Source organism: Microcebus murinus, chromosome 24 (assembly GCF_040939455.1).
Source record: "Microcebus murinus isolate Inina chromosome 24, M.murinus_Inina_mat1.0, whole genome shotgun sequence".
Taxonomy (NCBI): domain Eukaryota; kingdom Metazoa; phylum Chordata; class Mammalia; order Primates; family Cheirogaleidae; genus Microcebus; species Microcebus murinus.
This window is the reverse complement of record NC_134127.1, coordinates 12,519,663-12,663,841: the sequence shown is the minus strand read 5'-3', so window position 1 is coordinate 12,663,841 and position 144,179 is coordinate 12,519,663. Positions and strand designations below refer to the sequence as shown.

The 144,179-nt window shown below is 38.7% G+C and overlaps 1 protein-coding gene across 3 annotated transcripts; it reads left to right on the top strand.

Annotated features, from left to right (window-relative positions):
• Positions 1-70,521: 70,521 nt before the first annotated feature.
• LONRF1 (LON peptidase N-terminal domain and ring finger 1) lies at positions 70,522-122,671 on the top strand. Of its 3 annotated transcripts, XR_001147663.3 has the most exons (14): positions 70,522-71,339; positions 82,212-82,330; positions 84,114-84,236; positions 86,619-86,768; positions 88,379-88,619; positions 88,714-88,810; positions 90,359-90,473; positions 93,664-93,785; positions 96,599-96,757; positions 96,872-97,034; positions 100,057-100,209; positions 102,641-102,897; positions 104,036-104,079; positions 116,807-122,671. XR_001147663.3 is itself a non-coding variant. In XM_012739796.3 (12 exons), the coding sequence occupies exons 1-12, from the start codon at positions 70,631-70,633 to the stop codon at positions 102,797-102,799; spliced, it is 2,310 nt and encodes a 769-aa protein (XP_012595250.1). In that variant the 5' UTR covers positions 70,522-70,630; the 3' UTR covers positions 102,800-104,016. The 3 variants fall into 3 exon arrangements, 2 of the variants coding, with proteins under 2 accessions (XP_012595250.1, XP_075853431.1); XM_012739796.3 differs by lacking the exons at positions 104,036-104,079; positions 116,807-122,671 and having other exon boundaries at positions 102,641-104,016; XM_075997316.1 differs by lacking the exons at positions 86,619-86,768; positions 104,036-104,079; positions 116,807-122,671 and having other exon boundaries at positions 102,641-104,016.
• The last annotated feature ends 21,508 nt before the right edge of the window (positions 122,672-144,179 follow it).

Below are 144,179 nucleotides of genomic sequence, written 5' to 3'. Positions count from 1 at the left end.
ATTCCAGCTCTGGGTCAAAGAACTGTATTCTAATGCCAGCTACTCAGGAGGCTGAGGTGAGAGGATCCTTGAGCCCAGGAGCTTGAGACCAGCCCAGGCAGCATAGGAAGCCCTGCTGCTAAAATAAATAAATAAATAAATAAATAAATAAATAAATAAATAAATAAATAAATAAATAAATAAAAATGTTTAAAAAACTTTTTTAAAGAACTATCTTCTCACTGTGCACAGATTGAAAAAAAGAACTGGTTGTATGGAGGCCATTTAGCCACACCCACAGAAATAAATCCTGTGGGCCTCACATTTGCAGGACACCCTAGAGCACAGGTGATAGGATGGCTGTCTGAAGCCACTTGTAGAATGATGTCCTTTTGCTCATGAACTTCCTTGGATAAGCTGCAAGCCAGAACCCTGTTGGAATAAGGTTTTCACTTTGGTCCCAGCAAAAAATTAAAAATCCCAAGCACAGTCTGCATTTTAAAGAATGACAAGCAATTTAATCTAAAATCATCTCCTCTTTAAAGAGGGAAACAGCCCTTTAAAGATATAGTGAGGAGAAGGGGCTGAGAGCTGGAGAATGTCCAAAGGTTGAATTATCCAGGTTATCCTTGTTTATCAACAAAATGCATAAATGAAGAGTTAGTGCCACGTATCAGGACAGCCCAGTCAAAAACCATTTTAAGAGTTTGCTGGATACAAGATTAGAGACTAGGAGCTTTGACGCATATGCAGAAGAACTAGCTGTGGCCCCTAAGCTCACAGTTTACCCTGTATTAGAGAGAATAATACCCTGTATTATCTTTATATGAAGATAAAATACCAGCATGCACTAGAGAGAACCAGAAATTCATTTCAACACTTCAAGAGATTATCATAGAACAGCTACATACACGATCCACTTCTGAGTAAATGGCAATGACAATAGCTGGTTAGTGACCTAGTTATTCATACCATGTTTGAATGTTTCCTTTGTCCTAAGCATCATATCAAGTGCTTTTCAAATGTAACTCAGATGCTTCTAAGTCCTTCAGCTTTCTGTGGGTCTGTTTCCTTTAATGTTGAGATAAAATACCATGGGCGTCCATTCCTCATAATGCACAAAGGTTAACATATCACAATATTTTGGTTATGTTCAGAGTATGTGCGTATGAGAGGGTAGAGATGGGTAAGCAGTGTTACATTCTCCCATCTCCTTTCACACCTTAAAACAATTAATGTTCCTAATTCATCTGGTTGGTAAGTGACAAAGCTGGAATCTAGACCTATATCTACTGCCTCTAAAGCCTTATCCACTTGAGCACCCTATTTATACATCTCTGGTACAGAAAGCAAGAGCCACAGGCATTCAAGGAAAGTAAGACACTGGCAGAAGAAAGAAGAGAAAATTAAACATGGCATCAAGCTTTCTTATCTGGGCAACAAACATGATTCATTCATTCATCCAACTAATAGTTATTGATTTGTCAGGCACTGTCTATGTCAGATGTACCCAGTGCTGGGAACAGCAATAGGAATAAGAAAGTCAGGGATGAAAAGTTGAGATGTCTACAATCCGACATGAAGAGGTTGCAGTGAGGAGACACTTTCCAGTGTGATGTCCAACAGGCAACAGGAAATACCAAACTCATTTGCCTAAAAGATAGAGGCCCTTATAGAACACCAGGTGGCAGCACACTCAGCAATTAAAGTGAAGCAGGCCCAGCCCATATCCAGTGTCTTGCATTTTGCATCTGAAACAGATTAAAACAAAATATCATTTTCTTAGGCAATTACTTTAAAAAATTCGGAAGTAATGTTAACTTTATAAATGCTTAAGCACAAACTCCACCCACATACACACTTTTTGTGTTTGTTTTAGTAGAATAACATATATATTGATATTGCTTAGCTGTTACAAAATATAATTCATCAAAAATATTGCAGAAATATGCATATGATTAGGGAAACAGGCTTCCAGCTGGACACACATTCCTAATATTATTAAATTGTACATTACGATGTTTATACTTTATAAGCTAACAGTTACCCATATTGGCAGGAAAGAAAATAATGTATCTGTGAGAACCTTGAAGTTATATTACTTCTACATGAGGCAAATGTTTTGTTACATAATTAGCACTGTTATATTCCTATGTCTTTCATGTAGGTATCTCTCTTTCTATATTTAGCATAATCCTTCTACTCAGGGTTTCTATACCATCTCACCCCACCTTTCCTGACACTAAGTGCACTTAATAACTGCTTGCTTTCAGGTTGTTTCATCTTTCTCTTACAATTTGTTCTCTACCTTTTTACTTCATGTACTCACAAGCCTCATTATAATACCATGTGCTCTATTATTAGGGAAGGAACCTGCATGAGAGCTCAACATTGAACCAACACAATGAAAGAAGACCCAGGTAGAACAGACACACCACCCCCAATTCCTTCAAGCTAAGAGTTTTGTAGATGCTTTAGAAAGATGTAACTGGTAATGAATGTCAGATCCACACTGGGTATATGATAGTTTGTAAATCTATACTTTGTATCTTGCTGTGTAGAGTTATTCTTAATTGTTTAGTCAATGGGAAATAGTTAATTCCAAACTATGAATTAGCTCTTTCAACTAGTCTATTAGCTATTTTTATATAAATTAGTTCTTTCAACTAGTCTATTAGCTATCTTTATATAATTCTAAATTATTGAAATTCTTCAGGTATTGATTTATAGGGCACCCAGCACAGTAAATAAAACAAACAAACAAAAAAGCAGCCTATGTTATGAACAATCCATTTATCAAAACAAGTGTCTATTTCTGGGATTTGGTTCAACTCAAGAAAGCAGAAAAAGAAGAGATATCTATAACACATGGGAAAACTGGCACAAAACTGGGGAAGGAGTAAACATCATACCCACGTGGAGGAACATTTTAAAAAACAACTGTCACTATCATGAAAGACAAAGAAATCTGAGGAACTGTTCCAGATTAAAGAGACATGACAACTAAATGTGATGTATGATCTTGGATTGGATCCTGAAATGGGAAAATAATTGCTATAAAGAAAATTAGTGTGGTAATTGCCAAAATTTGAATATGCAGTGTATATTAGATAAAATATTATAGCAATACTATAATATTTCGTACTATAGTACGATGATCAGGTTTAGGATATGTATTCTAGTATGGCTATATTAATGTATTATATATATAATAATGTATTATAGCATGTAATAAATGTATTATAGTATGGCTAATGTATTATAGTATGGCTATAATACATTTCCTAAACTTGATCATCGTACTATGGTTATATGGAAGAATATCCTTACTCTTAGGAGACAGAGGTAGAAGTATTTATTTATTTATTTTTATTATTGGTAGAAGTATTTAAAGGGAAAGGGGCATGATGTCTGCAACTTATCAAATACTTTAGAATAAAAATATATAGATAGGGAGAGAGGTGAAAAATCAAATATCATAAAATGTTAACAAACATTAAATCTAGGTGAAGTTTAAAGGTGCATAGAAGTTTTTTGGACTATTCTTAAGACTTTTCCATATATTTATAATATATTACTTTAAATTTAAAAGTAATAATGATCATAATAGTAATAATAATCCAGAGACACTTGGCCTAGAGCTTTACACTAGCTACATTTTTCTGCTTCAAACTAGACTAGTGTGATTGAACACCCTTGTCTAATCATTTATGATAGCCACAGAAATAAGTATGCCTGTGTCTGTGTGTAAAGTTTACATGAAACATCTTTTGTTTTCTTACATATTTATTTATTTATTTATTTATTTATTTTATTTTTTTTTTGAGACAGAGTCTTGCTTTCTTGCCTAGGCTAGAGTGAGTGCCGTGGCGTCAGCCTAGCTCACAGCAACCTCAATCTCCTGGGCTCAAGCAATCCTACTGCCTCAGCCTCCCGTGTTGCTGGGACTACAGGCACGAGCCACCATGCCCGGCTAATTTCATATATATATATTAGTTGGCCAATTAATTTCTTTCTATTTTTATAGTAGAGACGGGGTCTCGCTCAGGCTAGTTTTGAACTCCTGACCTTGAGCAATCCGCCCGCCTCGGCCTCCCAGAGTGCTAGGATTACAAGCGTGAGCCACCGCGCCCGGCCCATATTTATTTTTTATATAGTATGTTTTACTTAACAATTTCTTTCATAGAAAAATTATTAGTACAGTACAAAGACTTTTTTCTGAATCATGGAGAATAAATTACCACCCTCATGCCTTATAACTGCACAATACTTTAGTGTGCATTTCCTTCAAACAAGGACATTGTCCTATGTAACCACAATAAAACCAAAAATGAGAAAACATCTATACATAATTGCCATCTAATCTTCAGACCCTGTCTAATTGTCTCAGTAACACCCTTTATTGTAAATGGATCTGCTTTAGAACCACAGTTGGATTTAATTGCAGGTCCCTTCATTCTACTTCTAGAACTGTCCCTCTGACTTTCTTAACTTTTATAACCTTGGTCCATTTGAAGACAATAAGAAGCTTATATTGTAGAATGCCCTGGTTTAGGATTGCCTTTTGTTTCCCCATGATTACATTTAGGTTACGTGTCTTTGGCAGGAACGTTGCAGATGTTAAGCTGTGGTCTTGTTACACACTATCGGTGGTGCACCGTTTTAATTTGCCCTATTACTGGTGATGTTCACTTTGCTCACTTGACTAAGTCTGGTGTCTGCCAGACTTCTTCGATATGAAGTTCTCTTTTTCTCTTTGCAATTAATAAGTATTTTGTGCAGAGGTACTTTGAGAATAAAAAACCCATTCTTCATCCAACTTATAATTTATTCATATCAGTATAGATTTATAGTTTTCTATTTTGTTCAATGGGTTATAATTCACTAATATTATTATTTATTTTGAAATGCAAATTGTCCTAGATTTGGCCAGTTGGAGCCCCTTCAAGCTGGTCCTGTGTCCTTTTGACAGGTCCCCATAATTCTCTGAGCACTTTCTTAGTTTCTGACATGCTAAAAGATGTTTCTGTCTCACCTTATACTTTCCCTGCCCCAGCCATGGAATCAGCCGGTTTTATGAATACAAGGAACCTGGTTCCTTTTTGTGGAAAATGGTATTGAAACAACTAGATCTGGGTGCAGGTGTCTTGCTCACTGTTACTGGGATATCCTTTCATCCACACCCTGTCAATGGACAGAGCCAGGAATACATGTGTATCTATGTATATTTCTTTACCTACCTCTACATATATCAGAAAAACCATATGTTTACACTTATACTACCAATTCCAATCCAATACCCCAGGGTTTATTTAGTTTTTTCCCCTTCTCTGACAGTGGGAAATCTGTCTCCCATTATGCTTAATCTATTTAATTGTCTGATTAATTTCCCAATATGTAAACAATCTTTGATTGCTGCCACCACCCACTCCCCTCTAAGTATGCACTTGCTCTTCATCACACTTGGGACCCCACATTCCAAGGTCTGGCCACCACTTCCGCCTCTCTCCATGGATGACCCCACATGCCCTTAGGGGCTCTGAGGACTCCCCAGGCCACCAACCTCCTGCACGGATACCTTCCTCACCCAGCCTGGGCTCAAAAACCCTCCCCAGGCCACCCCTCTCTGAGGATGTCCTTCCCACCAGCCTCAGGGTCTCACAACCCAGTTGGGACATATCCTTAAATGAATGCTCTCTTCACCCTGCTCAAGGGTGGGAGCTCATTCTTCTTTTAGCAGACTTGTTCATTTGTTGCCATTCTTTATACAATCAAATGAAAATAATAGGGAAAATAAAATTTACATGGAGGACATTCTGTAACTGAAAACATGTCAAGGTATGTGTAAGCTTAAACACAGCAGGCTTTAATTACTAAGTTGTCAACATATTATATAAACTCATTCTGTGAACACCCATCCTATGCCATTTGTCAAAGTCGTGGAGACTTGGTAGACAGCATGGGATTCAGAAGCCAAAATAACAGAACCTGCTCTTCCTGTCTTCCCAAGATTGGGGAAGGATGTATGAGCTTCCCAGATGATATCAAGAATTCAGAGAATGTGCCTCAGAGCCTTCTTCATTTTAACGAAGTCATCTGCTGATTCTGTTTTTATTATTAAACAAGCAATCAGATGTACCGGATCTTCTCTTCACACTGAATGGCAATTTCCTGAGCAGCCTCTCAGCCCAGTATTTACTTGAAAGATTCAGAGTACCCTGGCACGGGGATGATGGGAGCAGCCTTTTTCTCTGTTCTCTGACCTTCGAGGATCTGTAGGCAATTTAAATGGTGTGGATGATGCTACTGACGTCCTTTCTGGCCTCCACTCTTGGTTCTTGATCTCCCTAAACTTCTAGCTTTTCACCAGAGGCAGCATTGTATGCAGGAAAGGAGGTAGGTTTTGGAGCCAGTCAGATATAGTTTGAAATCTGTTTAAGCAAAGCTTAGTTTTCTCACCTATAGACTAGCATCAAAAGTTATACTTATTTTGCTCAATTCCTATGAGGGTTTGGGAGAGCATAATTCCAATGGGGTAAATAATTTGACAATTATGTATGCCCTTTTTTTTGTTTTTTAACTTCTGACTTCCCAAATCCATGGTTTTGACGCTAATACACTCCAGGCACCCATCTGCCTGGGGGCAGGTGATTAAGATTTCTATAAAAGGGACACAAAACAAAATTAACAACAACAACAACAATGACAAAAATGACAGCTAATATTCAGTTTCTATCATTTAAACTCTGATTTAGTTTAAATGAAACAAAACATTTAGAACTTTAAAAAACATTAGAAGTGTACTTTAAATGGAGCAAAACAAAAGCGTTTTTAGGCAAGGATTTTGCCCTCAAAAGAGTATTAGCTAAATTCATTTATCTTTTTCTTTAGAATGGTGAGTTTACACTATAGGGTTTTATGTAAGGGATCAACAGAGCAGAAAGAGGAGGGAAGAAACCTGCCCTTTTTCCAGTCCTGAGACAATAATGCAAAAAAAGGGGGAATGAGAGAGAGAGAATGAGATAACCAGATGGATACACCTGGATGTTTCCCTATACATGCATTTTATAAGTTGAGTTCATGGATTCTTGTCTTATTTGTTTAGGTCCCAGGGAGGAGGATACCTCGTAAACAGCCACATACCAAACGGCAAACAGTCCATCATGGTCAGGCAGAGAAATGTCTTGAAGTTTAGCTTCATTTCCATGACATAAGGACAGTGGGTCAAGGGCCAGTGGGGTCACCAAAGGGCTGCTAGGATAAGGCCAAGTGACCCACAGCGGAGGCTAAGGGTGCACTATCTGGCCAGGTGACTGTGTAGAAGGTAAGACCAATTCAGGAGTCGCCAGGTGGTGAGAGTTGACTGGCGATGCCCAGAAACATTGCCCAGAAAATGATCCCTGAGTTCATTAGCCCCAAACGGTAGGTTTGGAAGCAGTTGATCAAGTGGCCAGCAGATGTTGCTAGATCACACTCCCAATCCAACACAAGACCAGAGTAGCCCCACCCTCCCCCTCACACCCAAGAGGTTGTATGGCCACCCCTTACCACCTTCTATACTAACTATACTCTCTCAGGGAGAAGGCAGGGAGACAGGGAGATCTGAGAGACAGAACATTTTTTAATCTAAAAGGTATTGTTATATTTGTTTTTTTTAGCTTGGAATAAATTTAAACCACATTAGAGATTTAATTGTTTTGTTTTCTTCCCCACAGAGTGGAAGACAGAGAAGGTCTACAGAAGATCTTAAAGTCTGTGAAGACTAAAGGCACTGTAATGCACACCTTGTTTGTTCACATGACACTTTTAGACCCAACTTAATCCCACTGACTTCCACCAAAATAAGCAGCCAAGAAACTGAAAACAGGACCCAAAAGCAGCCAAGTCATGTTCCAAGAGTGGTTATTAACATCCCATCTGTCCCTGACTCCCTTTGCCAAGAGTGAGTGTGCCACTCATGGCCAAAGATGGGAGACGAGGAGAAACCCAGTGGGTTCCATTTCCTTCTTTGTTGATCATACCCAATAAATAAGCCTCTCTTCCATTTTTTAAGGACATGACGTTAAAAGTATAAAGTTTCATGAAAATGAGAGAAAGAATTCAGGAAGTTTTGCATATGCTAATTTAAGAAGAATTTCTGCAACTCTGGCCTTGATGGGACTACAGTATCAGCCATTTCACTTCCATGTGTCCCAGGAGATAACAATAGGAACAAGTCTATATACCATGTCTGAGTAGAGATTCTTTTTAAAAATAGTCCTGTGCCCAAGTGAATTTTTAAGACATGGATTAAAGGAGGAAAATAAAACACAAGGCAAAACAGGAGAGGAAAGTGTACCACCTGGAACTGTGTCATAAAATATCAATGATTCAGCTGGCGTAGCTACCCTGCCAACAACGATGCCTTTAAAAATGCTTGGAATGTAATTTGTGTTTAATTTTAAATACAACTGATTAGAAGTGTATGTATATTTTATTTACCAACAAGGCCAAATTGCTCACTAGTGTGAGCTGTGTTTCTGCCCAAGCTGTGCAGGTGCCAAAATCTATATTAAAAAAGGTCCGTAATTCAGAAGGGAACATGGGAATTTTCCATTTGACAGCTCTCATCTTGGTTAATTAGATGGCATTAAGAAGAAAAAGGTTGGCTATGTTATCTAGAAGAAAGTATTATTAGAGATGGCATTATATCCTAAAAACATTTAATACCCTGTGTTCTGGTCTCTAACATGCCATCTGGAGCAGTTACTTGGGGAAAATTATAGCAAATTGATAGAAATATACAAAATTGCCTCACTTAATTCCTTAATGAATATAAAAGTTCTCTTGATGAAAAATAGCATTTCAAGTGTCATTTGTGAATCATGATTTGAGGACAACAATTATAGATGATAGTCACAAGATGTTTCTTTCATTAGAATCACTATCACATCTGTACTATTAGAAGTCAAGTAACTTCTCAAAGACCCATTTTTTTTTCTTTTTCTTTTTTGTAAAACAGGGATAACAACTTTTAAATAAAAAACAGCTAAAAAAGTCTTTGGAGAGGAAGAATTAAAAACTTACACACCTATTAGAATGATCAAAATCCAGAACACTGACAACATCAAATGCTGATGAGGATGTGGAGCAACAGGAACTCTCATTTAGTGTGGTGGGTACAGACACTTTGGAAGACAGTTTGACAGTTTCTTACAAAACTAAACATACTCTTATCATATGATCCAGCAATCAGGCTCTTTGATATTTACCCTAAAGGGTTGGAAACTTGTGTCCACACAAATCCTACACACAAAGAGCAGCTTTATTCATAATTGCCAAAATGTGGAAGCAATCTAGATGTCCTTCAGTGGGTGAATGGATAAATAATCGTGGTACATCTAGACAATGCAATACAATTCAGTGCTAAAAAGAAATGAGTTATCAAGCCATGGAAAGTGATGGAGGAAACCTAAATGAATACTGCTAAGTGAAAGCAGCTAGCCTGAAAAGGCTATATACTATGATTCCAACTATATGAGATTCTGGAAAAGGCAAAATAATTGAGATAGCAAAATCATCAACGGTTGCCAGGGATTAGGGGAGAGTAAAGAAAGTGACTAGGCTGAGCACATTGTTAAAGCAGTAAAACTATTATGTATGATACTATAATAGTGGAAACATGTCAAAATCCATAGACTGTACACCACCAAGAGGGAACCATACTGTCAACTATGGACTTTGGATGATAATGTTTTGTCAATGTAGGTTCATCAGTTGTAACAACTGTACCACTCTGCTGGTGAATGTTGAGGTTATACATGTGTTGGGGCTGGGAGTCTATAGGAAATCTCTGTACGTTTCTGTCCATTTTGCTGTGAACCTAAAATTTCTCCAAAAAGTTAAGTCTTTTTAAAAAACTAGCTACCAACTCTCAAGTCTCATTCATTTTTTTTTTCTTTATTTTCTGGCTTAAACTAGGAAGGTGTGTTCTGATTAGTCATCCATTTTGTTCTAAAGTCCCAGATGAAGAAAAACTTTTATTATAATAACCTTGTTTCAAAAAGCTTCTCATGCTTTCTATCAATTAGATTAGGACAAAAAGAAAGACTGAAATGCTTAAGACATGGTTCTCAAAAATAAACAATGGTGAACATACCTGCTATTTACTCATCCCACAAAGATCATTTCAGCTCTGACTGGGCCATTTGGGAAGTCAACACCAATAGAATCATTTTGGACCAAGAATTTACCAAGCAATATGGTAACTTTATAATTGAAAATTATCCATTTTTCATTCAGAAATATCTTTATTTTATTTTTTTAATAAATGAGGCAGGATGGAGGTCAGGAGATAGAAATCTCTTGTGGCATGATTCATTTCTAGTTTTGCTAACAGAATTTCTTGCCATTTTCTGTTTGAGAAAAAGCATTTCACCATGCTGAAGCATAGAATATGCTTAGAAAACATTAATAATTCTAGCTTCAGGTTCATAATTTGAATGCATAGAGTTTTTCTGTCTTATCTAGTTATGTTTTGAACTTCAGTTCTCCTATGAGTAAACAAATAGGGTTTGGAATGTTCAGTTAATAAGAAAATGATAATAATGTAGGACCAAAACATCTTTTGAAGTTAATGATCATGGGATAGCAAATAGAAAAAAATCTAGATCAAAAACACAAGATGTAAAGATAAGTATAAATCCAATATATTTTGGCACAACTAAATTCTATGTTAAAAAGAAGAGTATCTGTGATTTACGTGGAAAATAAGTGATGCATGTTCTGTCCAAAACAAAACTTTTTGAAGGAAATGTATTTCATCTAAAAGGTTTTAAAAATGTGACTGAAGTTGTTATCTGGACCTATAATAAATGGCCATGAGAGGACTCTGTGTACTCTGTTGTTTGGGTCATATTTTGGGTCATATATCATTCTATCTTAAAGGGGAAAAAAAACATAGCTTTTTGATCCCTAGAATGGTGGTAATTAAGCAGCTTGAAGCTGGATCCCATAGTGTCTGTGACCTAGACCCTGGTGTCTGTCCTGAAACACATGCTGGGTTCCTTCATATCAGTCACATACAGGGTCCCCCAGTCCTCCCTAATACCACCTCTGGGCAACTCAATCACTGACCTCTGTGTGGCAAATGTTATTCCAAAGCCAAAAGCACTTCATAGTTACAGAGGATCCTTTTTAGGGCATGGGATACCATTTAGTGCAAAATGTACTTTGATGTCTTCAAAGATTAAATGCTCTTTTATTGCTGTCTGATTTCAAAGTCCAAAACCATTCAAGAGTTTCCATGATCCAGTCTTAACATTCCTTTTCAGCTTGTCTATAACAGCTCCATCTCACATTATACCACACTTTTGCACAGCTAGAATACTAGCTGTTTTTTGTTTGTTTTCTTGTTTGTTTACTTAATATCCCTACATATTTTTTGTTTCATTTGCAAAAATATCCTCTTCCTCCAGTTCTAACTTTTTATATCTCATTCACCCTTCCTCCCAACTGAATTTAAAGAACATTTATTTTGTGAAACCTTCCCTGAACCTCCATCAATCCTTGGTTAGACATAATCTCTACTTTACTTTTCTATTCTGATAGCATTTAGCTAGTATGTCTCCTATAGAAGGACTATCTGATTCTATTAATAGTTCATATTTGTTATTTGTCTGTAACTCTATTTCCTCTAATAACAGTGATAACAATAACATCTACCATTGTTTTGAGAACTCACTGGGAGGCAGGCACTAGCTAGATGGTGCTTTATTCCTCACAATAGTTCTATCAAGCAAGTAATATGACCCTTATTTTTACAAGTGCACAAACAGAGGCTTAGAGAGCTTAGTAGTCCACAGTCACACAGCCAGCATGTGCTAGGACTCAATAAGACCTCAGTCCAACTCCAGAGCATATTGTCTTAGCCACTGTCCAATTATTAAATCCTAAAGTACTTGAAAATGAAGATGGAGGAAACTCACATTTACCAAACACCTAAACTGCACCTGGCACTGGAGCAGGAACTTTCATGCGTATTATCTCATTTATCTGTGAGTTAGGCGGTATAATCCACAAGTCAGTAAGAAAATTAATAACTAACCTGTAGGAAAGTAGGCAAAAGAGAGGAACAGGAAATTCAGCAAAAAAGGGACCAAAATGACCTAAATATATGAAATGATGCTCAGCCTTACTAGAATTAAGGGGAGTACAAACTTAAACAATGAGATAACCATTTCATACCCATCAAATTGAGTAATACCAATTTGAGTAATACCAAATTAATACCATACCCATAAAATTAGAGTAATGGGAAATTTCATATACTAGATGTGGGAATAAAAATTTGTACAGCTATTTTGGAGAGAAATTGTATAATGCCTATGTGACCAAGCAATGTCACTTCTAAGTATATAAAAGAGACTGTCCCCAAGATGAGTACAAGTGCCTTCACGCCAGTATAGTTTAGAGAATGGGTAAGTTGTGGTATTGTAATTTAATGGAATATTTTACTGAGCTAAAAGAATAATCTGAGTGTATCAAGAATAGATAAATCTTGATAACATAATGTGAGGACACAGCTAGAATGTGCCATCTGGAAAGTGGGCCATCTCCAGAAACCTAATCCGCTGATGCCTTGATCTTGGACTTCCCAGCCTCTAGAACTATGAGAAATAAATTTCTGCTATTTTTTTAAAATCAGGCTGCAAAAGTGTGCTATTTATGTAAATTTTAAAATACACAAAAATATCAAATATTGTTTATGGCTAATATATATTAAAACTTATGTAGAATATATGTAGTAATAGTATAAAAACATGTTAGCCGTGAAATTGCTAGGTGACATTGGCATTTTAAAATTTCTCTGTGACCAATTTCATTCCTACTTTTAGTATATGAAACTTTTTATTACTCCAATGTTTGGGATTATCAGGCATTTTAACATTGGTCAATGTGATGGGTGTGAAATGGGATCTCATTGTTTTAATTGTATTTTATTTTATTTTATTTTGGTAAGGCTAAGCATTATCTCATATTGACCTCTGGTTAATACAGAGGGATGAGATTACAGTTTATATTAGTTTTCCATCTCTGAATAACAAATTACTACATACTTAATAAATCATAACAACACCCATTTATTATTTGCCAGTTTCTATATGTGGGCATCTGGACATGGAAATCTGGGCATGGCTTAGATGGGTTCTCTGATCCAGGATCTGTCAAGCTGAAATCAAACTGTCGACCAGACTCTGTTCTCTTTTGAAGGCTTGACCAGGGAAGAATCTGCTTCTAAACTCCCTCATGTTGTTGGCAGAATTCATTTCCCTCCAGCCATAGAACTCATGGCAGCTTGCTTTTTCAAAACCAGCAATAAAGAAAGAGATTCTCTGTAGTGGTAAGTCTCTGATCTTCTCTTTTAAAAGCCTCCCTGGTAAGATGAGGCCCAACCAGGATAACCCCCCATATGGCAAACTTAAACTCCAATTGTTAAAGACTTTAATGACATCTAAAAAAATCTCTTAACCTTTCCCATATAATATATCCTAGTCAAAGGAGTGACAGCTCATCCTCTTTGCCGCAGTCTATTGATTAGAAGCAAGTCACAGGGTAATGTGACTAAAGGGGAGAGGACTACATAAAGGTGTGGGTAGTTGGGTGTAGCCCTAGGGCATGTCCACAACAAGGCTACAGCCTTGACTGTGTCTAAAATATTTTTTCTGTCCAAAAAAAAAAAAAAAAACCCAGAATCCAAATTTTTACATTTGTTCAATTTTGATGCTACATAAACAGATATTTCTTACATTATTTCTGGATTTTATAATTGAAATAATTCAAAATCTCATCAATTTTTTTTAAAAAAAATTAATAAGCAGGCTGACCAACCAAGGACAGTTTAAGCTTAAGAGATTAATAGACACAGAAGAGGAGGAGAAAGCAGGACGGTGGCAGTCTAGAAGACAACATCACTTTGTCTGCATACTTTGTCTGATTCTAAGAGCCCCACAGAAGCATCCTGGTTATTTTTTGGCCTATTCTAAAAACCAGTGGACCCATGGATACCAGGTCTGCCCTTCATGCTCTATTAACAAAATGCATCTGTGCTGTTTTCATTTGCTGAAACACGAGATGAGCTCCCCTGGCTCCTGACTGTTGATATTAATAACTGGACAGCCTTGGCTTATTCCCATAGTTGCCATCTAAGAGCCACTGAAATCCAAGAAAACTAGTGCTCGGAATCATTAAACACATTTTTGGTCCACATTCCTTCAAAAAATTTACCCTACCTCCAGTAACTTCTTGACTAGGTGACAGAAATTGATGGTATCTGGCAAACATCTAGTCAAACATAGCTGAAGTCTATGGCCCACATGCTGAAAATGCACTTCCTTTCCTAGGAGTTTAGCAAAGCATAACAAGTTTTAACAAGATCCGAACAGACTGGAGGTTTGAATTATATAAACATATTTTGATGCCAAGTGAAAACATTGCAGAGTGGTTAAAGTAACTCAAAGAGGAGAGGGTTTGAGTATATGTTCAGCAGGAAAGGAGAAACCAGTCCCTTTCCAAAAGGATAGGGGATGGTGACATATTGATAACTGATTTAACATTTTTAAACTCTCTCTTCCATGACCCTCTTCTTATTTGAGATTGATTTGCCATTTTATTTGCACTTAATTTAAATTTTGATTTGTTTATTTTATGTCTTTCAGTAAAATGCAATAAAAGCAAACAGAAAAATTGGAACGCCCTTCTGTAAAGTACTTATGTCAGCCTTCTCCCAGCCTATCCCTGTGAAGATTCAGGGGATCAAAGTACTCCATGTCTGGCCATGAATGGGGCCCAATGAAAATCACACTGCAGGCCTCTCTACTGATTTCTGTGTGATATAGACTTAATTTGAACAAGGACTGTCTTGATTATAAAAAGAAGTTACAACAGAGTACCCTGATGGCAGGGAAAAGACTATACAAAGGAAGTTTCAGTCTGCTCTGCTCAAGGTTAGTGCCAATTAAAAGGTTTGTACATTGATTCTATATCTATGAACCTCAGTGGTTTGCCCCATATGACAGAGATACTTTCTTTTCTCATGTTCCCAACTTTGCTGAATTATTACCCTAATACCACTGCATAAGTTATCTATTACTCTGTAACAAATTACCTTAAAACTTAGCAGTATAAAACCACAGATGTTTCTTACTCCACATAGTTTCAGGAATTCGGGAGCAGTTTAGCCGGGCTCTGGCTCAAAGTCTCTCAGGAGGCTGTTCAGGCTGCATCTCATCTGAAGGCTTGACTTGGGGGCTACAGGATCTGCCTTGAAGATGGCGCACTCATGTGGCTGCTGGAAGGAAGCATTAGTTCCTTGCTGATAGTCGGCAGAAGGCCTCAGTTCCCTGCTACATGAAGCACTATTTAGATTGGTTAAAATTTTTTTTTTAATTCCCATAATACAACCAGGTATCTACTGGCTGTTTGAGTGTCTTCATGACATGGTAGCTGGCTTCCCACAAAAAGAGGCGTCTGAGGGAAAAAGCAAAGCAGAACCACAATGTCTTTTATAACTGAGCCTCAGAAGTGCCATAGCATCACTCCTCAGGATTCTACTGGTCACACAGACCAATCCTAATATCATCTGGAAGGGGATTACACAGAGTGTGACAAACATGAGGCTGAAATCTTTGGAAGCCACCTTGGAGACAGGCTACCACCACTACCCCAAATAATGACTATTCATACTTGTTTCAATATTTCTCTCTCCCTGTTTCCCTGTTTCAAGTGACCTCTTTTCCCTAGTACATTAGTTTTTTATTTTCCTTTGCAATAAAAAAAATCTGAAAATGTATAAATATTAGTGTTGGACTTTCTGTGTTGCTTCTCCAGAAGTATGTTCACTTTGAAAGAGAGATTTCTTTTGGGGGGTGATAGAAATATTCTAGAATTAGACAGTGATGATGGTTACATAACATTGTGAATATACTAAAACCATTGAACTGTGCACTTTGAAATACTTAAAATAGGTGAATTTTGTCTCAATAAAAAAAAACGATTTATAAAAGAGCATGAATAGTATTGTTATCTAGTTTGCTGGTCTTAAAAGATTCATGGTTGCTTTTAGCTCTTTATAATCTATTTGTTCTCTCAGCTCAAAACTGTGAGTATGATTAATCCAGACACTATGAAATCCTGGGAAAATTGATTTATGGAGATAAAACTCATGATAGGCTGGGGTCTGCTAGAAGTTGGAGTAACTGCTGGGGCAGTGTGACCACATGGTTTTCAGAGCCCTATTGGCGTACACTATTGTAATTTGACTCACATGATCCTTCCATCAGAGACATAATGGTAGCATATTTTATTCTGGCCTAGCAAATGGTGACAAGTGTTATCAATAGATTTGTGTATTGTTTGAGCAGTTCCCCCAAGATCACCTTTGTCGGGACATGTTTTGCATGATTTGTGATTTCACTTGGAAATTACTTTGCATTATGTTGCATTGTGTTGTCAGTTATCTGGAGAGCTTCCAATTTTTTTTTTCTTGTATTTAATAGCATTTGTGGCTATGAGACTCGAGTCTGCCAAAGCTCCTTGAACAGTTTTATTGTTGCCATGCAAGCACCATCCTTATCAGTAATCAGGAAAACAAAGTGAACATCAATGAGCACTAATTGTCTACTGTGTGCCAGGGATCATGTCACTGCATCATTAAATTCGAAGCAACCATCTTGAATTTTTAGTCTTGCCATTCGGCCTCGGATTGGTTACATGACTTTCCCAGAGTTCATACAACCAGTTAAAAATGTATCACCAAAAACAAGGTGCTCAAACACAAGGAATATATCCACTTGGAAGTAATGCAACGTATCATAATCAAATTGCATTGAAATTAATGAAATTGAATTCATCTGACTAGATACGTACAAAGATTTTGTGTCAGCTGGAACTCTCCAAGAAGCCATTGTAGGATAAGCTGACATGACAAAATTACTTAGAGGAAGAGAGAAATAAATGGTTAAAAATGCCCTAAACCACATTTTCAAATAATTTAGCCTAGTAAGAGAAGCTCTGAGAAACAGTGACTATGCTAGTTTGGAATACAGCTAACAGGAAAACATTAATTATAGGGAATCACCTTACAGGAAGACAGAAACTTCATAGTAAATAGTTGTTTGAAAAAGATTTTGCCTAAAATTTAATCTTGAAAAACAACCAGAGGATAGTAAATAAAAGCTTATTTTACTTTCTATTTAATAAAATTTGGGTTTTCATTGCATCTATGGGTTAATTATTTGAAATGAACAAATGATAAACGAAATCTTTATTAGACTTGTTTGGCACATTGTTTTTCTAACAAAAATGTCGGAGGGCCTGATTATTTATGTGATTCATTTGTGCAGTGTGATTGTAAAGACGATTATGTGCTTAAAAATTTTAGGATTTCACCAGTTTTTTGTGGACCATTCTTAATCCTCTGGTGCTGAAATCACATCATACCATCACTGGCTTTCTCAGTTATGAATTTATCTTACTCTGGCAGGTCCTCGTTATCAGTGCATTTGTGAATGAGTTGAGTAGTCTCCCAAGATCTCTTTTTATCAAGGCAACTTTTGCACAATTGGTGATTTCACTTTGCAATAGATTTCCATTATGATACATTGGGTTGACAGTTATTTATGACATCAGAAAAGGGAATTAGAGACAATTAACCTGAGTGGACAGACAGTTCATTTGTGAGCACTTTTGCTCAGTTGACTTTTGCTTCTCTATACAGCCTTGTAACTCAAATAATAAACACTCTGCCATCAAGGCCATCCTCTTGATAAAAACTGGCGTGGCTTCTTGGCTTCTCATATCACCAGGGGCCTTGACTATGGAATTCACCTCTATTTTAGGGAACTAGTCCTCATATCTTCCCAGTTGCTGTGATCTCTGTGGGGAGGTGGCCTTGTGTCCAAGGTCATGACAATCAGATTTTTCCCTGAAAGATTTCTTTTAGAAAAGAGCATGAAAGAGGGTCCTTTTCCTTTCTGAGTTATTGAGCAATAAAGAAGTGAGCCTGGGCCGGGCACGGTGGCTCACGCCTGTAATCCTAGCACTTTGGGAGGCTGAGGTGGGTGGGCGGATTGCTCAAGGTCAGGAGTTCAAAACCAGCCTGAGCAAAAGTGAGTCCCCATTTCTACTATAAATAGAAAGAAATTAATTGGCCAACTAATATATAGAGAAAAAATTAGCCAGGCATGGTGGCGCATGCCTGTAGTCCCAGCTACTTGGGAGGCTGAGGCAGGAGGATCACTTGAGCCCAGGAGATTGAGGTTGCTGTGAGCTAGGCTGACGCCATGGCACTCACTGTAGCCTGGGCAACAAAGCGAGACTCTGTCTCAAAAAAAGAAAAGAAAAGAAAGAAAAGAATAAAAAAGAAGTGAGCCTGGGTGCTGTCCCCACTGTGTCTGCTGCAGCTTGGGGAAAGCAGAGGAGAAGTGGAAGAGAAACAAACCAAAACACAGATAGAAGCAAAGGCAGCAAGTGGAGAGAAAACTGGATGACATTTGAGTTCTCTGTCCTAATCATGCCTGAGGGCATCTTTACCCCACCCAGGAAGTTTGCCTTCTTCACCCTAGCCCCACCCCAAACTAGTGTGAGTGGAATTTTATGTCCCTTGTAATCCAAAATTAATTATGGGTCAAAGTGTTAAGGTCCATTGGTGGCACTGCAGTTGCCACAATAAGCAACAGAATAGGTGAGACTACCAACTTCACTGTAGTATGTACCTAGTGTAGTCTAGTACCACCAATCACAGTATCACTAAAATAAAAATAGCCACCAGAAGTGGTAGAGTGAGAAGAGGACTTGCCCGGGAGTTGGGAATTTAGGTTTCTAGACTTCATTAACTCTTCTACTACTAACTCACCTATGCCCTTAAGCGGGTCACTTTATCCCTTTAGGGTTCACTTTCTGCATATGTAAAATTAAGCCAATATTCTCATCTTGTCTCATCAATGACCTATGTACCTAAAAATGTCATAATTACCGTTCCAGTAGGTGTCACAAAGACCCCACGCTGAGTCAATCATCCAAACTGATTGGAACTGCAGATATTATCTATTTCAACCACCTCACTGTACTGCTCAGGCCATCACAGATATTAAAACAACCCTTCCCATTTGCCAAATTTTCCTGTACCTGCTCCTTATCACTCTATGATTTGGAAAAAGAAGATGGTGAGGAAAGATACACAGTAAATGGGGATGGGGAAGTATGCTACTTTCAGGCAGGTCCTGAACACCTCTTCTTTGCCTTTTTCCCCTTTCTTCTTTTCCTCTCTCTTACCAAGTACAATGGTATGAATGTGTCCCCCAAAAGTCATGTGTTAGAAATTTAATCCCCAATGCAATAGTGCTGGGAGGTGGGGCCTTTAGGGAGGTACTTAGGTCATAAGGGCTCCACCTTCATGAATAGGTCAATGCCATTATAAAAGTGCTTGAGGGATGGAGTTTGGTCCCTTTTTGCACTTGTGTCCCTTTTTCCATGGGAGGACATAGTGCTCCTCCCCTCCAGAGGATGCAGCATCAAGGTGCCATCTTGGGAGGAGAGATCAGACCCTCGTCAGACAAAGAACCCACCACTTCCTTGACCTTGGACTTCACAGCTTCTAGAACTGAGAGAAAATAAATCTCTTTTCTTTATAAATTACCCAGTCTCTGGTATTTGTCTATAGCAGACTAAGACACCAAGTCCTGAGAAGAGTTGCAAGTATGAGATCAAAGTTTGACCTCACTTACACGTGTTGCTCAAAAGTGCAGGTTCAGCACATCCAATCTGCTCAGTTCTCTTGAGGCCTGGTTAGTACAATATTTCCAGTTTCTTGGAGGCCTCAAGATGCCTCTTGCAGGCTCTATTTTTCAGGTTTCCTGTGGTGCTGGTTAAAATAAGGGAAACATTGGCTCTCAAGATTGGAAGGATCTATTATGGGATAGAGAAAAATACTTTTGTTATTTCTGCTCTGCATTCATATCTTTCATTGGTTGAAATCATAAAATATCTTAGACAGAAGCATAAATTAAGCAGTAATAATGAAACTTTCATCAATCATTGAATGTTCATGCCTTGGAAAGAGTCAGGGAAATGTTTTCTTTGGTAACTTAGACTCTGGCTAAGGATGGTATTAAAAATATTTAATAACCAGCCAAGTAATATAAATTAATATATGCATTAATATATACATTTAAAATTCTAATAACTTATTTCTTTATAGTCTCTACAAAAACTTAAAAATTTCATAAACCTACTTCCCAAGTGATTCAGTGGTGGTATAAACTCATTAAATCCATTCTAATAATTTCCAAACTGTTGATTTTTTAAAAAATTGTTTATATGATCTTTTGTTTGATATGGCGGTCATGAGCCCTGTCTGAGCTCTTATTTAACATAGATTCCCCTGACATCAAACCTTCTTTACAACGTTTTTGTTAAGCTGAAAGACAAGGTGATCTGTGATCCTGAGACATGCCTGAGGGTAACTGTCTCTCATCTCAGCTCTGACAGCTCCCCACTGCTTTCTGGGCTTCACTCCTTTCTCACCAGTTCCTGACTCAAACCCCTCATCATCTGGAGAGGACTGCCTGGGGCTGGTTGCCCACCAGGAGTCTGTCCTGAGTGATGTGAGCCCCAGGGTGAGAGAAAGAGAGAAGTGAAGACATGAGAGCAGTTTCTCAGATCTGTCTTGTCACAGAGATGAGATAGAGATCTTTTACACGGGTGGGGGATAAAGTAGGGAGAAGTCTGTGTTGCTTTTAGTATCAGATAACACTTTGAGCAACCAGACTTCTGAGCATCAGCTCGTCACTACTTCTTCAGGGGAATTCATTCCTTCTACAAACAAACTCATATATTCTCCTTGTGACCCTGGAATTATTCCTCTTGCTTGACAAAGAAGTAAGGTATCTGCAGTTAATAACTGCTATGAGAACAAGGGGTGCTGGGCAGGCAGCAAGCAATTAACATGAGTAAATGACCAAGGGCCGAGTCCAATTTTACAGCCATTAAAAATGCCAGGACACTAAAATTTCAAAGAATCCAGCTACAAAGATGAACATCTGAAAGCAGATGGGGATGCTGGAGACTTAGGGGAGATAAAACTGGGGTAAAAGATGTCAACTGAAGAATGATGAGGTTCATAAATTTGGAAAGAAGAGCTTTATTTCTCACCATGGGTTGCAGTTTGCATGGTGGCCATTCTTACAGGCTGGAAAGCATAGCCTCAGGCCAGAAACCAGAAGCAGGTACTTCAAGGGAGGGAACAGGAATAGCAATGTATGCTCAGCAGAGTGGCCAAATATACATATTTAACAAGCTATAGGGAGAATCATGGATATTTATGAAATATTTATGAAAGGAGATACATGTGCATGCACAATTGAGCCTCATACTACTTCAAGAGATTCATGTACAGAAAAGAGTGGTGTTAGCATGATCTGAGGGTGGAATTTTGGGCCCTCTGTTGTCAAAAAGTGAAGCAGAATACATGAAAACCCTCACTATGCATTCTCTGTAAATTGGCCAGAACTATTCCATAGTCAACAGCCTCTTATTAGGAAGGAATGTTAGGTGTAGTTCTGAAATGGCCAAAAGGGAGGAGCAGCATTAGAAGGTTAATTGAAATCAGTGGTGGAGCAAGTCTTTTCTAAAGGATAGTAACACTTAGGCAAGAAATCCTATTGGTGGTTAGTGAGGAAGGGGATATAACGAGGTGTGTCTGACCTCCCATCCACTCATGGCCAGGATTTCAGTTTTAAGGTTTCTCTGGGTATCCTTTGTTCAGTTGGTTGGAGGACTTAAGATTTTATTTTTATTCATCAAAGACAAGCCTAATTTACCACACACTGTCCAAATACTTCCCAATAACCATTGTATGTATATATAAGAAAGAGACAAAGGGTTAGAGAAATGCTGGATTGTACCTGGTGTTTTGTTCACACAAGGCTATAATCCAACATCTGTTCAGGATGCTGGATTATAAGAAGCTATATCTGGACCTGATAAGACTTAATATCCACAGACACTAGAATTAAAGCTAGACATATTAACTGAAAGAGACATTGAGTTGTTTTCCTTTGAGAAAGCAATCATTGTAATTCACATAGGCATGATTAAAGGAATTACAATGTAATTGCTACAGATACAATACACTTTGCATTTAATTTGCATTGTTAATATTTTCTCTCTGATTTCTTAAGTCTCAATAATCAACAAAACAATAAACCGTGATCTGTTTAGTGATTGCTAATTCTCATGGTGTAAATAATACCACCACAACAATGTCATGCTATCAACATGATGTTCTTGAATGCATAGTTGAGAAAAGATGCATAATGGCACACCATTATATAATATTTCTACCATACAAGTATAATAAATACAAATAACTTCAAGAACACAGATGATGTAAAATGAGTAAAATAATTAGGAAATAGTGAGCTTTGAGTATTTATTACTATTATTTAAAACTCATTTATTTTATTGTGTTTCTATAACTTAATTTTTAATAATGGATATATTTAACAACTGGGTTGCAAAAACAGTGGGCAATCATGAGCCAGCACAAGGCTACTTGAATATACCATTGTTTATGACCCAGAAATTACACTTTTAGATATATACCCACAGAAATATGTACATGTGCTCTCAAAAGACATGCACAACAATTTTTATTATAGCATTTTTCCATTATAGTCAAACATTAGAAACAATCTAAAGCCCCATCAGTGGTAGAATGGAAAAATAAATTGTTGCATTTTTCATAGCACAGAGTATGAGTCAGCAATAAAAGCGAACAAATTACTGCTTCAGCAGACTCAACAAACAGAATATTGAGCCAGGTACAAAAGAGAATGTACTGTCCCACTCCATTTATGTAAGCTTGAAAAAGAGGCAAAATCAATCTATGGTGATAAAATCAGAATACCAGTTAGTTATCCTAGTTAGTGACTGGGAGTTGCCGTACAGAAGGTTCTGAGGTGCTGGCAAAATCCTATTTCTTATTCTAGCTGTGGTTCCATGAGTGCGTTACTGCATAAAGTTTTGTCAAGCTGTACCCTTAATGTTGGTGTGTATGTTATACTTCATAAGAAAGTTTACATTTTAAAAAAAATCACATGGAGTTATTTTTCTGGCATCACGTCCCCCAAAAGAGAATGTGATATCCCCTCCTTTAAAGGAAATGAGCTGATTTTAAGAAACTTGTTGGGAAAAGTGAAGATGAGTGGCTGATTATTTTAGAATCTTTGAATGAAAGGGAAAACATATCCTGACCCTTACATGGGAACATCTTTTCCCAGAGGGTGAAAAATGCTTCCTTATAATGACTTATTCTACACTAAGACAAAATATATGACAAGAAAGATCGTAGTAAAGTTTAGGGAAGGTGATAGAAACCACCAAAGAAGGGTCAGGGGACATCTATTGATGAGCCAGGGATGTCAGAAAGCATAGGAGAACTATATAGGATTATCCCATCACAAACGAGGGCAGCCTGCTTCAACAAATGCTCTAAAACATGATCATCTCCTTACGTAGTATATTCTGATTTCAGGTTTGAGATCTTTCAGGATGGTGATTCTGACCTCCCAGGCTTTGTCTTATTTTAATGTACTGTATCACAAAAGCATTCTGCCCTGTCTGAGGTTTTTCTTGAACATGTAAAATTATTCCCCAGTGCTTTGGCTTTGTTTACTTACCATGCTGAGAACAAAGTCACACTCCCCAGTCATTAAAATGATACAGGACATTCTGAAATGTTAAAGAAATCAGTCAGCCAACTATATTTTAAACAGTGGAATATTGTACAGGAAATTCTAGAAGGTCATAGTTAAAAGACATTTAAGCCAAGTAATGGGTTGAAGTAGAAATAGAACAAAGTATTTGGAAGACTGCCTTGTTTTTCCATTGTTCATTAAAAGGGACATGTGATCAGTATTCACTCTTCACTCCATCATTTTCTCAACATTTTAACTATCAAGAATCCCTTTTGAAGATCTCAATCTCTCTTTATCCCCATGCTTTATAATATCTATATATCAAAAATTGTACATTATAAATAACTCATTTTTATTTATTAGAAAAGATAGATGATTGCCAAAAAGAATATCAACCAAGCATGAGATAATATGTATTATCAAACTAATATCATAAATTCTATCCAAAGGAAAAGGATGAACATTTCAGTTACTCTGCACTAAAAAAAAAACTAAATGAAAAAAATATGATTTGGGGAACTTCTGAAAGCAAAGTTGCAAATTCTGATTGCTACCATCAGATCTGGACCAAGACACTAGTTTGTGAATCATAGCTCTACTTTTTCCTTATTATCTACTATTTTCCTATTTCTTTACTAACTACTATTTGAAATTAACAGTAGTAGTTTATATACAATTGAGGATGAGTAATTTTGGATACACTAATTAATATGTAGTCTTGAAAAAGTCTTCGGCTAGCATTTTTCAGTCTTCTACCTTAAGATGAAACTCAGAGAATTATAATTAAAGCAATATGGACTTTTCCCCATTACTCAATGCTTCATATTCAATTTGTGAATTAGCTGCAGAGACAAGGATTCTCTTCATCATCTGACATCACTTAGTAGAGAATGCAAGGGCAGCAATACAAGCAATATTTTGTCCTTGTCTAGGAGAGAGATGAATGGGGTAGAGGTCGAAATGATTGTCTAAAGTAAGGTATGAGATGATGTGCCAAATTTCAATTACCCACATTAGCCATGTTTCTCTTTGAAGACAATAACAACACTTGTATCATCATTGAAAGCTTGCAAAGCACTTTTCTATGTCTTTGTCACAACCCTTAGGGGGAACTCAAGGAGTGCATTGTTATCCTCATTTATGTTCATGGGCATATAGCCTAGGGATCTGCCAAGTACCCACTCAGGCCTTCTTTTTTTTTTTTTTTTTTTTTTGAGACAGAGTCTCACTTTGTTGCCCAGGCTAGAGTGAGTGCCGTGGCGTCAGCCTAGCTCACAGCAACCTCAAACTCCTGGGCTCGAGCGATCCTTCTGTCCCAGCCTCCCGAGTAGCTGGGACTACAGGCATGCGCCACCATGCCCGGCTAATTTTTTTTATATATATATCAGTTGGCCAATTAGTTTCTTTCTATTTATAGTAGAGACGGGGTCTCGCTCTTGCTCAGGCTGGTTTTGAAGTCCTGACCTTGAGCAATCCACCCGCCTCGGCCTCCCAGAGAGCTAGGATTACAGGCGTGAGCCACCGCGCCCGGCCTGCTCAGGCCTTCTGACGCCTAAGTCCACCATGACATCAAGCTGCCCCACAGATAATGAAGGATTTTTTGATGTTGCTATGGATTAAATTGTGCCCCCTCCAAAAAATATGTTGACGTCCTAACCCCAGTGGGAAAAGGAAAACACTACATGAGGATAGAGGCAGAGACTGGAGTAACACAGCCAAGGAATGCCAAGAATCCATGTCCACCACCGGAAGATAGGAAAAGGAAAGGAAGGATTCTACACAGAATTTCAGTGGCAGCATGGCCCGATGACACCTTGACGCTGAACTTCTAGCTCCCAGCACTGTGAAAGAATAAATAATTTTTGTTTTAAGCCACTTGGTTTGTGGTGCTTTATTACAGAAGCCCTAGAAGATGAATACAGTGTAAATACTTAAATTTCAGTGGAAGACAAGAAGCATGGAGTCAATGATTTCCCTGTAATGAAAATCTGGCTCACATAAATGTGCCTGGACATCTCCACAAGTACTGACATAAGCATAGAAAAGGGTCCCTTAGGCAGAACCACATCTCCACTGTGTTTATAGTTTTCCGCAGCCCACCATCAAATAACCCCTCATGGGACATAAAACCACAGTGTGACTCCAACTCCTTTGAAGTCACACCCTTTCCTCCACAGGTGATCTAACATTTTGTGCATAATACTCCTAGCTTTTGTTGGAGACGTGAGAGATGGGCCACTGTCAACCCATATATGAGAATATTAATGAAATTAATGCATATTGAGCAACAAACTCTAGAAAGGGAACAATTTGAAAAAATAACATCAGGAAAAAAAAATTACCTTCTTACATTAATGCAACAAAAATAAAACACATAGTTTCCCCTAAGAGATGATCTACAAATATTTTCTGCTGAGACCAGGAGAGTGCTTCCAAATTGTGCTTCACGGAAAACTAACCTGTGAACTACTCCTTGAAAAGGAGGTTTGGTGATCTAGTAAGTTTAGGAAACACAGCATTCTCTTTGGCTGGGATATCCACATTCCCATATTGCCTACTCTGAGAAATATTGTAGTTAAAACCATAAACAAAGATGTATTAGCTAATATTTTAGTTCCCCAAGTTACTCCTTTTTCTTAAAGAATCATTAACCCCTTTGTACTTTGAAAAACAACGGGTAATACTATTCCTAAATCTCATCAAGTACCGTAAAGTTTACCTCATGTAAAAGCAACTATGAAGTATTTACTGTGCCATGTGTAAAGTTGGCTGACACAAAAGTGTTAGGCTGAACCCAGAGGCTAAGGGTGGGAGGTTCCATGGGAACTTTCCCTTTAAACTGGCCCCGCCCCTTCTGAGGGCCCGCCCAAACTCCACCCCTTTGAGAGCCCGCCCAAACCCAACTATAAAAGCCCCAGACTCCCGCCATTTGGGCGGCCCGCGGGGTTAGCTGTCTATGAGGAGAGGTTAAAATAAACTTTCTTTCCCCTCATCTCGACCTACTGCATTCCTCCCTCCGCATTTCTAACAAAAAGTTGCAGCTCGTTGCAAGAGGCACCCATGAAAAGCCTCACTAGGGATGAGGTGTGAAGCTCATGCAATCTGGAAAGCTCTTTAAGGAAAAGAATACGAGACGACCATACGAACACAATATGAAAGTTTCTCCCCGGGCCTTGGAATGACCCCCCCGGCTGGTAAGGGTTTCTGAAGCTTATGCTTCATTAGCTTTGTGGAAAATCCACCTTTGCTGAAAATACGATTGGCCGCATGAAATGAAATAGAAACTCAAATTAATTCAGTGGTGTAAACAAGATACAAAATGCATTTCTCTCACACACAAGAGTCCAGAGACAGGCGCTCCAGAGCCGGTATTGTGACTGCGTTGCGCGAGGTTCTTCCTGTCCTGTCTCTGTCATCCCTAGGATTTGGCCTTTGACGGCGAGGCCCTGGTCTGGGCGAGGGGCTGGAGGAAGGGCCGGAAGAATGGGCGCGTGCCCGACACCCAGGGCAAAGCGCGCGGGAACTTCTTGTATCCCATTGGCCAGGCTTCAGTCACGTGGCCTTCAGCACCCGGGAACTTGAGAAAGGTTCCAGTTCCGGGGCCTCAGCTGAGTGTCAAGGGTTTTCTGATTGTAGAAAACAGGAGAATCAGTATTCGGGCTAGCATTTTCTCCGATCTCTCTCGCTCTCTCCCCCCTCTCCCCTCTCCAACTTTTAAATGTATGAATTCAGAGCTTTATTATCCAGAATTAATATCTTGTGCTCAGAGACATTGATTTCCCTAAAACCATCAGAATAGGCGTGCACTGTATGTGTGTTTGGAAAATGAAAGGCTTTTTAGAAGAAAGTAAAGGGGTTCCCACATTCTTTGTAAGCAAACAATACTTTTCATTTCTTTGCGAGGCCCCAAAAGACATGACTGAGCTTGAGCGGAGGGCGAGGCCAAGTGAGATGAGAGCAGCAGGGAGGGCGGGCAGTTGCCATCTGCGGGCTCTTCTCATCCACCCTTTGGAATCCAGGCGCAACTTGGGGGCTGCGGGGGGAGGAGGACTGACCCCACTTGCCTTAAAGCACCTTAAGGATTTCACTCACCTTATCCCCCACCCCCTTGTGGGGGAAGCAGGAATGTAAACACTTCTTTGGAGAAAGGTTTTAAAAAGAAAATCTGTACTTCTATTGTTTGGAAGAGAGAAATGGAGTCTGGTGTGAGAAATGTGAGTGAATCGATTTTTGACTATCTGAGCCATATATTCCTACTAACAGCCTGAGCTTTCTGCTCAAGAGCCTGTCAACACATCAATGAGCAGTGGAAGATTCCCGGGAACCATCTTTGGGCATTTGGAGACTCATGGAAGGCCGACTGTGTGTCGGTTCAGCCTGTTGGGTTCGGAGTTGGCTCTTTAAGAAGTACAATCCTGGAACAAAGGGGCCCGGCTTGTCTCCTCCATGTTCTGAAAGAATCTTTGCTTTTGAAGGCGCTGCAGAATTAATATGACACAAATTTGTTATACTCACAGGGATTTTTTTAAAGCTTATTTTTAAAAATTGTGTTTTAAGAGACATGCTTGAAACAAATACACTCTTACAAAAGAATGTATACATGCCTCCACGGGGGTGTTCATATGCCATTCCTAACCCTCATGGGGCATAAAACCTGCCCTGGTGAAGCAGAAGGGCACCAAATACGGCCTCTAAAGAAAAATTATTACCCTCAATTATGAATGATATTTTACCAAAATCTTATTAGTTTGTTGAGTCTATTAAGCTATTTTGATAAGTGTTCTACAGTAGAAAAAAAAACAGATTAAATCCAAAGAAAATAATTCTCAACCAGGTGGAGAACAAATTTTGGCAAGGTCTGAACTTTGAATAAAAGCTAAGTAAAAGTTAGGATAAATGATTTATAGGTTATCATACTTTATTAAAGTGGAGCGCTTTTTAAAAAACATGCTTGATATATACAAAAATATAAAGTTAGGTTATCTGATATTTTGAATAAATTAATACATGTAATGATCTACAATACAGATTAATTTGTATGGTGCCCTTTTTAAGGTAAGTAGCAATTAATGATTTAGTATAATATGAACTAACATAGAGAGTCAAGTCTATTTTGGCACATTTAAGTCTATTCCATTGATCACATGTATGTTGTACATCAGATCCCACAGAGCCTCGTTTCCTCTGCAAAATCTAGATCATATAGAATCCTAAATTCACTTTCCAATTTTTTATCTATGCTTCCCTATCTGGAAACCTTCAGTTCCCTCTTCCCACTTGCTATCTCCGTCCATGAGGGAAGCTAACACTTTGATCCTTCCACCCACCCCTGGTTCTCCACTAACTCCTCTCCAAAGTAGAACAAGTGGTTTCCTGGTTACAGAGGACATGAGAGTGTCATTGGGCTGTGTTTTTACCTGTGGTGGGAATTCGTGTGTGGTTTTGGACAAGCCTACCTGAGTTGCTCTGCTGTTTCCTCTATCAGAGTGGAAGCTTCTGTGCCTCTGGGTGAGCACCTTGGGGGGACCTACTGACTTCTTGTAAGATCTTCTTATATCCTTTTTGATGTGTTTTGGAGAATAAGTGGATTCCCTGAATTTTAGAGTCAGGGACAGGGACTCAGGCTTCCTTACTTAAACCTTATTCCCCAAATTTGCCTTGCTAGAGAGATTTGCATTGCAATTATTGAGTCCTTGCCCAGCTCTTAATAAAGTGGCATCCTGTTTTCCCATTGGCAAGTGTTCTTTGTGTGTATAGATTTTTTGGTTAGAAACTTGTAGGCAAAGGAAGAGGGGAAAGGAAAGAAAAAGGAGAGGGGAGAAACAGGAGGAGGGAAGAGCTAGAAGGGAAAGGGAGAGAGGGCAGTGCAGGATGCCCCATTCCCTGGTGCAGGAAAGGCAGATGTCTGGGTGGTTGATGTCTGTGGGTGTCAGAGGGGAACACTGGAAAACTTCCTGGCTTCATATCTTTTTAATTCCATCTCCAAAAGTAGAAAAAAAAATCCAAAATTCAATTTAAATTCTACAGACAATTCTCAGGCACTTACTACATGCAAGAAACTGTTCTAGACATTGGGAACACATGGGGCATGGAAAAGAAAGGGATCAAATAGGTTCCCTGTGTTTAGTTCCCAAGGAACTAAAGTACAAGATAGTTTGTCATTGAAGTTTAGTAGGAGAATTCACTTCTTCCAATTTACTGCAAACTCTCCAAATATCAAATGACAAATTGACTCATGAGAGCTCTCAGAAGTGAGAACTGGGTGTCTTCCAGGGGGTTATATAAGACAATAGCATTTATAAAAATGAGCCGCTTGTAGTTTTTCTTGATTCTGGAAGCTTCAATTACCCTTCTCACCTCTGATAACTTTTTAAAAAAATCATTCAGAGATGTCACCCAACAAATGTCTATTTAAGCAAAGGCAGGTCACTTGTAAAGCCAATGACCCAACAGAACTGCTTTTTTAAAATCTGTTTTCTGTTATCTATAATAACAGAAAGCAAATGTTCAAAATAATTAGAAACAAAGGAACAACTAAGAAAAGAGATTTCCAGAAGTGAATGCTTCTTGAATTAGTTCTAAGAAAACAACAATTTCAATTGTTAGATTTATTTCTATCCAAAAACATAATCCTTTAAACAGCATGGCTCTCATAAAGCTTTTGCAAGGTTCATTCTCACTATTTAATTGCATTTTTGCCTCCTTCTGGGCATATTATACTACTATATGGAATATAAACTTCATTCTTTATAACAGAAAATATCTATAAACTTGATAGGCATATCTTTAATAAGTTTTGCTGGTTTTAATGTTTTTCTTATGATAATTATGAGATTGATTTGCTGTTTCCCAAGTAACTCTAGTGACTCTAGCCCAATTTATATAATAGTTTCAAGAAGAAACTAATACCTGAGAGTTACAACAGGACAGCCACAAGAGGAATCACACATACACAAGACTATGGGAAATAAAGGTGGGGAAGGCAAAAGCAGATTTCACTGCTGAGTTTTAGACAGTGGGCTCTGAGATACACCCCCATCCACCTGTTTCTTCTCCATCCTTGACTCCTCCCAGAAGCCAAAGCTTCTAGCAAATAATGAAAACAAGCTAAACACTTAGTTCAACTACCATGACTTTTATACATGGGATAGGGAAACACAGTAAATACATATAGAAAGGGACTAAATGGATTCCAATGGAAGAACATTGAGTCAATTTGAGTTTTGCAAAGCATCCCTTTACTGGGTTATGTTGCAGAGATAATCAGTGACATTTTACCATGTGATCAAGGAGGAGTGTAGCCTTTTGTACTCACAATCCTCCTTTCCCATCGGAGGAGCAAATACAGAGGAAATCTTCTGCAATTTTCCTTTGGTGCAAATTGATGGCATCTAAGACATTTGGTTCTTACAGGGGAGAAAGAGGACAGTAAAATGGAAAAGAGGCTCATCTTCCACTTTCATCAGAGAACACCCGTGGTTCAGAGAATGTGTCTCCACTTACCAGGGTGAAAAATCACTGATAAGCTCTGATTACGCTTTTAGGTAGAGAAAAGGTGGAGAGAATTAGGTCACTATGCATGCTGCCTTCCAAGTTCCCACTGCCCAAATGCATATCTATCCAGGGGTATGGGCCCTGGCATTCTAACCTTTCTCAGCTGGCCCTAGGGAGATATTGTTAGTGTTAATTCCTACAGGGCCACTCTTTTTTCTCAACAATATTAGACATCAAGTAGACTTGCCATTTTTAAAAACTGCCCTGGGCCTTCTCTTGGTCCAAGTCCTTACCCACACCAGCAGACACCTCCTTGTTCATGATTCCTGAAGCACAGCTCACTTTCTCAGCCATGAGTCAGTTTTGCGTTGAGCTCACTCTTGTTGTAGACTCAGGCCCACAACTGGCTTCCTTTACTCTCTAGTTCTTCAGTGGCCAGGCTTCTATACTGCCCTCCCAGAGACTTTATTTCTTGTCTTGCACTGCAGTTTCCCTCACATCTGGGTTGACTTCATTTTCTCCTTCCTTGCAGTAACCTACCATCCTGCCCATGCCAAATGCCCACCCATTTGGGCTTTTTATGAATATCTGACCCATGTTCTTTTACTTTTAGTTTGCCAGACACCATGTTCTTTTACTTTGTGTTTCACCTGGTTTTCTCTTGAGGACTAACTGTTAGTTTTTAAGAGCTCACTTTAGCTCATATCTCTAGGTACCAGTTGTTCCTAAAACAGCTGGCTCTTGGCCTTATTTGCTTGTTCTGAAACCTGGCCTCCTGTTGACACTGTGTGTCTAATTGGGTATTTAGTCTTTTCTTTTTCTCCTCTGGCTCATTTCACAGCCTTCTAAACTCTGATTCGAGAAGGCTAAATCCAACAACCGAAAAGAACACTTAAAATTGATTAATTGAGGTTTTCTTTACAATTATGTGGTCAATTGTATTATGCTGTTCTGCTTTCTCTCAAATTAATATTGTTCTTCATGAATTTATTCAAACATATAAGCATGTGTTTATGTTTGATTTGTGTAAGTCTTGCATTTTCAAGCAGTTAGTATTTTTTGTGTAATGACATAGGTAGATCAAACTTGAGACCTTACTTGAACTAATAAATTAGTAGCTTACAACTGAGCTCTATGTAGAATCCTGATTCTTTAATTTGCTAATGGTTTATCATAAGAACATAGGATTTGAACTCATGACTGCTAGGGTCAATCCATCTCAATTTTCAGCTACAAATATTTACCTCAAATAACATGCAGTAAGAACACGCAATTGTTCTTCCTAACAAGCTTTAAAAATAACTGTGTCTCAGTATGCTAGTAGCAATTTATGACCCTCTTAGTTATAAATTTGTCCATACTTTTTACAATTCCATTTGTGTTTCTTAAGAGAACTACTTCTGCTCTAGACAATAGTCACTCTCTTTGGCTGTAACAAACACAGAGAGAGAACTAGGTACACAGAATGATGAAGTGACAGAAAATTTTATTTCTTATGCTAATAAAATGTAATAAAGGTATGATTTAATCTAGAAAAGCAGACACAGATAAAAATTTTAAGTATTCTTATATGCTTGGTAGCTTTAGTGTGATGTGGTAGAAAGAATATAGACTTCAAACTCAGATTTAGGTTTAAATTCAAGCTCCATCCTTTACTATCTTCCTGACTTTATTGAATCTCAGCTTCATCTGTTAAAAAATATTAATATATATATTGAAGACCTATTGTTAGAATAAAAAGTGAGAATAAAAGAACTCAATACTTAGTAGGTATTCAATATATGGAAGTTATTAATAAAAGTAATATAATTTTGATATCTTGTTTGGAAATGTTCTTTCAATTAAAAAAAATGAAGAAGAAGGGAACTAAAGAAATTAGAGTATTGCTTGGTCTTGGCAAAATATAGGCAGAACTCAGAAAGAGCATGGTCCACACCTGCCCTGTCTGATACAGTAGCCACTAGCCACATGTGGCTATTAATATTTAAATTTTTTAATTAAAAATTCAGTTCCTCACTTGCACTAGCGACAGTTTAAATGCTCAATAGCTACGTTTGGCTAGTGGCTACCATATTGGATAGAGTGGATAGAAAACATTTCCAACAGTGTAGAAACTTCTGTGGGCAATGCTGCTCTAGACCTTGAGATTCTTTGTAGGTTTTACTGCTGCTATAAAGCAACTATCTAGGGCCAGGCAGCCCTTCCCAGTGCTGGGAACTAGACAATGCCTATGCCTATGCCTGGTTCCCTTTCTCTACCAGGTCAATTGGCCTCTGGGCCCCTGCTCCTTTACCCAATTTTACAAAGTACCAAGGCACATTTTCCATTTTTGGGCAATCTACTAGAAGTTTGTCTTGTTTCAAGGTACCTGTTCACTAAGCCCAGCTCAGATTTTGCCCTTTGGGAGCATAGTATAAAACCCTTTAGAGAAATAAGTGACCTTTCAAATTCAAAGTAATGATTGAAATGCCTCTCCCTAGAATTTTAGGAGGGAAATTTGGGGTACAGAATTATTATCGTCTGAATGTTTGTGTGCTTCCAAAATTCATATGTTGAAACCTAACCCCCAAGGTGATAGTATTAAGAGGTGGAGCCTTTGGGGGGTGATTAGGTCATGAGGGCTCTGCCCTTATGAATGGTATTGGTGCCTTTATTACAGAAGCCCACCTCTACTGCCATGTGAGGACACATAGAAGGCACCATCCATGAAGAATAGACTCTTATCTGCTGGCACCTTAATCTTGGACTTCCCAGCCTCCAGAACTGTGAGCAATAAATTTTTGTTGCTTATAACTACTCTATGGTATTTTGTTATATCAGCCTGAATGAACTATGACAGGGATGTGCCTCATATTTGGGTGGCCATCTAGTTCCCTTAAGTCCATGGCTAGTTCTATTCTAGCTGCACTAATGGGCTAGATTAAAAACTGAACTATTTCTTAGAGGGATCATATTTTTGGAGAAAAATATGACAGTTTAAGTAGTACATTGTTTTCAAAGTTCTTATATATTTATTCAGCATATATTGTGTATTACATAATCCTGGTGTGGCCCATTTAATAGTACTAAATGAATGAACAATAAAACCTTGAGGGTCTGCTGCCTGGTACAGCATTTGATGATGTTTGGATGGAAGTGTCACGGTGTTAATTGACTTAGAGCGGTAGAGGTGTCATACCTACTTAGATCCAATCAGGAAATTACTCTTCCTGACTGAAATTGCTAAGTTTTAAATGCTTCTATTGCCACAGTAGGGCAGAGTCCAAAAGTTGGGGTCAGAGAGAGAAATGCAAGGTCACATAATACTGAGCAGAGACATTCCCACTGTGTGGCAGGCATTTCACAGAGATGCTTTGAGGAATTAACCCCTATAAATATAGATGGAGAAGACTATATCTAAAACTAGCACTTTGAACATGTATAACACAAGAGACTGTTTTCTGCATTTAATACCTGTGAGTGACAACCTCGATATAAAATAGCCTGAGACTAGAATCACACAGAAGATATGTAAAAAGATCAACAGAACCTGGAGGCTTGTTATGAAAATTGTGACAAGACTAGAACAGAAATGACTCTACTTGTCACATTAAAGGAAGGAAGTTAGCAAGTCAACACTTTCTGGAAAGGAAAAATTATAAATTGGTATCAGAATTCTCACTATATATGAAAGATTGCTCAATTCAATTATTAACTGAATTTTATAATTAAATTCATACAGTTCATGATCTATGGTGTGAATTCATCTTTTTCAATTAGTTCTTTGTTTTTTTTTAATCCTAGCTAAAATTAATCTTCTATTCATAGATAGATGAATAAATGAATAGACCTATTCACCAATTCTATTCATAGATAGATTATTTGAATTGGTGGGACTCAATTGGTACTTGCATTTGAGATTGTGTGCCCTAAATGGCAATTTGAGTACAAGGGCATTGCACCAAACATACCTGAACAGGGCGTGTTCCTGTTTCACCAGGTAATAGAATGCATCGGGTGTTGGAAGGAATACAGAGATGTGACACAATACCTCCAGAAGTTAGCAGCCTAGAGAAGAGTACTTACATAGAAAGACTCACCCACAAATAAAGCATTCCAGTTTTCTATAAAATAGGCAGCCACTACTCTAAAGCAAATCCGTTTTGTGGAAAGCTAGTGTGTCAAGTTGCTAATTCACAAAAAGCCATTACGGCAAAAATCAATTAACTGTGATTCACTGTTGCATTACTGAGGGTTTTTTATTTTTTCATTTTAGTTTCTCCTCTGCATCACAGAGTCATCTCACCATGAATTCCTAAGCCTAGCTCAGTTGAATGTGAATCTCAAGTGTGTTTCGAATTTCAGATTCCAGAATAGCTCTCTAATGTGCAATGGGAAGGGATGACTTTACTTCATTGCAACATACTCCTTTCTCTAATTTTGAGGATTTATGTCCTATCCCAGTTTTTTTTTCTTTTTCTTTCCTTTTTAAAAAATTTGTATAGATTTATGGGGCATAAGTGCAATTTTGTTACATGCATAGATTTTGTAGTGATCAAGTCAGGACTTTTATGTTATCTGTCACACGAATAATGTACGTTTTACCCATTAAGCAATTATTCATTATACAACCCCCCCCTTCTGCATCTCTGTTGTCTATCGTTCCACTCTACGCCCATGTGGACACATTAATTAGCTCCCACTTATGAGTGAGAATGTGCAATATTTGTCTTTCTATGTCTAATTTGTTTCACTAAAGATAATGACCTTCACTTACATCCATGTTGGGGCAAAAATCATGATTTCATTCTTGTTTTATAGATGAATAGTATTTCATTGTATATATGTACCACATTTTCTTTATTCAGTCATCCCTTGATGGACACTTAAATTGATTCCATTACTTTGCTATTGTGAATAGTGCCATGGTAAACATACAAGTGCAGGTATCTTTTCGATATATTGATTTCTTTTCCTTTGAGTAGATACCCAGTAGTATGCTTACTGGATTGAATGGTAGTTCTATCTTTTTTTTAAAATTTATTTATTTTTTATGTTAGCATATTATGGGGGTACAAGTGTTAAGGTTACATATATTGCCCATGTCCCTCCTCCCCCCTGAAGTAAGAGCTTCAAGCATGTCCATCCCCCAAACGTTGCTCATCTTACTCGTTTGGTTGTATATACCCATCCCCTCCTCCACCCTCCCACCCTCCCGACACCTGATAAATGTTACTCCTATATGTCCACTTAGGTGTTGATCTGTTAATACCAATTTTCTGGTGAGTACATGTGGTGCTTGTTTTCCATTTATGGAAATAAACTTTCCTCTCAGGACTGCTTTAGCTGTGTCCCACATGTTTTGGTAACTTGTGTCATCTTCGTCATTTAGTTCAAAGAATCTTTTGATTTCCATCTTTATTTCCTCATTTATGAAGTGATCATTCAGCAGAAGGTTGTTTAGTTTCCATGACTTTGTGTAGAAATGAGAACTCCTGTTAGGATTGATTTCTACATTTATTCCATTGTAGTCTGAAAAGATACATTGTATAATTTCCATTTTTTAAAATTGTTTGAGATGTACTTTGTGTCCTAGGATATGGTCAATCTTAGAGAATGACCCATGAGCTGATGAGAAGAACGTATATTCAGTGGTTTTGGGGTAGAATGTCCTGTAAATGTCAGTCAGGTCCATTTGTTCTAGAGTTCTGTTTAAGTCCATTATTTCTTTGTTGATTTTCTGTTTGGAGAATCTGTCCTGTGCTGTCAGTGGGGTGTTAAAGTCTCCGACTATTATGGTGTTGTTGTTTATCCATTTGTTTAGATCCAGTAGAGTTTGTTTGATGAATCTGGGTGCACCTAGGTTGGGTGCATATATATTTAGAATTGTTATGTCTTCTTGTTGAACTGTACCCTTCACCATTATATAGTGACCTTCTTTGTCTTTTATTACTTTTGTTGATTTAAAAACTAAATTATCTGTAATCAGTACTGTCATGCCAACTTTCTTTTGGCTTCCATTTGCTTGAAATGTCATTCTCTACCCCTTTACCTTTAGTCTGTATGCGTCCTTGAAGGTTAGATGTGTTTCCTGAAGGCAGCAGATACTTGGCTTGTTTTTTATCCATTTGGCCAGCCTATGTCTCTTGAGGGGGTGTTCAAGCCATTCACATTTATTGAGATAACTGATAGGTGGGGCAGATTTCTGTCATTATGTTGGGTTGATCTTTGTTGCTTTGTTTTCTCTCTTGATCCATTGTGGTATCTGGGCTTTGATCTTTAGCTTTGAGTAAATTTACATTTGTGAGTGTTTATTGTGCTGATCCATGGGTAACACTGTTTTGAGTACTTTTTGAAGGGCTGGTCTTGTCTTGGTGAATTCCCTCAGTCTTTACTTATCTGAGAATGTCTTGATTTCTCCTTCATATACAAAACTTAGTTTTTCAAGGAATAAGATTCTAGGCTGGGCATTGTTCTGTTTCAGAAGAGTGAGGTTGGGGCCCCGTTCTTTCCTTGCTTGTAAAATCTCAGTAGAGAAGTCTGGTGTTATTCGGATTGGCTTTCCTTTGTATGTTACTTGCTTCTTTAGTCTTATAGCTCTTAGAAGGGCCTTTTTAGTTGATATTTTGGTCAGTCTGATGACTGCATGTCGGGACGTCTTCCTGTTTGCATTGAATCTCCCAAGGGTCCTCTGAGTTTCTTGAACTTGTATATCGAGATTTTTAGCAAGGCCTGGGAAATTTTCCTCTATTATATCTTAAAATAGCTTGTCCAACCCTTGAGTGTTTTCTTCTTCCCCTTCTGGTAACCCTATGACCCTCACACTAGGTTTCTTCACATAATCCCACATCTCTTGTAGGCTTTGCTTTTTTCTCTTGTTTCTCTGCTCTATCTCTGTGACTGCTTTATTTAATTGGAAGGTGTTATCTTCAATCTCTGAGATTCTTTCTTCTGTTTGATCTACCCTGTTCTTGAGGCTTTCCACTGTGTTTTGTAGTTCCCCGAATTGATTCTTCATTTCCAGGAGTTTGGTTAAACTTTTCTTCATTGTATCGATATCTTTAGTGAATTTTTGTTCTAGGTCCTGGAGTCTTTTTGTGTTTTCTTTGTGTTGGTTATCCAGTTGTTCCTGCAGATTGTTCAATTTTATTATGATCCACATTCAAAATTCCTCTTCTGTCATTTTGGTTGCCTGATTTTGGTTGGTGTCCATTTCTAAGGGGCTGGTGCTCCTCTTTGGGGGTGTGGTTTCCATTTGGTTCTTCATATTTCCAGAGTTCCTTCACTGCTTTATTCCCATCTCAATCAGTTGTTGCTTCTTTCCTTTAGGTTTTTGTTTGGGTATTGACATGCCTTGTTTAGTCTCTGAGCCAGTAGGTGGTGTTTGTGGGTGAGATTCGACCACACCTTGTATGATGAGTCAGTAGGTGCTGTGAAAAGGGTGTGCAGAATGTCCTCCCTGTCAGTAGGTGGCGCTTGCTTGGAGGAACAGGCTACGCTGTTGTTTTTGTGTCCTGTGACCAGCTCTTGTTCCTCTAGAGAGGCACTCTAGTGCCTCAGGGGGTTGATGGGGCCTGGGACTTCCAGGTGTGTCCTTTTCTCCCCCTCAGTGAGGGCTGGTCTAGGAGTGAGTCTGGGCGGAGCTGGGTTGGTTAAGCCTGCCCTCAGGCACCACCAATGCCGTTAGGAAAAGCTGCTAGGGAGGGGCTGGAATGGCCCCGCTCAGTCAGAAAGTCTGCCCTTACCGCTGGCCTCCAGGCTGCTCCGAGGTCTCTACTTCCAGTTCTCCTCTGTGGTAGTTCTATCTTTAGTTCTTTGAGAACTCTCCATTTGCTTCAAAGTAAAACACCAAAAGGTCTGGTGTAAGACGTTTGTTCCTCAGTATTCTTTTGGTCAATTAGTTAGCTGATCATTCAGTAAATTGGCTTTTGGCAAATGGGTCATCCAGTGAAATGCTCATCAGTTAAATGGTCATTTAGGGAATTGAACAGAGTCAACTTCAGTTCTTTCTTACCTTGCAGGTGCTTGGGAGCCACTACCAAGAATAATTAAGCAGTCCGTGACTTGCTCATGCCAGTACATTGATTTTCCCATACTGTTTAAATTAGCGTTTCCTAATTTTCAGTCTCCTACCAACTTTATAATTTTTATGATAGCCTCATAGTACCTATAATTTATTTAATATTTTTATTAATCTGGCTCACTTTTAAATTTAAATTTTATTTATTTGTTTATTTACTTTAGAAATAGAGTCTCACTCTGTTATCCAGACTGAATGTGGCATAATCATAGCTCACTGTAACCTCAAACTCCTGGGCTCAAGCAATTCTTCTGTCTTAGCCTCCCACAAAGCTAGGACTGCAGGTGTTACACCAACACCACCAAGTAATTTTTTCATTTTTTGTAGATACCGGGTCTTGCTCTGTTGCCCAGCTTGGTCTTGAACTCCTGGACTCAAGTGATCCTCCTACGTTGGCATCCCAGAATTCAGGGATACAGGCATGAGCCACCATGCCTGGCCAATTCGCTATTTTAAAGGAAACCTTCATAGTGGTGTACTGAAAAGTAGCAGAATATGCCACTCTAAAATATCTCACACTGGCATAAGGATTACATTGAGCTGATAGCACTTATAAAAATATCAGGTGTAAGAAGGGCTCTCTGACCTCCCCTTTTTCCCCCAAATTAGGAAATAAAACCCTGATATGGAAGATGTCCTCCCTTTATGGAAAAGAAAGTAATGTTTTTATCACTAGAAATGGAGAATCAAAATTGAGACCAATCTGTACAAATAAACCTTATGAGATGAATCCTTATCTTCCTAGTTACTTTTTCACCAAAACTACCCTAGCCAAAGTCCCCTCGAACTTGCCACATTTTCATAATTTATTTCTCTTTGTCCAATTAAGTATATAAGTGTTCAATTCCAACTTCTTTGGATCTTCATTTACTTATGAGGGCTCCTGTGTCATGTAAAACTTATAGTAAGTAAGTTTGTATGCTTTTCTCCTGTTAATCTGTCTTAGGTCAATTTAATTCTCAAACCCAGCCAAAAACCCTGAGGGGGAGAGATACAATTTTGCCTCTTCTATAGTACTGAGCAAAAATATCTGTGGATTCACAAGTTTGACATGCAAGTTACATACAGATATATTTTTAAGTGCACATGAAAAAAATACTTAACTATTTGGATTAGAGAAAGTTCATCTCTGAACTACTTAAATTCATCTTACATGTGAATACACACTGGGAAAACAGATGTAATAAAGAAATAAAGAACATGATCACATAACACCCTGCCTCCAAGCAATGTTCCACTGGACTAGTAGTTCTCAACCACAGCTGCACTCTGGCTCTACCCCAGGCCAAACAAATAAGTATCTCTGGGGAAGCAGGACCCAGGCACGATATTTTATGAAAGCTTCCAGTTGATTCTAATTGTACTTGGAGTTGAGAAACACTGTGCTAAACCATACCATATTAGTGAGCTCCATAGAGGAAGCAGAGACCAAGAGAGGCTTGTTTAATGCTCTGCCTCTTGCCTCTAGAGTAATAGCTGCTCTGAGTCAGTGTTAAGCTCATTAACTCTAAGAGGAATGGCAAGAAGGAGCTAGTACCTCCAACTGGAGAGCAAAATGATCACTTATAATTCTGCATTAATAGGGGATAAACCACTAAGACAAAGACTAAGGGCTATCCTAGAAGACTGTGCTCTGAATGAAGGGGTTAGAAGTTTCCTTGAATTGTATCTTTTGATTTTTTTTTTATGTTCTCTCCATTCTATTCTTTACTCTTGTGGTCCAAACAGGATCTCTGAGACCTAATCTATCTCTGTTTCTGATTTTTCTCTTCGTTCTTAAGCATACTTACTTAACTTTTAGTTGCCTCACTTTCCTCATTAAAAATAAGAAAAAACAAACTTCTGAGCCAGTTAATAGGGGTATTAGCCTTCTACACTATAGTTATGCCCTACAAAAATCCTGATGAATAATAATAGCTTGTTTTTTAAATGTATCCAGTGAATATATATGTTTCTAGGAAAGATTTTAAAAGTACCATTAATTATACTAAACCTTTCTCTCCCTTTCTCCTTCCCACTCAGAGTAAGCATACTTGAACAAACACAATGTGAGCTTTCACTGTGTTGGCAAGGATGTTTATAAACATAAATGTGTGTGTGTGTGTATCTGTGTGTGTGTGTGTTTACCCAAGTAATTTAAAAATAACCTAAGTGAACTAAGTAAGCATATATCATGCTTAGCAGGAGTATTAGGAAGCAAAAGCCCTTAAATATCTGAATTAGCTCTGGCACTAGATCAGGAAAGAACTAGCTCATGTCTCTTGCATAAGACTTATGTAAGAGATTAGATGAACTATTCCAGTTATCTATAGCATTGGGGAAAAGCAAAGTATGCTACATTGTTATTACTTGCTTGGTTCTCTCCATTTCAGCAGCTTCTTTGCTTAGAAAAGTAACTCATCTCTGATTCTGCAAAACAAAAGGAAACAAAAAAATACCTTAACGTTTCCTAGTCTTTGCCACACAAAAATATGCAGAAGTAAACCAAAAGAATAAAGCTACGGTATAGGCAATGAGCAATTTAGAAATTGGGTTGATATTTAAATTTGTTCATATGTGGACAATAGCAGGAGTCATAGTTTTTTGATAAAACTTGAAATTCAAAGGCCACATTCCACACACAGATATTTCAGATTTTCCCACATTTTATAAAATATCTCCTTATCATTATATTCTGAAAAGGATTTTAATCAAATCTGATTTCCATACATATATTGACCAAAATAGATATGAAGATTGTATATGACTCAGATAGCCTTGGCTATACTATAAGCTTCTGCTTGGTTTTCATTTAAAACATATATATTTTTATTCTTCGTGGGGCTCTATGGTTGCAGTCCCAACTCCTGGGCTGCAGACTGGTACTGGTCAGTGTTCTGTTAGGAACCGGGCTGCACAGCAGGAGGTGAGTGGCAGGCAAATGAGGGAAACTTCATCTATATTTACAGCCGCTCAGGGGTCCCACTGATTCTGCATTATGGTGAGTTGTATAATTATTTCATTATATATTACAATGTAATAATAATAGAAATAAAGTACACAATAAATGTAATGCACTTGAATCAGCCCAAAACCATCTCCCTTCCTTCCCCCCAACACTGTACCATGGAAAAATTGTCTTCCATGAAACCAGTCCCTGGGGTGCAAAAGGTTGGGGACTGTTGCTATATGGTATAGAGAAAAGCACTTGAAATTTAAGAGCATGCAGCTTAGGTACAAATACTAGTATCATCACTTTTTGCTGTAGGACCCAAGAAAATCACTAAATTAACTCTGAGCTTAATTTCTCTATTATAAAATGGCTCTGTTATGACACTTTAGATTTAAATAATCAGCTTGTGTTGAGTGCTTACTATGTACTGGGCACATTCGCAGCACTTTATCTAGAAAAAAAAAATTCATTTAATCCTTACATGAACCCCATGCAGCAGGTATTATTATTACCCTTCCTTTCTGGATGCAGAAACTCAGGACCAAGTCACGTGGTTTATAAATTGGATAACAGGATTTGAACTGAGGTTGCAGGTTATGTAACTCTACAACCTGCAAGTGAATGTGATAACAATATACAGCACTTAGCAAACCAGGGAGCCTATATGAAGTTATGCTGAATTGTCATTGTGTCTACCTCTCCTCTTTGCTTGCAAACAGGAAATTTTGCAATATATGTTCCATGAATCTCTAGAGGCCATACTGTTCTATGTTGTAGCCACAGATGCCATTTACCCCTTGCTCTGAGCTGTATTTGCAAACAATTCCTGCAGAGTCCGGGCATTGAGAGTTACTATGGGCCTCACACTGTCCCTGGGCTGGACCTCAGTTAGAAGGCTGATGGTGCTAAGGAGTGAGTCATCCATGCATTGTATTTTGAAAAGCTTGAGGTAGAAAGAATTAAAAGCAGATGTAGTGATCTATTAAAAGCTGGAAACAAGCCTGAAATGTCTGTATAGAGAAAACTCATGCTGAACAGTAGTTATTGGGGAAAAGAAAATCTGCAAAAGTATTTGACTTATGTGAATTAAGCTGTTAAGTCATGGTTGTTTTAAGATGACGCTTGGTGAGAGTCATATAACTTCTTTAGAAACATTTTATAATGAGATAGATTATGCATGTAAAGTGCTAACCATAATACCATGCAGAGAGCAAATGTCAAGTAATTTATAATTGTTTTATAATTACATTTATTTTATGGTATATAAACTTCTGAGAGAATCTATTGTTGGAATGAGACATGTGCCTTTCCCCAGGTATTTCAGATTAGAGGGAGGTTTAAGGTAAACTGCACTGATGTCAGTGTGTCACTCAAAATCAAAAACAAAAAGCTGCCCAGAAAGCACCTGAAATGAAAGTGAGGGTTACTAAGGCAGCTGGCTCAGCCTCATGCTAGTCCCTGCAACTCACTCTGCCAGTGAGAGCCATGATTTGAGGGCTCCCATTGTTTCATGAATCAACTACTTTGGTAGAACTGACTCTGTTGGTCCTTATAATTAGTTATCAAGGCTATGCACCTCCAATATAGAAATTTGCCTAAGTATAATGAACCATGTACAATTAAAAACATTATTACCAAAGCTAGAATAGCTCTGTTTTGCAGACTTTTGCAAACTCTGCTATTTTGAAGACTAGCAGAATATACCCTACTATGTCCCATTGAGAATCAGTTCTGCTACCTTTAGTTTCTTTAAAACTGAATGCCTCAAAAGTAATATATAATCATGGATTCACTGCTCAGTTCAGTCTGGAAGTCTGGGTATAAGAAGTATTTTTCCATTTATTTTAGTATTAATTCTCTTTAAAAATGTCCAAACACAACCATTGATAATGATTAACCCCTCATAATTGGCCAGGGTAACTAAGAATTTTATCTCACGGTCTATAACAACACAATTTTAACAAGAGCATCATCCTTTACTTACAAATAAACCTGTCCGTGTGCCACTAAAATGGGAATATTACTTATATATAAAATTTTATACAGGAATTCCTATATTCAGGAAGTCTCATCATTAAATTTTATGAAAAGTTTTAAAGAATTAAATATCTCATGTGTAAACCATACTGAAAAAAATTACAAAGTTATAACTTCATATTTTAGATTATTAAGTTGTATACATCTTGCTGATCGTGATGGCTTTATTCTATCATCAAGTATTATTCCAAGGTGCAATAGGTCCTCAGGGTGAGGTTCCTTGTTAATGAAATTGAGTTTAAATCTATATTTCAAAAGTCCTGATACTCTTTTATTTTCAGCATTCTTCTCAGAGTTTTTCAGAGCTTGAGATCATTTATCAGATCAACCACATTATGTAGTCAATGAAGATCTCCAGAGAATAGAAATGTCAATTTTGTCTTTATCTTCTTGTTTTCTTGTGCTTGTGCTATTTTATCTTCAAAAAGGTGTGGGTTTTTTTTCTGGGATGAAGAGATAGTGTTTGTTTTTGCAGAAGTCTATTTATGCCACTTTTCTGATTTGTTAAGGTTTGTTTGAATCAGGACCAGGTAGTTTAATTCACAAACCAATTTAACTGGGCCATACAAAATTATATCCACACACACTGGAAACCCAAAAAGGCATGTGTCAGCATGTGTGTGGTAGAACCTCCATCTTCCCTCAGGTTCTTCTTTGTGTGCAGTAGGGCACAAGAAACAGCTGACATGTAGCCCGAGGGACAGTGTGATGGTTAATATTTTATGTGTCAACTTGATTGGGTTAAGGAATAACCACATAGCTGGTAAAACATTTCTGGTGTGTCCAAGAAAGTGTTTCTGGAGGAAATTAGCATGAGTCAGTAGGCTGAGTAAAGAAAATCCACTCTCACCAATGTGGGTGGGCATCTTCCAATCCATTGAGGCCCTGAATAGAACAAAAAGGAAGAGGAAGGGTGAATTCTCTCTCCTCTTGACCTGGAAAATCATCTTCTCCTGCCCTTGGATATCATATCTCCTAGTTCTCAGGCCTTTGGATTCCAGAACTTATACCCCCCACTCCACGTTTCAGGCCTTTACACTCAGACTGGTAGTCACACCATCCCTTTGTTCCCTTTGTTCTTAAGCCTTCAGATTCAGATTGAATTATAGCATGGGCATTTATCTTGCAGAAAGCAAATTGTGGAACTTCTCAGCCTCCATAATTTCATGAACCAATTCCCATAATAAATCTCCTCCTATATATCTCTATATATCCCATTGAGTTATGTTTCTCTGGAGAACCCTGACTGATACAGATGACAGCAGTGTCCACCTGTATATTAACTATTTTTGTATTAATAAAACTTACTTCCCATCTTTTTTTAGATGAAAAATAAATATAAATTGAAGGTCTCTAGTGAGTCTTGTCATGCACAGCCAGAGGAATGTGTAGCACTTTGAACACAACTACCTTAAGGCATGATTTAAAAGTTGGAGAATGCTGAAACTAAAGCTCCTCCAAACCCATTATTTTAAGGATTGTTGTATGTAAAGCAAAGGCCCTTGAAAGTTTTTCACAGAATTTATTCTGCCTCCTCAACAAATTCTCCCTGGAAGTTACAATTTGATGCAATATTGTTTTCAGCTATTGTTCTCCTCCTACACCATTGGGTAGTTTTTCTGCACAAGATTACACAACTGGCTTATTCCACATGAGAATCTGTGGCAGGCCCATGATGGTTCAACTGATTCTAGCATACAATAGCAATGCATTTTAGTTTAACACCATCGCTGAAGTAGACCTCCGGGCCCCAGGAAGATTAGGATGTGTAGCCACAAAGCTGGTGCAGTCCTAGGTCAGATCTCGTTTTATATACAGAGACCAATGAACTCATATCATATTTACAAACGATGTGATTAAGGTAGATATGATTAAGATACTTTTAAATATATTTTGCAATAAGAATAGAAACATTAAAAATCACTGTCATGTTTTTGTAAAAAATAACTTTAAGATCTTTTTATTGTATGGCTTTAGGAACAGTGGATATTTTCTTTGAAGATGAGGTATGAGAGGGTTTGGGAGTTGAGGGCAGCACTAAAGTTACGCTAGAAATGATGAGCCTTTTCTTGGGACACTTACCACAGTGGATATAGCTCATAGCTAAAGAAAATATCAGAATGACTATCCATGAAATCAAGACACAGTCTAATGTCAGCTGTTTCCTCAGACTTTTCTTGAGACAGCTGTGTGTTAGAGGCTGATGGAAGTTCCGTGGGAACTTTGCGTCTAAGACCCCCCTCCGGCCCCTCCCCCTTTGAGGGCCTGTGCAAAGCCGACTGTAAAAGCCCTAGCCGCCGTTTTGGATTCAGCCCGTCTGTCCACAGACGTTAAAATAAACCTGTTAACTTTCATCTCAGCCTCATTCGTGCATTCCTTCCTTGGTGTTTCTAACAGTATGTACTAATAAAGAATAAGGAGGAATTTGGTTATCCCTTAATACTACAGTGCCCAACCACCGGGTACCTGTCCACCTCAACCTGTTAGGGACCTGCTGCAGAGCTCTGCCCCGCCCCCTGCCATCGTCTGTGGAAAAATTGTCCTCTGTGAAACTTAGGAAGGGGGTACAGGGCTCACAGCAGGAGGCTCTGCCTCTTGTCTGAGCGGCAGACAAGCAGGAGAAGCTTCATCTGTATTTACAGCCGCTCCCCATGCTCACCTGTAGGTGGAAAAATTGTCTTCCATGAAACTGGTCCCTGGTGCCAAGAGGGTTGGGGACTGCTGCTTTAATATGTGAATGATGACAACTCTAAGACCTTATGTTGTAAATGTAGCTGGATGTTTAATTTTTGACTTCAGAGTGTCAATCAGCCGGGTTCTCTACTTTGTGCCAAGTAGAGCCCAGTGCCAGGGGAATTTGAGGGTGGAACCTCCCATGCCACTTTCTTTTATTTCATGAACTCTTCTGAATACATACAGAGCAAACCTTTGTTACATTCAGCAGCCAGCAGAAAATCTCCTTTAGTATGTATATTTTGTGGTTGAGGCGTATAGCAAAATAACAAATATGCCAAGGTCTTTTAATAATTGAAGGGGTTGATTACCTCCTGGTTAGGCTTGAGTTTCTATTCTCCAGTCAAACATGGACTGGCATTGGTATTCACAAAGCTTTTGTATTTTTGTATGCTTTCAAACATACCAAGAATTTGAAGGAATAATGCAGAGAATACACCCATGTTATAGCTTCATTGTCATTAACATTTTACCATCTTTGTGTTATCTTTCTATGTATTTACACACACACATTTTTTTCAGCATGCACTGATGATTCTTGCATAATTGTTTATTTCATTGATCATTGTTAAATGGTGATTTACTTTTTATTCTATCACTTCTTCGACATGTATTAGCTGTCATTATTCTGAAAGGAAAAGCTTTCTTTCACTGAACAAGTGGTGATGACTATAATTCGTCTCAAAAAGATGGGGCAAGTGCTTAATTTTTTTATCTAAAAAATTCGGAGTAAGATGTTGGCATAATAGTAGCTTCTGGTGGTGGTAAGTGCTTTTTCTTTCTTTCTCTCTTTTTAAAGTATCATGTGGACTCCTAGATTCTTATTTGTTCATTGGGTTATAATCAATTGCAGTCTTTTTTTTTTTTTTTTTTGAAGTTCAAATAGTTCCAAATTTGGTCAGTTGGGGGCCCTTCAAACTGTGTCCTTTTAAAACTTATTCTTTTATTTTGAAAAAATTTCACATTTACAGAAATGTTGCAAAAATAATACAAAATTTCCTCATTTCCTCACCCAGTCATTAACATTTTACAACATTTGATTTGTCATTCTCTCTTTCTTTCTTTGCTGGGGCCATTTGAGTAAATTGTAGTCATGATGCCCCTTTAACCCAAAACACTTCAGCATTTCCTGAAAACAAGCCACTCTCTTATATAATCATAAGACAGTCACCAAATCTGGAATTCAACAATGATATAATACTATTATCACCCCCAGTGATTCATTTGCTTCCTCACTCAGAAAGAAATGTAGTGCCCACATCTTGCTGGAAAAAAAGGCAGCTTAGGATGTTACAATACGCAGGCAATATGTTTCCTATAAAGTGTTAGCAAGTCTAGCAACTTTCTCTAGCACTTAGACATTATTTCCCTGACTATCCTTGGATTAAGATCTTGCTTAGGAAGATAATTGAGAGAAATTAGCCATAAATCCAGTTTATTATTTTTGTTTGGCTTCGGCAAAATGCATTCTTTTTCCATATGAGGAAACAGTTACAGAGATTTACTTAAGAGCAAGATTTAAAAAGACGACCCCTACACATATACAGAGGCTTGCTGATTTGCAAACTGCTTTTACTGTATTTGATGATCTTTAGAGCTGCAAACTTAATTAGAACTTACATTTATGTTTTCAGGTATCGTAAATGGGCTTCAGGTCTTGGTCTGTATATAACATAGCTTACTTGCAAGACACTGGAAGTTGGGTCTTGGAAATCTTCATAAAAGTCTTTAGCTCTCTGAGGTCTGCAAAAATCCGAATGTTGGGGCTTGCTTTCCCACCCTTGACCTTCACTGCAGTTTTATTATTTTGTTTTCTACCTCCCACATGCTGTTTTATAAAAGGTTTTTTAATTTAGTTTTTAAAACAGTAGTTTTTAAAGAGAAGACCCAATCTGAACTATGAGGTAGTTTAATTACTTATTAACATATTGTTTGAAATTCTTAAATTATAACTGATACATATTGTTACACTATATGTGAAATATGATGGTGATTGCTTCCAAATTAAAATGCTTCATTTATAAAATAGTTATATACCATAGATTCAGGGCTGTTCCACTTAAAACCCTTCACATGATTTATATAGTTGGTGTAGAATAAACACTCTCATAATACTTAAGAATTAGGGATTTGTTGTTTTTGTGACCAAAATATGTTTTGCCTTTGTTAGGTAGTGAGAGATTTGGGGTTTTTTAGGGACAAAATTGGGTGTTATAGTGGTTTATCTGCCCAAAATGGGCTTTTAGAAAAGCTTGTGGGAGATCCACATGCATAATAAGACTCAGGTCATACAACTGCCAACTGTCCAATGAAAGTGGTTCCATAGTGACGTCTGAGCCATGAGGGAGATCTCAATCCGGGCACTATAAAACAAGATGCAGACCATAACCAGGCCCTTTCTTTTGCTCTCCCTTTGCTATGACAGTGGGTCCAGTCATCTGTGGCATATGCATTGTGCTCTGTAAACCTCTATCTTGCTCTTGCTCTATAATCCCATCTTTCTCTCCTCAATAAACCAGATTTTCCTACTTGCCTTACTTTGGTACATCTGGCCATTCTTCTGCCATGAGTGCACCAAGAACCAACATTCCAGACTACAATCTGACACCTTCTGATTTTAATTGTCCAAAAGGAATATATCAGAATCTTAGACTATTCTGTCTTCCATTGTACCTTTCTTTTCTTCATGTCCTTACCCAAAGATCATAAACATAATGACATCCACCTCAAATCTTGGCATGCATGAGGCATCTGCCTTGCTGGCTTCATTTCACAAGCCTCTCTCTTCAGCAGTATGTATCCAAGTAAGTTCACCCTTCCATGAAAAATTAGGTCCCTAAACCCCCAGTCACCTACACTCTCATTGAGGATGGGAGAGACCCAGCTCTCTTGGGATGGCTTGCAGGCTTCACTGCTTTTAATGTGAGCTTGCAGTTAGCCTTCTCTTTCTGTTCCATAGGTTGTTAAACATTTCATGGCCTTTTCCCAGTCTCAGGCCCACCAGCTAATTTGTCTCTCATTGGAGGTGTAAGTAAGATAAGCCAAATTATTTTCCCTTTATAAATAATTCAAAATATATTTGAATACACACAAAGACATAGCAAACAATACCTTTAATATAGAGTACAAATATTTCTTCAATATATGTTTGCATACGTATCAGTAATATAGTTTATTTGCCCTCCAGGAATGAGGAAACCAGTTTAAATCTCTATTTAACCTGAATTTTTTTTTCTCTGTAAACCCTAGTCCTTGTAAGAGATATAAGCCCATTAATATTAACATTCTATATAAACCCTAACCAATTATCTCAAGTCATTGCTAAAGTTAAATGACAGGTCACATCTCATGAAATGTATTTGTTTTGAGAGTAGACTCTTGGATCACATGTTGTTTATAAACCTTCTTAGACCACAGAAGAGGGTGATATATAAGCAACATGACCCATGTAACCACAGAAAAGAATCGGTCTTTTCCTCTCTGCCCAAATATGCCCCAGTCATGCTGCCTTGCACGTAGCCTAGTTTGCACTTTTCCACTTCCTGGACAAACCAATGATTATTTTTACTTATTTATGACATCCTATCTCCAAAAGAATTTTAGGCAGCTTGCAAAATTGATTAATAGCCATTGGAAAAACATAGTCATGGGCCAAAGTTGGGTTTTATCGGGAAGACAGTTTCACCACACTAAGCATAACAGTTGATTAATGCCAGGAGTGAGCTAAAAATTGCATGGGAGAGTCATTAATACTCATTATGTACTTTTTGAGCTCTGCAAATACAAATGCACATTCAAAGCTACATAACATAACAGGTTACATCAACCTAGACCATTTACAATTATGAAAATGTTGACAGTTTCAAAAATAAAGGACATCTGTGTAACAAAATATACAAAGCTTGTCTTTGAATAAGTGCTACTCCTTGCCCAAATAGAAATTCAGTCCAGCTACAAACAAAATTTTCCTATGAAGGAAAATATGAGATTTGCTGATTTTCTTTTTCTGCCAGCTTAAAGAATGACCATGCCGGGAAGAATTTTTTTTGACCATGTATATAAACAACCCAAGATCTCCTCCCCCCACCCCAATAAGACCTAGAACTTTGGGATATGTATTTCCCAACTAGGAATCTTTTATTACGGGGACCTTGAGCTGTTTTGAATTTTTCAAATGAGCATATTTTAAAATATATCTAAAATTTGAACATACTAGTCTAGTCCCCCTCATTTCTTACTTGGACTACTGCCGTAGCCTTCCAATTGTTCTCCTTTCTTCTATGCTTACAGCATTACTACTATTTTGAGACTAGAATAAACACCAGACTTCATTGTGCCCTAGAGCACAATAACTCCTGCATCTCCAAATCCCTAGAGCCCAGCCATATAGATATCCCCTCATATCCACCTGGAGGACTGCAGCATCATGACTCTAGCTGGACCCAGCAGTGTGTTCACATGGCCAGCACTGAAGCCCATGCAGCACCCTACACCCTAGGTAACAGGCAGGCCTACACATTAAGGAGGCTGCCTCCATGACATAGGGCACTGAAGTTTGCACTCCCCAGAGGCTGAGAACAAACTGTGAGGGGCCACCATCACCAACAGCAACATCATTCCCTCCAAGCAGGGCTGCCACAAACCCAAGCATGCTTCCCGGGAACCCAAAAGCTGACCCACCACTGGTGCCTACTTGTGATATCAGAGAACACCAAGGACCAGTCTTCCCAGGGCCCACTGTTGCACAGTCAGTGCCCTTGTGCACCATCCAGGGGCTTGGGACTGGCCCATCCAGCACCCCAGTCCCCAAGAAAGCCTCATCACAACCTCCACAAACAACTATAATCTAAGTTACTAAGGAACTTGCAGAAAGCCAAAGAAATCATACAGAGACTGCACTGTGACAGCGACCAGAACAAAACTGAAAGTATACTCCCCAATTGACAATATAGATACATCTGCAGGAGAAAGTCTTTCCCTATGAAAGCTACTCCACAAAATTGGAAGAAGTGACTATTATACCAGATAAACAGATATCAACATATGTACAGAAAAAAACATGAAAAAGCAAGGAACATGACACTTCCAAAGGAATACAAATAACTTTCCAGTGAGGGCCCCAGGGAAAGAGAAACTTATAAAATGTCTGAGAAGGAACTTAAAATATTATTAATGTAAATTGATATTCATTATTTAATATATTAATCATATTAATAATAAAAATATTGGTGATAATTTAAATATTATTAATACTATTAGTGACTAAAAGATCATTATCTTAAGGAAACTCAGTGGGATATAAGAGAATAAAGATAACACAAAAAATCAGGAAAATAATTTATGATCTAAATGAAAAATTCAACAAAGAGATAGATACCATAAAAAAGAACCTAACAGAAATTCTGGAGCTGAGAAATTCAATGAATAAAATAAAAAATACAATTGAGAGCTCCAAGAATAGAATAGATCAAGCAGAAGAAAAAATTTCTGAACCTGAAGACAGGTCTGAGGTAGACTAAAAATGAATAAAGAAAGCCCATGTGACATATGGAACACCATCAAGAGAAAAAATATTCAAATTATGGGGGTTCCAGAAGACGAAGAGATAAAAAACCTATTGAATGAAACAATATCAGAAAACTTTTCAAGTTTTGGAAGAGTTACAGATATCCAGATTCAGGAGGTTCAAAGATTCCCAAATAGATTCAACTAAAAAACGTCATTTCCAAGTCACGTTATAGTCAAACTGTCAAAAGTCAAAGACAAAGAAAATTCCAAAATAACAAAAGTATCATCACATATAATGAATCCCCATCAGACTAACTTCAGAGTTCTCAGCAGAAACTTTACAAGCTGGAGAGAATGGAATGATATATTCAAAGGACTGAAAGAAGATAACAGCTAGTTAAGAATACTATATTCACAAAACTATCTTTCAGACATGAAGGAAAAATAGTCTTGCTCAGACAAGCAAAAACTGAGGGAATTTATCACCAGTAGACTAGCCCTACAAGAATGCTTAAGGGAATCCTAAATCCAGATGCTAAAGGTTATCTACCAACATGAAAACACACAAAGTATAAAACTCACTGGTAGAACAAGGCACATAAATAAGAAAGAGATCTCAAATTTCAGAGGCAGGTGAATCTTGCCCATTTTTCCTTCTTTTGTAGATAGCTTTTCTTTTGAGCCTGGATAGGATCTAACTTTTTTATCCTTATAATTCAAAATGTGTGCCAGAATGTATCTCTTTGTATTTCTTTTTGCTTGATTTTTGCGTGGAATCAAATGACTCAATCTCCATATATAGATATTTGATCAGTATTTTTCTAGCCTTTTTTCCAGAACCTGTGCGATGCTCTCAGTTTTCTGTTCATAGCAGTCTTCCTTTCTTTCATCCTTTCACATCTATACACTTTATTTGCATTTTGTAAGACTCGTTTGTTTCCATTTCCCTAATCAATTTCTTCCACTCCAATTGCACACTGCACACCTCCAATAGTCATTACAATTATCCTGTTGCATTTTATTGTCTTTTTGATCCTTTCCTGTGTCATTAATAACCCTCTCCTTTTTTTCTCTATTACACTGTTCTTTCCTCTTGGACTATTCATTCCTTATACTTACAACTTTTATTTCCTGGAAGCTTTGTTTTCTTACATTCTTTTGAGGGTGCTTTTTTTCTCATTTCTATGATAAGTCACATTCAGAGGTGTGTTTTTAATTTGTCGCCATATGTTATTTCCTTTCATTTTCTCCAAGCACATTTTTATAGGTTCAATTTATTTACCTTGCAGTAAGTAGAGACTCATTCAATATTTGCCAATATATATTCTATATGAATCACTATTATACCCCTCTCTGTAGAGGTGTAATGTAGGTTGTAACTGAATTCCCTTCCCAGATATTTAGTTAGGGGAAGTTGATAGCTATTCCAAATCTCTGATACATATTCATCTGCAAAACAGTAAATTATTTTTTCCACTTCCAATTTGATTCTCTGTAACCATGAGAAAATGAGTTAATAAAATCATTCCCAGCAGTCTGTGCCCCATTCCTATTTTTATAGCTCTTTCCATGTGAGAACCACAGCATCATAGATGTGACTGAGATGGCTAAGTGATGGTCAAACATGTTTCCTCTTCTTCCTGAACGCACAGCCAGGCTACATCTCTCAGTTCCCGTGCAGATGGGATTCTAGCCGGAAGAATGTGAGTGAATGTCATGGGCATCACTTTGGGTCTGAGGAAGCAGAAGCCACCATATGTGATCTACTCGTTTTCCCACATCTGCTTGCTGGATGTTGATGCTCAGGACAGTTTTGTAAATCACCTCATTAAGAGGGCAGAGCCCCTGGTCACCTGGGTTCCTGAGTTCCTAAGAGAAGCAGGCCTGCCCCACCTTCTTTACCATCTTCACACCCAGTTTTCACTGTTGTGTGAGGAAGGAAAAAAACTTCTACTGTGTTAATTGCAATACTAGGGTTTATTTGTTTCAGCTGTTAACATACTTAAGGCAACATGGACTCTCCTTCTCTACCCTTCCTTCTCAGTTATTTTCTGAGAGTTGCTGGATCAGGGTGGGCAGAGAAAGACATGAGGAGTTTGAACTTTTTAGGTAGGATGACAGTGCTTACGCTGCCTCTCACATCACCACACTGACAGTGGGGAGATAAAGTCCAGGTATCTAGTTTATATAGACCCTGCATGTTCTGAGTTATGCAGCAGGCACAGTGATGAAGTATTTTTCTCATCACAGTTTATTTCCCCGTAAATATATCCTTGAAAAATATTAAGCGCATTGTGTTTTAAGTCAAATTATACTTAGGTGTAAAAGGAGTAAGTGTTCAAATAGTTTATTTATTCTCTCCTTCTACACTTCCCTTTTCAACCCATCCTCTATACTGCAGTCAGAGTGAGCTTTTTAAAGTATAAATAAGACCATGTCAATTTCCTGTTTAAAACCTTTCAGTAGCTTTTGTTTTACTTGCAGTAAAATCCAAATCCCTTTTACCTAGATGATCTGGAACCTGATTCCTTTCCAAGTGCTTTTTGTTCCATATTTTCTCCACCCCGCAAAATATCTTCACCCCTAACAGCCATCCTTCGGTCGCTCAAACACACTGAATTCTTTCCTATTCGGTGGTGATCTCTTGGTCCTGAAGCCTTTCCCTGTATATTTCAAAGAACTAAACCCATCTCAAATTAATATCACCTCCTGAGTTAGGCCTTCTCTGAGCCCCTCTAAATAAATTAGGCTCCCGCTGCTAGATTATCCGTCACTGCACTGGGCCACATTTGCTGGGTAATGCGGTCAGAGAACTAGACTGTTTGTCCCACTATACTGCAAGTGTCTTATGGGCAGTGATGATCTCTGTCTCAGTGCCATGGCCATAGCAGGCAGCACAAAGCAGGCCACACAGAGATGCTCAATAATATGTAGATTTTTAATTGTGGTAAAGCACACATAACCTAAAATTTACCATCTTAACCATTTTTAAGTATACAACTCAGGGGCATTAAGTGCTTTCACATTGTTGTGCTAGTGTCACTACCATCCATCCACAGAACTCTTTTTATCTTGCAAATGTGCTCAATAATATTTATAGAAAGAAGAAATGAGAGGTCTCTTTTATAAAGTTAAGAATCCTTTGTAATGTAAAATAGTATCTCTCCCAATTTAACCATTAGGGAAGTTTGAACTTTTATATTAATATATTTGATTTTCTTAAGAAAATTCTTATTTAAATAAGAAACACCTATAAGGTAACCGATGGATCTAGAAATCCCTGTACACATGGCTGGGAAAATAAAATATCCTTGATGAGATCTGAGTGAAACAGTTGGGAAAAAGTGAATAAGAAAGTATTAATAGATAAACTAGCATTAGCTAGAAATAGGTTATACATTTAAACCATCTTTAGCCTTTAGATACAGTATGATCTTTTACAAATGAATACTTGTTTAGATGTTGAATTTCCTTTTAACACAGCTCTCAGAGGAGCAGAGGACGTGGCCATTTGATTATATAAACAAGTAATTTGGAAATGTTTTTCTCTAAGAAACCACCCAGGAGATGTCTTGTATCTGGGAGGAGTCATTTAGGTTTGATTCCTATGAGATACTTCCAAAGCTACAACATTGTTAATTGACTTGAAAATGTATGTTCACAATGTTCAGGGTATTCTGTTAGGAGTTTTGAGGCTTGTGGAAGCAGAAGACATATATCCATTCCTCAGAAAACTTTCAATGTAATAAAAAGGAGTCAAAGAAAATTAGAGGCCATATGACAGATGTATGCAGATAATTATATATTTATATAGTGTACATACATACTAATTATAATAAGTACTGAAGTGAGAGAGATGACAGTAGTATGGTTTTACCATGAATGAGCAGGTTTAGTGGAAGAGTGTCTCCAAAACACAGTGATTTAATGTCAACATAAACACTTTTCTGAACTAACTCAATTAGCATGAATGTAATTCAAATCTACATAATTTAGAAGTGAATCTTTCAGACCTAACATTAAGCTCTGTAAATTCCATTATAAATCATTATGTCCTATGTACCTCTTAACAGTGGATTCATACAAGAGAACTTTATGGAGGTCTCCAGGTATTCAGCCAGGTCAGGGGTTTTTTTTGTACTTCAAAGTCTTTTAAAATATAATTTCTTAAATCAAAACCTAAGTAATACATGGGAATTAAAGACAGGCTAGAATCAATACTAAAGAAGCAGTAAAAGGAAATGAATTGATTACATGTATACAGCAGGTGTGTTTGCAAGGTGAGTCGTTTCTTATTACTTGATACCATCAGAAGGAAGTGCTGTTGTGAAGTACTGCTGAGCTCTGCAGTACTTTTGTGTTCCCATCAGTTAGCATAACATCATTTGGCTACCGCTCTGGGTATTGATGTTATGTAACATAAACACGCTTACGTAACAGAAGGAGAGATAAACACACAACCAATGCTGAACACTGCTGGCTGCGGATCAACGCCCTTCAGAGCATGCATGTTTTTGCCTTTGCTTTCTATACAACACAAAATGCTGCTTCAGTAAGTTTGTATAATAAATTGCAAGCTATTTAGAAGGTGGCATCAAAACACACGGTGTAAATATGTATTTATTTCATGTTCTTTAATTGCATTTCCACCTTCTACTACATGGATCCATCTGTATTATGAGTAGGCCTTAATGGTATATTCTTTTGGGACACCTGGTTGAGTTTTTTGTTTTCTCTCTCTAAAACTGTCTACACTTGTATTAAAGACATGACCTATTTCCTTGTTAGCATTGTGCTTAGAGTTGATTGTCCTAGGTAGCCCTCTTTCTCTAGTCCCTTCTCCCCAGAAATTCCCAGGCACATCCTGGTTGCTATTAAGAATGAATCCTGAAGCTCCATCCATGTGTGGCAAATGGCAGGATTTCCATTCTTAAGGCCAAATAATATACATATAACATAACATATTATATATATTGATATGATATAAAATACATATATCACATCACATTTTCATTATGTTAAATAAGCCAGCCACAAAAAAAAAAAAACTATTGTATAATCTCACTTATACATGGAATCTAAAACAAACAAACCAAAAAGATCAAATATATATACAGAGACAGAGAATAAAACAGTGGTTAATTAGTAGGGTCCAGGATCAGAGTGGTGGGGGACTCAGAAGATGTAGGTCAACAGATAGAAAGTAACAGACATGTAGGATAAACAAACCTAGAAATCTAATGCAAAGCCTGAGAACTATAGTGAATAACATTGTATTAGGGATTTTATTAAGTAGATTTTAGCTGCTTTTGCCACAAAAAAGTAACTATGTAAGATGATAGATATGTTCAATTCCTTCACTATAATAATCATTTTGCTATCTCTATGTATCCTATAACATCATGTTGTAAACCTCAAATATATACATAACACTGATTTAAAAAGAGAAAGAATGAACCCTGGCTTTGGGTTTGAATCCAGGCTCTACTTACTAGCTATGCAACTTTGAATAAGTTACTTAATGTAGGTTCCTCATTTGTTTTTTGTTTGTTTGTTTGTTTTGTTTTTTTGGGTTTTTTTGAGACATGATCTCACTTTGTCGCCCAGTCTAGAGTGCCATGGCATCAGCCTAGCTCACAGCAACCTCAAACTCCTGGGTGCAAGTGAGTGTTCTGCCTCAGCCTCCCAAGTAGCTGGGACTACAGGCGTGCACCACCATGCACAGCTAATTTTTTCTATTTTTAGTAGAGATGGGGTCTTGCTCTTGCTCAGGCTGGTCTTGAACTGACCTCAAGCAATCCTCCTGCCTTGGCCTCCCAGAGTACTAGAATTACAGGCGTGAGCCATCACACCCTGCCCAGTTTCCTCATTTATAAAATGTAGGTAAGAGTACCTAGCTCAAAAAATTGCTAAGTAGATTAAGGAAGACAATGAACCAGAGTGTGGTTAGCAACACACATAGTTGCTAATAAATAGTAGCTACTTTGATACTAGGACACCCAGTTGCATTTAATGTTGTACAAACAGGCCTTTGTGGTCTACTTTCAGGGTTGTACTTTGAAGGTAGTATGTCACAAACAGGAGGGGAGTCAATCCCCAAACCAAGTGCTGCCTTAAGTAGATCAAAGCCCTCTTTCCTGTGACCTTCTGGATTCACCTCCCAGGTCATGCTCTCCATAACATAATCTTTACTGAGCCTGCATGGGCCTTCATGGCCTTGCTGTCTGACGCTAGGGCATGGAAATCATGAAGGGTTCCTGTACTCCCTGCTTGGCATGTACAGTTGGGTCCAAGCAGTGACTAAATGGTAATACCTCCCCTCTCTTCCCTTCTTTCCCACTCAGGCCTTTTTTCCAGAGCTTTGATGTCTACTGTTCTATAGGACCCGTGGGAGCAGAGCTCTTAGTTTTTGTCAAGTCAACGATAGGTGTTATCAAACTCCTGACTCATACATAAATAAATTTGTGGGAGTTCTTGTTTCATGTATTTGCCTAGTTTGCTTCCTGAGAAATGAGGACTCCTTTCTTTACCCAGTATTGACTAATTTCTGGAATTACTAGCCGTTATGATAATCTGTGGCCCTCGCAGACACCATGCCTGCCATTCATATCTTTATTTTCAATCTATTACAAGAACAGCTACAATAAAAGAAAGCATCCAAGTAGATTGCTTTTGCTGGCTGTCTTAGTATTGGTGAAAAATATTTGATTTTTAATGCTTTCTAAAGTTATATGAAAACATTTTATTTAAACATATAGTTTATTTTAATAAAGATCCTATTTCAGTGGATAAAACATGTTGTTTTAATCATCTCCTAGTCATTCCACTGGTATAGGCCAGATTCCTTCCCTACAGTTATAGGGATGGCTTAAGACAGACTACTAACACTGACACACAAAATCAACAGCAGTTTATTAGTCAGAAATACTCACTGCCCAGGGGAGAGGGACACAGTATGCCAAGCAGGGTTGCACTCAACAACCAAGAGCTGTCAGAGGCAAGCTCTATAGTATCAAGAGGGTGGGATGTCTGCTGTTTCCCTGGAGGATGTGATTGGCTTGTCTGAACAATTCTGAAAGCTAGCAGGGAACTGACACCCTATACTCCAGGAAAAGCAGGAAGTGCTTCGTTCCTTTGATAAGAAAGCTTATTCAGCTAGGGAACCTTATCCACAGAAGCACGGTTGCGGGGGAGGGGGGGATAGTGGTTAGAACATTCAAGGCCCTCCTGATTTCAGCAGATGTCAAGTCAGCACATAAATACCAGGCGTTAAATCTAGGCCTAAAGCACACATGTCAACATGGTGGACCTCTCATTTCCTTGGTGTTCAAAACAAGAGCAAAAGAATATTCCAAAGGTGACTATAATTTGCTAAAAGACTTTTTTTTTTTACTTCTATATACTACAAAAGGCTGAGACTAGATAAATACTGAGAAAGAAGCAATTATTTGGTATCTTAAGGCAATACAGCATTTCATTTCTTTTCCTGAAATATGTATGCTGTTCTACTCCTACAACCTAGTTTTCAAGTCTTGCAATATGTTACTGTGGATATGATTACTGATTAAGGGGTGGGGAGAAGATAGTTATCTGTTTCTCAATTTAGATATTATCTCAAAATAGAAAGATTTGTAATTTTTTAATGTACTATGTATTTACTGCTTCACAACCTCTACCCCATTACATATTTCATGGCATACTTATTTATATTTTCAGCAACATTATAAAGCTTTGGCAAGCCAGTGAATGTCCTATACTTTGCAGAAGGGTAAGGATAAAGAGGGCCATTGTCCCTCTTTTTCTTCCCATGCCCTCCCTCTTAGAAGGAACATTCATATGTCACTCACCGTATAATGACAGTCTAGGCAGCAGCTAAAGAGGATAATAAGGCAAGTCTATATTTAGCACTGTAAAAACCAGATTTTCAAGAAATTGAAAGGCTCGACTTGTAGAGCACCTAAAACAGTGCCTGGCGCATAGTAAACTCTTACTGTAATATTGGTTAATGAATAAATGTCTACAGTAGGTGTGATGAAAATGAACTAGTGCATAGTCCAAAAAAATGAGCACATTTACATGAAAATGTGCAGGGCCTACTTGCTGACTCTTGAGGCCCATTTTGAAATTGGACCATGTACCAGTGTTAGGCACCTGAGTCCAGATCTTGGGTCACCTCCATCAGAATCACCTAAGATGGTCCCACTCTGTGAGATCCTGGTTCAGTTTGTCCAGGGCCAAGAATCGGCATTGCAGAAAAGCACCTTGGGTGATTCTTACACCCACTAGACCCACTAGGCTCAAGAATGAAATGTGTGCATTCTGGAGAAAAGGTAGGAAGCTAAGACACTCTTCTGCTGGCCCACACAGGTCCATTGAGTGTGGGTGCTTTTGATTCTTCCTTTGCCTCCATGGGACAAACCTCACCAATACATATGTGTGAATTTCATGATGAAAAGACATGTGCCTTTGGATTGTGCTTTATGCTTTCTTTTCTCATTCTTAGAATGTATTTTATTCATTTATGTGTATTTACTTAAATGAAGGCCAGCTAACCTAGAAACACCTTGGCCTCCATGCTGTGATTCCTTTTTTGATGGGCTTCAAAGTTATTGTCCTGTTGGTCTCAGATATGGTCCCAGGGATCCCTAGCTCCTGCCACATTCTGCTGACTACGTGGTAGCCTCCATGCTCCCCTTTTCCACTATCTTAGACTTCATCCCACCTCTCTACCATGTGCAGCAAGGCAGGCTCTGAGCTTCATGAAGAGCCATTTCTGCTTGAAGACCCTACACTTGTCACAGTTTGGCTCCTCTCCAATTGTTGAGATAACGTAGACTTCTCTTCGCAGTAATGTTGGGGCTGGCATTTTCCTAAGGGGAGGACCTGTGTCCTCAGGTTCCTTGGTTCCTCTAGCTTTTTCCTTTTTTTCGCCCCTAGTGGTCCTAGTGGCAGGCTAAGGACCAGAAGATGAATGTTCTTATGGTTGACTCGTTCTCTCCAATCCTGTGATGATGGCAGTGACTTCTTGTGGGAGTTCTGTCCTTTTCTATTCTCTCCCTCTGGGCATCAACCTTAGGTTGGAGACTTCCTGACTTCCATCCCATTCACTTGTGTAGCCTTTATTTGCAAGGCTGAGACAAGGGGTCCTGCTATTGGGCCTGTTTCTACAACAGGCTTGCTGGTTGCATCTGCTCCTGCAAACATCACACTTGCTGCCCTCTGGGGAGACACCAGCAGCTTCTGCTGACATGCTGGACATACCCCCTGAGGACAAGGACATGCTTACAAGCACTGCTCCAACTACATGATGACCCTCTGAGTCCACCTGCTATGCACATACTGGTTCCTCTTCGATCCATGAAGGCTGTTTCTGCATTTATGTGCCCTGAATCTGTGGATTTGGTGGCTTCTATGTCCATAGCACCTGCTGTCATACCTATTGATACCACTGCTACTGACCCTTTGTTGGGCAGTGGAGGTATTGTGATTAGAACAGAAGAGAGAAAGTATGCTTCCATGAACATACCACGTGCAGGAGGCATGTTGCATTCCTTCCCCTTCAATGTAATAAGAGGAGGTGGCCCCAAACACCTGAGGGACCATGAAAAGGCTCCTGATGGTGAACTAGTGGTGGTCCCCTTCTCCATGGCCACTGGGCTTTGCTTCAAATGCAGATATGTCCATTGTGTCCTCAGCTGGGACACAATAAGATGGCCTAGGAACAAATGCAAGCTTCCGTTAGTGGTCTTAGGGGCTAAAAAAGGTTTTCCCAGTGAGCAAAAAGATCTTGTTTTGTATCCAAAGGGGACACAGCTGAAGGTGGAGAATGGCCAGTGGCAGGTCAGGGGCAGCTGTTGTTCTCACGATTGGAGGCAATCCAGTTACCTCTAAGGTCTTTATAGGCCTGTGCCCTTTTCCCTGGGTGTCTTAGCCACCTCTGCTCAGGTCAGCAGCATGACATCAGGTGTTGCCAGGCTGGAGCAGGTAGATACGAGGTCCACAGTCACCATTCCCATGGTGTGTACATCAATCATGGCTTCTCTTTTACTGATCTGGAAAAAATTTCTTTCAAAAAAAACCAAAAAACCTGTTAAATCAAATGAAATTTGGTCTGAGGCTGCCTCCGTACCTTGAATCCCTATAATTAGGAACTGCAACCTAACTTAGTATGTAAATAAACTGAAAGCCTCACTAAGGAGCATGTTTTTGTAACAAATAGCTGTGTTACAGCCAGTCATAGCAACCCAGCTTCAGCTAATCACAAGCTGCTCACTGGTCAGACCCTCAAATGCCAGAGTGGTAACCAATCAAGCTATTTCTGGTACACTTCCAGTTTTCTGTCTATAAATACTTCCTGCCGAGAGAGCTCTCTGAACCTCTACTTTGTCTGGGTGTTGCCTGATTTGTGAATCATTCTTTGCACAATTAAACCCTGTTAAATTTAAATTGTCTGAAGTATTTCTTTCAACACTCTCCCCTGTACAGTCGTCTCTGTAGTTTCCTCATGGAGGCATTAAACATGATGCTGTTCTCTGTTTCAGGATCACATAAATTCCTGTAGTACGATAACAGATGCCTGTAATGTGATAACACAGATTCCTGTAATGTGATAACATAGATTCCTGGCTCATGGCTGTGGCCCCCACTTTGCTCCAGAACACCCCAAAGGGGGCGCCTGGGAGGGGACAAGGGCACTACTCACTACTCAGCCCTTGGGTGCCAGGTGAGGACTTCCCTGGCGCCTGGATCCAGATTATTTCAATGCTGCGGGGATGTGGGGACGCCGGACACCCGCTCAGCCTGAGCCACAATCCGCGACTGCTCACCTTCCTCCAGCCTCCACGATGACGCCTAAACCAACCACCCTTCTGCTGCCCATTGTGATCTGTCACCATCGTCACACCGCCCTCTGTCCTCACTGGCCACTCAACGCAGCGATGCCCCTCCCCCACCCCGCAAACCGTGACCCTGCCCAGGGCCTGGACAAAAGCAAGGTGCGCAGGTATAGACACCAACTCCGCAGAGAATGGCCCAGCTTTGTGAGGGTGGACCCAAGGGTGGTTTTGTTTTCAATTGCAAAATAAAAGGTTATCAATCTGTGGGCCCCAAAGGCTTCATTTCCACTGGAAAGTTACTAAAAGGCAGGGATATATTTCTTCAGACATGCCAGTCTCTCTGCACTGGAAGGGACTTTAGAAGTGATCTATTACAATCCCCGCATTATAGAGTCGGAGAAATTTCGCCCCTTGGTGTACAGAATCAAGGGGGCTTGCACTCTGGTAATACAATTTTTGACATTACTGCAGTGGACATAGTGTCCAACTCACACCATCTTGGTGGTCGCCAACTTTTTCTATGCATATATGGGACTTTTTTTTCTATAAACACAAAAGAAGTTTGATTTATCATATAAACAATTCCAAGGCATTCTTTTAAGCAAGTTGTTTATGTAAACAGATATAGATGAAAGTTTAGTGCACTCAGCTATTGCTGGCTGTATTTGAGCTATCTACTCATATTTGGAATCAGATAGCTTGGCTACATCAAATTTAGGGGAAATAAAATGAAGCTGTTTTGGAATGCCTGTGCTGCTCAGAAAAGTTTGATGTAAATCTGAGAAAGCACTTTCTATGGGAGAGGTCTTAATTATTTTAGGCCTGAGTCGATGTAATGGAGGACAAGGATATAGGGGCATCTGGATTCATAAATCCTCGAAGGCCAAAAGGCACTTGTAGCAAAGGTACTCTGGAATAAATGTGCTCCTGGGAAGCTCTGGCTCCTCCCACCCTAGTGTAGAAATGTCAGCTGAGAAATATTAAGACAGTCTTCCCACCCAGCTAACTTACTCCAGTCTTTTATACAAAACTATAGATGTATTAACTTTATCCAAGTCACTCCTTTTATGGACTGCAATCCTGAATCCCTTATGATTTACCTAACAACTCAGATTCTAAAAAAAAAACCACAGGAGCTGAAAATATACTACCATGTACTGCATGCCTTCATCCTCTAAACTAGGGGACTGCCCAGCCAAGTTGTATAATCTTAGGAATGTATAAATGAAACAAAACCATGTGGGAGGACAGTGGCAGGGACTCTTCTATATTGGATGGGCACAGAGCATTTATCAGATTGCCAGAAAATTCAGGAACTTCCCAAAGGAGTCACTTGGTGTTGGTCACTAGAGCTAGTGATTCATTTCCAAGTAGCTGGATGTTACGATTTTATTTCTACTTATCTCTTTTGAATGTAATTATTATTTTGTTAGATCCTGTCCTAGGAAACCATGTTAGAGCTTCCAGCCCACATCCTTAAATTCCATAGGCTTCCCTCTCCTCTCTAGTTATGGCACAGGAAACCATAGCCATCACGAGCAGGAGCTGAGCATCCAAGTAAACATGTGTCTGTGTGTGGTACCAGCGGCCCTTTCTCATTTTTTCATTCAGCAATTTTTTTTTTTTATTGAGGACCAATTATGTGTTCTAAGCCCTGAATATTCAGCAGAGAACAAAGAAGTTAATCCCTGTGGAATTTATATTCTTTGGGGTAGACAAAGTACAAATAAGACAAATCAAATATACAGTTACATTAGGGATAGATGCTAAAGATAAAAAGACTGGAAGGGGAGACAGGTAGACCACGTCAAGTGTTGACTTGTAAGTCATAGTCAGGACTGTGGATTTTCTTCTGAGTGAAATGGGAAGGAAATGCTGTGTTTTGAGGAGTATCTAGTTGATGTTTTGAGACTCCTCTGGCTGCTGTGTTAATAACTGAATGAAGGGGTGTCATGACAAGGCAGAGGCTGGTGGGAAGGCTGTTGCAGTGATCCAGGTGAGAGATGCTGGTGGCTTGGACCAGGGTAGTGGCAGAGGAGGAATGAGAAGAGGTCAGATTCTGGATATTCTCTGAAGGTAGAATCAAGGAATTTTCTGGCAGATCAGATGGGAAATGAGAGAAAGAGTGAAATTGTGAATTACTCTAAGATTTTTTTACCTATATAGGCATCCCACCAAACTTTCTCAAATCTCAAAGTCTTTGCTGATATTCCCAGGAGTTTAGGAAGTATTTCAAAACAATAATGCTAATCATAAGGCCAAATCAAATTGTTCATAATTTATTTGTTTTCTTGAAATATATATATATATACATACATATACAAATACTGTATATATATTTTAGTAAATATAACTTTCTTTATATCTGTTTCCACTTGTAAGAGTATTTCTTTTACCTAAAGAATATCAAAACTGGTTGTCTTAATTTTAAGACAAGAGATGCTAATGCTTTGGGCCAGGATGGTGGTGAGGGACACATCAGTGGGATGGGATCATAATCTGGATATATTCTGAATATAGAACCAAAAGGATTATCTGTAAGACCAGATGGTAAGTATAACAGAGAGGATGTCTTAGCTCAGGCTGCTATAACAAAGTACCATAGATCGGATGACTAATAAACAACAGAAATTTATTCCTTATAGTTGTGAGGTTAAGAAGTTGAGATCAGGGTGTCAGCATGGTCGGGTTCTGGTGCAGCCTCCCTTCTGGGTTGCAGAGTGCTAACTTCGTGTTGTCTCCTCACATGATGGAAAAAGACTGAGCAGTAGCTCTCTGGCCTCTTCTTCTAAGGACACTATCCTGTTCATGAGGGCTGCCCCCTAATGACCCAATTACCTCCCAAAGGTTCCACCTCCTAATACCATCACATGGGGGATTATATTTCAACATGAATATTCAGTCCATAACAGAGAAAAAAATGGAGAAAATAAATTGTCCTAGTACATTAATAATGAGTTTTTGTCACTAACAAGAATAAAGAATATTAGATGATATCTTTAATTTGTGGGTGGGCTCATTCAACAATAATTATCTAGTGTCTTCTTGGTGCCTGGATGCTAGAGACACATCAGTGAACAAGATAGAAATCTCACATCTCAACCTCACATCTAGCTTACATTCTAGAGGGTGGAAACAAATTATATATACACACACACATATACTACATAATATGTCAGATGATAAGTACTGAAGGCTGGGAGTGGCAAGGAAAGAGGATGGAAAATACCAGGGGAATTAATATGTACTTAATTCTGAGAATTTATTAAATAATATATGGGGTTTATTCCTATGTCTATGCTTTTAAACAGCTTGATACTGTGATACTGGGAAATACATTCATTTTATAAATTTGACTACCAATAAGACTGTGGGCTACATACTTAGTATTTCTAGATTCTTCAGAATATCAGAAAATAAGAATTAATAGTGCCATTATTAAGGGTAGTGGCCCTTGAGCACTTTAACAGTGTGCCCAGTAGGGATAACAAAAAATACTTTAGAAATGAGTAGTAAACTGTCCTTGGTTAGACAGTAGTCATTGCAGGCATTTGGATTTAGACATCTCCTTAGTATCACCTCTATTTAACCTACTCAGGTTGTCCTCATTAGGGCTTCTCACTTAGAACGCTATTATAGCAATCATATACTGTATTTTTAGCATCTTATATAAACTTCCCCACAAATGCCCAAGTTATATAACCACCTCCCCAACCCCCACTCCCACCCCCGCGGGCTTTCTTCCAGCCTCTCACAGATTTACAGTAGGGTGAGGACATGTGTGTGGGGTGGGGTGTCCCTGTCCAGTGACTGCAAATGCTCATGTCCCAGAGAGCCATTTCCTCCCCCGGAACAGGGTTGGGTGTGCACCAACAAAGTGTGTTTCTTGATACCCTCCTCTTCTATTCTCAGCCTTCACCTTCTGCTGTTGCATTTTCATCAGGTGTCACATTGCTGTGTTTCTGAGTCTGGGAGATTCTCTGCCTCCTCTCCTTGTGTTCAAACAAACCCTGAGTGCTTGGCTCCAGAAGCAGAAGGGACCTTAGAAATAGTTCCAGTTCTATCTTTTTACAGATGGCAAATTTCTTCCCACAGAGGCATAAATACACTTAGTTACAATACAGGTGTCTGGATTCCCTTAAACTAGTAGCTTCTCAGATCTCAATTTTCTCATATACATAAAATGAGAGGTATGAAAAGTCGGTCTCCAGAGCCCCTTCCGTCTGTGTATGGTGTATAGAAATGCAATTGGGTATGTACTGTTCATATCAAACTTTCCAGTTTACTGTTTTCAAGGCATTGAGTAGAAAGTTATCAAGTAAAATGAATCAGGAAGGGGACATAATTTTGCTTGGCTCTTTCCAGCTTAAATTCAGTCTCTCTTAATGATAAGAATGTGAGGAAACAAATGGTAAATTCACCCACCGCCAAAAAAAAAAAAGGAGGCTCAAATACACATCTTCAGCTGACTTGTGTACAAGAAAAGCCCTGTGTTGTATTATTCTTAAAAAGGAGTTTACCTAATTATATCAGGAAAAGTCTTATGGCGTGGCAGTGGGAGAGATAGCAGGCAGTGATGGTGATAAGCATTTTCCAAATTAGGAAACAGATATGCTTTTCTTCTTACTCTCTTACATAACTGATCTATTTTAGAAGACAACACTAAAAAAAATTGAAATGGAATACAAATCTCATGATTTTACTACTTTGTTAACAAAGAATGACAAAAGCAAGTAATGCTGGAAGGAAGAGAGAAAAAAGCCCTTCACCCCATCATATTCCTCCTGGCCCAGGGGCTGTTTTGTGCAATCCCCTCTTCACCTTCTCTCCTGGGTGAGTTAGAGAGTAAAGTCTAAATTTTAGAAAATGAACAAAGAAGGATACTAATTTTTCTTGCCTTTGAATTTAAAAAGCAGTCAAATCCAAGTGTAACTTTTTGGTGGCACAGAATGGCTGATGAGTGACCTATTATAGTGCCAGTGACTGCTTTGCTTAGACTTCCTGATTCAGAGGGAAGTTGTGCAGCATACAAAAGGCCACAGTGGCAGTACAGCCTCTTACATAAATAAGTTACATAAATGAGAACACGTTATGTAAATGTATAAACCAGCAAACATGAATTATAACCATTCACAAATGCCAAGGAGAACACGGCAAGATTCCTCCTACAGTCCCATTTTTTCTTCCCTCACATTATCATAATTGTGCCACTTTATCTCACATCAGAATCTGATGTGGTTACTTATCTTATTTATTGGGGAAAGAAACTCCAAACGATAAATGATACTTCACATTGCTTTCTGAACCACATATTTTACTTTTGGCGGAAATTCCATAATAAAACCTATATTTGAAATATAAAAACTATATTTGAAAAGAAATTTATGAGTGTCTATCAATTTATTATACTCCTGGTATGATCATGAACACATTAAATATTTACTATTGCACATTTTGCAAGCTGCTGTTAAAGGCAAGAATGCATCACAAAAGCGAATGTGCATGTGCATACGAATATTGTTAAACTACTTATGATTTCAGGTCTCAAGTGATTATGTGGGCATCCAACTAAAGTCATTGTTCTCCCTGTTGCGGGAAGGTAGTAATTTAGGGGATTAAGGTTAGATTTGAAGTTATGCTCATGAATTCTCAATGCTTCCCACACCAAATGATCAGGAGGTGTTTCTTGGATCTAGCTGCAATTTGCTTCAGATGCAATGTACATGATAAATGAACTTGTTTGTCTCTGCACCCTGTTGGAACAGGAGTCTTAGCTTTTTCTCAGTCAACTCTTTTTTTATCCATTCCCTTTGGGGTAATATAAATCTTTTCTGAAGTTACATGATTTGCTCATTGTGTAGTAAAAACATATGTAACTCAAAACATTTTTGAGCTTTAACTGCCTGTTCTGTATAAAGAGGGATGTTAACTATACGTTAGCCAATTAGCAACTTCCTTTACTTTGAAAAGCTCATGTAAAATATTTCTAAGAAACACCACGCATTATTTTATTAAATATTACATATTATTCTAACATAGTAACATGATAGTGAAAAGGGAGTTAAGCGATCTTAAAACCTCTATATTAGCCGTGTGATTTTGGATAAATAACTTTCCGTCTCTGTTTCCAACCATTTGAAAAAGAACTAAAAGTTCGAAGTCACTGCAAACATTAACAATCTAGTACCCTATAATCAAATCTATAAATATTTTCACCGAGAACTTTAAATTCGCTGCTTTCAAGTTTAAAGGAAATATAACCCATTATATATAAACCAGATCATTTTCTTCTGCCGGCAAAACTGCAGACACTGCTTGGGTTGTAGTGATATGATGACTGCCACGTGAAAAGCATTTTTCTTGGTGTCTTCTCTTTAAAAATACCAGATGTAGACTTCAGCCAGCTGTGGGGCAGTGCTTGCGGTGTGGGGAGTACAGCTGGCACCTGGGAAACCTGTGGGCTTCCCCCAGGGGCTGGGGGGTACGGTGAGTTTTAAACAGGACAAGCAGCATCAACTTGACGCCAGGAAAAACTGTCTTGCCCTGTGGAAGGAGGCACCTGGGGAACGTGGGTTTTTTGTGTCTTAAGTGGACCTACCGTAGACCTGAGAAGTCACAGTCATCAGGCTGACTGCGCTTTCCTAGGCCCTCTGCTTGGGCGTGTCCATCCGTAAGCAGGGGCTTAGACTAATGAAAATGCAAACCGGCACCTGACAGCGAAACGCGGCAGCAGGAGGCTCCCACAGCCGGGAGGAGGGGGCAGGTCCCCACCCAGGTGGGCTGGCACGTTGGGGGGGAGGGTGGGCGACTTGATCCTCAGTGTCGCGAGGCGGGCCGCTCCACAGAACGGCCCCCGCCAAGCCGGGGCCAAGAGAGAGGCCACCGCAAGTGGGGGCGCCAGGCGGGGAGGCGAGAGGCGGACGAGGTTCTGGGCTCCTCCGGGCTTTGTTCCGTAACAAGCCAGGCCTCCTTTCCGGAGAAGCCAATTAAATCCCTGCTGGGGGAATCATCTGACCTCGCGTCCCTCGCCAGGAGGGGCTCGGAAGGGGCGGGGCCGGGCGGTCGGCTCAGCGGGAACGCGGCCGCGGGCTGCGTGAGGGAGTCCCGGGCGCGGTGGCCAAGGCCGGCCCCGCCCCGTGCCGCCAGGCCCCGCCCCTCCTGCCCCCGCCCCCGGGGCTTCCCGAGCGCGCGCCGCCCCGCCGTGTCCGCGCGCCACGCCCCCCTGCTCGCGGGCCGCGTGCGGAGCCGCGCGCCCCGGAGGCTCCGGGACCGTGGCGGCGGGCGGCGGTGGTGGCGGCGGAGCAGCCCTCAGCGGGCCATGTCTTCTCCGGCGGTGGCGAGGAGCTCCCCGGGAGGGAGTGGAGAGGTGGCCCCCAGGCCACAGGGCCGAGGCCGGTTCTGGGAAGTGGGCGGCGGCAGCGGCCACCGGCTGGAGCGCGCGGCCGCGGAGTCGGAGCGCTGGGAGCTGCTGCTCCGCCGCGGCGAGCTGCTGGCGCTGGGCGGCCACCTGAAGGGAGCGCTGGAGGCGTACGCGGCGGCGCTGCGGCGGGGGGCCCCGGTCAGGCCCGAGTGCCTCGGCACCCTGGTGGACTGCCTGGTGTTCAACTACCGGCTCCGCCACGGGCTGGGCTGGAGCGCCGCCCCGGCTGCGGGCTCCGGCGGGCTCCTCAGCTGCCTGGGCTGCCGGGGCTTCCTCAGCGAGCCGGTGACCGTGCCCTGTGGCCACAGCTACTGCCGCCGCTGCCTGCGGAGAGAGCTCCGCGCCCGTTGCCGCCTGTGCCGGGACCGGCTGCCTCCCGCCGCCGCCAGTGCCACTGATGCTGAGGGGACCGCCCCGCGGCCGCCGCCTCTGGCCGCCGCCATCGCCGCCTCAGACTTCAGAACCAGCGTCGTGCTCAACCACCTGGCCGAGAAGTGGTTCCCGGGCCAGCGTGAGCGGGCTCGGGCGGCCGGGCGGCTCGGAGAGCTGCTGCACCAGGGACGCTACCGGGAGGCCCTGGCCGCCGCCTGTGAGGCGCTGCGAGCAGGTGACCGCGCGGGGATGCGACGCGGGCCGGGCCGACCCCACCCTCCTCTCCCAGGCGGGCCCGGTACACGGAGCCTGGTGCGCCCCGGGGAGCCGTCTCTGTTTCCCTGGGGTCCCTTGGCCCTCGGTGTGTCTGGTGTCGGGGTGTTCGGGGGTGTGGGAGGGGGCGGCGCCCCGGGGTGCTTCGGTCACAATGGGGATCGCCCTGGGAGCCGACTGTGACGCGGCGCGGGGAGGGGCGCCCGGGCGCGGGGTTTCCTCGGCCGCGGCCTGGCGGGCGGGCGCGCGCGTCGGGCACGGAGCGGGTGACCGGGACCCAGGCTGCCCGGGCGCGGGATGGGGTGGGAGTCCTGCGTGCCGGGGCAGCCTTTGCTTCCTGCCGGGCTCTTTCCGATAATTGGCTATCGGGCCGGGCCGCGGCTGGGAAACGACGGCTGGGCGGGGAGAGGAGCCTGGGCAGCCGAGCCCAGGCAGGCGACGTTTACCTTCCTCTGCCCCAAAAGTCACCGGGACAATTGGAAGCCGCGGGAGGGCGGAATTGCATAAGCTGGGGGTGGGGGGCGTTGTGTAACGGGTGACGTCCGGTGGGCGTGGCGGTAGCCGGGCCGGCACCCAGCACCCGGGGGCCCCGCAGGCTGCCGGCGTTGGGCGGGTGGCGGAGCTGCCCAGGGGTGGTCAACTCTTACCTGAAGATGTCTGCGGAATTGGTTCCTCTTGAAAGTTTTCAGCGTGCCTATTTCAAATCATACTCACTTCTTGTATACATATGTACTTAATTTGGAATACACCTAGTTTATGGGAATGCTGTAGGGGCAGTCTGTGATCGAGAGTTCTTTGTCACCCTTCTCTTTGCCTTTCCACTCATGATCAAGTTGTGGTTAAAGGCCTTGTAGGTCTTCTGTCAATTTTTCTCTCTCTGGGAAGCAGCTTCGGCCTCTTAAGCTAGGTTAACACTTTCTTAAGGTGGTTTTAGGCTGTTGGGGCAATGTGAGACTTCTCTTACATAAGATGAAGAGTTCTTTAAATCTGTAGTTCTCTAGGGGGGGGGTGGGGATTTTACCTCCCCTCTCTTAGGGGACATTATTTAGAGCAAATCTGGCAATATCTGGAGACATTCTTGGTTGCCATCCTTCGTGGGAGTGGTGCTGGTACCGACATGTAGTGGGAGAGGACAGGGATGCCACTAAACATCCTACAAGGCTCAGGACGGCCTCCCACAACAAAGAATTATCAGGCTCCAAATGTCAATAGCGTCACTGTTGATATACCTTGTGTGAAGCATATTTCAAGATTTTAGTGTCTGTATATTGGCATGAAATAATAGTTGGGGGAATAATCCCCAAGAAAATAAATAGACATCTAAAATATAAACTGGTTTAAGTATTAGGTAAATTTATAAATTATGTAACTGAAAAGGTATCATCTTGTGGGGCTTTTACCCTAAGTGCTTAGTCATATTGAACTAGTGATATCTGGATTTATTTAATACTGTTAGAGTTCAAAGCACAAACCCGGCATATTTTTGCATTCTTTCAGTGTACTTTTGAGTAGGCAGTTATAAAATAGAATGCTAGACCCAGAACAAAAGAAAACTGTGTGGAATACAGAATTCTGATACAAATGACTCTGTCTCTGGGGAATACAGTTAAGAGAGGGGAAGCTGGACTTGGTTGAACAAACTACCTGGTAAGTGGCTCTGCTCTCATTTTTAAAATGAGGAAGCAGAAGCCAGGCAGTTAAGTGACTTGTCCACAGTCACACACACATCTAGCTGCTTGTAGAGGCTGCACTGTATCCTCCACTTTTGAACCTAGATGTTGGTCTGGGGTTCATCCTGCTTTATATTTCATCCAACAGAAATGTTTAATATACATTTACAATGAAATTTTTTTGTCCCTAGTGTAAAATAGAGGATGAAACTAATCAACAGCACTGTTCAGTATTATTGCTACTGATTTAGTGATTTGAATTTTTTAAATTAGATGCCTCTTAAGAATTCAGGTCCTAGTCCATGGAAGATCAGTGAACACATTTACTAATTAAGGTCTAACTTAACATTCTAATGACCAGTAATATTTTAATTAAGGGAGATTCTGGACCTTGGATAGAATATATTATTTTTAACAGAAAAAGGCTCTGAAAGAGATCTACTCTTTTTCCTTTTTTTCAGGTTGCACAGACTGCACATGGCGTTTTTGCCCACTTAGCTACTGATTCCTACTTTTGCAGGACTAGAACCCAGGTCTCCTGATGTTGACCTAATTAGCTTATTTCTCCCCATTTTTCGGTCTTTCAAAAATCATTTATTTCATATTTGAAAATGTCTGGCACTAATGAGAATGAGTATTTATCTTTTGAATTCTTAGTGTGAAGTAAGAGGAAAAACATCTTAGAGCTAACAAATTATTAAATTGGTAAAGGGCAGATTATAAGTGTTTCACAATTGTAGGCATAAATAAAAATGTTCACCAGTAGAGTCCATCTCTTTGTACAGTTGTTAGGCTTTAACTTCTTTGGAGCTGGCAAGTTAGACATTTGAAATGTATTTATATAACTGTATAGTTGCAGTTATTAATGATACTGTCATTGTTGATAATGAAAAAGATCATCATTATAATTCCTTCATATAATTCTTATAATGAAACAAGTAAATACTATTAACTAGAAAAAATAATCTAGTCTGCAGTTAGCCCACACATATCCAAACTTATCCTTGCCAGCAAAGGAAAGCTTGAAAACCTTTGCCAAACTCAGAAGTTTCCCATTGAGATTACATAAGTTTCTGTTGAATTGAAATATATTTAGATAACATTTAATCCATTGATCTTTTGGTATTAACTCTCAGATGTTTCATAACTTTCCTTTTAGTATTCAAAGCTATTATATAAAAGTCTTTTCTGCATTGAATCTTTATACTTGAGTCTATTGAAATGATCCCACTATGCTGTGCTGTCCTCCTTTTGTTTTTAATGGTTTTTACATTGATTGACTTGCCTCCTTCCTGTGTTCACCCCTCCCACAAAAGAAGACAACAGAACAATATAATTTCTAGTTTGAGCTGGGTTAAAAAAAATAAAGGTCATAAGGGGGAGGACATTTATTTAAAATAGTTGCAGAAGGAAAATTTTTTCTTTAATGTTAATTATATAATCCTTGCCTGTTACCCAGTGTTTTTACTTTCTTGATATCATTTCATCTTCATAGAGAATCCCATGGAGTACTATTATCCTCAGAAGGAAGTCGAGGCCCCTAGAGATAGATATGCAGTGTGGCATAGTGATTAAAACTCTGCTTGCTGGAAGCTGAACACCTGAGCTTGAATCCTGATGCAGTCCTCTATTTACTCTCTGACCTTGGACATGTTGTCTAACCTCTCTGTGTTTTGGTTTCCTTATCTGAAAAATGAGAATGTCTCTACTTCATAGAGTTGTTGTGAGAGTCAAAACATACTAAGTGCTTTAAATGGTGCCTGACACAGTGTGAATGTCCAGTAAATATTATTTAAAATATTTTTAAAAGGTAAAAGTTGTGTTATGGCTAGAAAATGATTTAGCTGCAATTGAAATCTAAACCTTGTAGGTTTAGGTCCTGTTCTATTCTCTCTACTACCTGAATAATATTACCAGAGTAAAGGTTAAATCCTGATTCTAGGTTACACATGTTAATTAGTAGTATCATTTTAGCATACATCAATAAAATATAGATACTATAAAGCTTTAGTTATAAAAAGATGGGTCAAATTATAGGTAAATACTGAATGTATTTAAAGAAACTCTAAAGGGTTTTTACTATCTTTAGCAACTCTAGGTTAAAATGAGGATATTTGAATTTAATCAACAAAGTAAATTCCCCTTACCTGTGGTTTACTTTCCACGGTTTCAGTTACCCACAATAAGATATTTTGAGAGAGATGACATTCACATAACTTTTATTACAGTATGTTGTTATAATTTTTCTATTTTATTGTTAATCTCTCACTGGGCCTAATTTATAAATAAAACTTTATCATAGGTATGTATGTACAGAGAAAAATATATATAGGGTTTGGTACTATCCTCAGCTTCAGGCATGCACGGGGTCTTAGAATGTACCCCCCCTCAGATAAAGGGGGACCACTTTAACTTATTTCTGTCCTTATTGTGCAAAGGACTTGAAATGATAAACATTGACATTTATATGGTGTTTTATAGTTCACAAAATATTTTCCCTTCCATTATCTTAATCCTTATAAAAGATCAGGTGAGATAGGAGGGCAAATTTTAGTATCCCTAATGCAAAGATTTAAGAAAAAATCCCCAAGAATTTTAGGTGACTTTCTTAAGGCAAGTGAGTAACCAAGTTAGAACTGAAAGCAGAATCCAGATAGGTGGGTATTGCTTCTAAACATAAAGTTGATTAAAAACTTAGCATATAAAGCATATATTTTTAAGTATTCTTACTATTCATTTAATAAATGTTTATTGAGTACCTCCTGCATATCAGGCATTATATTAGGTGCTGCAAATACAGAAGTGAGCAAAGTGAAGTCCCTGTCCTTATAATGTTTTGTATTTTTTGTATAATTGCAGCAAATTAATTTATTGAAAATCTCCAGAAAATGGGATTTATTGTTTAATTGACTTCTAATTGAGATTATATGCAGTATATCTCTGATTTTTTTCTTTAATTCAGATACTTCAAGGGTTTTTGTTGTGTCTCAGGATTACTAAAAAGATCAGTTATAGTGACATATTCTTATTAATGTAGAAGATGAAAAAAGCTGTTTATATAAATGACTATAAAATGCCCTGTTTTACATGAACAACTTCTGTGTTTTCACCTGTTTTTTATTCGTGAAATAATGTAAAACTTACCAAAATTGAGTTAGATTTCTAGTTATTTGTATATTAACTTTCTTTTTATTCAGAATTATTTTTCTAATTAGTGAAATATTTCTAAGAGGCTTAGAAAAACTCAAGTAAAATTTAGATGAATTTGTATAGTATTCTGCCTTTCATTACAAAACTATTTTTCAAAATTGGAATTAGATTTTATTATAGAAAGTGAATGACTTAAGATAACTCTAAAAGGCAGGACAAAAGGTTCTGTTCAATTTTTTTCTTTGGTAAGATAGTATCGGTCTTTTGCTTCTCCTTCTTCCTTGGCCCACTTTTGTGCTGTCTGTTGTCCAGTCTGCACTACTGATCCTTAAAACTGTTTCTCATCTAGGCTAAGGTTTATATTGGTAAAAGACAAGGTATGATATACTCTCCCATACCCTGTATCAAGAGCTAATTTAATTTTTTTAATTTAATTTCTTAACTTGTTTTGTGATGTTTTATAATGTTCTCAACAACAATTATTGATTGAGCATTTGTGTGCCAAGCAGTGTGTTAACTGTTTAACATGCTTTATCTTATTCAGTCCTCATAGCAGTTATAAGATATAGGTATTTTATAGGTGAGGAAACTCAGATTCAAAGAGATAAATTGTCCAAAGGGGTTCTGAATTCAGTCTTCTGCATTTAGCATTTGTGATTTTAAATACTATGCCAGACTACTATTCCTGGACATTATTAATCAGTCATCAGTAACTTATCAATTGGTAGCTTTTAGCTTAACCGGAGAAACCAAGTCCCACCATACCAAACTTAAAAGTGTTGGAAGCAAAAAAATTTGATATTTTGGTTAGCCAGTGAAAATGTTAATAGCTTCATATATAAATCTAAGAAAAAGACACTCAGAAAAATGAGAAAAAGGATATGAACAGGGACTTTTATACACAATCCAAATAGCCAATAGATAATATAGTTTTAAAGATCAAACCATTAAAGGAATGTACATTAATATAATAATACTCTTTTCATTTGTATTTTTCTAGTAAACAGAAAAACATAGCTTGTTGGGAATGTGAAATAAAGTTCTTATAAAAGGAGGGTTAGTAAAATGTATTAAAAACTTTGTGTATGTATAAACTTTCTGCATACTCATTCAACTTTATAGCAAATTACTCTAAGAAAATAAGCAGATACATAAACATATAGGTGTTTGTTGTGCTTTTTATGCCAAAAAATTGGAAGTAACTTAATTGCAGAGTAGGAAATTTTTTAATAGATTACATATGTAGTAAAATACCTTGTAGCCATTAAAAATCATGTGGAATAGTTTTTAATTACATGGGGAAAAAGCAAGTTATAAACAGATATGTGGTATATTCTTTAAAAAGTATACATTAAAAATGAAATCTACACACATAGGAAAAAAAACTTCATGGGAGGCCATTGTTTTGGACTAGCCTTCAGCACTAGGCCCCCGCAGACCAGACCAAACCAGAATATATGTGCTAAGTGCCACATGATCAAACTGAACTTTGAAATGGCCAGTTTTCCAAAAACAAGAGATTCCAGTCAGCCTGAGTCAGTGATATAAGGAAGTCTCCTCTGTTTTAACCCTATAAGAGAAGTTTTCAACTTTGAAACACCCGATCTACTTTTTGTCCCATTTCTGCTTTCTTCAGCCCTTTTCTGCCTATAAAGCCAACTTCTGTTCAGCTCATCAGAATACCCATTTTATAGAACAAAGTGCTGCCCATTTCTAGAATCACAGATAAAAGCCAACTGGCTTTTGGTCCTTTTGTCTTTTGACAGGGTCAACACTGATTATTTCTTTGTGATGGGAAAAAGATAGCTTTTAATTCTTAATTTTCTATATTTTTCAAATTTTATGAGCAAACATAACTTCAGTGATTTGAAAAAAAGTTTCTTGAAGATGGATTAAAGAATCAACTTTAAGACTCCTGTTGCTAATCATAGATCCCTAAGGATTGGAACAAAGAGAACCTTGACTCTAGAATAGAAAACTTTTCAGCCCATGAAATGCTCAGGACAGCTGAAGACTAGTTCCCTCAGAGGTGTATCAAGAGTTTTATTTCAATCTTCTTATTTTCCCAATGACTTACAAATAATACTGGGTCTCAGAAAAGAGAAAATGGGAGCATGAATTGAGCTTAAGGGATCAGATTTTAATTAATTTCCCCTAAGTTCAGGAAGCATTTATTAAAGCTAGGATCTGAAAATATGAAGACAGGAAATAATGGACCTCAAAAATAGATTTTAAAATTCCTCTAATAAATACTATACATATATAGTGAAGGAACATAATCATAATGGCAGACAAAGCATGCTTTTGATATACCAATCCCTGTTCTAAGTACTTTGCATATATTAACTTACTCTCTTGAGTAACCCTGTGAGGAAGATACTTTAGTAGCATAGCATAGAGGCAAATGGCAAGAAGGCTGGAGCCAGGCTGCCTGAGTTAGAATCTTGAATCCTCCACTTACTAGCTGTATGATCTTGGGCAAGCTACTCAAACTTTCTGTGGTCAGTTGTCTTATCTATAAAAATGTGGACAATACTAGATCCTTGTAGAATTGTTCTGAATATTATAAATCATTTAGAATAGTACATAGTAAGTGGTATTTCTTAAAAACAAATTTTGAAAAACCCCTCAATTTTATAGCAAAGGAAACTGAAGTACAGAGATGATTTGTAATTTGCCCCAGGTCACCATGAGTGGCAGAGCCAGATCATGCTCATGATCCTTATGATGTGTGGAAGTGGAGCCAAAGAAAAACATCTTGGAAGGAGACTGGTGAGGTGAGGGCTTCTGGGTGATAAAAAGTTAGCCAGGCAAAGAGGAGGAGGGTGTGTAAGGAATGGTATAAGGGAGGAGCTCTGTGAGCCAAAGGAAGGAGGCACAAAATAGAACAGTCTGTGTGGGGCAGTGTGAGTAGTTGGGTCTAACTGGGAGGGAGGTTGGTAATGATAAGAAGTAAGGCTGGAGAGATGGGGCGGAGCCTGGTGTGGAGGAACTCATCTGTTGTGCTGAATAATACTGTTTTATCTTGCAGATGGTGAGATGTAGGTAGGGTAGAGCTGGAGGCAAAGGGATCAGTTAGCAAGCTATTGCAATAGTACTAAAGAGATTTGGGGAGCCTAACCTAGGGCTACTAGCAGTAGAATTAGAAAAGAGAGGTGACAGATTAGAGAACTATCATAGGAGATGATATTGACAAAGTTAAGGAGGACTCTGATTTGGGAAGTCAGTGATGTCACTGTTAGAGAATACAGTGAAAACACTTTTTAAGTGAAGAACATGCTGAGTTTGAGACAAAGGATAGCAGGTCGTTGGAAATTTGATGAAACTGAGGTTAAGGTGAAAATCAGGATTGAAGATAAAGATCAGGGAGTTAAATCATGACTCAGAACTAGCAGATCTGTCCCTGGTTCTGGTAGACATGGAAACAAGACCAGAGATATTAAGTGATTTAGAAAAAGATCACGGAGTTAAGTACCATAATCATATTCAGTACAAATAACCCAAACCACCATGTCATCTTTGTATTTCATCACTTTTCAACAAATAGAAAGTGTGTTTGGAGTGAGAGGCAGGATCTTCCTGATGGTGTGTGCAGTGAGGTGACTTGTTCACTCCACTGTCCTCGAGGTCAGGTAGAGAACATACAGTAAATATTTGTTGACTCTTTCAAACTTAAGTTAATGACACAGCCAGGACTGACTGCTGTTTTCCAATTCCCTTTCTTGAAAGTTTCCATGGAGGGCAGACATTCTGTATGCTTTGATTATTCAAAGGGCCTTAATTAGTGCATTTGGCTCTTTTTCAGAATTAAGAAGGATTTGAAGTAAATAAGTGGAATGGTCCTAATCTTTTAAAAAAAGTATTGAAAATTTGAATTCGCCTGATGAAGTTGTTTCTTTTCTTCCAATAGAGTCATTTAAAATAATTATTCCATTAACTGAAATTCTCGATAAGAACATTACATCTATGAGGAGTTGGGGAACAAGAGTCTTAAAATCTGGCTCTCTTTTCCATCTCTTCTTAAGATATACATCTTCTCTTCTTACCCCAATATATATTAACATTTTAGGACCCCCTGGAGGGGGATTGCAGTAGCCTGAGACTTTCTGTTTGGAGAGGAGAAGGGACACAGTCTTTTCTTGCTTTGGTCAAAGTGGAGAAATTTTATAGATTGACTGGATTTTTAAAAGATAGGTGTTCTAGGTCATTCCTTTCTGTGCTGCCCTAAAGAAGCTGTATAAAGGTGATTGAGCAGGGAAGGCAGGGATAAAAGGGTAGATAGTTGAGCATGTGCATTGCATCAGTTGTAAAGCAGTGAGAACTTGGGGTATAAAAAAAATTGAAATTAAAAAGAGGGAAAAAAAAGCCCTGTAAGGATCCAAGAATGGAATGGGGCTGCTTGTTGCGATAGTGAACTCCTCCTTGCTGGAGGTGTTAAAGCAGTCTGTCTCAAGGATGCTATTGGAAGCATACCAGCTGTGGGTGGAAAGCTGCAATTTCTAGGCCCAGTCCTTTACAGCCCAGAGTTTCTGATGCTGATGCCTTTACTATTCATTCTCAGACTATTTTGGCATGCACTACTCTGTTTTCTGAAATCCAGTTGTACTTGTCAAATCAGTATTACGCGATGCTGCTGCACAATAAAATTTTCTAACTATATCATAAGCTCCTCAAAGGCAGGAATAATGTAAAACATGTTTGAACAGTTAGAGGGTCTAGCTTTGTGCTAGGAACTCTTAATTCTTGATTGATTAATCATATTGAGCTTTTAATTTCTGTGTTTTTGTTCGGAGATAATGATTTTCAATTATGTTGCTTTAAGAAACACAAGACAAAATACTCTAGACATATCTTTTTTTAGGAAGTAAAAATTTTTTTATAAAAACACTAATTTCATTCTACTTCAAAAATTTTCGTTGAAATAAAATTGTGGGAACAATATAATTCTAGTTCTTAAGCACCAGCAACTGAAAGAGGCCTAAAGTAATTGTTCAAGTGAAAGTTATCTGTAAAAAACAATCATTTAGAAACTAGAGTAAACCAGGGAGCTAGTAATGATTTTTTTTTTTAGATTTTATTTAGACACATTGAGGTCTTTATACCCTGCTCACAGTGAGTGCTTTATGTTATGTTTTTGAAGCCTTCAAAGGTGAATACTTTAAAAGAAAATCAAGTTAATGTCATCTGTTGATATTAATCAAGTTAATGTAATCTGTTGAAAATTAATTTCTTGCTTAGACTTTAGTTTTAGAATCTGTATACCTGTAGTAATTGGTCACATAAATATAAGTGAACCAGCTAAGTGTCTGAAATTCTGAATGCCATGGATTAATAATTTGGTTTCTCAAGTACAGATATAGAGGATAGTGAAATTAACTACAAAGCCTTTTTTATCAGGAATATTTGAAGTTAAATATATTTTGAGTTGGACCAATACCATTCTTGCTAGTGGCAGTAATTAAAATTAAAATTTTGACCTCTTAAAATCTTACTCTTACCAACCCATTTCCTCAAGAATCAGGACCACTATATACCCTTGTAAGATTGATCCTTGGTCATTCTTTTGTCACTATGGAAATCCCATGTGCAATAGTTGTACATGTGGCCATTTTTATAAATGAAGGTTTAGAGATTAGGGCATAAAAAATAAGATTTACTGTAAAGAGGCAAATCTTCTAGACATCTAAGACATATGTCTTTAAAATCTCTGTAGACTTCCTTTTTAAAAAAATATTAGTTTTCTTAGGGATGATTATTCACATTATAAAAATATTTTCAGTATTCTTGAAAACAATTTTGTCCACTAAAATGATATACTTAGAATTATTTGATATAAATTCTAGATAAGATTCAACATGTAAAATGGGTTTTATCTATACTGTTTATACTTTTTAGTTTGGTGGTTGTTGACTTTGGACTCACTAAGTCATTTCTTAATTTAGTGTGATAATATTTTGTGGATTATATAATAATCTTTTAAAAATAATCATATCCTTATAAAATATTTATTTCAGAGCCCAGGGACCTGATTCTGAAAATTTACAGAGCGGAATCATATGCTGGTCTCCAAGAATTTAAAGCAGCCATAGAAGATTTAAATGCAGTTCTCTTTCAACTTCCAGATTGGCCTGAGGTAAAATTACTGTTTTATATTTGCATAAATTTAAAAATTTCAACTGTAGGGAACTTCGATTCAATTAGGGTTTCAAGTTTTAACAAAATGGATGATTGACTCCAAATAAAAGACATAGTGTCTTGGAAATCTAGGTTCAATATTTTGGGTGGATGAATATTATCTGACAGGTTTTTAAATTATAAGAAACCTTTGTTTTGTAAATAAGGAACAATTCATGGCACAGAAAAAAACATTATTGTATAAAATTTCTACAAAGAAATACAACTTGCCATCTATCATGAATGTGGACTCAAACCAGACTTCACTGAAGGAGGTTTATTAATAGAAATAAAATAGGTCCTTGAGGTTGGAAGATTGTTTGAAGCATTATAATGGCAACTGGGTGATTAGGCAGTGATTTAATACAGAAGATGAGGACAAAGGAGGTTGTCTTACCCACATAGTTTTAAAAAAGACTTGAGGTGAGGCCAGGAGTTTGAGACCAGCCTGAGCAACATAGTGAGACCCTGTCTTTATAAAAAAAAAGAAAAATTAGTTGGGCATGGTGTCAAGTGCCTGTAGTCCCAGCTGCTCTGGAGGCTGAGGCAAGAGGATGGCTTAGGCTCAGGAGTTTGAGATTGCAGTGAGTTACGATTGTGCCACTATTGCACTTCAGCCTCAGCTTGGGTGACAGAGCAAAACCCTGTCTCTAAAAAAAAAGACTTGAAGAACATGTATAACATATAATCAGTTTACTAATTCTCCTTTTTATCAAATTGCCAAGGCAAACTGGTCTGTTTCTTGCATGTGTTCTTTAAGATAGAAGTTACTCTTTTATGTGATTTTATTCCCTCCATTCAAAACTATGCCTTTGAAGAGAGTGTAGTAAGGATGCCCTAAAAATTTAAGTTAATTAGGAAAATGATACGAAGAAATTCTGTGATGGCATGACTGGTTAGTACAAAGCAAATATATATTCAGAATAAGGGGACAGTGGTCAGTATGATTAACTTTAAGACTTAAAAAGGAAAGAACTCTCCAAACTTATCACTGAAGTGATGTAATCAGAAATGTGGTTTTCTTCAGCCATTGAAATGGTAGCTAAAAAGCTGTTTGACTAGAACGTTGTTTAGGCTCCTCTGATGTTATTTAATAATACGTTCTTGACATTTTGTTGGTGGATTGATCCACAGATTGAATTTTTGGTTGATCAGTGATGATTAGTAGGGTTCCAGTTATTGTCATAGAGCTTGCTGAACTCATATCATGAAGGAGAGAAATAAAAGGCAAAATAAGGATTTATGAAAAGTGTCATATCTATAAGTACTTTCTTAAGAAATAGCATAGCCAAATATATATTCTTAATAACATGGAAGACATTTACCATATTGCCCTAAATCTAAGATAGTTTTTTTTCACATTTTAATGTTTCTTTATATTGATGCATCTTAAAGTCAATGTAATTTTACATATTATTTCCTTTTTTCCTTAAACACCTGTTATTACATCAATAATATTTAAATCAATACTTTCTTAAAAATGAGGGAACATGATATTTCTGGTCTTGCTATGCTCTGACTTGCTGTGGAGCTTTGGTCAAATCATTGTCTGGGCCTCACTTTCCCATTTAGTGCTTCTCCAGGGTAGTGTGTATGCCTTTAATATGCCTTGGCCTCCTCAAAGTCATTCACAGTTTCAAAATTAGCATTTCTGAGCAGACTATTTTTTTTTCTTTACTTGATAATGATTTTTTTAAACCAATTTTATCCATAAAGTTTTTGTATATGTGCTTTTATTGAAGGTCTACTACAGGAAAGGAAAAGTACTCCATGATGCTGGTTTTTTAGGTGATGCCTTACAACTCTTTCTTCAGTGCTTAGCCCTTGATGAAGATTTTGCACCTGCAAAGCTACAAGTAGAAAAGGTAATCAGTTTACCAACTATTTGGTTATAGGCAGGACAAAGACACGTGTCTTTTTAAAAAATGCTAAGTATAAAGTTGGAATAACAACACAAGAAGTGAATAAATCTAACTTAGGAGCATTTTGACAAGTGGTTTTCAGGTTCATATCTTTAGTGTTTTGAGTTCTTAGTGAAATCAAAACATTTCATTCATAGATATTTCAATGCAAAATTTTTGCTCAGTTAATTTAGTTCCTTAATAGTTTGTTCAATCCAAGCCAGACTGATGGTCCTTATTTAACATTGCAGTTGTGTTCCTGCTCTGGAATAGTATTGACCTGCCTTTGCTTTTCACTTCAGATCTAAATTTTGCCTACTTCCGATGATGCCAATAGGGTAGCCCTAGTCAACTTGTTTTGCCTTATTTTTCTTGATATTCCATGTATCACTTTCCAAAGTTTGTTATATCTATGGTGTGTTAGGTGTTAATTAAAAAAAAAAAAAGGAGTTCTCTGATCAAATGACTGTGGGAAACATTGGGTTAAAACAAGTTAAACAGGTTTCTTTAGAACTTTTCAGAGTATTTGATATGCCAGCATGAAAAAACAATAGCATTCAGTTCTTGTCAAACTTATTCACAGAGTATCTAGAAAGAATGTCTTTGAAAAGTTCTTTGAAAAAAATCTACCCTAGTACAAATTTAGGGTCCCAGTCATGGTGCTGTCTGCATCTTCAGAATGTGCCATGTTATTTATCACTGCTGTAGTGTTTCATATGGGGTACATGTTAAACATAAAGATTCCTGGGCCCCACCAACCATAGGCCTTTGATCACAATCTCTGAAATTGAGACAATAGTTTTTCAAGCATCTCAGGAGATGTTTGTGTACCTTGAAGTAAGAGAACAGTGAAATTTTTCATAGATCTCAACTCCATTAACAATCCAGCTAACATTGTTATATCCTTTATGAGGTTTATTTACATATACATTCTAGCTCACTGATTAACAAAAAATTGCTGTTGTCTGTTTTCTGATTATTCTTTGTTAGTATTATCTCCCTGGTGAGAGTGAAAACTTTTTAAGTGTATGTTTTTGCATTTTTCATACTGCTGTACATTCTTATATTTCTGTAATTGTTTGGTCAGATAAATGCAAAACAAATGATGCTTTAAAATATTTTATTTTTACCCAATATCCTCTTTGTAAATTGTAGTATAATTTACATAAAATGCATGGATTTTCCAGTTTGGTGATTTTTGAAAAAAGAATATACCCATATAATGGCATGCTAATTAAAATAGAGTGTACTTCCATCACCCTGGACAATTCCTTCATCTCCTTTCCAGTAAATCCTCCATCCCCTGCTCCTAGAGACAATTATTGTTTAGATTTCTATCACCATAGAGTAGTGTTGCTTGTTCTAGAACTTCATATGAATGGACTCAGTGTGTACTCTTTGTGTCCAGTTTTTTTTGTTCAATGTAATATTTTTATGATAACATCTGGTAATTTTTTTTCTTTTTTTATTGTTCACTAAGTGTTCTATTTAGGAGCACACAGCAATTTGTGGTGTTCAGTTGGTAGTGATTTTCATTTGGATTGTTTCCAGTTTTTTTTTTTTTTACTGTTATGAATAAAGCTGCTATGAAAATTCTTGTATATACAAGTCATTTTGTGGACATGTTTTTACATCTTTTTGGCAAATACCTAGGAGTGGTGTTTATCCCCTATCTTAACTTGCCCTGTTTCTTTCAGAGTTTTAGGTGTATTCCCAATGTAAGTCTCCAGAAATTTTATACTCCAGCTGTCTTCCAGTTTAACTCCCAAGCTATTATAGGGGTACTGCCACTTGCTGTTCTCAACCAAGTACTGGCCATTGGTGACTGCCCTCACATGTAAGGTGTTCAGTAAGAGGCTGAATTCAGTGTAAACACAGGGAGTTTTTGATTTCTGCAGTTGGAAGTCCAAGTTCTGTAGTTCACATAAACAGTCTAAGTCTAATCTTAAAATATACATTGGGGTGAACTATGAACTGTTTTGACAGGATAGGGCTCATTAATGTTCAGAGGTAAATTTTTTATACTTCTTTTAAAATCTTTTATAATCTTTATATTAAAAGGACAACCTTTACCCTGAGTCTACCCACTCCCATGCCTTCCTTTTAAAGTTTTCAGTTTTTTTTTTTTTTTTTTGGTGATTTGACCTCATGAGGCACACCTTGGTTTTGTAAGACTTTTTAACTTACTGTATTTACTGTATTGCTCAACTTGTTCCTCTCCTGATCATTCAAACTAATGTCTACTACAAACTTTCTAAAAAATTCTTAAATACTAGGTAAATTTATACTAAATTATCCTTAACTAAATATGTTATATTTTCCATTACTTTGATATTTCTCTTACAGATTTTATGTGATTTATTATCACCTGAAAACTTAAAAGAAGGCCTGAAGGAATCCTCCTGGAGTTCATTACCATGTATTAAAAACAAACCTTTTGGTTTTCCTTCAGTAATGGAAGAGTCTCACTCTCCCATTGAGCTTAGCCCAAAGCCGGTAAGGAATGCGAATAAATTATTATGGGTTTAGTACAGGGGTCTTCAAACTTTTATCTGGCCTGCCAGCAGCCAATCATCCCGGGGCCCACAGTGTGCATGTGTGGAATGTGCGCTGCACTCTCCAACAACAGTCTGAGGGACAGTGAACTGGCCCCCTGTTTAAAAAGTTTGAGGACCCCTGGTTTAGCATATCTATTTCTTTACAAGTAAAAATCTTCACTTTCAGCCAGGCATGATGGCTCATGCCTATAATCCTAGCACTTTGGGAGGCCTAAGTGGGAGGATGGCTTGAGCCCAGGAGTTTTAGATCAGCCGAGGAACCTAGCAAGACACCATCTCTACAAAAAATTAAAGAAAAAAAAAATTAGCTGGGTGTTGTGGCATGTGCCTATAGTCTCGGCTACTCAGGGAGGCTGAGGCAAGAGGATTGCTTGAGTTCAGGAGTTAGAGGCTACAGTAAGCTTTGATCACGCCACTGTATTCTAGTCAAGGTGACAGAGCAAGACCCCATTTCTTTTCTTTTTTTTTTTTTGAGACAGAGTTTCACTCTGTTGCCTTAGCTAGAGTGTTGTGGCATTAGCCTAGCTCACAGCAACCTCAGACTCCTGGGCTCAAGCAATCCTTCTGCCTCAGCCTCCCAAGTAGCTGGGACTGTAGGCATGCGCCACCATTCCTGGCTGATTTTTTCTGTATAGTTTTAGTTATCCAATTAATTTCTTTCTAGTTTTAATAGAGACAGGGTCTTGCTCTTGCTCAGGCTGGTTTCGAACTCCCACCTCGGCCTCCCAGAGTGCTAGGATTACAGGCGTGAGCCACTGCGCCTGGCCTAGACCCCATTTCTTAAAAAAGAAAAATTGATCTTCAATCTCCTAGTTTTAAGTACTAGAACCTATTTAAATATTTTTAACCTGTTTAGTTATCTGAATAGGACTTTTGTAGCCTTTTATTTTACTCTAAAACGTTTTATATGAAATATTTGCTTATTAATCACAATTCTAGGTTACCTGAATGTCAGAAAACTTTCAGTTTCCTAGAATATATACATATTTATATTAGTTTTCTCAGGGTAGGAACTACTATAATAGCATAACTGCTTTTAAACTTCCTCATAAGTCAGCTTGATGTCTAGGGCTATATGAGTATAGTTGTCCCTCAGTATCCACAGGGATTGGTTCCAGAACCTCCTACCAATATTAAAATCTGTAGATGCTCAAGTCCCTGATACAAAATGATAGTGTTTGAATATAACCTATGCACATCCTTCTGTATACTTTAAATCATCTCTATATTACTTGTAATACCTAATACAATGTAAATGCTATATAAATAATTGTTATACTGTATTATTTAGGGGATAATGACAAGAGAAACATCTGTACATGTTCAGACTTATATATATGCAAAACCCGTAGATGTGGAGGGCCAACTATACTAGCAAAAATCATTTATTTGTCATGATATTGGAATTAAAAGTTTGTGCTATTAAATGAACATTAAAATGAGCATTATAAGGCACTAAAATTTCATTTCATTTCACTTTGATTCTTGGTGAAAGGAATAAAGGACAGTAAAGAAATACAGTGACCTTTGTTTATTGTATTTTTGTAGAGTGAAGAAATACCAGAGGTCACTTCAGAGCCTGTCAAAGGAAGCTTAAACCGTGCTCAGTCAGCACAGTCTATAAATTCAACAGAAATGCCTGCCAGAGAGGATTGTTTAAAAAGAGTGTCCTCAGAACCTTTACTATCTGTTCAAGAAAAAGGTGTTCTGCTGAAAAGAAAGTTGTCTCTTTTAGAACAAGATGTAATTGTAAATGAAGATGGAAGAAATAAACTTAAAAAACAAGGAGGTAAAAATTTCACTCTACTGTTATATAAAATAAATTTATTTGGAAAGGCCTTTAAGCATTTTCCTAAAGAAGAAAACCCTGTTTGTTTTAATAGAAACTCCCAGTGAAGTCTGTATGTTTTCATTAGCTTATGGCGATATTCCAGAAGAATTGATAGATGTCTCAGATTTTGAGTGTTCTCTCTGCATGAGGTAAGTATATAAAGTTTTATACAAGATGAATATTTTATATTAATGTAAATAAAATGCAGTGTAGATAAAGGTTATAACAGGCAATGTAAAGTATAAAATGCTGGACTAAAAATCAGAAGATATAAATTGTAGTGTTGGGTTCACTTTTCATACCTTGGACAAGTAACTGAATCTGTGAACCTTGGTTTTTCTTATTTAGAAACTGGTGTTAGTATTTGCATAGCCTGTATGACAGTGTTGTGAGAATCAAATGGCTTAGAATTTTAGGTTACCTGAATGTCAGAACACTTTTAGTTTCTTAGAATATGTAGATCTTTATATTTATTTTAGTTTTCTCAAGGTAGGAACAACTATAATAGCATAACTGCTTTTAAACTTCATCATAAGTCAGCCTGACGTCTGTTAGCTATTGGATGGAGACAACTACTAGTACCTTGCCAGGTGGGCTGCTTCTATATGGCAGCTTGCTCTATCCAAGCCAGCAAGAGAGACAGTCTGCTAACAAGACAAAATTCACATCTGTGACTACTCCTGGAATTGACATCCTATTATCACCTCTAGGTTAGAAGTAGGTCACTAGTCCTGTCCATTCAAAGGGAGGAGGCTATACAGATCATAAATACCAGGGCTATTTGATGTCTAGGGCTATATAAATACAGTTGTCACTCAGTATTCATGGGGATTGATTCCAGGAAACCAGTTGTACTATGTAAGTTGTAAAGTACTATGAAAGTTACAGATTTTATTATTGAAACATGCTTATGATTCTAAAAGACTGGGTGTTTTGAAAGAATATTTCTCATTTACATGAATTTTGGTAGAGTCAAAGGATTCATGAAGAGTCGGGAGACCTGGTGCTGGTCACACTTGGCTGGTAGCAACTAGATTCCTGAGGAAGTCTCTTAATTTACAGCCTTGATTTTTCCATCTGTGAGGTGAAGGGATTAGACCAATTTCTAAAGTACCTCTAAATTTAACACTATTTCTAGGAAATTCATAAGTATCATGTGTCAGGAATAATTATAAATGAAGTAAAATCAATTTTTCTACATTGCTTGAGTATTACATCTAGTATTAGGCCTAATATTTCTTTGGGATTCAGCTGTATTATTTATTAGATTATTTTTTTATGAATTTTATATAGTAAGACTTAGAAACCTATTAAGAGAACCATTTTTAGGTTAATAGAATGGGAATATAAAGGCTATACAAATTATTAATGATAGATTTTACATTATTTATTTTGTACTAAGTCTTTGAAATCTGGTATATTTTACATTTACTGCATGTGTTCAGTTTGGACTAGCTGCATTTCAAGTGTTTCATAGCCACAGGTGCCCAGTGGCTATTGTATTAGCACAGCTCTAGCCCTTGGCAATGTACCTCTGTTGATGGAGAACTTTTAAAAAGTACAGGAGAGTATAGTTACACTTATCACTGCCCTTTCCCTCCTGTTCTGCTCACTGGGCTCTCCTCCCTTTTTTAAATAGAGATTAATGTTAAGATTTCATTATTAATACAACTAACATGTATTTTGGTTGATTTCAGGTTGTTTTTTGAGCCAGTAACAACCCCTTGTGGACATTCATTCTGTAAGAATTGTCTTGAGCGTTGTTTAGATCATGCACCATATTGTCCTCTTTGCAAAGAAAGCTTAAAAGAGGTAAATGTTTGCATATGTGTCTATTTATTGGTCTTAAGTTTGGCATCATGGTTTGTTTTCTGTTTAGGCATGGAAATAGTGATTATCATGTTCAGAATGAATCACATTGTATATGCTGAGTGAGTAAAAAGGATAATGTTTTATTATCCATATGTTAATGTTGGAGAAAAAGGAGATTGGAGAGAGTATGGGAAAGAAGATAGATCCTGGAGAGCAAGCTCCTTGCACTTAATTTTTTTTTTTTTTTTTTTAACAAAAGGTGTGTTCAGTTACCTGGTCAGGTCTACATTCAATTTTAGCGATGACAGCATTGGTGAAACCCCACTACCCTGCCTGTGACCCGCAACAGTAGGCCAGATTTGAGGCCTATTCCAACTCCCTTAACAGCTGGAACAACTCTGTCCAACAAATTTTCTGCATTGGTGGAAATGCTTTATATTACATCTTTGCTGTCCGATATTGGTAGCCACTAGCTATGCATGGCTGTTAAGCCCTTAAATGTGGCTAGTGTGATTGAGGAATTGTATTTTAAAACTTTAATTAACTTAAATTTAAGTAGGTACATGTGACTAGTGGCTACCACATTGGAGAGTGTAGCTCTAGAAGTGGTAGATTGGAAAGAAGACAGGGAGGCAGTTTCCCTTACCCTTTCTTACAGAGTCAATGATCAGTACTAATCATGTATGATAGGAAATAGCTAGATCTCAGTAGCTTCTGTAACTGATTGGAAGACAGCTCTCTATCAATCACACTTGAGTGACTGAAGAACACCAAGGTGAGGCCAAAGCCAGTGATTCTGAGAGGCAATTGCAGGGTAGCATTGATCAGGGAAAATGATTCTGTCTATGGTGATTGACAGGATGGTTTAAAGAAAAAAGAAAACAATGTCTTCAAATATGAACAAAAATCAATGCAACCATTTTGAATATACATAGAGTTAATGTCCTATATAGAAAGCACAATGCGGTATAGATATCATAATAGCATATGTGTATTATTACATTTGATATGTCTCTTACATACATAACATGCTGATAGGTAAAACAAAACCATACATAGAATGTTAGCAAAGTCAGGAAACATAAAATAAACTTATTCTTACAGAGTTTATTAAGCTCAGTGTTTTCAGATGAAATACTCTAAACATGCTATTTATCCAGGCTTTTTAGGTACTCTCTAATATAATTATTATGCTTTTTTTCAGATTAACTATTGGGTTTATTGCTATAATTTAGAGATATTTCATCTTCAAAATATCTGGAGTTTGAAAAAATATATATTAGGCATATTACTTGAAAATATAAATAACTGTTTAAATATTTTGTCTTGTGTGTAACTTTGAAGACATACTGTGTCATATAATTTGTAAAATCTAAATATGTAATATATAATTTAGAAAATAATATTGGTATGCTCTACAGTTTTACATTTTTCCTACTTGTCATTTTATTTTGCTCATTTTTTTCCATTTAAATATATTTTAAAAACACAATTTTATAGCATCATAATAGTCCAGTGATTTAACATTTCCATGTTGTTGGATATATAAGTTGTTTTGTTCTTTCTCTTTTTATATACCATGCTTTTGTCAACATCATTTAAAATTAATAATTATATGCTTTTTTGACCATTTCCTTAGGTTAAATTCCTGGGAGGTATATTACAGGATCAAAGGCCATATATTTATAAAGCACTTACAACCATTTGCTAGATTGCCTAGCCCCTCGTAAATGTTACACAGATTTAGATTCCTATCAGTAATGTAAGAGAGGCCCTGTTTCCCCAAGTTTAATTATGTGGGTATTGCATTTTCAAACATCTTTATTAATTTAGTAGAAAATGGTAATAGAATTGCTTTTATAGTGTCTATTGTTTGATTCATTTTATGATAAACTCTTATCTGTGTACATATTATGTACTCAAGGGTACTATCTCCAGTGGTTGTCAAAGTATGTTCCCCTGACCTGCAGCATCTGTATCACCTGAGAACTTGTTATAAATATAAATTCTCAGACACCACTTCAGATTCACTAGATCAGAAAGTCTAGAGTGGGGCTCACCAATCTGTATTTTAGCAAGCCCTGATTCATGCTAAAGTTTGGAAACCACTACTAGAACCAATTTCCCAATCTCTCACATTTCCTAATTTATTCTTCATTGGATAATGACAAAACCCTTGTTTTTGCTGGCTCCATAGATTAAAGGATGGCTTCTCTTTGTCTTATTGTTGTCTCCCAAGAGTTTTTCCTCACTACTTTTATTAAATAAATATGTATCAGGTATTTTCTTTATACAAAGTTCTGTGCATACACTCTGACCTGTTCCCTGGCCCTAAGCAATTCTTAGTTTAATTACAGAGATATAAGGTATCCGGATCCATATACTACAGTTCAGTGCCTTTCATGTGGTGGTAAAAGCAGTAAAACATGGGATTTTAGGGAAATAGAAAAATAATTAAGGAAGACTTTATGAAAAGGTAAAATTGGAGTTAGACCTTGAAGGATAGATAGGTTTTTCATAGGCAGGAGTGAGATCAGTTGGGATAGAGATGACAGAAAAATGTATGAGTATAGTACTTTCTCAGAGTACTTTTAGAATTAGCGCAAATGTACTATTTTATATAGAGTTGGGTGGATGGATCATATAGGAAAAGCAATATCTTGGTAAGGGTCTGAGTGATAGGTAGTGACAATGGAAGGAAAATCTGAAAGAAAAATTATCTACACACTTTGCCTCTGAAATTGAGAACAAAAAAAGGGAATAGTTTTGCTTTTCTTAAATAAGGCAAATGCATTATTTTCTTTATTCCTTTATTTCCTTTTTGTTTCTCTGTTAAAATGATAGCTTTAGAATCCATGAGCTTTCAGATGGAAATTGGCCTTTGTTGTGGGAGATGGCAGGGGCTGGGCTGATTGTGGCTCATGGAGGGTCTGTGATCATAGCAGAAAAGTGTTCTGTAGGGCTTGGCTCAAGTTGCAGCCATGCATCTTTAATGCTCTTGAGCAAAGCCTCAGGCAGGTTTACCTTGTTTAGCATCATCCATTGTAATGTTCCCCCTCACTAATTAAATTAATTCAGAATTGACTGTATAAGTATATAATAAAGGCTTTAATATATCAGTTAAACTGTTTTGCCTGTTTTATACTGTAGGAAAACAACTACTGGAATGTAAAATAATATTGTCTTTTAGTATCTAGCAGATAGGAGGTACTGTGTCACACAGCTGTTGGAAGAATTAATAGTGAAGTATCTGCCTGATGAACTGTCTGAGAGAAAAAAAATATATGATGAAGAAACTGCTGAACTCTCACAGTAAGTTTCTTCTCATAAAAATTAAATTATGAACTACTACCCTTTGAAATAGTAAGGAGAAACCTTCTCAAAGCAAGCTGGATCCTGTCTTTAGTTCAACTCAGTCTATTTAAAGGCATTTTAAAGCAAATATTGGTCAGCTTCCCCTGTCCTCAACACACAGAATATTATAAAAGTTCATTTGGTAGCATCCAAATGTTCTGTAGGGAATTATTGACTTAGCCCTTTGGGCCAAGGTAGTATTTTAGGAAGGGGAGGAATTTCCTGCAGTGACATCCAGCAGTAGAATGGGGAACAGAAAGGTGGGAATGTAACAGTGCTACTGATGGTGACATAGCTCTCATGTGTCATGGCAGGGCAGGAGGAAGGGTGAGGATAAAGGATCTAGGACAGCGGGGAGTGTTAGTCAAAGAAGGTTAGGCAAGGTTTCCAAACCTTGAGACTCAACACTGGAATTGGAAGGGGTGTCTCGGGCCAAATCCTCAGTTAATAAAGATACTGACTGGGAGCAGAGTTGAGTTGAGTTAGTGTCAGGCAGGTGAAAAGCCCAGAGGTAACTTTGGGATTTAGGTAGTACTTATCACTATTAAGAGAACATAGAGGCTAATTGGAGCTGGGTAGGTTAGGCCTGGCCCTACTGGCCCGGGACATCTTTCTTTCACTTTATTCCCTTTGTTTCCTTCATGTCTTTCTCTCTTTGACCTGTCACTTGGGTCTCTTTAAATTTCTTTCACAGGTGTTTACTTTCTTAATTGTTTCTTTCCTTTTCTTTTAACTGAGCACACTAAAGAACAAAATTGGAACGTTTATATGCTGTCTTTTGTTAGCAACCAACTTTTTGTTTCCATTTTTTTGAAATATAAATGGAATATTTTATATTTCTCACTTTCTAAAATGTGCTTATAGACTGTTCTTTTTCAATATGTGCCCATGATATGTCTTCAGTGGGCTAGTGGCCTTCAATAGAAGAAAGATTTCCTGTCTTTTCTGTACAGAAATAAATATGGACTTATCTTCCCATGGAATTGATATTTTATTGTCTGATTTTATGCTAAAAAATATTCTGATGTAAGGATTGTGAATATTTTTCATCAGTACCAAAAAAGCTAGATTTAAGAAAGCTGCAATTATGTTTTCAAAATCTTAAACATAGTGATACAAGCAGACTGCCCACTAAGAGTAGTATATGCACATGACAGATGAGGCAGACATAGCAAGAGCTGAGCATGTTGGAGAGAAGCTTCCTGGAGTCTTGCTGCTTACTAATGGGGCTATTTTATTTATTTATTTATTTATATATTTTTTAACATGTATTGTGTTTTTATTAAATATTACATTTACATAAGTAAATTATAGTTGTTTTGAAGAAAAACTAAAAAATATAAATGAGCACTAAAAAAAACTATAATCTGCAACCCAAGGGAATCACTATTGACATTTTGGCATATACCCTTTTAGGCTTTAATACAGTATATATAAATATAATTTAAACAAAGATTGGATTGTATTATTCATATTATTCTATAGCCTCCTGTTCTCATTAGTATAAACATTTTTTGAAGTATTGTACACATCATCTTTTAATGGAAACAAGTATTCTGTTTTATGGATGCACATAGTTGATTTTACTAGGCTTCTCTGTGCTTATCCATTTTGGCTACTATTCACAGAGCTACAGCGAACATTTGTATAGTACTTATAGAATTCTAAAAGTGAGTTTCTTGGTTCCAAAGACATGAACATTTACAATTACAAACATAAGGCTTCTGATGTATATAGCCAAATTCTTCTTTAGCATGGCTGTGCTGTTTTAAACTGCCCCCACACTGCCAATTATTCCCATAACCTTGACACAACTGGACATTGCCTTTATCCTTCTCTTACTTTCTAGCAATCTGTCAATGAAAAATGGTATCTTAATTATCTGAAAAAATGTTATCAGAGTTTGTTTTTTGATTGTGAGTTTGAAAATATTTTAATACCTAAGAATTTTTAATTATTTGCTTTTCATCTGTTGTGAAAGCTTATTTTTTTTCTGTGAATGCTCATTTTTTTTCTTGTTATCTAAGAGTAACTGTAAGTATTTTGTGGCTATCTATTAACTGTCATGAATGATATTAACTGTCATGTTACAAACATTTAAAACATTTTTAATATAAAATATTATAATAAGGCCGGGCGCGGTGGCTCACGCCTGTAATCCTAGCACTCTGGGAGGCCGAGGCGGGTGGATTGCTCAAGGTCAGGAGTTCGAAACCAGCCTGAGCGAGACCCCGTCTCTACCATAAAAATAGAAAGAAATTAATTGGCCAACTAATATATAATATAAAAATCAGCCGGGCATGGTGGCTCGTGCCTGTAGTCCCAGCTACTCGGGAGGCTGAGGCAGGAGGATCGCTCGAGCCCAGGAGTTTGAGGTTGCTGTGAGCTAAGCTGACACCACGGCACTCATTCTAGCCTAGGCAAGAAAGCGAGACTCTGTCTCAAAAAAAAAAAAAAAGAAAATATTATAATAAATTGTCTTTTGATTCATAAAGATACTTCGGTGTATTTGATACACTGGTGTATTTGATAACCTGGTGTCTCAAAATTCAAACTTACTCTTATAAATAAGAGGATCACAAACAGATTTTTCATATTAATATTGCATCAGTGTGAGCCTAATGAACGGATTGCTGATTCTTGTTCTTGCCAGAAATAAAAATCACCTTATTTAGAACTGATTTCTTTTACATTAATTTATTACTATTATAAACATCACTCATTTTTGTTGTATGTTCTGATCTATAATAATGAAGCTTTTTCTCCTTCAGCTTAACCAAGAGTGTTCCAATATTTGTTTGCACTATGGCCTATCCCACTGTGCCTTGCCCTCTTCATGTATTTGAGCCAAGATATAGATTGATGATTCGAAGAAGTATACAAACTGGAACCAAACAGTTTGGGATGTGTGTCAGTGATACACAAAATAGGTATGGTTTTTGTGAACTTAAATATTTGTATTTAAATCAGAACTTTCTTTCAATATGTATGAGAACTTGCATGCTTGTGCTTGAACTTTATTACTAATCAGAGTTTTCTTTTAGTTTTGCAGATTATGGTTGTATGTTGCAAATTAGAAATGTACATTTCTTACCTGATGGAAGGTCTGTGGTTGATACAGTTGGAGGAAAGCGGTTTAGGGTTTTAAAAAGAGGAATGAAAGATGGATATTGCACTGCAGACATTGAATATCTGGAGGATGTTAAGGTATTAAAAACTGTTCTTTTCCAGCATACTTTGGTATACTCTGTTCTGGGGGTTAGTACAGGCATGCAGGCCAATATCTCCTAGACATATGAGCCAGTTCTTCCTATCAGACACCCTTATCACTGCTACTTATGAGAATTAGCTCCAACTTTCCTTTTTATTTTACCCTTAAATCATTGTGCATTCCAAGAGAACTTGGGAGACAAGAACCTAGATCCCCATCATTTCTACAGACTTAACAACCAGCACAGTGCCTAGGATGTATAGTGCATGTGTATACATGTGTATATGCACAGTAGATACCTAACAATTGTTGTTCAATTGACTAAATTGAACTTTCAAACCATCTAAATTTTGAAATTTGCTAATCACTGTCCTGTTTTATTGAATTTATTAGTAGTCAAAGTGAATGTAATCAGTACATTGAAATTTGATGTAAAGGTAGACACACAAAATCCTGAAAGAATTATTAAGATTATTCCTGTGCCTAAAATAACCTTAATGATAAAATAGAGTTGGATGCTGTACCAAAATTTTAGGCCATCACAGAGAAAGCACTGTTATTATACATACTGGTGTTATCTTACCTGGGTAGGGTTATTGTTATATCTTTCTTGGATAAGGTAAATGTGGCCCTTTTGATATTTGCAGTACCTTATTTACCACTTGCAATGAGTTTAGGAACCAGAAAAAATGACTTGTGATGTTATAAATATCAAATTGAAGGTCTTGTGGAAAGGCATTATAAAAACATAGATCTTACACCATCATTTTTTTATTGTTTGTTTATGCCCTTCATTTCAGTCAACATTTGTTGAATGTTGCCATTAGGTATTTTCATAAGCATTAGCTCCTTGAATTTTCACACCTATATAAAATAGCAGATCAGAAAAGTGCAATTCAGAGGTGTTAATTAATTTCCCTATGATCCTGTAGGTAGTGTAACAAAATGATTTAAAGCTAACTCTCTGACTCTAGGTCCTGTGCTTTATCATTATACCCTGTTGCCATTGCTGATTAACTTGTTTAGAATGATATTGCCTGTCCTGTCTTATTATAAAAACACTGTGGGGTACTTTGCTTTGTGCGAAGTAGGCCAAAAGTATTGTGTCAGTTGAAATTTTGAGCTGATTGATATATATACTCTGTGCCTTAGGCATGCTCGGTTAATAGAATCATGTGCTAAAGGTAATGTTCTTTGTAAAAATAATAACCTTATTTTAGCTTTATGTAAATTATACCTTCATGTATTGGGTTTGATGACAAAATCCCTTAAGTATATGGCTAAAACATATTTATGCATATGTATATATGTAAATATAAATATAGAAATAGAATAGCATATTTGAAAGTATTATGGATTTGATGTCTAGAAAATTGAGTCCTATGTGTGTTTGTGGTTTTAGGAATGGCTAATAATTTTTCCTCATCTTAGTGTCTTCATCTGTATAATGCTTTTCTCGTCCATTCTGGAATAGCTTCTCATATTTGTTTTTTATATCAGAGTCTTCTTTCCTTATTGTAATAATTCTGTTTTCTTTGACTTCTAACAAAAAATTAAATTCTACTATATTATTGCTGTAAAGTTCTTTAACTTTAAAAGCGTGCTTTTAAAATTTCTGCCTGCTTCTTTGGCCGGCTTCTTTTTCCATCTCAGACTGTTTCAATTCTTATCATTCTTTGTTTACCAGAGCCATGGTTTGTCTCCTTGAATTTTTGTGAGAGTACAAAGCAGATGCCCTTTTTTCTTTTTAAATGATTTAACAAATCACAAATTTATTTCTTGCTCATATCAAGTTCAATTTATGTTTGCAGGGACTGAATCTTGTATAAGCATTCTAAGACCAGAATTCTTGAGTTGTATGACTCATCTACAATTTTAAAAAATTTATTTTTATAATAGTAAAATGTATATAACATGAAATTTACCATTTAAACTATTTTTAAGTGTACAGTTCAGTTCAGTGGTGTTAAGTACATTCACATTGTTGTGTGAAAAGCAGATGCTTTTTAAACTTTAGTTTTAATTTTCATTGCAAATCCTTCATATGTAAAAAGGATTTTTTTTTGTCTCTATAAAGCTATAGGCTTACCTTTTTTATCTTTCAGAATGTTTTCAGAGTCCCTTTGTTGTTTTTGTATTAGTCATCCTTGAAGTATGAAAGGCTGAGTCAGGCCTGGTATTTGTTCAGATGAGTTAATGTGTATGAGACAGAGCACTACCTGGCACGTAGGGAGTGGGATATAAATGTGTGTGTTAAAGAAATCTATATAAGGTGGGTATGTTAACTTTAGATCTTCCCACCTGTGTTCTAGGAGACTGTTCCTCTGGATCTCAGGCTGTAAGATAGATGCATTTAATTTTACATTTGCAGTTTGGTGATCCAATAGTCTAAAGGGTACAACAGGAAAAGTTCATCATTGTATAACTGATTCCCTATTCTTTAATATACTGAATTTATACACTAAGTTAATGGTTGTGGCTTTTTGTTTGTTTTGTGTTTTGACCCAGTTCCCCAGTAAAAGATGTAATTATGCCTGGACTCCTGTTGCTACTTTCTGTCATGTTGTCTGTACCCTGACCCACTATCTTTTCTTTTATTGTAGCAACTTTCTTCTTCCACTCTTTTGTTCCACTGCTTTAAAAAAACCATTGATCTATAAAGACAAAAGCAATTCCAACTTTGTGTAAACCTGTGAACCAGAACTTACTCTGAATCTTACTCCTCCCACTTGGGGGCTGTTAGTAGGCTTCTGCAGTATTGCACTGCTAAGTCAGCAAGGTGGTAGAGGTCAGGCCCTACTGTCTTTCTTTAGTCTGGCCAAGTAGCACTATGTAAGGCAGAAATATATATTATAGCATAAGAATTACATCATACTCTCTGATAGATAATTCATCACTGAAATAGAATTATTCCCCTATTTTTCTGATGCTTTTTGGTGCTTCTTTTCATTTCTGTAGGGTTGATGAGATGGACAGGGGAATTATTCATAGAAGTCTTACTGACTGTTGTATTTCTAGGTTGAGAATGAAGATGAGATTAAGAATCTCAGAGAACTTCATGATTTGGTATACTCTCAAGCCTGCAGCTGGTTTCAGAACTTAAGAGACAGATTTCGGAGCCAAATTCTTCAGCACTTTGGATCAATGCCTGAGAGGGAGGAAAACCTTCAGGTATGGTGGTTTTAATATTACTTCCAAAAGTCTCACTTTTTTGTAAACTCAAATTAGTAGATTTTAAAATTTCTTTTAAAAATTTGCCTTTTTGCACAGCATTTCTTTTGAACCCACTGTCTTTAGAATCCTGACCATGTTCTTTAGAGCCCTGGTATCCACTGTGTTTTATATAGGTAGAGGCTTGGAGTTGGTGTCAGCTGAGATGCCTATAGGAGAGCACTCCAGAGAAGGAGCAAGTCCTTCATTGAGGATTTCCTAGGAGGAGGGATAAGGAAATAAAATGCGATGTTACCATGTAGTAAACTATGATTGTGAGTCAACTGTGCCTTCGAGCTCTTCAGCTGTACTCTTATTCTTTGACTGTGGAGAGACATGTCATTTTTTGTACATTTAAAAAATATTTTCTTGCCTCTCCTTTTATCCCCAACATCTTACCCCATGACTTCAATCCATTTTTGTCTCTTCACGTTTACTACTTCACTCTTCATGAAAGTATTATGCTTATGGTCTTGCTCAGGTACTTAGGGTTTCCATTTAAGCTTAATCTTACTAATGTGTATCAGGCATTTTCTGTGCAAGCAGATCTGTGCAGTAGGCACTGCAAGAAGGATAAAAGAAGGGTCCGTATCCTGGAAAATCTGATTATAGACTTGTTAAAGCACTAACTTTTAGACATAGCGTTTTGAATTGAATAAAATGTTTGTGGTCAGAAGGTGATCAGTTTTCATAAAGGCATGGCTGTAAATAAATATATGAAGATGGAGAGATAATAGGTCCCACCATGATGTACACTGCCTCTCATTCCAGTTTTCAAAAGTTGGTCTAAGTCTGAATCCTAGTTGAATCCTTCACCTGAACTTGAAATTTCAACATCAGACCGTCTCAAAATTGAGTACCCATTCTGTTTAGCATATTATCAGTTGCCATATGCTTGTTTTACCCTGCCTACCTGAATCCGATTAAACATGACAGAAATAGGATTTGATAAGAGCAATATTGAATAAGAAATTTTAAATGTTAAAAAAAAGCTTATAGAAAAATTCAGCATTACTTTCTTATCACTTTTACCACCCATTTATCTCATCCTCCACCACTTCTTTTTGTTAGTGATATTATGTGAGTTAGGATTCAGTCAGGAGATCAAATGTAGCCACTCTACATATTCCAGGAAGGGTTTAGTGTAGGACATGGAGTTTATGCAGTGGTTGGGAGAGCTGCAGGAGTGAAGATCCAGGGACAACACCTGCAGAGGTCAGGGAATCTGACACACAAATCTTCCCCTGGAGTAGCAAACAAGGTGCTTCTTAAGAACTTGTGAGGAAGCTGCTGTAATCTCAGTGGGTGGGTCTTCACCAGTATCTCAGTCTGCAGCAGTAGAGCAGATGCTTTTCAAGAATTCTCTGGAAAGCTGCTGCCCACACTTTGCTACACTCTCTAGAGAATAATGGCCTCTTCTGTTCCAACTTGCACATCTCATGAGAGTGCCTCTCATTGGCCAAGTCTAACCCAGAACCATATGGGGGAGGGGATCTGAGAAAGGTAGTTTCTCAGGTCTCTGGAATTTGGAAGAGGTGGTAGTGATGCTGAGTTGAGAGGAGGCAATGCACAAATACTGAAATCTAATTTTCTTCTGGAGGAAGCTTATTGACAGCAGCACTGATGTCATAGCTCCTTTTGTCATTCTGAAACTTCATGTTTCAGGTCCAATAAAAAGCAATCCAATGTACAGTAAAGATGGCTTATATATACTTTTATGTAAATTCCCAGTCCTTTTAATAGCCAGTCGTCAGCCCTTACAACATCAGAGGGACTTCTTTGTTGGAGAACTTTTTATTTTTCAAACAAACCTGGAAGCCAAGGTGTTTTTCTTATATTTTTCCTAGGATTACACAATACTTTGAGGAAATTTTAAATAGCAACTAACTTTTGTTAATGCTTTAAGTATATATTTTAAGAAAGTTGTTCTTAGCTTGGATCAGTCTTGCCCCCAGAGGACATTTTGCCTTATCTGGAGACATTTTTGGCTGTCATAATGGGGGAGGTGCTACTGGCATCTAGTGGACAAAGGTCAGAGATGCTGCTAAACATGCTATGGCACACAAGATAGAATTATCTGGCTCAAAACGCCAGTAGCCTGAAATTACGAAACCCTGCTTTAAGGCTGTGCAGTGCAGAGGGAAGTGTGAGTGCTGGCAGTGGAGTCGGGTCTAGATTGAATCTTGGCTCTGCCACAGCTCTTGGAAAATTTGCTTAACATTTCTGAGCTTTAGGTTCCCACTTTGTACCTTACAGGACTGTTAAGAATACTTGAAACAGGACATAGCACATAGTAAAGTGCTCAATCAATGGCAGCTTTTTGGTGATTTGTTATGTTATTGTTACATAAATACTTGTTTTATTAATACTATAAACTATTGATTTTTTTTAGGCAACCCCTAATGGACCTGCATGGTGTTGGTGGCTTCTTGCAGTTCTTCCTGTAGATCCCCGATACCAGCTGTCAGTTTTGTCAATGAAGTCTTTGAAAGAAAGATTGACAAAGATACAGCATATACTGACCTACTTTTCTAGAGACCAATCTAAGTAACTAACTGCTTGGATCTTCCTTGAAAGTTACCCTAATCTGGCTGTGTTGATGGCCAGATTGTCCGCTGCCTTTGCACATCCAGTGCTGGTTTCAGAAATGTAATGAAACTTTTTTTTTTTCCTTCAACCTCCTGAATCATATGGTTCTGCAAATGAATACCTTCAACTAGGATTTAGACCACTAAGAACTTGCACAGAAAAACATACACCGAATGTGTGTTAAACCTCTACATTGTGATGAAGTTGCACTATGTACCATATTCTAAAATGAAATGAGAACTCTGTGTATGTCTGTGGAGAGTGTGTGTGTGTGTGTGTGTGTTTGTGTGTGTGTGAGAGAGAGAGAGAGAGAGAGAGAGAGAGAGAGAGAGAGAGAGATGGGTGGTGGTGTGTGTGCATTTTCTCTGGCTTTAAAATTTTAAAAGAAAAAAAAGCCATAGAGAGCAGAACTTGCTGAGGGTCATTTATTGCCCAAGTTTACAACAGTAGTGATACAAGTTTTTGCAAATTGAATTTGCCTCAGATTTATCTGTCCTAATGCTTATATTTGCACAAGTATGTAAAATATAGTATTGAGTATCATTCTTTGTTGGAAATACTGCTCTTGCTGAACCGTCTTGACCATTGACTATGACACAGTTTCCTATTTATGTAAATACTTGCATCCCAGTGGCCGATAGGCGTTGGATGCAGAACTTAGAGCCAGTTTTCAGGAACACTTGTAAACCTGACATGGTACTGTGCATCTATTCATAAAACACTTAAAACTGTGAAAATATGGTTTACATTTAATTGTACATAAAGGTAAGTGGAGAACTCAATTCAGTACCAGTTAGTCTGTACAGTTTAGGGGGCTTTTCACATTAACTGCCCATCTATGTAATTTATAGTTTGACATGACGTGTTTAAAAAGATTACATAGTATAAGCCCATTAAGGAGCTGGGGGAAGAGAAGATGTAGAACTAAGCTTTTAAAGTTTGTTTTGTTTTTTAATTCTGGTCTTGGTGCAGATGTTAGTTATGCCTTATTCATATCACAGTTAGATCACCATGCTGCGACATGGTTTGTACTCATGCTGCCCTAGATACTTTTGTAATTATTTGTTGCAAACTTGTGACTGTCCCTATTAACTTTCTTTTATGTAAGTAATTTGTAAAAGTTTCTTAAAATTTTTGCTTTTGCTTATTTAATTTTGAATAAAAGCTAAATTCATAATACTTTCTTCTTACATTTTAGGTCAATGTTAAAAAATGATCCGTGGGGGAGCCACACTGCATATGGTAAAGAACAGATGAGTTTTGCTTACTGTTTTGTGGTGTTAAACATAAGTTATGGTTTCCAAAATACTTCTTTTGGTCATTTTATAAGCAAAAAATTGTGGTGTCTTAAGGAGACTTGAGGCCCTAGAACCATCCTCTAAAGCAGTGGTCCCCCACCCTTTTGGCACCAGGGACCGGTTTCATGGAAGACAATTTTTCCATGGATGGGGTGGGGTGGGGGCAGATGGAATCAGGTGGTGATACAGGCAAAGGGGAGCAGCTTTAAATGCAGATAGAGCTTCTCTCATCTCCTGCTGTGCTCTCCCTCCTCCCTGCTGCCCCCATTAAATATCATGAAAGACAGTTTTTCCACTGATGGGTGGCAGAACTCTGTGGCCTAGTCCCTGACAGGCCATGGACTGGTCCCAGTCTGTGGCCCAGGGGTTGGGGACTGCATCTCTAAAGCACTATTTTTCAACCTTTTAAAAATCTGTGTCCTTTTAGGATAAAATAATATTCTTACATTCATGCTACACCTTATGAGACTCCTCTTGGTTACATAGAATTGACCATTGCTGCCCCCAATTCTGCAGCTATGATTTTCCAAATATAAATAAATCATTTTTTAATACTGAATGTTTTTATAACAAATATATTCAGAAATGACTCCCTAGAGGACCACATTTCACCACCACAATCATGTCAATTGACAATCTATACATTAGTTCTACAGAAAACATCTAAAGAATGGACCATTCTCCCATAAGTTCCCTATCAATAGTTTTTAAGGCGTTAAACTTTCTTGTAATAGAAACTATTAAATGTTTGTTAAAAAGCGACATGTAGTATAAATAGTTTACACACACAAACACACATGCACACACATCTAATGGAAATGTATGGGCCTTATTTATCATTTTACCCTAATTTTGTGATAAATGATCTCTGATAGTTTACAGATTTTTAAAAAATCTATGGATTTTTTTTTCCTTATGTACCTTCCATATAGTTTGTTTAAAAAAACCTGACAGTTATTTTTCCCTTGTCACTTTAAATGTCTCAAGTTCTATGATGAATCAGTGTTTCAAGTCAAAGTAGCTAGTTGCTATTCTTCTCATACACCTGTCTGTACATGTCTGGTTCTTCCTGTTCTTCAAGGTTCCACTCAGATGCCTTCACTTGAGTAGGAAAACTGAACTTGATAGCAGTTTCCTTATGCTTCACTTAGGCACTTAAGAAAGATAACTGAATTAAATATATAAATCCTCTCCTGAGTATTATGGCTGGTGCCTAGCAGTTTAGACAGATTTAAGCAATGAAAACTAATGCCATTGTGAAACCAAAATCCCGTAAATTAACCATTGCTTTTGAGGAGTTCAGAGATATGGAAACAGGATCCGATATATGAGACCAGAGAAAAGCATGGCTTTACAGAAATAAGGACTGTAGGTCAAATGGGAGCAGTTATAGGGCAGCCCCAAACTAGAAGAGGGTCTTGGAAATCTCTCTTGTGAGGCTTCTGTTGAAACTGCTGGATCATTTGGCCTTCTCCCACACGTGGACTGGTCAGTAGATGGCAACAGCAGTTGCTCTCAGGCCAAAGAACTGAATGTAGATCTTGGGCTGGAGAATACCCACAAAATCTTCAGTAGCTATAGATCCCCAGTAGGATGAGGGGCCCTTGTGCTTAGCAGACTACTGGCTCCCCTCATGTGGCAGTATGTTTCAGTATTCCCCAGGGGCCACAGAGGCAGGCTGCCTTTCACTGAACCAGGAGACCCTGATGACAAAAATGAATAGTCAATCAAATCGCAGAAATTTGAGCAACATGAACACCCTGAACAAGGCAACAAACTCAATATCCTTAGATTGGAGGATGTTGCAATCCCCCAAAAGGTCTGGGATCTGAAGAGATCCTCAGATAGTCCCTGTCACCATAAAAGCATTCAATGAATGAATCATGGAAAAGAACTTGGTAGATGAGCATAGTAGAAGAATGAATGCAGATTAAAAAAATGAATTCGTGAGGTGGAAGATTAAGTTGGGTTCCTTTCTAGGACACAATGCAGAGAGATCAAAAGAATAAAAGTATGAGGGAAAAATTGAGACCTGGGGGATAGATTCAAAGTTTTTTGTTTTTTATATATCCATCTAATAGAATTTTCTTAAAGACAGTAGAAGAAATAATATAAATTATTGTAAATAATAGAAGTAAATAATACAAATTAGTTTTCCCAGAGCTCAAGACTAATAAAATATTCTATGTGCTTTCTTTGGGATCATATTCATCCATTTAAAGAGAAAAAATAAGGAAACCTTTTTCTGATCTGCTCATAAAAATGTCTCAAGAAACACCTATACCTCGTTTCTCCATAGATTAATTTGGTGATTGTCAAATGTCCCAAATTTCTAAAAATTTCTCTTTAGATTAAGGTTGCTCAAATCTGTCTTCCCCTGTAGAGATACTCAAGTGTCACCCGGTGGCCGAAGGGATCAACTGCAGGCTGACATGTCAAACTATCGGGAGTAATTTTCTATTTTCTTGCATAGTCCTAGGGACAAAACAAAAAAAAGAGAAAACAGGAAGACTTGCTTGTAAATATTTAGATTCAGACTTTTTGCCTTCCACTGATAAACAGAAAGATTTTTAAATCCACCGAAGAATACTTTCCAAACCTAAAAATGGGAGGTTCTATTGCTACCGCTGAGAGTTAGACTGATTTCTCACCACTGTCCCCGCCAGGCCCCTAGACACACTGATTTTGATGGCTGTTTTGTTGGCTTGTTTTAATATAAGTAAAAACATAATACATGCTTATAAAAATAATACAGACATATAGAAAGCATAAAGTCAAATGTTCTCATTCTTCCTTCCCACCATTCCAATTATCCAGTGCTGTAAATGGTAAACCTCTCTTCACTGTTTGGACATGATTTTAGACAGAAGAAGCTGGAGGTTTCTTTATACTAAATTGGTAGAAAATTGGGAAAAAATGCAGCAGGAAGCACCATCTGCCACATTTCCTCATTTGTAGAAATGTCTCAATTAAAAAATCCCAAAATACCCACCACAGGCTTTCAAGGATCCTAAATTTGCAACAATTGACACCAATGTGTGGGTAAATAACTAAATATCTAACTTCATGCAGGATATTAATACTGTGCCATTTAAAGAATATACGTGGCACCCTTTCATCCTCACTGCAGTCTTTTCCCAGTTTATCCCACATTTGGTGGAGACTTTCTTGCCACTGATATTAAAGCATGTAAAGTCAGAGTGAGTTGATTGACAAATCAAACCTTTTAACAGCTCTCTGGTTCTAAAGACATAAGCTTCTCAGTCAGCTAGTCAAACCTTACAATTCCCTCCTTTTACTACATTGGTACTGCTGACTATATCCTGGTTTTAGGGTAAGGAGGATAACCAGTGGGTACTTCCTCAGTGATCCATGATGATGTTATTGTCCACTTATGTCTCTTAACAACTGTGAGTTTATGTTGTCATCCCTGTGTTCCACCTGTGTATCTGTCATTTCTCGAATTCAAGCAATTCCTTTCCTGCCACCTCCTTCCTCTGCCCTTGTATTCACAAAATGCAGTCTGTGTGTATTGGGTACAGAGCATCCTGTGAGTGTCCTTTCTCTATCCAGTCACGCTATAGACAGCCAGTATGTGTCCTGCCAGCTGCTCGGCAACAAATATGGAGAACACCGAGTCCCCTCAGTGTTGGGGAGCTCTCACTGTAATGGGGAAGATGAACAGAGAAACAGGTGATTAAAAACCAGGGCCCAGGGCAGCGATTGGCATACACCCAGGGTATTAGGTAAGATCCAGAGGTGGTCGCTTAATCTGTGTGATGGCTGGGTGGCGCTGAAATCATAGAGACTGTTCAAACTGACTGAAATTGTTGCCAACACCCAAAGGAAAAGGGAAAAAATAGAAATTTGTCCCATTTATAAAGCCTTTAAAAAAGAAAAGAGAGGGAGGGTATTTCTTATCAGATATCAAAATGTATCCTAAAACTATAATGAATAAAGAAAGTATGGTATTAGTCATACTTCAGTGGATAATTTGATCAGTGGAATGGACCACATTACACACACATGTTCCATTCATTATTCTATATCGTCATTTTAACCTCAATGAGAAAAGGTCCAGCTATTCAGTCTTGGGAATAAGAAAGCCCTACTTAACCAAGACATAAACCCCTGTAATTCTGACTACTTAACAATTAAACACTTCAGTACAACCAAAGCTACCATAACTAAGTTAAAAAGAAAATTGATTAGAATAAAATACTGATAACATGAAGGATTTAAAAAACCTCTATCCAGAATATTTAAATAGCTCCTATAAATCAGTAAGAAAAAGACAAATAATCTAATAAAAATGTTCAAAGAATATGAATGGCCAATTCATAGAACAAAAATTGCAAATGATTAATAGACTTGTTTATCCTTAATAATAGGAAAATACAAATTAAGATAAAAATAAGTAGTCTTTTTTCTCTTTTATTGATACATAATTTGGGGGTACATGTGACATTTTGGGGTTACATGTGATATTTTGATACATTTATGTAATGTGTAAAGATCAAATCAGGGTAACTGGGATGAGATACCATTTTTTAATCTATTTAATCTATTATTTAATCTAAAAATTATTAACATCCAGTGTAGGCTATGGTTTGGGGAAATGGACCCTCAAGCTCTGCTACTGGGAGTACAAATTGGGGTGTCATGAGGAAAGGCCAAACTTTTCATTTTAAATAAAAAATGCTTATATCTATAATCCATAAATCCTGTTTTGAGGTATATTTCTCAGCAAAATACTCAAACATCTGCAAGGATGAGGATTCTAGGATATTTTATTGCAACATTATTTGTAATGCCAAAAAACACAAAACACCCAAATGCTCATCAGCAGAGAAATGGGTAGTTAAATATGCTATTTAATTCTAGACAATAGAGTATTATGAAACATTTAAAAAGAATGGGCTCTGTTTCAGATACATGGAAAGCTCTCCAAGAACATTTCCCAAAATGAAATAACCCAAGTCTCTTTACTGAAAGGCCTCCCAAGTGCCCACTTTCTCATAAGTGAGAAAGGCTTTGCCAAGGTATGTCATTTTGAAATCACACAACACCTGTTTTCTCTCTTTCTGAAAGTCCTATTAGATAGGAGATTGTCCCCAAGAAGATTTGTTCTCAGCTTCTAATTTTCTTTTGTCTTCTACTTGCCATAAACTTTAAAAATTTTTTTGAGAGAATTTAATTTGAGTTGCCACATGGTTGAATAATATTTATGGACAGAAAAAGGGAAGTGATGTACAGAAAATGGAAGTGAGGTACAGTACCAGCTGGATTGGTTACAGCTTGGCATTTGCCTCTTTTGAACATGGTTTGAACAGTTGGCTGCTTGTGATTGGCTGAGACTTGGCTACTTGTTACAAGAGTAGATTGCTGTTAGGTTACAGTTCACTATATACCAAGAAAACTGTAGGCTGAACTTAAAATATGTAAGGAACCAGTGTTAGGATAAGCTTAATTTAATAATTTCCTCTTTTTGCTTAACCTCTCAATTTTGAAATTTTAAATTTCAAAACTTTAGGCGTTGATGTCACCCTGTCGCCGTCCTAAATGGTCTTATTTGGACTCATATCTCACTGGGAAATAGCAGAACAGTGGGTTTCATAAGATGAGAACAAGGAAACAAAACAAGAAAAAAAAAAAAACTGGTTATATAAGCTTACTTTGTAAGAGCAGAGGGGACTTCTTTATTATGCTAGAAATTCCTGTTTCCAGGAGGGAAAAAACAAAAAACCTGGTTTGTTTTGGAATCTATCTCATCCTTAGAGTTTCAGTTTGATTACATAGCATTTAGCATGAGTGACTCCATTTTGGTTTGGTCTGTTGATACCTAGTGCATGAGCTCAGTCCAAAACAATGGCTTCCATAATTTTGTTTAAGAATTCACCCCTCCCATATAGTCTAGCGGTAAAAAAAAAAAAAAAAAAAAAAAAAAAAGAATTCACCCCTTTTGGTCAGGTTTTCACGTAGGTGAGAGTGTGTCCAAAGCTGAAGGCTTTAGTGCCACTTTCAGTTACCATCCTTTTGGATTTCTGGTCTCAACATGTCATTTATAGGTTATGGGATCGTTATGACCACCCATTTCATTGAGCTTTTGTCATTCCAGTAGAAGAGAGACCATTTGACCTTCTACAGATGGCTGCATGCAAACATTTAAAACTTGAGAGAATACAGTACACCAGGCATACTGTGATTATGATTATCAGGAGGAAAATACTAAGAGTTGGGAGTGTTCTCCTTAGCCATGGTGTCCCCATGAAGCAAGTCAAGTAAAATCAAATAGATCAAAGAATGAACCAGATGAAAAATCTACTTGTTTTAACTGAGCAGCCTGTTTGTTAATACCCTGCAACTGAATCTCTATAATACCCCATATGTTCATCCATATACAGCAAGAAATGTCAGCAACTGCACAGATCCCTCCCTGTTCAGTCAGTACGTAATCTATAGCAATTATATTATCTAGTACAACTTAGCAAGAAGAATTTAAAGAAGTCTGTTTTGCAACCATAGCTTTTGCAGGGGAGTCTGCCATAGAGCCTATTATGAGGGATAAATGTCTAATCATTGCCTTATTTATATTTAATCCAACCTACAGAAAAAATGGCAATACACATGATGCCCATCTGGAAGGGTGAAGGCCTCTTTGCACTGTCCCCTTCAACTTGTGACATAAGAGAAAGGGACCATGTTCTGTTTCCAACTGATTATGGAGCAACAAAGATATCACTAAAATTACTAATCCACATTGGCCTTTTGTCTTCCATTCCTCAAGGCATAAGATTTCCTCTGTATAAGGTTGGCTGTGAAAAGATCATATTATCATCTCAATAGATGCAGAAAAATCATTGAATAAAATTCAGCATCACTTCATGATAAAAACCCTCAACAAACTAGGCATGGAAGGAGCATACGTCAGAATAAAAGCCATATATAACAAACTCACGGCCAACATCGTACTGAGTGAGAAAAAGTTGAAAGTATTCCCCCTAAGAACTGAAACAAGACAAGGGTGCCCATTATCACCACTTCTATTATATACAGTACCAGAAGTCCTAGCCGGAACAATCAGACATGAGAAGGAGATGAAGGGTATCCACATCAGGAAAGAGGAGGTCAAATTATCCTTGTTTCCTAAAGATACAATCTCATACCTAAGAAACCCTAAAACTCTACCAAAAGACTCCTAGAACTGATAAATACAATAGTTTCAGGTTAAAAAATTAATGTACACAAATCAGTACCATTTCTATACACTAATAATAGTTAAACTGAGAATCAAATCAAGAATGCAATACCAGGCTAGGCGTGGTGGCTCACACCTGTAATTGTAACACTCTGGGAGGCCAATGTGGAAGGATTGCTTGAGGTCAGGAGTTTGAGACCAGCCTGAGCAAGATCAAGACCCTATCTCTACTAAAAATAGAAAAAATTAGCCAGACATGGTAGTGAGCCCTTATAGTCCCAGTTACTTGGGAGGCTGAGGCAGAAAGTTCACTTGAGCCCAGGAGTTTGAGGTTCTGTGAACTAGGCTGATGCCATGACACTCTAGTCTGGGCAAATAGAGTGAGATTCTGTCTCAAAAAAAAAAAAAAAAAAATGCAATACCATTTACAGTAGCTACAAAGAAAATAAAATACCTAGGAATATAAGTAACCAAGGAGGTAAAGATCTCTACAAGGCGAACTAGAAAACACTAATAATAGAAATTGTAGATGACTCAAACTAATAGAAAAACATCCCATACTCATGGATTGGAAGAATCAATATTAAAATGTCCATATTGCCCACAGTGATTTATAGATTCAATACAATTTCCATCAAAATTCCAATGTAATTTCTTACTGATCTAGAAAAAATAATCGTAAGCTTCAGATGGAACCAAAAAAGACCATGAATAGCCAAAGCAATCCTAGGCAAAAAGAACAAATCTGGAGGCATCATATTATCTGACTTCTAATTATACTACAAGGCTATAGTAACCAAAACAGTATGCTTTTGGTATAACTGGTATAAAAGTAGAGACATAGACCAATGGAACAGAACAGAGAACTCAGGAATAAAACTACATAGCTATGACCAACTGGTTTTTGGCAAAGCAGACAATATACACTGGGGAAATGATGTTCTAGTCAATAAATGGTTCTGGGAAAACTGGATAACCATATGCAGAAGAATGAAACTGGATACCTATCTCTCTGCATGTACCAAATTAACTCAAGATGGATTAAAGACTTAAGTGTAAGACCTGAAACCATAAAAATTCTAGAAAAAAATGTAGGAAAAACTCTTCTAGATATTGACCTAAGCAAAGAATTTATGAGTAAGACCCCAAAGCAAAAAAAGCAACAACAAAAATAAATAGGACATAATTAAACCAAAAAGTTTCTGCACAGCAAAGGAAAATAACAAATAGACAACCTATAGAATGGGAGAAAATATTTACAAACTATACATCCAACAAAGGACTAATATCCAGAATCTACAAAGAACTCAAAAACATCAGGAAGAAAATCAAATAACCTCATCAAAAAATTAGGAAAAGATAAACAGACTCTTCTCAAAAGAAGAAAGACAAATGGCCAACATATGTGAAAAAAATGCTCAACATTGCTAATTATCAGGAAATGCAAATTAATACCACAATGAGGTAATACTTTGCCCTTGTCAGAATTGCCATTATTAAAAAGTCAAAGAAATAATAGATGTTGATGTAGTTTTGGTGAAAAGGGAATAGTTATACACTGTTGGTAGGACTGCAAACTAGTGCAACTTCTATGGAAAACATTATGGAGCTTCCGCAGTGAACTAAAAGTAGACCTACCATTCGATCCAACAATCCCACTACTGGGTATCTATCCAAAAGAAAAGAAGTTGTTTTATTAAAAAGATATCTGCACTCAAATATTTATCACAGCACAATTCACAACAGCAAAGATAGAGAATCAAATTAAGTGCCCCATAACTGATGAATAGATAAATTGTGGTGTATATATATACTGTCAGGTCCGGCCTCTTGGCAGACAAAACAATAGTCCTGGTTCTTTGGCTCTTCTTGGAAAAATTACAAGCACAGCTGGTGTGACGGAATGACCACAGACAGGAAGCATTTCCAAAAAAACAGCTTTTATTGCAGAAAAGAAGGGAGCTATAGAAAACAAGAGTATGTTCCAGAGAGGAACGGGTCGGTCTCCACGAATGGAGAAAGACATTGGGGACTGCCAAGTGGTTTCTTTTTATTGGCCTTATCCAGGGAAGGGCTTACAGGAGGTGTGGGATGTTACCAGATGATTGACATACATGATTGACAGGTGTTCTTATAACAAAGCTGCAGCTCCACAGGTGTACATGCTCAAAACCTCAAGTTTCTGCTCTTTGTGGTTGCTAGCTGCATTTTCCTGCAGTCCCTTCCCCTGGCTTCTCCACCCCTAGGAACTACCCTCCTGGCCTCTATCTGCCACTTGAAGATTTGGATCCTGCCTAACATATACCATGGAGTACTACTCAGCCACAAATAGGAATTAAATGTCTTTTGTAGCGACTTGGATGGCCATTATCCTAGGTAAAGTATCTCAGTAATGGAAAAACAAACACCACATGTTCTCACTTATTAGTGGGAGCTAAATGAAGGATATACATGGTCATAAAGAGTAGCAATGGATATTGGAAACTAAGAATGGGGAAGGTGGGAGAGGAGTGAGTGATAAAAATCTACCTGTCCAGTACAATGTACCCTATTGTGGTGACCATTATACTGAAAGCCCTGACTTCACCATGATACAATTTATCCACATAACAAAAAACACTTGTACCCTCTACATTTTTGAAATTAAAAAAACCTTATAATGAATTATTATTTGTTATTTTTACAAACTTCAAAGAACTCTTTAATTTTTTTCTGATTTATTTATTTATTTTTATAGAACAATCTCTTCTGCTATTTGTTTTTTAAAGGTGGGGTCTCACTATGTTGCCCAGGCTGGTCTTGAGTTCCTGGACTCAAGTGATCCTTCAGCCTCAGTCTCCTGAGTTGCTGGGACTGAGTTTGTTGAACGCTGCCTTCATGAAAGACCCAGCAGGCAGCCGGCTTTCTTCCCCAGAGACTTCGAGGCAGCCATATTTTCCACAAGGGCTTTCTGGTTCCTGCAGAAAAGAGCATAGGGGCAGAGTGTGGAAAGGAGGCTGAAGATCCACCATTCACTGGTGGAGTTTCCTTTATTTCCCCTCTTAGTCCTCCTAGTCTATGCTGGGCCTGTCGGCCCTGAGATCAGAGCCCTGGGCATCAAACTATCCAGACAGTGAACCCCCTGATCCCATGGGGGTAGCTGGGCAAACAGACTGTGAACCCAGCCCTGTTTCCAGCCCCTGCCTCAATTCTCTGCTCACAGAATATAATGCCTTCAATTCTGAGCCCCTCAATCAATCTTCAGAGCAAGACAGGACAACTTCCACCTGCGGGCCACTAGCCCTAACTTCCTGTGCTCTGTTGGGTCAGTCGCCACCTTCTGTCCTCTTTGTCTTCTAAGTATTAATATTTGTTGATGTCTTTTGTTTCCTATGGGTTCATTTCCAGTTCTCTTTGTCTCTATGGATTAATAGCATTTTTTATTACCTCCATTTTAGTGAAATTTTTTGAGGTAGAGGAGATAAACATTTGGTCATTTGATTTTTAATCGGAAGCCCAATTAATCTATCACCCTTAAAAATGGAGTCAGTTGTTAAATGGAGGAAAAAAATCACTCCCTAGGGCTATGTCTTCATGATGCCACTAGATGGTGCTGCAACACCTGTGAGTGAACCACCCCGCCAGTCACAGCTTCAGAAGGGACTTGAGTAAGATCCACGTTGGTCCGTGTTCTTAAAGACTTTTCTCTCATTTGGATAAAATATGTGCTCTTAGATATATTAGATCATCACGTTTTTTAGAAAATGTTTTTCTTATTGTTAGAAGGAGAACGGTTTTTAATCATGGCTTTGTAGCCTGAGCCTGTGAATGAATATTCTTACTAGTATTTACTAGATGTGAAATCTCGGGTGAGTTACTTTAGTTTTCCAACCCCCAGTTCTCTTGTCTATGATAAGATAAAATAATAACTTTATTTTATATTTTGTAGGAGTTAAATATTTATTACATATCTCATGGAAACACAGAGTGGGTACACAAAAAATGCTAAGAATGACAGCATTGTTAGAACAAATATTAGACTTTGAAGATGATCCCTTCAAAGGGATCATCTTATATATAAATTTAAATATAATTTAAATATAATCATCAAATATAATTTCTGGCACCATTAGTTTAAAAATGAATCATTTCTTCTTACTCCCATCCATATCTCACTTGCATGGTAAAAGTTTTTTTGTTTGTTTAAGTGAAACCATTACTATGATTTTTAAAAAATTTGAAAATGGTTATATGTCAATGTGCTCTGAATTCTGTGAAGTGTTATGCAGGCAATGACTCACCTGAACTAGATATCTTTGAGGAATGAGACTGATTCTCTTTCTGTGGGAACTACCTGTGCTCTTCGAACACTATGCCTCTAACATCGGCATTTCCACTGAGTCGCTGCCCCTAGGCCTGGTCATTCACTTCCTCCTTAAGTTCCATTAGAAACCCCAGTATCCTTGAAGTGGGAAAAAAGAGAAAGAAAAAGAAACCACAGTAACCTTACAATAAACCTGCTTACCTTAGCTTGGTTTGGATTCTATAATTTATAACTGAATGAACCTTAACTAATGCAACCAAGTGAACTAAGGAATTATTTTAACAGCACCAGAATTTCTTTTAGGGATGGAACTAATTTTGCCTGAGAAAAATAGCTTGAAAAGTAGCTTGGGGGTTAGGGTAATATTCCTAAGGTATAACTTGGCAGGAGATAGCTGGAGCACTGCAAAAACAAAGAGCAGGAATCTAAAGATCAGGAAGGCAATGCAGTTGGTGTGTTTGTGTGTACTTGGTTCCACATCTGGATCAGGATATGGAACCAGAACAGGTTCCACATGTGGATCTAGAAGCATAGGAAAGTATATATGTATATCTATGTGTATGTATATATACACACACAGATATATACGTATATATACAGATATATACGTATATATCTGTGTGTGTATATATACATACAAGCATACACACATATATACAAGCTAAACAATGCAAGAAAAATGAAAGATGGATCCAGAGGTGACCTGAAATCACTATAAACCAGCTTCTTCTGCCTAAACCTGGAAAGACTTGGAAGTATTTGGAATTATCACCACATGCGGTATAGATTTAAACCAGTTTTACTTTGATGTCAAATGATAGGTTACTTTTGACTTTGGAATTATAGTAATACTTATAGGACAAATGTAAATAAATAAATTTCCTGGTATAAAAATAGTAGCTGTTACTTTATTGTCATACCTGAATTTCATCTTGTTGAATTTTTTTTTCTAAATGTCTTACTTAAATTGAACTCATTAGCAATTATCTCACTTATCCATCCAATTGATCAAACCAAATATATTTATTCAGCACATGTTTACCAAGCACCTTTTAGGCACTGAATTTGAGGTTGAATGTTGAATGTCTACATTCATGGATTTTTAATCTCTAGCTGGAGAGATAAAATATCTATTGCAATAACAATAAGTAATTTTTTTTTCTTTTTTAGAAACAGAGTCTCCATTGCCCAGGCTGAAGTGCAGTGGCACAATCATAGCTCACTATGAACTTGAACTCCTGGGCTCAAGCAATTGTCTTGTTTTAGTCTCCCAAAGAGCTGGGACTTCCAGGCATGAGTCATCATACTATCCCAGTAAGTACTTTCAAATTGTGATAATGCTATAAAAGAATCAAATAGGATGTGGGTATAAAAAAGAACAGGGCTGGGTGACCTAGCTTAGATAGAATAGTCAAGGAAAATACTTTTGATGGGCATGAAATGCAGCCAGGTGTGAGAGGAGCATTGCAGCTGGAAAGGTAGGATGGGTGGAAGCTCTGAGATGGGCAAGGTCTTGAGATGTTTGAGAGCCAGTGGTAGCCTTTCAGAAATGCCATTCCCTTGAGTCAGAGGGAACAAATGGTCTGGACTAGGAGATGAAGTCCTTTCTAGAAATTTGTCCATTCCAGTGAGCAACTAGATCACCTGTGCAGGCATGGTGGTAGGCATATTTCCTCCCTTTAAAATTGCAGTCCCCAACTCCTGGGCTGTAAACTGGTACTGGTCTGTTGCCTGTTAGGGACCTGGCCTCAGTGCTCCACTGCTCTACCCCATTTCCCCCCTCCCCCCACCCCATCCATGGAAAAAATGTCTTCCAGAGGGGGCACAGCAGGAAGTGAGAGGCTGGGGCAAGGGAGCGAAGCTTCATCTGTGTTTATAGCTGCTCCCCATAGCTCGCATCACCGCCTGAGCTCTGCCTCCCCAACACCCTCCATGGAAAACTTGTCTTCCATGAAACTGGTCCCTGGTGCCAAACAGGTTGGAAACCACTGCTTTAAAACATTGTCTGTACCAATCATAAACACTTGCTCTAGACATTCCTTCCTCCCTATGTTTTCCATAACAGGGCCAGGCTAGAAAGAGTTGACTTCACATACAATTTGATATCCATCCTATGTATCCAATAGGCTCTTTTGGTTCTGTCCTGAAGTGCATGAGAAAAACCTACCACAAAATTGTATGCACTTATTCTACTGGGGTTGCAAGATAAAATGTGTTACAACATGTCCTTGTTCCTTTTTGCTTCTGGAAGCCACACATGAAAACTGACCTCATTGTGTTTTAAAAATGCCTCGTAGCTCCTGGAAGTGCCAGACATGAGAATAGTCACAGCAGAGCAGGGAAGCTCCCATGGCATTCTTCATTTTCCAAGAGAAAGGGAGAAATTATAACAAAATCAAAAGCAAAGTCTTTGCTACAAAGGGGAAATTTAAAGGACCCTCTGTGTATGACAATAACTCATTGATGAAAAGGTGTTATTTGTAATTCCACAATGGTTGGCTTGCAGAAAAGTAATGATATTAAAATTCTCAAGTTACTAAAAAGAAACTTTATTCTTTCTGTGGGAATGTTATCAGCACTTCCTCAATGCCTTACTGGAACTTTTATTATCTGATATTTGGCCATGGAAAAAAGGATTCTAGATGGTTATCAAGAATTATGGGTTTTCTCCAAGATATGTGATCTTGGGCAAATCTTCATTATTTCTGGATCTCATTTTTCCCATCAGTGTAATAATGAAGGGCTCAAATTAAATGTTTTCTGATACCTCCTTCAGTTAATTCAATGATGGGAAAACAGAGTGAAGCATTAAATAAAGAGTTAAGATTGACTTCAGCAGAGCTCATTATGAGTTTCAGCTTTTATCACTTGACTTTTCTAACCTCAGTTTCCTCATCTCTAAAGCAGAACTGTAAATAAAAATAGTCCACAATTTAATTACGTCTGGTTGAGGTTCAATGAGATGACAGCTGTGAAACTTTGTAAACTATAAAGATGAGCATAAATGTGAGTTATATTACACATTTAATTATGATGATAAAAAATAAAATTATGCCAATGCCAGACATGACCTATTTTTCTAAAGGCTGTGCATATATGACATTTTAATCTTTATAACAATCCCATACAATAGTATGATTACCTAGTACAACAATCCTATAGGAAAATATCATTTTCCAGAGGAGGAAACTGAGGCAGAAGGGATGAAAAGGGATGAAATGGTCCCCTCACTGTTAAAGAGACCATACCACTGGTGGGTGGCAGAGTGAGTCAGTTTGACTCCAAGTCCCAGCTTGGTTTCCTGTTCAGCTCAATCCTAAAAAACCTGATGCAAAGGAACATGATAGACTAGATTTGACCACAAATGATGATTAGTTCTACTCTAATAGATTCTTCAGTCATATCTTAAATTGAAAAAAACCTACGTATTTCTTTGGTGTAATTTTCCCAAATGACTCATGTATTCACAACCTTGCAGGAAAATATATGGTTTTTAAATGTTTCCTAAAAGTTACATGTTAAGAGAAATCAGAATGACTGCCAACTAGAGCTCTTATTCATAGAGAAATTCTGGAAGGGAAACGCAAGAGCTTAAGCATACAGTTCCAAAATCTAAGGAAATCAGAAACCAAAACAAAAGAAGCTGAAGAAGAAGAAGAAAAAAACTAAAATAAGTGCCCATATTGAAATTTTTCTATGTCAACCTTAACCTTGGCAAAGCCATTCCACTCCCCCCTCCTACCCTACTTCACCCCAGGAAAGCACTTAGGACAAATGTCTGTGTCACAATCCAACTCAAGCCTCCTGCACAAAGGCTGTGCTAATGACAGGCATGGTTCTATGGCACAATCTCAAAAACAGCAGGCAACAGTTTAATTAGCTCTAAGTCAATAAATTTCCTTGAATCCTGGCAAGTCAGTAAACCGTAAGTCTCACTAGCAATTATCAGCAAAAGATTATTCATGCGGAACCACGATGCCTAACATTTGGCAATACCCAACATGGAGCATTTATAATTTTCTAAGAATGACATTAAATGCATCAGAATTAATTATGCTGGAATCCTTGATTTAGAGAGATGCACACAGGAATATCACACAGAGGAAAACCCCAATTAATCAATGGTAAAAGGATAGACAATTCATGAAATAATTTCACAGGCATCTTGTAAAGTTTTTCTCACAAAAAAGCAACTGCATGAATATTTTACACAGAAAAATATTAATCCTGGTGGGACTGGGTCTAACTTGTGTTACTCATATATGTGTTTTATATAATCACTCATCATATAATTTCCTTATTTTGATTAATTATCTGCCTTAAGCAGTTCTTGGAATCTGCCCCCAAATCCCATTTATGATGCCAAACCAAGCTTTGGGTGAAGAGGTGAATTTCCACTTTGATGGAAATGTTCTGATTGAGAATTTGTGCAAGTTTTGATCAAAGAATATGACAAGATAAGCCAGGTGAGCACACACACCAGACTGCCAGCTCCACTTCGCTGGAGACACACAGTACCCCACACATCCATTAGACACAGTACAATTCAGATCCAGCAAAGGTACCCCAGTGCTTGAAGACCTCTCCTTGAGTACCCGTAGCAAGTCAAATATAGGATTTCTTTCTGCAAAGGCATAACTTGACATTTTCAAGATGGTCAAAGTAGGGTGGGGGAGTATTTTTTCCCTGTGTTCTCCTAGGATTACTCTTACTGACTCATCTTTTTAGGGTTTTCATGGCCTGATGCTGCTGATCTTGTAAATCAGTATGGATTAGGTTTGGCTTTGAGTGACAGAAACCTCAAAATAACATTTTCTTTTTTTTTTAAATAACATTTTCTTAACCAAGTTAGAAGTTTAAGAGTAAGAGTTTAAGAAGGTGGTAAGGAGCTGCCAGGATGTTCTACAATGACCCAGATCCCTTCCATCTTGTTGCTCTGCAGGACCTGGACTCAGCCTCATGGTCCAGGCTGAGAAAAGCCATATTCCACACAGCAGGATGGAAGAAAAGATAAGGAAGAGGAAAAGGGCACATTTATACACTGTCTTTGGCAAAAAGTGTCTCTGATGGTTCTAAAACGTATCCAGGAATCCCTGGACTTTCCATCAAGAAATGGCATACATGTCCCTTCTCCTCAAACCTGGGCAGATCTTTAGAATGTGGATGAATTAAGAAGTAAATCCCACCTCTTCGCTTTTCTGGGAGAGTTTGTGTAGAATTGCTATCATTTCTTCTTAAACATTTGGTAAAATTTACCAGTGAAGCCATCTGGGCCAGGAGTTTTCTTTTCTTTAGGGGATGATTTTTAATTACAAATTCAGTGTCTTTAATAGATAATATAAGACTATTCAATATTAGCTACTTTTCTACTATTATCTATTATCTAATTATTCTACTATTCAATATTATCTACTTGAGTGAATTTTAGTTATTTGTGTCTTTCAAAAAATATACACCTTTCATCTAAATTGTTGAATTTATTGCCAAGAAGTTTATAATATTCCCATAGTATCCATTTAAGACTTATAGGTTCTATAGTAATATTACCTCTCACATTTCTCATATTGGTAATTTGTGTCTTTTCTCTTATTTTCCTGATAAGACTGGCTACAGAGTATCAATTTTATTTTTTTCCTCAGTGAAACAGCTTTTGATTTTATTGATTTTTCTTCATTGTTTTTCTGTTTTCTATTTCGTTAATTTATGTTCTTTATCATTTCCTTTCCTCTGCTTGCTGTGGGTTTACTTTGCTCTTCTTTTACTTGTTTCTTACTGTGAAAACTAAAGTCACTGGGTAAGCCCTTTTCTAATATAAGTGGGTAGTGTGATAACATTTCCTCTTGACACTATTTTAAGTGCATCCCACAAATTTTGATCAGTTGTTGATTTCTTATTTTCTTTTTCAAATATTTAGAATATCCTTTTGGGATATTTTACTTGTGTTATTTAGTTTCCAAATACTTGAGGATTTTCTAAATATCTTTCTCTTATTTATATCTTATTTCCACTGTGGTCCATTTTCTGTTCACCCAATGCCTCCTTTAGCTACCTTGGCCTTGGCAAGTGGCCAGGGAAGAAGAGAAAGACATTTCCATCAACAGAGCCATTTTGTATCACAAGGCACTGCATTTGCTGATGCAGATAGAACAGACTCAGTAAAACTAGTTTAATAAGCTAATAATATCATCAGCTAAAGTGACCCCCAAAGCAATTTAGGGTCCATACTTGTTTCAGTAAAAGGCTGAAACCAAGTATAATACAACATACGAAACCCGCACCAATGCCTTCCTTCCACAACATAGGTACTCCATGATCATCAGCTGCTTGGAGTTAACCTTATCTGCTGAGGTTAATCAAACAAAACCACTATTCAGAGACTTTGAGCCCAAGAGGCTATAAAGTAAACCCATTGATTTATGTTCAATGCCGAAGCATTTACAGAATGAAATTGAATTTAAATCAATGGATTTGAGTGAATAAAATTAACGTGAATGAAATTATCTCCTTTGGGAAGGTTCACTCAACCTAAGCTGAAATTTGGAGGATAATATGACAAAGATAACGAAACAGCTCTATTTGTTACTTTAAATCAAGAGGAGGAACAAGAGAGGAACAGGCTGATTGCAGAAGGAAACCGTGCTGGTCTTGTGGCTGCCCAGAGGGTGTCCTCCTTGTTAAAGAATCAGGGGAGAGAGACTGAGAGCTCCTTATGCCTTGATTGGATAAAGCAGACACATGTTTCCTTTAGTGGCTCCAGAACCAAACAGGTAAAAGGGCTTAGATTGAGACCAGTTCCAGTTGGAGTAGTCTTCATCACTGCTTCATCACTTCATCATAGAAGTTCCAGAATGTCACTTCTGTTACATTCCATTAGGGGCAGAAATTAAAGCAAGTAGAGTAAGTTACAAGGTCAGGTCAGATTCTAGGGTAGGAAAAATAGACTCCATTTCTTAATGGGAGAAGTGGCATGTGCAAGCAGTGATGGAACGAATTGTTGGCGATCATCTTTACATGTGACTGACAAAATCCCAAAAAGTTAACAAGTTCTAATGGCTAACAGAGGCCTAGGATGGTGGTCTCTCAATGCATTCTCTTCTAGTAGGAAAGTGGACTTGTTCTTCTAAGAGCTTTAAAATCAGACTCTTTTCCTCTTTGACAATATAAGTTCTATTTGGCATCTGTTTCCAAGCCAGATCAGTTTTAACTATAAGGAGAATCTGGTTGGGCAGGTATCCCTGCTCCAGGATGAGCGCCACGTGTGTTGTGGGGAGTGCTCTAGCAACCAATTTGTTTATGCAGATTGGTCATCCAACTGAGGTGGCACATGGAGGCATGAGCCACCGTGCCTGGTCACTGAGACTTGTACCTTGTGTGGGACTGAGTCTACCAGCAAATATTAGCAGCTGCTTCATCGGTATAGGACATGTCACCACTGAATTTTGCACTGCACAGATCTGAAAAAGCGTGGGCATATGTGGCTTGTCATCAAGTGACAGTTCCTTGCTACCTTGGATAATCTTCCAGTCTTCTTCTTAGTTAAATTTGCCATACCTAATTTATTTTTTCATTTTGGTAGTTCTTCACCTTTTGCTAAATGTTATTAATTATTAGAGCAGCTCCTGTTATACATCACTTTGTCATATTGAATGATTCCTATGAGCCGATGAGAAATGTCTTATGCACATATCATTTTCTCACAATTTTTCTAATACCATATTTCTACTTTTGTTTCCATGGTAGTTGTCTGGTTCTTCAACCTAGTACTTTTAGCAGCTTTATTGTTTTTGCATTTTTGAGTAAATGATGATCATAAAATGCCTAAGTGTAAACATAGCAAATACACACTAGACTAATGGCTACGCCACAAGCAAAATGATAGGCACTGGTGCATAACTAGTAATGCCATCTCTTGGTAGCAGACAGGGTTGATACCTTTTTGCTCTGGAAAATAGCTTTGCTCCTGTGACATCTTGTAAATCACAAGTTTGTAAGTATGAGAGTTTCCATAAACTAGAAAGCTTTGGAGAATAGTGAGATCTCAGTAGACACTGTGGGGTATGAGTCACTGTTTTATAAGCAGTAATTGTGTTCATATAGAGTGCGTAAGTAGTCATGATTTTTAAAGCTATCATGTTTTTGTAAAAATAACATTTTAGGAGCTGAATGAATCTTGAGAACGTTAGTGAACTTAGTTAAACCACCCTGATCAGATGGTAATCTATCCTTTCTCCAAGAAAAAAGATGTCATACCATTTATAGCAAATAATTTGGGGATTAACTTTCATTGTAAAGATATTTTTCCTAATTATTACCTACCTCTTTTGATGCTACCACATAAGCTCATTCTCTCTCCTCATTTTAAGCATAAGCAGGCCTGTGATTGCTCTAAGAGAGCCTTTCATTGACAGCACATGCTTGTGATTTAATGATGACTTTCCACGAGTTCATCTTACATGGGAAACTTTGCCCTTTCTTCCTTGGTGCCCCTGTTGGGCCCTCGAACATAATTCTGTTATGTTCTGTCCTAATTTTGTTGTGTTAGTGAATGCATTTGTTACATGAAATGTTTGTTTCTTCTTACTCCTACCCCAAGCTGTAAGTTTCATTGAGTGGGACTGTGTCTGTCATTTTTGTATCTCCAGCACTTACCTCAGTGCCTTAGTAAGTGATTATAAATATCCACTGGAGAAAATAAGTGTCCTTAATTATTCCTCCTGGATTTATATTCTACTACTCACTCCTCAGTTATCCAGCTCTGTTTTAGTTTCCTTCTAAGCTCTTGAGTGGAGTAGATCAAATTGTTTATTTTGATGATGACAGCTATTTCTAATTTGATCGGTATAGCTTTATAAATGAGGATTATCAGCAGCTGCCGCTCCTTTTAACAATCCCTTCATTGAAATTGCATGTTTAAAGATTTGTTCACAAATAACATCTCATTTCTTTTTCTGATAAGCCTCAGAGGTAGCCAGGTTTGAAAGAAAGCGTGTCAGATGCCCCCATCTCTCTCTCTGTGCTACTTCCTGGTGTGTGGCATTGGAGGTTCCTTTGTCTGTGGGCTCAAATCCCTTGTCTTTGGTGAGAGGTTTGTATTGGATGATCTCCAAGCTTTCTCCCAAGTCTAATAAGCTCTGATTCTGTTGTGGCTTCACTTACAGAAGAACTGAGACTTGAATTTCTCTTCGTCTTCATATTCCTGGCCCAGGGATATTTTCATTGCACCCATCAGCTTCTTCTCCCTACTCCCTATAGAGTGTTTATGCAACCGGAAGCAAATTAACTTTACAAATGTGATGCTGTAATGCTAACTTAAAGGCATTTTCCACTAAGATTTCATTTTCTTATTCTTAATGTTTAATAGCCACTCTGCTTGTAGCAAATGTCCTTTTTCCCACCTTCATTTTCTCCTCTTTTTGCAGTATTCTGCCTTTACTCTTTTTAAATCTGATTATGTTTCTGTTATTTTTCCAATTCATGAAGTTTCCCTTCAATTAAAAGCTTGTAAGTATTCTCTGCAAATTTCATGAATATTGGCTGTACTTTTTTTCATCATCCAAGTCACTGGTGGAAATGTAATACTTAAGATTACAGAGTAAATGAAATAAAGCTTTCTGAAATACTTTCCTCGTACTCCTCTCCCATGAAAAAACCTACATTTAATCTTTCTTGCAACTCCCGTCCACATGTGTGAACACAGCTGTGCAGAGGCACTTTGGTGAAGGGGAGAAGCTGCATTCTAGAAGTTGCCAGTTGTTCAGAAAGGCTGGGGAGAGAGTGAACAATGAAATTCCTGAGATAACTAGATAAGACTTTCACAAAGGTGTTTGCACCAAAAATGAAATACAGATACTTGTGTGAGACCAGTATGAGGGTGGCTGGGAGGCAGTTGTTCCGAGGGTGGGGAGTTGTGGAGGGAAGTCTTAGTAGAAGATACACATTTTGCAGTCATGAACATCAGGGTGGTGACTGATGCCCTGTGATCTCCCTGGAGTGCCAGCTAAAGAGAGAGACAATGAGGACTCAGGACAGTACCCTAAACCTGTGGTGCCCAACCCCTGGGTCATAGACTGGTACCGGTCTGTGGCTTGTTAGGAACTGGGCCACACAGCAGGAGGTGAGTGGCTGGCAAGTGAGGGAAGCTTCATCTGTATTTACAGCCACTCTGGGCTCCCACTGATTCTGCATTATGGTGAGTTGTATAATTATTTCATTGTAATTCATTTCATGTAATAATAATAGAAATAAAGTGCACAGTAAATGTAATGTGCTTGAATCATCCCAAAACCATCCCTCCTCCACTCCCAGTCTGTGGCCAGTTGTCTTCCATGAAACCAATCTCTGATTCCAAAAAGGTTAGGAACCACTGCCCTAAACATCTCTGACTTTTATGGGATGGGCAGAGTATGAGAAGCTCACAACAGAAACCTGAGTAGAGGAGATCCTAGAAGTGAGAAGTATGAGAGGATAACTGCATTCAGTATTTATTCATTCATTCAACAAAAATATACAAAGCACTATTTTAGGCCCTGGGAATTCAACAGGGATAAGGAAAACATGCCTACTTTCCTCAAATTTGAATTCCAGAGGGGAGACAAACATGAAACATATAATTTGCCCATTTACTTAATTGCTATTCAGATAAGTATTCTTTAAGAGGCATAGAACTTGCATGAGAGGGCATGGCTGGGTACCTGGACCCAGTCTAGGGGATTTAGGGAGGTCTGCATGAATGAGGTAAAATTTGACCTCCGAAGGGCTATTAGGTATTAACAAGGTACAAGAAGAGCCTACCTGTCATGTCAAACAGGTAAAACTGTACTCTAGGTGGAAAGGAGAATGAAGCATTCAAAGGACTGGAAGACCAGTAGGGATGAAGGGGGGAAGTGCATGGGAAAGTGACTTGAGAAGGGGCTGGTGATTTAGGTAGAAAGTGCAGGTTCAAGATGTTCCCTTTATCCTATGGGCAATGGGATATCTTTAAACAGGGGAATAGCATGATCATATTCTAACTCTAAAAGGCCAGTGTGACTGTGGTGTTTCTTCCCTGTGGAAACCATGTATTATAGCTCTTTATGTGCATTTCACAATGCCTAGCACATTACTACAAGTATTGTGCTGTGTAGATACCTCTTAGCAATAAAGGAAGGAAGAAACAGCAGACCCAAATTGGCCTCAGGAACACACCATTCCTACAGCTTCCCTTTGCTTCTAATAACCTTGAGGTTTTTTATCTATTTCTTTTCTTCTTCTTCAGCCAATATTGGTTGAAGAGAATTCCATTTGTAACAACATCCTCAGGAATAGTCACTCTTTGTCAAAGAGTGGATCTAACAAGAACATGCTCCTCCTTTTTATTTATTTCCTGCATAGCAATAGCACCTAGTCAATGACCAATTTTCTTTCCTTTATTCAATAATTATGTATTGAGCAGCTACTAGGATCCAGGGGTAACACTTGGCTTTAGAAGAGGCCAAAATCACCAACAAAATTCATTCCCATACAAAACAATCATTATATTTTATGAAGCCTGTGTTCAGTACATATTTTTAGAAACTCTCAAAGTGTTCTCCAATAAGAACTAAATTGCAAATGGCAATTAGGTTTTCAAAACAGTCCAGAAAAATCTTACGTAACTTGGTGATAGTGACAAAAGAATCAGCTGAAGTTCCCTTCTGTGTGTGTGTGTGGCTGGTAAAGGGGTCATGCAGTGCTTCTCCCTCTTTGGACTTCTTCCACTTCCTTTCTATACTCTGTCATGGTGGCACATTCTTGTTAGACCTTCAGGAATCCAGTCCTCTGCTGCAGCCTGACCTCAGAGACCCCATTCCTCTGCCTGCCCATGTGTGGCACTGTACTCAGGACCAGACAGATGTCCTGTCTGTTTTGACAGATGCACCCTTATCTGGTGCGAAAACCACACCAATGGCTGGAACCAAGGTAGGCTTCGAGAAAAGGAAGAAGAGAAAGGAAGGACTTTATTGTCTGCAAGAAAGACAGATATTAACCCATTACCTAATTATAATTGGGATTCATCCAAGAAGTTCTCTAAGAGCATATGACACAGAATATGCTACATCGGCCAAGTCTGGGATGTAGGAGGAAACCCACACTGAGAAAATGACATTTAAGGTGACTCATGAAGCATGAGTGGGAGTCCTTATATAACACAGAGAGGTTCCTGCCCATCCATACGAACTCCTCCTTTATTTGCATGTGAATCCCTGGTTCCAGTTGTCCTACGCCTCCATAACCACCATCCTCACCAGGCCAACTCCAGCACAAGCACACTGGAAAGGTACCAGCCACCCTGGATTGAGAGCCCCCAGAGTAATCAAAGCCCTCTGTGTCCTCGTCCACAGTCTCTGCCATTCTCACTAATAGTCAGATGAATCCTATCAGCCAGGAGGTGACATTGTGTGTGTTCAGAATTGTGTGTTAAGAAAACAGGCTTAGCCGGGCGTGGTGGCTCACGCTTGTAATCCTAGCACTTTGGGAGGCTGAGGCGGGCGGATTGCTCAAGGTCAGGAGTTCGAAACCAGCCTGAGCGAGACCCCGTCTCTACCAAAAATAGAAATAAATTAATTGACCAACTAAAAATATATATACAAAAAATTAGCTGGGCATGGTGGCGCGTGCCTGTAGTCCCAGCTACTCGGGAGGCTGAGCCAGTAGGATCGCTGAGCCCAGGAGATTGAGGTTGCTGTGAGCCAGGCTGACGCCACGGCACTCACTCTAGCCTGGGCAACAAAGTGAGACTCTGTCTCAAAAAAAAAAAAAAAAAAAAGAAAACAGGCTTAGGAGTTGGGCCACATTGGCTTCCTGACCCCACCTAAGAATCTGTATAACCTTGGAAACATTGCTTAATGCCGCCAAGTCAGTTTCCTCATCTATAGAATAGGGAGGGGAAAAATGTCTGCCTTGTTGTGCCAGTTAGGATGATTTGACAGCAGTAAGCAGGAAGCCATGTTTGAGTTGGCTTAAACAATAAGGAGACTTCTTATCACGTAGAAAACATAATTGAAACTCTGGTCGCATTTCTCTGTGACTTCTCTTGGTCCACTTCCACCTCAAGCAGGCTTCTACCTCGGACAAGTAGCAAGATGGCAGCTCCAAAAATTAGATTTAGGTGCTGGGTGGAGCAGAGAAAGAAGAGAAACTCCTTTTTCTCACGGCTCTCTCAGGATTAAGGAAACATTTCGTGGATCTCTGGTACATGTCCCTTCAGATCTCATCAGCCCAAATTTGGTCATACGCTTGTTCCTGAAGCAGGAACTGGCCAAAGGAATGTGAAGACACTCAGATAAATTAGGGCCACTGTAGGGCAGAACATGAGGTGATCGTCTTCTGGGGCACATGGCTGGGGGAGGTGCAAAAGCAAACAGAATTGGGGCTCTGGCAGAGAGAAGAGCAGGGTCATGGATGCTGGGGAGGGTGCTGTGGAGTTTAGAGTGCTCAACTGATATAAATAGTTCATTAACATTAGCTTGGTAAAAGGGAAATGAGGGACACTTCTGCAGCTCTAGGGGGACCAAGATAACAAGTGCAGTTCCTGTCACTGTAGTCGCCTTTGCTGTAACAATGCACCATATGCCCTCCTTCCCCAGAGACATCCCATTCTAATAACAACAGGCCTGGCAGTTGACCAGCACTGCAAGGTAGAGGGGAGGTTTGACACCTCAAAAGACCTCTAGTCAACCCTTTGGTGAGCTGAGGGTCAAAATAAGTCATAAACTGGTAGCTGTCAGTCCCCCAAGGAGGATGCCTCAATAGAAGTTGGATCTCCTTCAGATTATAGCAGAACTGACATTTCAAAAGCCACAGGACCACTTGAGCCCTTCAAGTTACCAGAGGCCATAACTTTCTGCCACCAGCTGCCCTCTTTTGACAACAGCCATAGCATATTCCATAGATTCCCTACTACACCCAGCACATCCTCCAATGACTGACCCAGAACACAGAGTCCCAACAAGAGCTCTGGTAATTTATCTACTGTGACAATGAGAACTCCTTCGACCTTTGAAATGCAAGCTCCAGACTTCTCCAGAGCCTTCAGCCAGGGAAACCTAGGGGAACCCTAGAAGAGAAAGCCTGGTGTGTGTGTGTGTGTGTGTGTGTGTGTGTGTGTGTGTGTGTGTGTGTGTGTTGGGGGGTGTTGGTGTTAGTTCTGAACTGTTTCAGTTCTTCTAAATGTAGTCCCTGACCTCAAAAAGCTGCGTCTTTGGGTCTTGACTCAGACAGCCATTGCCTTCTTTTGTCTTGTTTTTCTAACCTATTTGGCGCCTCACCTTAGTTTCCATTCAATATTTGGCCCCTGGGGTTACTGGTCCAGTTTGGAAGGTTTATCTTGGCTCTGACTTTGCATTCCTCAGGGACTCGACTTTCAGCATTCACCTGTCTGTACATTGCACCACCACGACCAGTGTTAGTTGGTCTCTTTCCTCTGCCCCACCCGCCCATAGTCTGCGTGTGTGCCTAGGCCAGCCTCCCTGACGCAGAAAGGCGATTGCAGAGATGATTCATTCCATAATCGACAATCACACCCCCTTTCCTTCCACCCTGGGAAAACTGCTGTTCCTTCAATGCTCTGAAAAGCTAGGAGGAAAGCAGTCTGATTAAACTGATGCTGTCTCATGTGGGAATTACTAGGACTCCCTTAAGTTACATCTTAAATATATTTCTGGCTTTTATTAAAAGTCAGTACATGGAACACTACCAAGTGAAATATTTACTATTTGGGGAGCAAGAAGTCCCAAGCTTGTGTAAGTTGCTCTTTCCTGGGAGATGGGATCACCAGAAGTCCACCTCAGCTGTGTCCCGTTTCCATGTCTTTTCCTTAGTTGACTGCTGAATTCACAGATCCCATAAATGTTTATGTTTTTCAAATGACATCTGTGGTTGTCACAGTGGGGATCACAGGTATAGGAGAACATAAGGTGTTCCATTTCTTGTTCAATTTGGGAGTTTTGGTAGTGAAATATTAGCATGTATTTGCTGTAATCCAACGTTGTTTCTTTGCTGTTTCCTTTAAGTTATTGCAAAGGGCTGGAATATGGAACTATTTGCATCCAATTCCACCTTGAACTTCTCTCCAGTGATTACTTTTGTGTTATCAGCTTTACTAAGTACAAGAGCTCCACAGAATGAAAGACATGCAGAGGAATAAAATCAGACTTGACTTCAGAAAGGGATAAATAAAATTTTAAAATGAAAAATGACCCATGTCTTAAATTCTAGTGGGTCTCAATTGAGGTTCTTCTGTTCCTTATACCTTGTTGCAATGAAATGTTATGATCTATAGATAAGTAAAACCAGCCGCTAGACTTGGGGACCATTCACCCACTTAACCTGTATGAAACTATTAAGGTTAGTAAACGAATAGCCGTCCAGGCCATTACTTGATGAAGTTTGGTTATATGCATGACGAACATGTAGATCCCTGAATCAGATATGCCTATGAACTTTGGATGGTTTTAGAGACTCCAAGAATATAGAAATATCTGTAAATAACCATTTATTTGGACTTCCCACCAAGCCTTTATAGAGAAAGCCTCCCCTACTCCTAAATCCCCAAACAGGAGCTTTTGAAATTTCACAGACAACTCTCTCAATAACTGCCCAGTCCAGATGATAAGTAGTAATGACTCCAAATGTTTTTATAAGGCTAATAAAGAAAAGGTTTGAATAAACATATAAAACTTTCTATAATATATAAGATCTGTGTAACTCTTGTAACATAAATGGATACAATGATATTATGGAAAGCCCACAAAGGAAACAGAACTGCTTTGGGGTCCCATTTAGTGTCTATAAATAGACAAGGACACTGGAGCATGACTGTCTTCAAGAAAACTTCTGGGAGCCAATGAACCATTTTCCCATATCTGCTCAGGACTATGGTCTAGTGCCAATGGGTGGTACTTGAGAGATTTATATAAATATCAAGTTGATTCTGATATTAATTCGCAAGTTTGTTTCAACTGAACTGGCTTCAACTTTTAGAATATGCACATTCTTGGGGTAGAATGTTTACTTTCCATCCTAGAATGATAATAATTTCATTGTTATCTTGAAAAAAAATAGGATGATTTCTGGAACATTTATCTATTTACCATGGCAAAGCCAGGAAATGTGTCTATTGACATTCCAAATAAAAAGCATATTTGTAGCTAGGGAAAATAAAGAAAGAAAATGTATTTCAAAATTGAATACCTTTCAAACATTTGTGAATTCTTTGTTTAATTTGAACCACTGACTATAGTTAGCTGAGTAGCATAGCCCTTTTGGTTTTCTGTTTGAGAAACAGAGACTGAGAGGAACCGAAAGTCTGAGAAATTTAAAATTGCTATAAAACTCTTCTCACTTTTCCTAATTAAAGGGCAGACTAGTCTGATTCATAGACAGGCCTGAATTAGAGAACACTTTATAAAAAATGCAATTTATGGCAGCCCTTGACAGGGATAGGAGAATAAAATTAAAAGCTTTAAAGAATTTTTAAAAAATTAATAAAGATGAATCATTTGTAACTCATTTGTTATTTATATAGAAGGGCTAGTACTAGTTGGTTTCCTATGTTGTTTTGGGAAAAAATGCGTTTGCCTTAGCATTTAAGTAGACTAAACATGTCCTTTCTCTGATGATTACTGCCAGTGTGGTCTGTCTGGAATGACTCCAAATTCTAGATTAATTGAGTCCAAATTAATAAACTATGTTGGCTTTGCCAATGTTATGCCAGTTTGAGATAGATTAGTTGCTGGCTTTGGTGGTGATGGTGGTGGTGGTGGGGATATATTTTTAACATTCTCAGAAAAAAGAATTAGCCAGTGCATGACAAAAATGATTAATACAATTCCTACCATGGCCACGAGAGGGCTACAAATACCACTACAAATACTCGCTACTGAAAGGTGATTTCAAAAATTTAGAGAAATTTGTCATCCATTTCCAAGCTCAGTCTCTCTGGTCTCTCGATTTTTTTTTCTAACAGCATTACGACTAAAAAACACCTCTAAAAATACCTGCTCTAAAGTGTTCCTTTCATGGCACGTGCTAATCTCATGAATTGCCATAACCGTGAATATTTCCTATTTCATGTGATGCAGAGATTATCTGACACTAGTCTAAATTTTCTCTTTTTACAGGAGAAATATCTGGGCAAGCAGTTTTCAGAACATGGTGCTTTGGATGAGGTTTTGTTTCCTTCCACTTCCAAATCCAAGACATCTGCCTTTTAGGAGTCAGGATCCGCAGTGGGTATGAATGAGGTCTGGGAGTCTCAGTTCCCTATGCAAATGAGAGAGACTTCCTACCTAGGAAGCTCTCAAGGTGAGGGCACAGGCACAAAACATTTGGGGATCTCAGATTCCTCAGGCATGAGTCAAATCCAAGTACACTGGGTTGGTTTGACTCACACCAAATCCAAGTCTATCTGGATTCAGGAACTTGAGCTTTCTTTGTGGTCTTTTGAAGCCCCTTTCTCTGTTTGAGATGAGAAGCAGGTATGGTGGGCTCAGAACATTCCAGCAGCAATGGCCAGAGAATTTCCACAAACCCCCTTCGATCTCCAGCAACCAGACCCCTTTTTGCCCTTGGGGTGTAGGCAAACGTCTCAACTTGCTTTCAAATTTTTGTGGGATAGGACCACGGCATCAGATAACCAAGACAGGAAGTGCCCCATTTTCACCCTGTATGAGTAAGACACCCAGGGCAAGACTGTGTTCCCTAACTGCCAGTTCCCTGTTTCGCTTTGCTCCATCTGAATGCCAATCCCCGCATGACACCCCTACCCTGTGTTTCTCAAACTGCAGTCATCCAGCTCTCCAATGTAACTTTTAATTTTTATGGTGATGAGAGTCTAAAAGGTGTGACAAGCACACACCACAAATTCATGCATATTCACAATCTCCTTTCCCTGGCTGCATATTTTAAATGACAGGGAAGGGCTGGCAGGAAAGAAGAGGACAGATTTGAGGGGAGAAAGAAGAGAGGGGTAAACAGAGAGAGAGAGAGAGAGAGAGAAAGAATGGAGGGAGGAAGAGCTTGGTAGTGGGGAAGACAGGGAGGCTACCACGTGAAGACTTTGGAGAGAGGGTAAGGGAAGAACTTTGGAGTGTTTGGTTGTATGCATGATGTGCTCATTTAAACCCCTTACCCCTCCTTTCAAGAAAACCTGTAAGAAATATGTACATTACTCTTGAAAGTTTCTGGAACACTCTGCATTTTTTCTTCTTTTTTATCCTTGTTGGTTGGGAAGATTGGCGGCATCAACAGGCAGAAGTTGGCTTCACAAGGTCCTGGCCATATTTAGGCTGCATCCAAGTTGTTGGGTAAATACAAGTATTGCCACTCAACTTCAGTGCCCATGTCTTACCGACCACAAATGGCCTGTAAGTGGCGTAACTGTGTGTCCTAATTTACCCAGAACAGTCCCTATCTTTGTCTTCTTGTCCCAGCATAATAAGTAATAACACCCCCTTTCACTCTCAAAAGTGTCCTGGTTTGGATGATAGATTATATTTTCACTGTTCCTTTAAGTGATAATTTTGCTTTTATTGTACTGCTTATGTAGCTTAAGATTATAGTGTTTTATGGAAAAAATAGAAGTCGCAAGATATTTCTATTAACAAAAACAATTTGTGACTTGAAAAATAAAACTGGAGCATTAGGAACACATTTGATCCTCATAATTTAGAGAAACGAGGAGAGATTTAATTAGCCTCTGTCGCAAAGGAAGTAACTGTGGTTCTACATAAACATAGCCCAAATGCTGCTCCATCTCCCCAGCCCTGGTGTACTTTAACATCAATGACCCAGGGAGCCTACTCTGCCCACAGAGCTACACACAGGCAGTTCCCCTCACAAAGTCCTTTTGTCCTTCTCCTTCCCAGCCAAAGTATTTCTGGGAATTTCCAAATACTCACATGTGCAACCAAACCAGCCTGACCACATCAGTACCCCCAAGACATCTGCTACGGTCTTCATTTCCTATTTTGTCTCTCCCTTTTCCATGTCAGCCACCTACGCAGGTAGTTGAAGGAGCCACATTCTGGCTGCAGCTGATAAGAGTCCCAGATAAGGCCCAATGTACTGTGCAAAGGTGTCCTTGCTTCATGCTCCTAGAGCTGCTTCCTCAACGGCATTGTCACAGAGCTGGGCTCGAAGGACAACTGCGGGGAATTACCCTCTGTTGGCCTTACCTTGTCACTGGTTCCCATGGCAGCATATTTGTGCTCAGAGTCATTCTTTACTGGCCCTTCATCCTGTCCCCACTGGGGTTCCATCCAGGCCAAAAAGCTCCAGAGGAAACTGTCATCTCTATTCACCTTATCTCTCTTTCTACTTCCTCCTTTTGGTCAAAATGGAGCTTCCAATCATAGCACTTCAGGCACGTAGATACTTGTTTAAAGTGGTGCAAACTTGTAGATATATCCAAACCCAGCTCTATCCTGTCACAGAAGGGCTTTCTAGTAATTAGAACTGTTTGAAAGTGGAATGATATGCCTGGCTAGGTCATGATTTGCACACAATACTGGTGGCATTCTGGGAGTCACTGGATTTGGATTCTATAGAGGGATTCCCTTCATTGGGTGAGAGCTTAGATGAGAGGGCCACAGGAGTACCTACCATTCTGTTCTAAAATTTAGTTACTTACCATTCACTGATTTACTTAGAGACATGGAAAATAGACTCATGGGACATTGATTAGATGGTGTTATTATAAACTAGAAAAAGAGTGAACCAAAGATGCATTTCTTAAGCAAAGCTACACCCTTAGCTTGCGTGACTATGTTTCTTCCTCTTAACTAATATTTTGGTTTGGGACAAGACATTCCTTTTGGGCTCTTTATAGTCTAGGCCAAGGGTCCTCAAACTTTTTAAACAGGGGGCCAGTTCACTGTCCCTCAGACGGTTGGAGAGTGCGCACTGTGGGCCCAGGATGAGTCGGCTGCTAAGCAGGACAGGCAGTGGTGGCAAAAACACCTGGAGGGCAGGATAAATGTGCTAGGCGGCCCGTATGTGGCCCACGGGTCATAGCTTGAGGACACCTGGTCTAGGCTTATATACTTAGATCTGAGAGTCAAACCCTTTTAGACCCACCATTTATCACAGAGCAGAGGCCCTGTGCAGCAAGGGTCCGGTCTGTGATGAACGAGCCCAGCCCCCTCCTCTGGTGGCATGGGTGTGGCAAGGTGCCTGGTATGCGATCACTCAACCGCCCCACCTTCTTGTTCAAGGAGAAGGGGTTGTCAAGGTGTTCTACCACGCCCTTGTTTCCGGTCACACGCTATTCATCAGGAAGGATAATTGACAGGATATGTACTGAGTCATGAGCAGGACTCTTTCTAATCTTTTATTTGGTGGCTGTTGCCATATCATTAGCATTTCTTACCAGGGCCAGAGGGCTGCACAGCAAAAGAGCTGACACATTTGTGCAGAAATGAAGCCACAACAAAGGCTACTACTTTAATTGCATTTGTAGAAAACTTAGGGCTCTGGAGAATCAAAGAAAGCCAAGAAAGCCTAAATAGTTTTTGAATGCTTAGTTACACTCTCACATTTAAAAATATAACTTTACATGAGCTTTGTATATGCAAACCATATGTGCTATCCGTGACTATTCCCTCCTCTGTGAATGAAGGGGTGGCATGTGATTTTTTTATGTGTTCAAGTACTAGGAGCATGGAAATAATGAATTCTAGAAATGGAACTGTTGTGTCACCGTTATTTGAATACGTTTATGTGTAGAAATATTTGCATTTACCCTGCAAAAACAATAGTCAGATATTAGAAAATACATCTCCTCTTCTATGCAAATAAATAAGGAGAGTGACATTGCTCTGGTGGTGCATGGTTACATGGAAACTTTTCCAACTGAGCCAGGTCTGGCCAAGTTCAAGGCTGCTGCTTGGTCCTCCTCTAACTTTCAGAAGCTTCCCTGTTACATCATTATTTCCTTAGCAGATTTCTAAGCCTGCTTCTCCAGTTTTTAACTTCATAGTGTAACATTTTGGAATTTTGGAGCTCTTTGGAAAAGTTCCTCTAAAGAGAGATTCCCTTTATCTTTGATACCATCTATCTCTCCTTCCCTGTTTCTCTACCCTTGCTATCTCTTTAAAACTACTAGAATGATTTTATTAATTCTAAATACATGAGAATAGTGCATACTGTAGCTCACTATGTATGCAGAAATATTTAATCACTGGCCAATGGGTGGGACTTAGAAATATAATATTACCTTGCATTTTTTTTCTTCTTTGCACTGCAAGTTTCTATTGCAATTTGGGTTACAGTATAAGGTAGTGCAAAGGGCACTAGAATTGGTCTTAAAAGACCAAAGTTTGAATTCCTCCTGAGCCTATTATTACATTTGACAAGTCATTTAGCCTTTTAAGGATTCACTCCATGCTTATCTGTTTCATTTGTGCTATGCAAATTTAAGATATACGGAAATACACACATACATGCATATATATACACACCTGTAGATAGACACACATATTTTTATGGGATTATATAGTCACTATAATCCTTATTTGCTTCTTTGGCTTTATTCAGTGTACATTGAGAGAGTCTTACCATGCCTGCAATTTTGCACAACTGAAGTCGATTTTTTTGAGGGCACGGTAAGGTCATTTTTCATTTTGCTTTCAAATAAACAATCAACATTAGAAATAAAGAGATTTATTGTATGGATAAACATGTGTTCTCTGTGCATGGGATGTCAGATGTGTGCCGACTCTCTTTTGTGTAAAGAGCTCATGTCTAAATCCCTTGAGTGGCTGTTCAGCTGAAGTTTAGAGTCTCTTAATCTTGTATTTGATGCTAAACCAAATAGGCCCTTAGGAAAGAATTAAAAATAAGCCAGACAGTATAAAATTCTTATTTTGTTAAATTTGAATAGTATTTGTTGCATTAGGTATAACCAGGGTAATTGCTATGAGGGTGAGTTGAGCATGCTATCTACACACATACCCTCTAAAATAAAATAATCTAGGTATACAGATGGACTAAAGAGATTAAATATTTTTATCTTATTTGCCATTCAGAGTGTTGCCCTTTCGGTAAACCAAAATGTCATTCAGATGAATAGATAAGGTTGTTCTGCCAAGATCACCATGAATTAAAGTCAGGGGGAAAAATAAGTTGAGTAGCTAATCTTTACTTAGATGCTATAAAATTTTATTTTGTGTTTTTGAGTCTTGGATATTACCCACAGAAACTAATCTTTATTTCCAAACAATAGGACACACAAAAGATTGATCGGTCATGAGCAAAACGTTGGGGAAATGAACATGGACGTGAATGCTAAGAAAACTATGATTTTTAAACACTAACCTCTCTTTTGGGCTAACATTGTGATAACATAAAATATGTTCTTTCTTCTCCGGGGAAGAATTATTTATGAACATTTTTTTCTGTTGAAACACAGATTTTGCCTAAAGTCTATGTTAAAGTGGAAGCAACTCAAATATTGCTCCATAAGGTCAGCTGATAATTGGTTTTAAATGGGATGTTACATTTACAGTAATCACCTGTGTTTATTGCTCTTACCCTGCATTTTGTTTTCAGGGATTCAGTGGGATTTGTTCTTATATTTGTGAATAAGATTATGATATTTCCCTTTTTATTTTTTCCCCTTTTCTTCTTTTTTCCTTTTCTTCTGTTTGGACATCTCTGTCCAAACAGAAGCTAGGTGCTTCGGTAATTATTACCAGGCCCAACGATTGTTTCTGGATACCCTAGCAGCTTTTAATTGGCACCTGGGCTCTAATAGGGACATGCTGACTCTCCTTGATGCCACACTGATGCCCAATGCCTGCCACACAGGTGCACTGGGTGTCTGCCATGCTTGGGGGGAACACCAGCCAGATGCTGGTGCTGCTGCCACCTTCCTTCACCCTACTGGGTGCCACCAGCCACTTTCACCCCAGATGCCCTACACAGCAGATGCTGAGATGCTGGAATATCAGGGTTGGGAGGTGCTGAGCTCCATGACATTCCTTGGAAAATCAAGAAAGAATTCTTACCTCTCTCTGAGTGTTGTGCTCCACTAAACTGGTCTAGAAGCCATACAGCTTATACCCTAATGTTTTAGGAAACAGGTATTTTCACTTTTGCTTATATCAGGACTCTTCCTATGCTCTATTCAAGATAAGCTTCAGGCATGAGTCCATGGGGCTGGACCAGGAGACAGATCTGAAAGACAAAGATAGCCATCATTTTTTTTTTATCATGGAATCTTTAGTTTTGGAAGACATGAGTCTACCTGCCTCTATCCCCCTGGGACTGTTTTTATGTATGTGTGTACTTTTCTTCCCCAGGAGTCACCTGGGCTTTCATGGAAATAGTCCACTGCTTGCCGGGGCCATGTCTAAGAGTCAGCATTGGGTGTACTCAGTATTAAGCTAGCAAGACACGCCAGCTAATGCCACCCTGGCTGGTGAGGACAGCAGATAAGTTATATGGGAAGGGGAGAATGTGCCCAAACCCCTGACCTGAATTTATTCATTGTAAACTTGTGTTCTGATATATGCAGATTAATAATTCTTATCCACTGCATAGAGCCATAGATTCTTTCCTTCTCTGTGCCTCAGTCTCCCTGCCTGTAAAGTGGGGCTAATAATAATATTCAACTCGTAAGACTTCTGCAAGGCTTAAACGAATGGATATGTGTTTTATATAGTGACTGCTGTTTAAGTGTTAGCTATTATTATTTGCTAAGCTTTCTCTTATTTATGTGGTCATATCCTGAATTTCAGTAGATAACTTAATGGTTTCCAGGGGTGATCTAAATTCATTTTTCTCTGTCGTTTTTATTTTTGTCTCCCCACTTCCTGTGTGAGCATTTTTTTTTTTTAAACCTCCTTCCTGCTTTTGTTTAACACTTTTGCTAGGATGCCGGATGTGGTTGGTTTCTGTGCTCATGTAGTTGCTAATCTCATTCAGTTTTTTCCTCTCTGCTCTAGGCGGATGGGAAAGAAGATAGTGTTTAAGAGTCAAATCAAGGACGAGCAGGGTGTGAGTCAGGGGCCAGGTGAGAGGATGTGGAAATATTAATAAATGATCTGGGCAGAGGAAAGGCAGGAGCAGGGCAGAGGGCTGAGAAGAGTGTTCTCAGCGGTCCCATAGCCTCCTCCCCACTCTGGGACCCCATGAGCTTTTCACGGCCCCATGGAGAGTTAGGAAATCCAAGTCACTGTAGCTGCAGGCTTCAGTGAACTCCGGGCACCCTCAGTGGCTGTCACCTTCCAAATGCACATGCTTCTCCAATCCCAGGTTGTTGTGCCCTCATTCCTTCTTCCCGGGTGAGCATCACTTCTCTCTTTGGGGGAAACCAGGCTCCACCTTTCAAGACTCAGCTGAAAACATGGGCCTTACTGTCTCCTGAGAAGCCCCTTCCCTCCCCATCTCCCTGGTAGGTCCCTGTTCTTTGGCCCCACTGTGCTTCTTTCTGGCCGCCAGCACAGAACTTCCCACAGGCCCCCTGACAACACAGGGCTATTTCTCTAATTCAATCAGGAGCCCTGCGCAGGCTGGGACTCAGCACCCCTGTGCCTAGGAAACAGTTTGGCACAGGGGTCCTCAAATTTTTTAAACAGGGGGCCAGTTCACTGTCCCTCAGACCGTTGGAGGGCTGTTGGAGAGTGCGGTGCACATTCCACACATGCGCACTGTGGGACCGGGATGAGTCAGCTGCTAAGCAGGACAGGCAGCGGCGGCAAAACCACCTGGTGGGCTGCATAAATGTCCTTGGCGGGCCACATGTGGCCTGTGGGCCATAGTCCCAGGACCCCTGGTTTGGCACATGGTGATCACTCCCTGGTGGTCACATGATAGACTGAATGAAAGAAAGAGGATAAAGAGATGTGTTGACAAGAGGACAGATGGTTGATGTGAAAAGAAAGTGGGACAGGATTCCCTCTGAGTCCAGCGTAGTAAGACATCTCCATGTTGGGGGGGGGGAGGGGGGAGGAGGGTGTTGGAAGGAAGAATTTCGTGTCATCCCTCCTGTAAATAAACCACTTGGCCACACCTTACTCTGAGAACCTCCATCTGCCTGGTTGGCCCAACTAGATCTCCTGCACCTAACCCCGTGGCTTGACCATGGCTGAGGTCAAGTTCACTCCTCTCCACTCGCCCCTTTCTGACTGTGCAATTCCCTCATCCCAGAAGAATGAGGGATGTAGAGAAGGGGGCAGGATGCAGGCGTATAAGGCATGTACTGTGATTGTCAAAGGCCAGCAAAACCAGCTGACCTCCTGCCTTCCAGAGGCTTCTGTCCTCGTCTCTAGACACTGTGTTGCATGCTCTGCTCTGCTCCCAGCAGTGGCTTTAGACCCCAGGCCACCACGCCAGGGCTCCAAGTAGCCTACCTGCCCAGCTCCATTTGGGGGTCCCACCAGCCTCCCCCCGGCCTGGGGCCTCAGCACCACTGTGGCGATCTCTCAGCAAGACCTGTGCCACCTCTCTGGAAACTACTCTTTTTGGCCACAGGCCAAATTCCACCATTAGGGCCACTATAGTCTTAGCTGCCAGCATCTTATCTTTGGAGGTGCTGAACCATCAGTGCCATTTCTGAGTCAGCGAACACTGTTTTGAGTTCTAATCCATTCTCTTAGGAAAACATGACTCTGCAAGGGTTTGAGAGCGAGATCTCTGGAAAGTGGTGCAAAGGCAGATCTCCCATTTTTCCTCTCACTGAGTCGGTATTTGTGGATCGCCTCTCCTGTGCCAGGGGCAAGACACTGCCTCACCTTGTCACCTCTGGACAGACTGCCCCTTCCTTCTAGAGGTTGCTGGTGTAGACAAGGGGCTTCCTTTCACTTGCTCCCAAGGAGCCTGGATCCACAGAGCAACTGGAAGTTTCAATTTGTCTGAAGAAGAGAATGCGCTGGACCCCCCTGCACATGATACCTTGTACGGAGAGTCCTGCTCTGTGCCCCGAGCAGCACAGGGTGACTAATCTCCTGATCTCTGTCAGGGGTGGAGGGCCAACCCGCTTTGCTCCCTGGTGCACAGTTTTGCTCACGTCTATGCAGAGCTTCTCCTGCCCTCTGACTCACTGACCTCCACAGGGAGGGAGGGTTACCCAGAGGCATTCCATCAGGATGACGTCAGCAGTCGCCACCGCCCCAGAAGGCAGCAGGGACACTCAGGGCACCAGTTCACCGCCACTGCTGGCTTGCTGCCTCCCCTCCACACCTGCTTTCTAAGAGCAGCCAGTTTTCCTGGGAACTCAGCCAATCACATCTTCTCAGAGACCTGCAGGACGAACCTTACTCAGAGGGTCTGAGTACCAAGAGGGGCAGATCACCAGGGCAGGGATGTGCGACTCTGTTCCCCTGTTGGGATCCTGTGTAGGACAACAGGACATTTTCTTGGTTATAGATACCTGGGTGGTGAAAATAGGCTGCCAAGGGACCCTCCCCTTCAGCCAGGAAGGCAAAATGTGGCTGTGGGGCAGGGGTGGGGCTGAGGGCATCTCTTCTCCATGTTCGTGGGTCCATGCTGAAAGTCCCAGCACAAGTAGAATAATAAACCCTCTGAAGGGCAATGGAAAAGGTTAGATTGGTTCAAAGAACATAACAAGGTCTATTCTTATGATACTTTGAATAGAACACTTAAAATGTAGGTCTTTATGTGGCTTCTGAGTTGTGTAAACCAGATGATGCATTGACCTGATGATGTCTTCTGGTTTCTTCCTTATTTTCAATGGCATTAACAGTAACTCTTGTCATCTCCCAAAAGGATACAGAAGGAACATAGCCCCTCAAACAGCAGTGGCATTGCAATAAAACATCACTAGAGTTCGGGGTTATGCTTAAGCAAGACGTGGGTGACCTGATAAATGGCCAGGACACAGCAGGTGTGGAGGAGAAATTCCAGGCTTTAGCTGCCGGGTTAGGACTTCAGGTTTGAAGCTGTGCTTAGGAAGGAGCACAGACTCAGAAAGGACAGGCCTAAGAATAATCTCTCATAGGCCAGGTATGGTAGCTCACGCCTATAATCCTAGCACTCTGGGAGTCCAGGGCAGGAGGATCACTTGAGGTCAGGAGTTTGAGACCAGCCTGAGCAAGACTGAAACCTCGTCTCTACTAAAAATAGAAAAATTAGCCAGGTGTGGTGCACACATGCCTGTAGTCTCAGCTACTTGGGAGACTGAGGCAGGAGGATCACTTGAGCCCAGGAGCTTGAGGTTGCTGTGACCTACAATGACACCACTGTTTTCTACCCAGAAGGACAGAGCAAGACTTCTCTTAGTCTTGATATTTTGACCTGTTCCCATGAGTCAAGAATATTCTTAACAGCATCTACAATGGTGAATGCTTTCCAGAAGGTTTTCAATTCTTTGCCCAGATCCATCAGAGGGATCACTATCTATGGTAACTACAGCCTTACAAAATGCCTTTCTTAAATAATAAGACTTGAAAGTCAAAATTACTCCTTCATCCGTGGGCTTCAGAATGGATATTGTGTTAGCAGACATGAAAACAGCATTAATCTCCTTGTACATCTCCATCAGAGCTCTTGGGTGACCAGGTGCATTGTCAATGAGCAGCAATATTTTGAAAGAAATCTTTTTTCTGAGCAGTAGGTCTTAACAGTGGGCTTGAAATATTTAGTATACCATGCTGCGAACAGATGTACCATTATCCAGGCTTTTTTGTTCCATTTGTAGGGCACAGGGAGAGTGGATTTAGCATAATTCTTAAGAGCCCTAGGATTTTCATTTCTTTTTATTTTTTTTTCACTTCTGGCGTATTTGGCTATCTAGGATTTTCAGAATGGTAAATGAGTATTGGCTTCAACTTAAAGTCACCAGCTGCACTAATCCCTAACAAGAGAGTCAGCCTGTCTTTTGAAGGTTTGAAGTCAGGTGTTGACTTCTTTTCTCTAGCTATGAAAATTCTAGATGGCATCATCTACATTGAAAACAGCCACTTTCATCAATTATCTTAGCTATGATAGATCTCCTGGATAACTTGCTGCAGCTTTTCCATCAGCACTTGCTGCTTCACCTTGCACTTTGATGTTATGGAAAGATGGCTTTTGTCCTTAAACCTCATGAGCCAATGTCAGTTAGCTTTGAACCTTTCTTTTGCAGCTTCCTCACCTCTCTCAGTCTTCACAGAACTGAAGAGAGTTAGGGCCTTGCTCTGAATGAGGCTTTGGCTTTAGGAAATGCTATGGCTGGTTTGATCTTCTATCCAGACCACTCAAACTTTTCTCTGTATCGGCAATAAGGCTGTTTCACTTTCTTACCATTCATACATTCCCTAGAGTAGCACTTTTAATTTCCATCAAGAACTTTTCCTCTGATTTCACAAATTGGCTAACTATTTGGCACAAGAAGCCTAATTTTGGCCTGACCTGGCTTTTGACATGTCTTCTTCACTAAGCTTCATCATTTCTAGCTTTTGATTTAAATAGAGAGACGTGCAATGCTTCCTTTCACTTGAACACTTAGAAGTCATTGTAGATTTATTAGTTGGCCTAATTTCAGTCTTGTTGTGTCTTAGGGAGAAGGGATGGCAGAACAGAGGGA

Coding starts and splice junctions, on each gene's coding strand:
- LONRF1 (XM_012739796.3), top strand. CDS start 70,631: ATGTCTTCTCCGGCGGTGGCGAGGAGCTCCCCGGGAGGGAGTGGAGAG. Junction 88,620..88,713: donor TAAACTTAAAAAACAAGGAG/GTAAAAATTTCA, acceptor TTGTTTTAATAG/AAACTCCCAGTGAAGTCTGT. Junction 88,811..90,358: donor GAGTGTTCTCTCTGCATGAG/GTAAGTATATAA, acceptor GGTTGATTTCAG/GTTGTTTTTTGAGCCAGTAA.